This window comes from Trachurus trachurus (genome assembly GCF_905171665.1).
Source record: "Trachurus trachurus genome assembly, chromosome: 18".
Lineage (NCBI taxonomy): Eukaryota > Metazoa > Chordata > Actinopteri > Carangiformes > Carangidae > Trachurus > Trachurus trachurus.
Window position 1 is genome coordinate 24,187,979 of NC_139909.1, and position 142,703 is coordinate 24,330,681.

General features: G+C 43.5%; 9 protein-coding genes and 1 long non-coding RNA gene across 11 annotated transcripts in view; 6 read left to right on the forward strand and 4 right to left on the reverse strand.

Annotated features, from left to right (window-relative positions):
* Positions 1-5,028, reverse strand: part of LOC311001956 (uncharacterized protein) — a 19,341-nt gene extending 14,313 nt beyond the window's left edge. Inside the window, exons 1-2 of the mRNA XM_083993135.1 lie at positions 4,813-5,028; positions 1-2,541 (exon numbers count right to left, since the gene is read on the reverse strand). The exon at positions 1-2,541 is cut by the window's left edge and continues 1,752 nt beyond it. Coding sequence (XP_083849261.1) covers positions 1-2,527 — 2,527 coding nt within the window. The 5' untranslated portion in view covers positions 2,528-2,541; positions 4,813-5,028. The remainder of the gene's footprint in view (positions 2,542-4,812) is intronic.
* Positions 5,029-11,423: 6,395 nt separating this feature from the next.
* Positions 11,424-13,244, forward strand: pop7 (POP7 homolog, ribonuclease P/MRP subunit). Its single transcript, XM_083992794.1, has 2 exons — positions 11,424-11,574; positions 12,324-13,244. Exon 2 carries the CDS (start codon positions 12,387-12,389, stop codon positions 12,840-12,842), a length of 456 nt encoding a protein of 151 aa, XP_083848920.1. The 5' UTR covers positions 11,424-11,574; positions 12,324-12,386; the 3' UTR covers positions 12,843-13,244.
* An 823-nt stretch (positions 13,245-14,067) lies between these two features.
* On the reverse strand, positions 14,068-21,434 carry epoa (erythropoietin a). Its single transcript, XM_083992804.1, has 5 exons — positions 21,111-21,434; positions 16,845-16,975; positions 16,652-16,738; positions 16,334-16,498; positions 14,068-15,502 (listed from the first exon to the last, which is right to left on the reverse strand). The coding sequence occupies exons 1-5, from the start codon at positions 21,130-21,132 to the stop codon at positions 15,350-15,352; spliced, it is 558 nt and encodes a 185-aa protein (XP_083848930.1). The 5' UTR covers positions 21,133-21,434; the 3' UTR covers positions 14,068-15,349.
* Positions 21,435-31,085: 9,651 nt separating this feature from the next.
* On the reverse strand, positions 31,086-32,531 carry LOC311001679 (zona pellucida sperm-binding protein 3-like). The gene is made up of 6 exons (XM_083992795.1): positions 32,432-32,531; positions 32,151-32,328; positions 31,783-31,900; positions 31,617-31,702; positions 31,346-31,467; positions 31,086-31,212 (listed from the first exon to the last, which is right to left on the reverse strand). Exons 1-6 carry the CDS (start codon positions 32,487-32,489, stop codon positions 31,100-31,102), a joined length of 675 nt encoding a protein of 224 aa, XP_083848921.1. The 5' UTR covers positions 32,490-32,531; the 3' UTR covers positions 31,086-31,099.
* Positions 32,532-34,445: 1,914 nt separating this feature from the next.
* ufsp1 (UFM1-specific peptidase 1) lies at positions 34,446-35,603 on the forward strand. The gene has a single exon (XM_083992733.1). It carries the CDS (start codon positions 34,515-34,517, stop codon positions 35,265-35,267), a length of 753 nt encoding a protein of 250 aa, XP_083848859.1. The 5' UTR covers positions 34,446-34,514; the 3' UTR covers positions 35,268-35,603.
* Positions 35,604-40,964: 5,361 nt separating this feature from the next.
* LOC311001680 (endonuclease domain-containing 1 protein) lies at positions 40,965-43,519 on the reverse strand. The gene is made up of 2 exons (XM_083992796.1): positions 42,954-43,519; positions 40,965-42,512 (listed from the first exon to the last, which is right to left on the reverse strand). Exons 1-2 carry the CDS (start codon positions 43,245-43,247, stop codon positions 41,859-41,861), a joined length of 948 nt encoding a protein of 315 aa, XP_083848922.1. The 5' UTR covers positions 43,248-43,519; the 3' UTR covers positions 40,965-41,858.
* Positions 43,520-46,087: 2,568 nt separating this feature from the next.
* On the forward strand, positions 46,088-69,535 carry gigyf1a (GRB10 interacting GYF protein 1a). The gene is made up of 25 exons (XM_083993302.1): positions 46,088-46,298; positions 50,632-51,271; positions 51,370-51,433; positions 54,454-54,583; positions 54,766-54,861; positions 55,088-55,205; positions 56,160-56,268; positions 56,574-56,776; positions 57,804-58,069; positions 58,519-58,642; positions 58,750-58,932; positions 59,820-59,974; positions 60,745-60,913; positions 61,823-62,127; positions 62,785-62,885; positions 63,542-63,642; positions 63,729-63,802; positions 63,998-64,132; positions 64,285-64,500; positions 64,615-64,829; positions 65,967-66,124; positions 66,294-66,457; positions 66,634-66,678; positions 67,505-67,649; positions 69,337-69,535. Exons 3-25 carry the CDS (start codon positions 51,399-51,401, stop codon positions 69,402-69,404), a joined length of 3,315 nt encoding a protein of 1,104 aa, XP_083849428.1. The 5' UTR covers positions 46,088-46,298; positions 50,632-51,271; positions 51,370-51,398; the 3' UTR covers positions 69,405-69,535.
* A 3,051-nt stretch (positions 69,536-72,586) lies between these two features.
* Positions 72,587-75,261, forward strand: LOC311002083. Its single transcript, XR_014596218.1, has 2 exons — positions 72,587-72,644; positions 72,763-75,261. It is a non-coding gene; the product is annotated as an uncharacterized lncRNA (long non-coding RNA).
* Positions 75,262-75,466: 205 nt separating this feature from the next.
* wrap53 (WD repeat containing, antisense to TP53) lies at positions 75,467-92,447 on the forward strand. Of its 2 annotated transcripts, none has more exons than XM_083992892.1 (11): positions 75,467-75,669; positions 76,090-76,556; positions 76,663-76,828; positions 78,451-78,546; positions 79,554-79,662; positions 81,412-81,500; positions 83,667-83,890; positions 86,047-86,258; positions 88,636-88,739; positions 88,837-88,980; positions 90,708-92,447. In XM_083992892.1, the coding sequence occupies exons 2-11, from the start codon at positions 76,274-76,276 to the stop codon at positions 90,934-90,936; spliced, it is 1,656 nt and encodes a 551-aa protein (XP_083849018.1). In that variant the 5' UTR covers positions 75,467-75,669; positions 76,090-76,273; the 3' UTR covers positions 90,937-92,447. The 2 variants fall into 2 exon arrangements, with proteins under 2 accessions (XP_083849018.1, XP_083849019.1); XM_083992893.1 differs by having other exon boundaries at positions 76,669-76,828.
* Positions 92,448-107,962: 15,515 nt separating this feature from the next.
* Positions 107,963-142,703, forward strand: part of efnb3b (ephrin-B3b) — a gene marked incomplete at both ends in the record, with an annotated part of 77,678 nt that continues 42,937 nt past the window's right edge. Inside the window, one exon of the mRNA XM_083993137.1 lies at positions 107,963-108,111. Within this exon, the coding sequence (XP_083849263.1) occupies positions 107,963-108,111 (149 nt within the window). The remainder of the gene's footprint in view (positions 108,112-142,703) is intronic.

The window sequence follows — 142,703 nt, forward strand, 5'->3', positions numbered from 1 at the left end:
CTGCATTCCACAGACTGGACATCCACTCTTTAAACTCCAAAATATCATTAGCAGACGACTCACAACGTCCCAGTAGTTGGATGACGTTCTTCTCGAGCTCATACACAGCTTCGCTGTACCCTGCATTGACTGGTGCCATTGGTGGGGTTCCATTCCAGAGTCCAGGAATGTACCAGTTCCCAGTGTCTGGATTGTATTCCATCACATCAGTGAAGCTCTTGTACTCCTCTTTCTTTTCCATTTTGGCTGCTGCCTGTGTCATCTCATTTAACTGTTGCAAGAGCAGTTCCCTGTCTCTCAAGTTCTTGTCATGGGCTGAAACATCTGAAACATTCTGATGAACAAACTGACATTTGGGCTTTTTGCCCACCTCTTTCATCCTGAGAAAAGCATGCACCACGATCTGCAAGATGTCCTTCATTTCTGTTGAGTTCTCCATTGCTATATTGATGATGGTGACATCACTCAGCCCCACCACAAGTGTTGCAAGCTCATTGTCATGTTCATGGCTGTCATCCAACTGTGCAAGCTCTGGTGACTTTAAGCCCTCAGTGTCAATGATCACCATGAAGTCACAGTTGAGAACTCTTTTCATGTCTTCATTGACTCTGATGAACAACATAAAAGCACCTCGAGTACATCGTCCACTGCTGACTGCAAACTGCACACCAAACATGGTGTTGAGGAGAGTGGACTTTCCTGTGCTCTGAACTCCAAGAACTGTGACGACCAGGATCTTGTTCTTTGGCGACACCAAAGCATTGAGCTCAGAGAGAACGTCACTCACCCATCTGAGAGGTATGTTGGATGCATCTCCGTCTACAAGCTCAAGAGGAAATCCCTCAAGCAACAATCCTGCACAGAGTTTGGGCAGATGCTGTAATTGTTTACGTGATGGGTCTGTTTCTGGAAGAGAAAGTGAAGCTTCATAGATCTGACCCATTTCACGGAAGTAGTGTTCAGTCCCCAGTGAGCTGTTGGAAAGTTCTCTGTCAATGTCTTTGATCTCATCTTTGTTCTCAGAGTTCTTGCATTTTTCTTTGTACTGGTCTCTGAGTTCAGACAGTTTTTCTCGAGACAGGTTATCAAGATTCATTCGCATCCATTTCAGGAAATAACATCTCTGCATCCCTGTGCTTGATATTGCATTGATGAAACAGGTCATTGTATTTGACATGTCATAAGAGTTCTGTTCAGCTCGAAGCTTTTCTTTCTGTGCTTGGAGATCGCTTTTGTATGTTTCTATGTTTTCAGACCCAGCTTTTCGTAGCCTACATAGTTCCTTCTCCAAGCTTGTCAGTTCCTTCCATATTTCACCTTGCAGGGGAAGCTGAGCTTCTTTGTATTTAAAGGTGTTTTGAATTTCTTCAGTGATGGCATCTGCATTTTTCTTGGCAGTCTGACATTCTGGACAGTCTTCATCAACTAAGATTCCCAGTTCATGGGCAATGTCAGCCATCTGCTCTATGCTCATCTTCCTCTCTGTTTTCTCAACTGCAATGCTGACAGTTTTCCTCAAATTTTTGACAAAGTCTGCATCATTCATCCGTGTAGTCTTCAAAATGATCTTGCTGTTAGTCAAGTGTAACCTGGTTGCCACTTCTTGTAAAGCTTCCGTACTGAAGTGCCTGCTTTGTTGGTTGCCCACCAAGAAGATCTGTGCCTTGTGTTGTTGGTTCATAAGCAGTTTACACTCAGAATCCAAATTGTCGAAGAAAACAAAAACTGCTGCAGATGTCTGACACAAAAAAGAAAACTGAGTTTCAAATGAAGCAATGTCTCCACGAAGGTTGGCCACAGCTACTGGCTCACTGAAAACATCAATGTTTTTGTTTCCACATGGAAGATACCAAGTAATTTCAGTCAGTCCATCAGATATTCTTCTTGGACTGTCACCACACTCCATATTGTGGTGAACAAAGGTGTCATGGTACTGCTGAGAATTGCTCAGAAGCTTGTTGAGAATCTCTGACTTGGACAAGGAGCACTCCCCCAGTCTCACAAAGGATATCATTGGGAGTTTAGAGAGAACAATTCTCTCTTCAATAAAACCTTTGGATTGTGAAAGTGACTTTGGTCTGTACTTTTTAACAATATCTCTCAAAGCCCAAAGCATGAGTGTGCACTGTTTTGTGTCATGATCAAGCAACAGTGGCACAGAAAACTGGCACATTGACATTTTGAGTGCCATTTCCTGCTGGACAAAACCATCAGAACACAGAAAGATAGCAGTGATTATGTCGAGAGGATTCAACATGTTGCCTGATTTTGAACTGTCAACAAGGTTTTTAACATCTAACTTCATAACCTGTGTCACATCATCACAGTCAGATTCACACTCTGATATACACTTCACGTTTCTGGCTGTCACATTAACCATCATAAGTTTCTTAAGAAAATACCATGGAAGATCTGAGTGATTCTTGGCAGGTTCATCAGAAATGGTCTTCTCATCAATCTGAAGTATTTTGCTCAGTGACAGCTTCTCTGTGTAGTGCTGCTCCAAACCCAGTTCTTCTAGCAACATCTGTCTGTGTGTCTCTGTGGATATAGAGAAAATGGTAAGTAATATCAAAATGTTGAATGTGATAAAGCATGGATCCAAAGTAAAGGTGTGGAGCCTCACTCTTATGCAATTCTTTTCATGATGGATCTCCTTTTGTTCACTAGTTTGTGGCTGTGTTTTCAGTTCACCTGACTCAGCATGTCATGAATGTGTTCAGTTCAGAACATGTTCCCATTTCTTAGCCTACCTGTTGTTACTGCCTGTGCTCGCTGTGTTTTTTGTGTTTGAGCTGAATTATGGAAGGGCCGAAGGGCAGCTGTTTATTTACTTTTTGCTAATTAAGGTTTTGTGAATTAGCACCATAGCGCCTGTCAGGTTTTCACAATAAAAGCACTCAGCCCAGTCGGCAGGAGGATGATCTAAGATTAAATGAACAACACAAGTGAACACTGGGAATGAGAGTGCATAGATGAGAATCACCTGTAATTGCTGCAATGCTATGATGGTTCAAAGGAGAGATGTAATCCCAACTGTGTGATTATTTCCTCTGTTTGTGATCGTTGGAATGGAAGAGACCTTCCTTCATATGTGTAGGGGGTACTGTACCCTGTGTATGGGGTAAATTGAGCATAGAGTGGGGTAAATTAAGCCATGTCCAATGTTCCCTCTAATTTTCAAAACTCCTGAGCAGAAATTCAACTCTCCTGATGACCTGCTTGAGCGACTGTGAGCGAAAGCTCAAGCATAAACAGTACGTCCACATGCTATGGCCTCACCTCTCCAACTCCAAATATCATGATTAATATATAGTAATATGGATATATATATATATATATATATATATATATATATATATATATATATATAATGATTACTGTAATAACAGATTATTTTGACAACATTACCTAAGCTACTCCAGTTACAGTTAATGATAACACAATACAAAATTGTTTTGGCAAAATAGATTTTTGCACTTTACAGACCGTGTGTGTGTGTGTGTGTGTGTGTGTGTGTGTGTGTGTGTGTGTGTGTGTGTGTGTGTGTGTGTGTGTGTGTGTGTGTGTGTGTGTGTGTGTGTGTGTGTGTGTGTGCCTGCAAAATTGTAATTAACTGTTATGTTTTGCCAATGTGCTCCAAACAATGAAAGAGAGGGATGGAAACATTGTCCACTCCACACTTTCCCGTCGCCGAGTTTCACCGGTGTTCCCTCGTCCGTACTGTGACCACAGACTGTGACAGCCACTCCACTTTCAACGACGCGCGTTTTTTCTTTACCTTTCCGGCAGTCTCACAACCCTCCCGTTTAGCCATGGCTGAATTGCTATGCAATAACAAAAACGCCACTACAGCGGCTACTCGTCCTAACACATTTATTGGCTGTCAAGCTAAACAACCGCTGCGTCTTGGCTGGGCAGCGCCTCGTGGACATGTTTTTTAATGATCACTGGCTGACAGCACTTCTGTCACCTGTCACTCATTGCAGTGATAAACGCCCACAGAGGTCATAAATTTCACAATTCGAAGCGCACATTGGGGAGAAATAAACCGTAAACTAGTCGGGGATATTCGAGTGTGCAACTTTTTTTGTCTTCTGCGCAAAGAGGTGGGGAGCAGTGCGCAATTGCGCAGTAAAACACCTTAGACGGAACAGTGGCCATGTCCCTCCTTCCCTTCCACTCATCTCAATATCCTGGTCCAGGAAGAGGATCTTCCGCTGCAAACAAGCTTGAAATATAGACTTATTTAATTTTTTTCTGAACAATTTTGCATTTCGGGGCTTCAATACAAGACGAACATTACATACGAGCAGCATGGAGGTATTTGGATGTTTTTTGGTGTGTCTTTTTGTTACGAAGACAGTTGGTATCCATTTGCAACCGTTATATGGACATGCACTGCTACACCGAGACCCCCTGTAACTCAGAGAAGCCACGGATAACTCTGAAACTTCTCCCAGCCCTTAGTCGACATGAGGGTGAGTAGATAATGAGTGCAATTTGAATTTTGGGTGAACTATTCTTTTAAGTGTCTGTGTTTGTAACATAGAACAAAGAAGAAACATAAAAGGTTTCAAGAAATGTGTTGTAGCACTATTTTGTACAGCAGGTGGAGCTGTTTCATCACTTATGAGCTGTGGAGGCACCAGGAAACAGCTGAGGTCTGTTTTATTACTCTTCTTTATTTATAATTGTAGAATATGGTTATTAGTTGGTGTAGCCTATTTCCTCCAACTTGAACAATGTGATTTAATATTAGATCATGTTTTTTTTCACAATAATGATTTTCTTCTTGTAGGGCCTACTTACTTGTGCATGCAGTTGTTACAGTTGGTTCGCTTTTTCTCTCATTCTTCAGTTGTGTAGAAACACGGAGGGAGTACCACACTCCTGGCTTCAGGCTGTTGAAGGTAACAGTATTTGTATCTGTTGTCAACTCCTGCACAGTTTCTCCCTCAGTGCAACATGTCACAACGTAGCTCTGCACTTCACCAGCAGGAGTGTCCCACTGCAGAGACAGTGACTCACCGCTGACATCAGAGACTGTTAACCTCCCAGGAGGGACAGGCTCTGTGAGAATAAAAAAAATCTTTCATTTGAAAATGAAAATTCAACTTTTCTCTATGTGGCAACATCTAGTGTTATTTAAATCAGGACAGACTATTTAAACATCAAAAGGACCGGAATTGTAACCGCCATTCTCAGGTGGGCAAACAGGCGCTGAGAGTTTTGCTGAAATGACGGCTGGATGACAGCAGAGAGAGAGAGTACTTTTAAATTTGACGCTAATGACTGATTGGTAGAAGAGAAAGAGGATGGCAGACTGTGATTGGTTGAATTATGAGGATAAGGGTGGAGCGAGAGGATAGCAGGAAAACAGGAAAAGGGCTTTGAGGCGTGCTTAAAGAGAGTCTTCCTGTCTTAACTTTCGCTTAGCTTCATATAGCCTACTGCTCTAACTGCCAAATGTAAAAGGTATCAGGGGGTAAAGTCAAAATAATAATTTGTACACTGAGTAATACCTCAGTTAAATATATATAATATTTTTGCATTTTAATTCTAATATGGCTAGATTTCCTTAATTTCATATTTACCTGTACAGACAGATACACAGACTGCTTCACTTTGAGCTCCATTTTCTGCTATCCTTGTGATGCAGAAAGTATATTCAGTCCCAGGATTCAGTCCCTCTACGTCTACAGTGTTGGAGTCTTCTTTGACCACACTGTCTCTTTGTGTCTTACAGGAGTAATCGATTTGAAGTTTATACTGATCAGAGGAATCAGTGGGTGTCAGGCCAAGAGAAACAGCCTCAGTGCCAGAACAGAGAACTGTTACTTCTGATGGTGGTGGAACTTCTGTCATAGAGAAGAGATACACATGTCATTGTCTCAATATTCCAACATGGTCGTACTCCAACAATATGGACATTTTCCTGACTAGCTGAAGTCAAATGTCGCCACCGCTCGCTGGCTCACTGCTAGTATCCCTGTGAAGCATAGCCGGTCACTGCTACATATAGCTTATAAAAATTGTCACTGGATGGGTTTTTGTTAGCTAACATATTGTGCCTCTTATTTTGTGGCCACTGTGACTTATGGAACACAAATTGGTCCAAAATGTGTATTTTAACGTCCGTGTTAAGTTTTCAAATTTGCATGTTTTCACATGACAGAAAATATTGTCTTTGCATATCAATTTTGTCTAAAGAAGCCAAACGTTTCCATTCATATGTGTCAATTTTGAAGTTCAGGACAGGAAAGCTTGTAGGCTGTAAACCTACAAACCCATCTGTAATGTTGTCATAGACAACAGAAAATTTCGTCTTTACTGTTTGGCTGTTTAATTTTTGGTAATACCACTACATGAGTTTCTATGGGCAAAGCCTACAGAACAATTAGGATTTCCTCGTATTGATTGGCTGAACGGAAAACAAATTTAAATCAAAATGTTGAGTTTTCCTATTTGTGTTTTGAGAAAAACATAGGTTTTTATACACATGTTTTAGTAGTTGTGACAAATTGAAATATTGTGTAGTTGTTGTTCCTGCTGTTTGTGCCTTTTTTGCACAGAGGGGGGAGCTGTGCACTTTGTGAGTGGTTGCTGGGATGTCAGGAGGCACCAGGAAATAAAAAGCTGAGGTTAAAGTTTGCTTTTATTTCTCTTTTATACTACTAACTACAGAATCTTATCAGTTGGTGTAGGTTATTTCCTCTGTGATTCCTGTAATATGATTTAATTTTTGCATCATATTTGTTCACAATAATGTTTTTCTTGTACTTACTTGTGTGGGCAGTTGTTCTAGTTGGCCCACTTATTCTCTCATTCTTCAGTTGTGTAGAAACATGGAGGGAGTAACACACTCCTGGCTTCAGGCTGTTGAAGGTAACAGTATTTGTGTCTGTTGTCAACTCCTGCACAGTTTCTTCATCAGTGCAACAAGTCACAACGTAGCTCTGCACTTCACCAGCAGGAGTGTCCCACTGCAGAGACAGTGACTCACTGCTGACATCAGAGACTGTTACTCTCCCAGGAGGGACAGGCTCTGTAAGAATAAAAAAAATGTTTCATTTGAAAATGACAATTCAACTTCTCTCTTTACTTGGCAACAAGTAAAGTTGGTGTTACAACTGCCAAAGATAGGACGTTTTATAGATAACCAAAATACATACATTTTGCCATCTCTATATAAAAGCCTTGGCACAAGCCTTTCTAACAACTTGAAAGCAGCCCTCAGTGGAAATAGTACTTGTTTTAATTTTTATACGAGCAGCATTAAATTATTCCATATTTACCTGTAAAGACAGATACAGAGACTGCTTCACTTTGATTTCCATTTTTTGATATCCTTCTGGTGCAGAAAGTATATTCAGTCCCAGGATTCAGTCCGCCAAACTTTACAGTGCTGGAGTCTTCCCTGATCAGTCTGCCTCTTTGTGTCTTACAGGAGTAATCAATTTTAAGTTTATACTGATCAGAGGAATCACTGGGTGTCAGGCCAAGAGAAACAGTCTCAGTGTCTGAAAAGAGAACTGTTACTTCTGGTGGTGGTGGAACATCTGTAGTAGAGAAGAGACACACATGTCAGTGTCATTCCAACATGGTTGTAGTTTGTTGACTCTTAAACACTGTGGTATTTATTGCTACTAAACATCTCAACTTCAGGCAGCACTTCAGTACTTTGATCAGTCTCACGTACAGTCAGACAGTGGTGCTGCAGCAGACTCTCCCTCCTCACAATAAAGCTCAAGGGACTCAGGTTCATCATGAAAGTCCTTATAATGATAAATGAGAAAAGTAAGCATGTTTAATAAAATAAATCAATACAATCAATTAAATATCTGATTAGACCACTGCATGTAATTTTATGATTTGTAGCATAATGTTTTCCTTACCTCCTCCTGTGAGTTATCCATTGTGGGTGCACTCTCAGTCATCTCACACGTGGTCCAGATTATCCTCTCTGCTTCTTACAAGTTAAAAAAAACAAGCTTATTCTTTAACCATAGGAAATCATGCAGCAAAAAGCATATCCAAAACCAGATGAAAGCACAGTGCGTAATTTATATTACAGTCATATGTTTTGAAATCTAGGTGCAAAATGGAAATATACTATTGTATTCTGTTTTACTTAAAGCCCCTAAGGATTTCTGCGTCATTACAACAATACGGCCGAGGTCAAATCTTGTTACTCTGCTGAGTGATACCAAGTCATTTTGAGCAAAAATATTCACCTCTGTGCAGTACCAGAGGTGTGAATCAATTTCTGGCAGGTGAAATACCCTGATTTTTACATTGTAATGGCCCTTTACACATTTTTCACGCACTACGAACGGCTTAATCAGCATTGTGTCATCTCCTCTTGTAGTGGCTTGGATGAAACGGATATTTACATACACGTAGAAGTTACGCATTATAGCCTAGGCCTACTGTAGCTTTAAAAATCCAAAGGAACAGCTACTTACCTTTTGTAATTCAGATCCAATCCAAAACAACAACATCCTTTTATCCAGGACTTTATATCACCTGTTTGTACAACATGGTGTAAGGTTAAGACTTTGGTCTGAACTTTATGTAGGCTAGAGGCCCTACCACACCCTGCAAATGACAATGCAAAACTCCAGGCCTCTCCTTTTATCCTGCTGCGTGGAGGCACTTTTAGTTTCATTTTCCTGAAAGAGGGCGTGCCTACTTAAGGAAAACAAAACTTAACAGTCTGTTAAAGTCCAACATGGTGAGTTGATGAAATGATCTTGTGCTTATGAAATCATTAAATGTTATCCAGACATCTCATTCTCATCATCTTATTGTCACATAACTGCTTTGTGACAGTGACAGTAACAATTGGCACTATTCACCAGACAAACTTGCCCTACACAAACAGTTGAGGTTAGTTTCATTTCCCCGAGCTCTGCACAATAACACCAACCCAATAACTCCCAAGTGCGTGTGTGCCGTTAATACTGTATAATACATCCATGGTGTGTGCCTGTGTATGGTGGGGGCTGCATGAGTTAAACAGAGGTATGCAGGCAATATATCTTAAAAGTACTGATATTAAATAATACTGAAGTTGAACTACACTTTAAAGTTAGCAACCAAAGACACGGAAAAAATAAATTAGCTGAAATTTGTAACTATAACTGACTGTGAATATATTGTACAATAAGCTAAAGAAAGTATCAGTCTATTATTCAGTGTGTTACAGGTGGCTGATACAGATAGACTTGTTTTAATTTACTCAGGGAATGATCAAAGATAGGTAACCATTTTCAGCTTTTATCACATGAATAACTTAACTTTGTTTCTGAAAAGTAACATTACACTATATGTGGTCATAGTCTGTGGCTCAGACTGTTGGAGCTGTCAGTTTATTTCAGCATACCTGGAAACTGTGGTCAGTCTGTAGTAAAAACAAGATGACCTAATGCACAAATTATACTACCAAGACAGTTATTAGGCTGTTTTGGAGCCAGTGCAAACGTTTAAACCAGTTGTTCTTATTTTGACAGACAAAAACCTGGACCACTAAACTTAAACTAAAACTGACTGCACAAAGGACACCAAATCCAGGCTCCATAAATCCAGTGGATTGGAGGATTGGAGCAGCAGTTTACTTCCTGATATCAGCAACTCAACTCGGCATAGTTTCCAAAACACATGTACCTGACTGTACTGTGACTAATTAATCGAATATCAAATCTCTACAAATTGACAGATGTAGTAAAATATACACTTCAGTTTATAAAGGTTCAAGAGTTGTCTGTAATTATTTATAGCCCCGTGATCCAAGAGCACATTCTTGAGAATTGGTTTATCCACAGCACTAGTGGGGGCATTGCCAGTAATCAGTGATGAATTAACTATGTCCAACACTCCAGGTCCTTTGAAGGTCTTTGGAGAGTTAAGCCAGCAGTGGGTTGAGGAGCCAGGTGGTGAGTTCCAACACAATTTTAGACAATGATTCAAGAGACATAATCCCAAAATTCATCATAATGCTCTATTGACCCTGCAGTAGAAGATGGATTTTGTACCATTTTATTGCTGAACCGTTGTAGAAAGTCACAGGCTGGAGGCCAGGAGCCGACAAACAGCTGCTTTTGAATGAGTTTGGGCAAGTGTCACGAAGAAATCTAGGATTGGTATAACTGATTAATTTATAGAAGTACGCTACACTAGCAGTGTTTTTTTTTAAACCAAAAGTGCATATATGTGAAGTGTTTGGAGGGTCACAGCCAGGCTTATTCAGGTGTACGTTGAAGCCACCAGTACGATGCTGGAACAGTTGACGATTTGAGGTAAAATATTAGAGGTTACCCTGCAAATATATTTGTATAGCCCCACCCAGTGCATCAGTGGAAACAGGAGGGGAAGCTGAATTAAAAAATAACATGGTAGGCTATTTGCTTTAAACCATGTTCCATATAGTGCAATCAATTTGAAGACCTTGTTGTGGCTACAATAGTCAGGTGATCTATAAGGTTGATGAAGTATTAATGGAGTAAACTGGTAAAGACACCTTTGTACAAAAATGTGGGTGGCCTGCACATCTGGCTGGAGAATTGTGGTTCCAGTTTGAGAAAATGCATGGGCTGCTTTGGAGGGAATAGTGATTTGTGCATGGTGAAGACAGAGGTTGCCGCACTCCCGGATGTAGCTAAAGGAAACCTTGGTGAGGTGTCACTGCTGGATTTTATTTTTCCATTAGTGTACAAAGTTTGGACTGGTTTGCAAAGGAATTGACCAAAAACTTGTTTAGAGCTAGATAGCCTAACTACTATGTCGCAAATTGGTGCCGTCACATTTGTTCAGTTATTCATTATCTATCTAGTAGGCTAGTCTTAAATAGAGCACTGGAAAAGAGAGTAACGACACCACCATTGACTCCCGTGGTAGGCCTAAGGGTTTTGCGCCCCGAGAGTGGCAGGATATGGGTATTGCAAAAGCGCCCAGAAAACTCATTCACTCCAATGTATGTGTGTTGCCCACTTGCTTGTAAATTGATTAAAACGGCCGTGTTTTTGTTTTTAGGTGTCTTGGTCATATCAAATTATACTTATAATTTGTTTATTACAAAAAAAAATTGTTTTTTTTTACTCGCCTATGTGTTCATATTTATCTGTAAAGGGTCCTCACTGCTGCTATTAACATGGGTGATCTATAAATGTCCTTAAATTATTGAAAATACCACTTGCTCATTCACCAACAATGCAGATGTAATTTTGCAATACCCATATTCCGCCATCAGGAGGCGCTTCCATTGAACCAATGCGTGTCGTTACCTAGACTGTTTTCCAGTGCTCTAGTCCTATGCAGTTCAGCCCTCGAGCCACTGGCAGGGGCTGCAGGTCCGCAGCATGGTCCTATCCTACCAAAGATAAGGCGGGTTTTATTATTCCGGAAGTGGCGCAGCGCCTAGACGCGGCGGTACCATATTCTTTCCGGAGCACGCCAGAAATAAACAGCCTCTCTGACCGCAGCGTGTGTTGTCGTTACATATAAGCACAGCCTACACCCCAAATATCAATGATGAGATAAAGCAGTTTTGACTCTTGAGTCCATCCTCCACAGGTAAGTCAGCTCATTATAGCCTACATGGCATTGGCGTGTCACCGTGAAAACACCATGGTAAACTAGCTTAGCTTTTAGCCACTGCTCCTCGGCTCAGTAGCGTTAGCTCAGATGTTGCTACACCCGCTCCTCGGTATTCTCAGCCTGCAAGTGTGTAGGCTCTAAATCTATGTGGACAGAAACGACAGTTTTGTCCAAGGATGTAATTCGTCTTTTGTGTAACAGAAGAGACATCTGTGAGATCGCCAATTGCAAACTGCAAAGCATCATCACACCGGACCGGGGCAGGTGACGCGACTGTTTCTATCCAGGTTGTGTGCAGCTCTGTGACAAATTCTGTTTCTGAACCCGTTACTTGACAGTTTTAGTCATCTTTCTACTGCATAGTAGTAGTGTGTTTAGGCTACGTGTATTTTCGTTTCTGAAGTAGCCTACGTCTTTGTTGGATGGCAAAGTATTTCTAATTATTGTATGTAGTTTTCTTGGTTAATTGGTTGATCTAGGGGGGGGGGTTAAGTAAAAGTAGCCATTGTAATTTCCTTAAGTCCAAGGCGATGACTTCATCGGTCTTGTTTTGTCCAATCACTGTCCAATAGTCAAAGATGGTTGTTTTTTATGCCATAACAGAAATGTAAGATAGGCTAAGACATCACACCACAGCAGCTGATGAATATTTAGAATTTGTACTAGTTCATTTTTAGGTTATGGACTTTTTCCTTCATCAGTCTCTATTGACTTTATTTGCACAGGTTCATAGCTTGGATCATTTGACCCCAGCTGCTCCCTAAACATCCACTGACACTCCATTAAACATGACAGAGCTTCGCAACCCCGGGATGTCCTCAATTCCTCAGACAGCCGCAGTGCACGGCGACTCGACCTCCCAGGCCGTGGAGATGGACCCGGTGGAGTATACCCTCAGGAAGCGACTCCCCCGGAAACTCCCAAAGAGACGGAACGACGTCTATGTCAACATGAAGACTGACTTCCGGGCTCAGCTGGCGCGTTGTCAGAAGCTCCTGGAGGGTGGGGGTCACAGGGAGATATGTGTCCACGGCCTGGGCCTGGCCATCAACAGGGCTATCAATATCGCTCTCCAGCTGCAGGCCAGCAGTCAGGGGGCACTGCAGCTGGCAGCCAACACCTCTACAGTGGAGCTGGTGGACGACCTGGAGCCTGAAGATCCTGATGAGGCCGGGGAGCCCATGACACGCACACGGAACAACTCGGCCATTCATATTAAGGTTTTCTACCCTGACCCTCAGTGACCTGAATAGAAGCGTTACCAGCGTGTTGGACATTTTGTGTCCTCGTAAACCAGAAGATGAGAAAACATTCTCTATTGGGACTGTTTTGTGGAGACCCCATTACTGGACTGCAGAATGGCAGACAAATATGCAGTGTGTTATCTGCATTGGTGATCTATGTATAACTGACAACCTTAGTTGACTGGATTTATTGTGCTGTTACTTTTGTCATGTGTTGTGCTCTGACTTTTGAGTTTGCATGTCTTGAAGTAACAGTGGTGTTTTCCTGGTGAAACCTTGATGTTATTAAATATTTGAAGACATGGCTGTGCCAAATGTATCTGTAAAGTGTCTTTAACGTTAAGGACCAAGCAAGTGTTTACTTTATTGTCCATGTTTTCAAATGGACAGAAGAGAGAGAGAGAGAGAGAGAGAGAGAGAGAGAGAGAGAGAGAGAGAGAGAGAGAGAGAGAGAGAGAGAGAGAGAGAGAGAGAGAGAGAGAGAGAGAGAGAGAGAGAGAGAGAGAGAGAGAGAGAGAGAGAGAGAGAGAGAGAGAGAGAGAGAGAGAGAGAGAGAGAGAGAGAGAGAGAAGAGAGAGAGAGAGAAGAGAGAGAGAGAGGGGGAAAAAAGAAATCCAGCATTTATTTTTTAGTAGCTGTTGCTGAAGATGTCCACTAGATGTCAGTAGACAGCTACACATAGGTCAGGATGTTGTCCAGACTAGGCTCTGTGGCACCATGTCACAATCCATTCTAAAAACTAGTTCAGCATGGGTTCAGCTGAGGGCCATATCATTGAACTACTGCTGTTTACTTTGGTCAAAGTGGATGTATTTTACAGTTTGTGGAAGACATTGTATTTAATTTGTGGACAAAAATAAAAAATTGAAATGAAATATGAAAATCGCATATTCATTTAATCATCACCTCTGAATTATTGGCAGAGAAATGTGATCAGGGTGTGATGAGGCTGCTGTCATTTTTGATTTCACGATGGCGTGGAGTGGACACCCCGGTGCAATCCCACATTCGGTGAAATGAGTTGTACTCTGCATTTAAATTGTAGACACTTGAACGTTAACTCTGACGGAGCCAAAAGTAATGAATGAGATGGACGGACTTCCCCTTGTTGTGTTTCCATCTATCCTTTCTTTATCCAAGAATAATATTTTGTATTTAAATAGCAAATTAAACAGTGACGAGACAAAACAACACAAAATAACAGGAAAGAAAACATGTACAAACATCCTTAAAAACATCTTGCACTTACACAACAAGATATAAAAATACGGAAAAAAACAAGGAAGACCGTTCAACTAATCTGAAATAGTTGATCTTCCATTTAATAGAAGGCCTCAAGTTCCCAGGACTGACTGATTGCCTGTCTGCCATTTGATGACGAACAACGGAGGGTGGGAGGATACAGTGTTAACGTCAGATTCTGGAAAACTATCTGCAATTAAAGCCTCACAGGATGTTAAGTGTAAAAGACAAACAGCATTTTTTCCAGACAGTCTATCCGTATGTAGAGACTGGTTGAGTGTTGGTTAGGCAGCAACGAAAACACAGAAAATGACAAACAGCTTCACAGTTCTCATGTAACCCTCCTCGCTGACCTCTCGCTCCCTCGTTCGCTGTAACAGAGTCTTAACTTTAACTTTAATTTTAAGTCTTTCCAGTTGTTTGGGAACATGGAGCAGTGTGAAACTGTAACAGCTTGTCACGTACAATCTTTATAAAAAAAAAGGAAGACAGCAGCGTGCCATTGCAAAGGATGTGAGCAAACACCTTTGCAAATGTTTTCAGTGAGAACATGGCGAGAAAAGCCAAACTAAAATCTCAAAGATCCGACACAAAAAAACCCAAAGACTTGAGCTTTAAAGTAGAAAATCTGTATAAATAGCAATTACACAACTTTAAAAAATATATTAAAATAAAAAAAAAATCCAATGAGACTAATGTTTCTGTGAGGCATCATTGAAAAACACTGAAGGCTTTGTGGGCAGAGGCCTCTTTCATTTTTGACTTTTGGTATTTGAAATGAATACCCTGTTGCAACCTCGCTCTCTAATTTCCAGGTGAAATCAATATTTTCTGGGTGTTTCACTCTAAGAGAGATGAGCAAAGGGGTCAAACTCACAGGAAACAAACACATGCACACAACGTGCAGATTTAAACTTGCAGTCACACACAAACAAATAAAAGTACATCCACACACACAAAGTGCAAGAGAGTGCCAGTAGAACAGCTATTGGAGCAGTGCTTCCCAAGGGCCTCATTTTGGTCAGTGTGTGCTTCACCGTGTCCCAAGTGTCACATCTACACTCCAAGGTGCATTCATCTCCTGTCCATCCGCAGCCTCGCTGGGACCGCCCTTTCCTTTCAGTTCCCTCGACGTATGCGAGGATGGCTGTACCTTTCTTTCCACAGCGCTTCCACCAGCCGGGGTGCAGGTCAACAGTGTCAAGTCCCTCCTCTTGCCTTTGGAAACACAAATTAGCTTTGCCTGGAGTGGAGACATCAGCCGATCAGCTGACGTCTTGCTGACAAGCCTGTGCATCCGAAAGGAGGAGGCGCACTTTCCCTCGCAAGAAATTGACGTAGACTTGGAGCAAGTCTGCTGCTGAAGACACCGTCCATGTTCCCTCAAGCTCAGCAGCACTTGCAGGTGGGGTATATTCCTGGAAGAGAACACAAGGGAACATGTTGATCCACTACAATTCTTCAGGCATCCATAAATTTCCACTGTCGCAATCTTGTCTAATCAAGTACTAAAAATGCTCTACCATGGATCATCTTGGTATTAATAAGACCATTATGAAACTTCAAAACACTCTTAGTCTTTTTATTGAAAATCTGTCATTGTTTCCGTGGGTGTAAGAACCCTGGCAAAAGTGATGAAGCGTTTATTTCAAAGAACCCTAAGCCTGGACACAGACCATTCATTCATATTCAGTGTGTCTGCTCACAAGGCCCTGCTCGCGTTTTCATCACGTCAGCAATCTAAGTAGCTTGTACAGCAGCTTCAGACCCCACAGCCGTGTTACGAAAGGCTTATGGTTACACTTAGAGAATGTCCCATGACACCCCTCAGTTCTCTATTAGCAGAGAAAACATCATTATTTCGTTACAGGAAACACTGTGGTGCATCCACTGTGTTTAAATGTAACCCTGTGGCACTTCCTGAATAGAAAGCTTATCTTATTTTATCACCACAAGTTGGTAAATGTCATCTAATTTAAGCTGAGGCAGATAAACTACTTGAGAGTTGGCTGACAACACCTGCAAAAGGGGAAGCAGTGCAGGTGGACATGTGTTCTCCCAGTGTGACGGCTTTGATAAGTGGGCTTGCCTGACTAAAAGGAGTATCTAAGAAGCTGTCTATATATACTTTTTTTTGCTATATACAATTTCATTTAAATATGTATTCAATGCTATCGTGTCCTGTACTATTTAAGAGACAAAAGGCTTCAAGTAGACTGAATTTTCCCTCTGAACCTGCTGTTACTCACCTGGATGTTGAGACTACGCAGCACAGCGTTGATGCTGTGCAGGTTTCTAATGGAGTTATCTATGTGACTGTGCAGCGCTGTGTTGGTGGCCGAGGACCGTAGCGAGCTGAGGGCCTCTTGTAAAAGCCATAAGCCAGACTGCACCTCCTGGGCCTGCTCCAGTGCCTGACCAAAGAAGGAAGAGAGGGCAAGACATCCATCAGTCTTATAATGGAAGTGATAAGAAACAAAGGAAGCAGGTGACCAGCTCTTATTACAAATTAACAAAACAATTCATTGCTAACTGTTCCAACTCAGCTGTTTGCAGTGATTACTTACATTTTTCTTTTCCCAGACATCGAAGTCCACTCTGGTTTGGGGAACAGTGACGGGGTCTGAGAGGCTGCATCCGTCTCTACATGACTTCTAAGAAAACAGGACAGCATTTATAAACGGTCAGTGTGGGTCAGTAGGTCCCCCGCAGCCTTCACCTGCTGGTACGTCTCAGTGCATGCATACATTTTCCTCTCACCATAGCGACTTCTGCGTCTCGTGCCTCCTGAATGAAATGGTCCAGGACCCTCAGGTCACAGATCGGCCTCAGTGGGGTCGGCAGGCCTGGCCGGGTCCACTCCAACACTATCAACAGCAAGGCAAGCAGTCCTGCCGGCACAGACACAGACACAGTCAATCAAAGGCTGTTGACCATGAATGAAAACAAGCAGCAGTAACACAACATTTAAGCCCCTAAGACATCTAGGTATTTATACACTGTTGCCCATAAAGTTGGAATAATTTTGTTTTAAGACACGTTATGCTTTTTATTCCTGTTATAAAGGTTAACTGTTTAATTTCCACAGTGATATGTGTGGAAGAGATTGATCAATAAAGTTTTTAGAAGATATACACTATTTATCTTTATCTATCAAGAATAAATCAAATTGTCACAATCATTTCATGAAAAGAGGTTAAAAATATATCCAACTTTATGGGCAACACTGTATGTACTCACACTTAGGAGGCGATAACAGACTGGCAGTCTGATAAAAGGAAGAGAGACACTTATTACACTTTCCACATCTTGCTTCTTGGATATGTCAAATCGGACTGGAACCAACATGGAACAGAGGTCCCAGCTATTAGGTCATCTGCACCATGTGATATTACAATGTTTATAAAATAATTATTTCTATAGTATTCTAAAAGCCAGTTACCTCAGAGACAGGTTATAGCCATGATTTAAAGATAGTTTTTTGCAGCGCTAATGCTGATCACTTTCATAAATCAGTAATATCATTATATAAAGTGATTCATTAGAAAGACACCACTTAATGAAAACTGTGGCTCTCTTTCAGCACAGTTAAATGAAAAGAGAGAGAATACCCAGCAACCAAAAATAAACATTTCATATTCATTTTCATGTGATAAAGACTGTTTTGGGGGGGAAGATACAAAGCAATAATTATTATTTGCTCTGTTTTATCACATTTCAAAAATGTGAGAATCTCAAGACCTTAGGAACAACAGTTTCTTTTGTAATGCAGCTGACCTGCACGAACCACCCTCAAGTCCTGACGTAAGCCATTCGGTGCATATGTGAAAACGCATCTGGTGACTCCTAAAGGCATTATGCACATGGTCTTGCCATAATGTAAATGAATGAATGAAATCATTGATCTTCTTAACAAAGCTATCCCACGGTTAGGTCAGAGGTTACGCCAGCGCTCTTTGACTAGTCACAGATCCTGCACCTTGCTTTAATCAATCAGTGTTATGGTATTATGTCATTCAGGGGCAGAACAGCGGTCTTTACATTAGAAAGTTTGGTAAGCTGACACAGACTGGTCAATATAAATACATTTACTATAAACCAGCTGATGACTTTTAAGGCTGCGTCCTGTAAAATCATCACAGTAGCATGATTCAGCATGATTCGGCAGTGCCTTATTCATTTTGTTTCATTCTTACACATGAAACCATGGGTTATCCCAGATGCTGAACAGGAACCTGCAAATGCAGTACCATGACAATGCAGAAATGTCTGTCAGTGTTAAACCCTTATTTATGAATGGACAGCTCTATAATTGGACCATTAGTCTGCCTTATTTTGAAAATCTACGCATAACTTCTAACCCTTTCTCAGTGAAACTTCTAACTTTCGAGCACAGTCTGAACTCTAAGGATCTACTCGGCAATGAGAGATGTTGTGCTGCTGTGGGTCATGTGGGCGTCCAGCCTCGTTCCCCTGTGCCACATGCTGAATGCAGTCTTTCACAGCGGCCGTGATGTGTGACGCAAACGGATGATAGAAAATACAAATGTCTTCGCAGGCAGACAGGTCAGATACAGGCTAGATTAAGCCCCCAGACTCCTAGATAACTAGCACAAATTGAGCTGACCTGCAAAAAAAAAGGTTACATTTAGCTTGCAGGTTTGGAGGGATCAGACGGAATAACGTCAAGAATTATAATACCATTGCTAGTAGTGAATTAGTAGTGGTCCCTCAAGAGGTCAATAGTATAATCAGCTTAAACTCTGTGCCCCTTTTTCTGCAGAACTATCAGTGACACGCAAGCCCGTGTCAATAAAACTGTACATCTGACTCATACCTTTCCCATGCTTCACAAAATGTTCTTTACATCCTGTGTGCACACAACTTCCAAAGCTAATTGCTCCATGCCCATTTGTCTGCAGCCTCCTCGTTCCCCTGAACAAGCATTTGTAATCTCTGCAGATTTAAAGTCCACTTAACATGAACTCATGCGTGCCACAAAACATGCACACAAATTCTTGTGTCATCAGGTGCACATACATGAGAAGGAATGTGCGTTTTCAAACAACGTCATTGATAATGGTTGTGTACTCATGATAAGTAAAAGACACGAGAGAGGAAATGAATCCTGAATGGGGCTAATTACACAGCATTTCACACAGGATCCTACTACACTGGGCTTGTTTTCATCCTGTTGGCGGCCAAGTGGCCGTTCCACTTCAGTCAGATGCTGTAATTTACCTTATAGTGGACAAATGTCCAAAAGTCAACCAGTAAGTTTACCAAACTTTAAATCATTAGACATATGGCCCTTTTTAGACCTCTTATGATATTTTATAGCTTATACAATCCGTGGAGGTCTACATTATAATTCCTTAGTTAAACTAAAAATCAACATTGTGCTCCCATGTTCACTTATGGCCTCTGCACGCTTAAATAATCCTTAAAATATACCACTGTGTGCAGCAGTTTCAAAGGCAAAGTGATGTCTGCACAGAGTAACGGCCTCTTTTCCATCCGTTCTCCAAAATGCGGCCACTTTGTTCAATAAGTGCGTGTGTGACTCAGCTTGAGGATTATCGGTGACCTTTTCACCTCCGCCATTGCCTACGTGAGAATGCATCAATCTAAACTGCGTATGTGCACACGCAGACTTTCTCACACATACACTCACCCTCTTCTCTCTACATTCTCACCAAGGTGGTGGAATTTGCAGTCCAGGACTGTGGCCAAGCGAAAAGTTAACAGCTTTGTCTGCTAACGTCCGCTGCCAAAACCATGTTGCTATTTTGAATTGGAGGCTGTAGTCCACAAGTGGCAGTGATTTGGATAATGGCAAGCCTCAGTCCAGGTATGTGACAGATGCTTTGGAAAGGTGAGCAGATGCTCACGTGAGACGGTGCCTTTTGACATGTGCTATTTTAACCAACTCATGTCAGACATGTGCACGGACAGAGCTGAGGCTTAAACCAATTTGCCTGGTGTGGTAGTGATGGTTAAATGGCACAGAGGGCTGATAAGGAGATCCTATTTTAAGTAGACCTAAGTGAGTGCTCTGCGACCTCCTCTCTATTTTGAACTGGTCTTCCCCATGACAAAGTGCAGAGTTGTAAATAAGTAGCTATCAGGTGACACAGGTGTGACATAATTTCCTGTCCAGCTCCACTGGAATTCCACATAGTAGTCAGCCTTTAATAACCCTTTGCCCTTTTCTGTTGACATAAGTATGTGACGACTGTACCAAAAACTGCACATTCAGCTTTTGCATTCGGTCCCCTCCACTCTGCTGTGTCATGCTGGAGAAGGGTGACTGCAGACATGTATCTATCCCATGAACTTGACAGAAAAACAAACTGGTCATCATTATCAGAAATTCCTCAGGAGACTGTTTTATCTCCAGTGGCTTACAGTAACAGGAAATGATACATCTGCAGAGTCTGTGGGAATAAACCCGGCAATCCTGACAGGTTTAGTGCCTTGCTCTCATCACTAAGGTTCACAACCAACATGATGCCTTGCATCAACTTCATCAAAACCTTTAGGCAGATCATCTGTCTTAGACTGAAATGTCATAGTCATAATATCTAACCTATCCCAGTTATTAAGTTTGTTCAGTGTCTTCATTTAGCCAGAAATTTTAATTGCTTCATTTATTGGTGGCTAAAGAGAAGAATATAGTTTTACAGTACAACCTAATGTATAGCAGTCTTCCAGTAATCTATTTCCATGAACTGTTAAATAAATATAATCCCACTGCATGCAGAAATGGGTCTTAGAACAAGTAGGATGTGGTGTGTAGCACAGCTTGGACCTGAGTGATCAAAGAACCCCCAGACCTCCAGAGTCCAAAAATAATCTCAAGTCTGAGTATTCACATGTGTCCAAAGTGTATGTGAATAGAGAATAGCTGCAAACTATACCCACACATCCATCCACGTGCTCTAAAGCACCACGCATACAAACTGATGCGGCACATAGTAACAGAAAGTAAAGCAGCAGACTGGATTAAGTCATAAGCGCTCTTACCTCTACCCGTTTTCTGCAACATTCGCAAACAGGTGCCGCATCTTTTACACACATCGTGAAAGAATGACTGATTTACGCACGCTTCGCGGCTCAGATTTAAAAGACACCGGTCAAATCCGTCCAATCAGTCCAACATACAGCACAAGCGCGCGGGGACTCAGCGCAGGTCCGACCAGCGTGTAGATCCGTGTCAAAAAAAGGCTCTGCGCTGCTGGTGAGAGCAGAGCTGGTCACCTACCAGGCTTTGCATCACCGCACTGCTTTGGCAAAACCTTTTATTTACCTCCCCTAAGGATATAGCGATAACGTGATGGCGCCCCAAGGACGAGGACGCGCCTTTTACGCACAACACTGAGCGATTAAACATCGACCCATGCATGAAGTCGCCCTTTGCGTAAAGCGTGAAAATAGACTAACGACTAAAGCCAGTGTACAGAGAAAAAAATCATGAAGGCATGACCATAACTCACTGGGAAACTCCATAGCGGTATCCGCATAGCCCTTCACAGGGTCCTCGCGGTTTGGCCCATAGGTCCGTCTATTGCCCATTAATTGGAAACGAAGCTCTTTTGTGGATGTCTTGCACTTATCCGGTAGGTGTTTCTAAAAACTGATCCTGTTTGATTTTTTTATTGATGACTTTGAAAATACAGTAGCATTGTCTCTATGACGACAATCCAAAACTACCTCCTCCCTTAAGGCAATTTTGTTTTCTTTCATTGTTATCCAAATAATAGCCAATCCCTGTTTATAAAACATTTGGCCTAAAAAGTAAATAATGTTTCGAAAAAACGTGGCGCGGAGACTTCCCATCTATTGTTTGGGTGATTTTCGGAGACGGTCATTTGCATAGGCCCACTATATTTAACACACTTCAAACTGATAGTGTAAATATTGATCATTATGAGCAATTTAGTCCAACATATACGTTTTTTTCAAATGTAGGCAGTCAGTGTCATCTGCCAGGGCTCATTCAGTGAGCACAGGGGTTAAATTCTGACACAAAAACATTAATAACTGACCTTATTATTGAACTTTTAAACTATGTGAGACATGACAATGAGATTATATTTACAGCACCTGTGCAGATCCATCAGAATGTGTTACTGTTACTGGAGCTGCTGAGATGTCATCTGCTCAGTGAAGTCGAGTCAGTGAACAGCACAGCACATGGAGCCCAGGTATAACTGTGGAGTTATACCTGCTTCTCCCTTACACCACCCCACCCCATCCCCCCATTCCCACAGTGAAACACACCCTCTCATGTTAACGGTTTGTTGTCATCCCTGAATGTCTGCACCCTGGCACTCATGTGTCACGGTTGTTGGAATATGATTTATTATGGACAAGACCGTTTCTAATACAGCAGAAGTTTAGAATCATATGTTGTGAAATCATGTTAATACAATTATTATGAAGGAATGGAAAATCATAGATTGTCACTCAAATTTAAAATGATTTTTTTTTAATACCAATTTAACAAACAAGCAGTTTCACCATAAAAAGGCTAAGCTGTGGAAAAACAAGTCATCTATTAGTGTGCAGCTTTAAAAGATAAAACACAGGTAGCTGAAATGAGAGAAGATTATATGTTAGATGAGAGAGCAACAAGACAGTCAGCCAAAGGAGAGCAGTGACTGATCTGACTGCTCCAGGTCAGCCAACCACTACAGATACTTAGAGAATTTAAAGACCAGTTTAAATACATGGAGCCTTGTTTGACACCGGGATACACCTGGATAAGTGCAGAAGGACACTTTTTTTGTGTGAAACAAATTAAAGACACCAAAAGTGCAGCATAAAAGTTGTGTGACTAATGGAGCTGATTTTGAGAGCTGTACTGTGGTTAGTGCTGAAGAAAGAGCCCATTATAACTGATTCATTCAAGACTTAACCAGAGCTACATGGCAGAAAGGAAGAGGGTAGAAGAGCAGGAGTGTAAGGGGACAGGGTGAGACTGGTTAGACTGATGCTGATACAACAGAAAACAAAGTAGGACAGTAGTAATGATAATGCTTCTCCATACAGTAAGACATTACCTCTCTGATCAGGACAAGTCAGAAGAAGCTCCAGAAACTCAAGAGAAATATGGCGTGAAAAGACTAATGGGCTGCTGAATATGCAATAGAGTGATATGAATAAAATCACAGATCATTTACTGTAATTACACTGTGTTTTCAAATCTTTTTAAATCTTTAAAAGTTTTCAAGTGAAAATTTATCTTTGCACATTGGAGTCATAATGAAGACTAATCACCTGTCTACTGTGAACATTAGCCTTTCTTCTGACACATCCTGATCATTATCAGTCAGGCTTGATTCAGTGTAATGGTCAGATGAGCTAAAGTGTCCCCGTGGCCAGTGTTAGGGAGGAAATGAATTACAGATAATGTAAGATTGCCTCTGACAACCTCTAGTGGATGGCTGGCCTGATAATCTAAAAAAGCTTCTGTGGTGATGAAGTGACTGAGATACTCACTAACGGCTCTGATCATGTTATGATAATGTTGATTGGACCAACATTTTTATATCCAAAATGGACTGGATATATAAACTAACTAATTACACTTCATTCAAACAGCCCCCACTCCTTCATCTAGAATAGGTGCAGAGAAACTGCCTCTGACTTAGGTACGTGGACTAACACTGATTTATCTGTACTTTCATCAAAATAATCTGCTACAGGACAATGCTAAAGGCTAGTTCAAGGAGCCTGTGCATATTCTCATTTGTCCAGGTCATAGTATCTCAAAGGAGGTTAAATTGAAAGCAACTGGACTTGGTTATTTGTCTGGGAAAGATGTCAGACCAGTCCCAGCCTGGTCAGATGCGTACATGAACTGATGAAGCCTCTTGGATGAGAGGTGAAACGTCTTTCCCAGACAAATAACCAAGTCCAGTTGCTTTCGATTTAACTTCCTTTGAGATACTAGTTCAAGGAATCTGTATTTGAACACAATCACGTTTTCATTTTAATGTCTTTAATAATATGATATATAATATGAAGTTATACATTCAAACAAAAAGTATTTTGATAAAGATCAGGGCCTGGGTGGTGTTACCAGTTCAGTTCACAATACTGCATTTCATTAGACTTATGAATGTTAGATATATCATATGAATTATAAATATATGAATTATAACTGTCAAAGTAGGACTGGTGTATGCATTAATACATGCCATAAAGCCATTCTCTATTCTCTACACAGGCATGTGTTCTGTCCCATGTCCTCATCCTGAACCTTGACCCAGAGTAAAGGAAATATATAGAAGTTTCCTGGAAGTCTCCTGTGTGTGTCACCGGAGGAGGGGGTGTCTTCCACTGGCTACAGGAAGTGAAAGTATGTTTGCATATACATTATCAGGGGTCGACATGCAATGGTAAGTGGTACACAGCTTCTCTCACTCAAATACTTGGAAACACTGATAAACGTTAACAAGCTTGCACGTTTGCATTCTTGCCATTTCATAAGCCTACAGGGGGTGCATGTATGTCACACATATCTTAATATGTACACAGGTGCAGGCACAACTATGTCAAATATAGAACATGACAGAAAATATCTGAATTGCAAAAAGAAATGATGAAGAGTTTTATATTATAACATAGGCAATTAAAACAATTGATTGATCTATTGGATATTTACATTAATACGGTGTAATCAGAAGCCAAAAGGGTGTTTTAAAGTCTTTGGTTTTTACATTGTTGCCTTTTTCAAAAGTGTGACATGAAGATGCCAAAAAATGCAACGTCATAACTGGAGAACTTTGAAGCATCTGATCCATGTTGGCATTGTAGTAGCCATTCAAACATGTTTATTCTAATCTTAAGGGATGGACATTTTCTAGACCACCTTTTCTCTGCTTACATATTTAAATCAATACTTGTTCTGATATGAATCAGCTTTCATACTAGTTACTACTACTACTACTACTACTACTATAGTTACTAGAGTACCAGGCCTCAAGACAATGTTGACACATTGTTGCACTGTTTGCTCAAAGGACTGTTTGCTTATGTCTGAGCCAACATGAGAGAGAGGGGAGAGGTACGTGCTGCGAGCCATGCTTCATGACCAGGGCAGGGGGATTGGGGAGGGAGGTAGGGAGTGCGGGGGCAGGGGGGTCCAGTCACAGTGACTCCTTGGTTGGAATGGGACATAGTTATTGAATTGAAGATGATTTGAAAGAGGAGGGGTGATGTAAAGTTGAGGGTTGAACCCAAATGAATCCTCCCTTGTACCACACACCAGAGATGGGCACGGGTGATGCCAAAAACCTGAAGAGGCAGAGGCTTTAACGGACTATATAAGAGGCAGTGGAAGTGCACCGCCGTTACGTCGGAGTGTGTGTTTGCTCTCTCATCCAGGTTTTGGGCTCGCAGCCAGCTAGGTCTACTCCTCTGGCGCGACACAAGACAGGAAGCTGACATAAAAGAATGAGGGGACCGACTGTAATGGACCCAGGAGCCAAGGCAGGAGCCAAGACAGTAGCCACTGCCGAGTCGGAAGTTATTGTTTCAGCCTGCAGGCATCCACAGTGACAAGATACTTATCACTCTATTGAACTCGCAGTGATCCCATGGCGATGGACACAAGTGTGGAGAGCATTCCAGGACAGGAACCTAATAACTGGAGTTTCTCTCTGAACAAATGCTTTCATGTGGCCCAAGAGTGAAGAATTTCACCCCCTAAAAAACTGCTAGGCTCCCTGCTGGCCAGCAAGACAACACGCAACTATACTCAGACTCAGAGTTGTTTCACTTTCCCTGACTAAAGTTGGCTTAACAGGACTAAGGATCAGTCCCTTTGCCCACACTTGGCATCTAGAGCACTGAACTGTGTGTTCACGTGCCGTCAAGTAGTTGGCAAGTGTGTCAGAACAAGCCAAAAAGTCTACAGCCCCCTTCTCAGCTCTGTGAGGCTCTGGCACGGCTTTGCTTTGCTTTGAGCTACATTTATCCAACAGCACTTGAGAAATCTCACTGAAAACCACAAGTGACAACTAGATGGTGGCCCCAGGGGAACTTCAAAGGACCAAAGTAAATAGAGTACTAAGGGCCATACTTTCTGTATAGAAATCAGGGTTAGGGTTAGTTACTCAATTCATTTGGATTCATCTTCTTGGCACCATTGATACCAAACTTCATTGCAATAGTTGTTAAGACATGTCCGTAAAACAATGCCATTCATTTGGTGGCCCTGGAGCAAACGTAAGGGGATTACCAAGATCAGTAGCGTTCATCCTTTCATCCTCCAAAATTTCATGGAATCCTTTCAATAGCTGAGGTACACCAATCAGGCAAAACATGATGAGCACTGACAGGTGAAGTGAATAACCCTGAAAAACACTTTATCATGGCGCCTGTTAGTGGGTGGGATATATTAGGCAGCAAGTCGACAAAGTTGATGTGTTAGAAGCAGGAAAAATGGGCAGTGTAAGGATTTGAGCCAGATTGACAAGGACGACTGGGTCAGAGCATCTGACTTTTTCTCAGACACTTGTGGGGTGTTCCCGGTCTGTAGTGGTCAGGATTTAAAGTGGTCCAAGGAAGGAATAGTGGCGAACCAGCTACAAGGTCATGGGCCAAGCTCATTGACACACATGGTGAGCGAAGGCTGACCAGTGTGGTCCGATCCAACAGACCAACTATTGGCTGATAGATTCTGATAAAACGGTGTCAGAATACACAGTGTAGCACATGTCACTGGGCTGGATTCTTGAAGACTTTTTGCCTCTCATCCAAAAGGCTTCTTCAGTTCTGATGACCAGTGTGGGGAAACTCAGGTAAGCCATTTCCATGAGAGGCGAAACGTCTTCAAGAATCTAAACAAGTCCAGTTGCCTTCAACTTCAGCACTTAAAGCAGAAGTAAGCGATCCGGTCGTTTTGGCTAACTTCTTGTCGGCCGATGGAGTTAGCAGTCCCCGCGCTCGTCCCTACATCACCACATTCACGCGCATCCCTTGCCCCTTTATGCCGTTCTCTCTCCTCATTGGATAAAGGTTGTAGGATACAAGGAAAGTTTTCTCCTCGGCTTACAGCAGAGCAGAGTGACTGACAGACCCGTGTTTCGGACCAAACACTCTACATACTGTAAGTGATTCCCGTCGGAAGATATAACTATTTAAGACTTATATTAACACAAATATTCCGCTTACTTCTGCTTTAACAACTACAATGACCTGGATGACTGAGAACCTTCACAGACATGTGATGCACTGTGTATTCTGACAGCTTTCTATCGGAACCAGCATGAACTTCTTCAGCAGTTTGAGCAACGGTAGCTGGTCCGTTGGTTTGGACCACACGGGCCAGCCTTCGCTCCCAACGTGTGTCAATGAGCTTGGCCACCCATGACCTTGTGGCCGGTTCACCACTGTTCCTTCCTTGGACCACTTTTGATAGGTGCTGCCCACTGCAGGTGGTCATAATGTTATGCCTGATCGATGTATAATCAATGGTCAACAACCATTAAATCAGTTCCTTCCCCAGGGGTTTCCAATGTTTCCTCTCAAGCTGTAGAGTACTTCTGTTTCTCAGTCAAACATTTCACTGATTGACCATCTCAGGGCATTTTATTTCAATTAGTCCCTAATATACTGCTAGAAGAGTTTACACTGACACTCACCTTCCTTGCTTTTCTTGTCCATTGACAAAGCACTGTGTAGAAACAGGACTTACCTACCGGCATGTCTGTTGTTAACACTGTAACATCTACCCCTCTAACACCGACAATGTCACGTCCTTAACCATGGCCCCCCTTTTTCATCTTTGCCACCCATGTCTACTGTGTGAACTTTCTCTCTGGCCAAGCTTCCCCTGGCCTCACACCTTCCGTTATCCAGTTATCCAGTGGGCCTCTCACCACTTGTCATCCACTTCATGTCCACCACCACCGCCACTCTTGGCTGTCCTGTCTGCTATTTCCCTAACTTGTGAGTGCTGACTTTACACCCTGCACAGCGTGAGACTGCAGATTTTACATTCTAACTAAATGTTTAACCCTCAATTTTATTAAATAATAAATTGGTATACATATAAAGTTGCAGAGTCTCCCCTTAGATCTGCACTCATTCATTCTGGCAGCCTTCGTTTGTATGACTGGGTCATTTACACTTTCATGTTTAAGTTGAGAAAAGCAACTTACTGGCAACATAAGCCAAATAAACAATAGGACAATTGTCTTCCATTAAGTGATAATCTGATTACTCTAGTATGCGTGCGCTTTAGAAATTTACAGCCATAGTAAGTAGAGTAAAAAACTAGAGCATTATTCTGGGCTCAATATTTCCCATGTGGCTTGTTCTAATTACCTTTTCTCCATTTGTGCAAAAGAAAATAAATACTGTATTTTCTAATGTAACTTTGCTGTTTGAATTCGGCTTGTGTAATTTCCACTTCCTTCTATCTAATCCTCATTGTCCTTTTTTCCTCTTTCTGTATCAGCTCCCCACAACGACCCGGCTGCACTGGGAACTTGCTATTAGGTATGTTATCAACTAAATTGTTGGGACTTACGCCCAGAATAGGGACACTGAGTCCAGTTGTCTTTGACTTTGCACTTAGGGATCCCAGAACCTGAATGATCAGTGAGCTCAGTGTTCATTGTGGCACATGTTATTGTGCAAGCACAATAGTCTGAGTGGAGGAGGCGCTACATGCAGTTATTGCAGAGAAGAAGTGGATGGATGTAATAGATGAGTGTGTGCATCATGACGTTTGATTTATGCAATAGAAATACTACTTGTTAAGGCAATACTAAGATATTGTTTTACTTAACTCTTGATAAGCACATGTCTCACTTGACTGTTTCAACATTTAACCAAGGTCTGTGATGCTTCTTAATCTCTGACAATGTGTTGTGAACAGCTAAACATAACCATGAAAATATCTTTTTATAATTTATCAGGCCTTTTATAAAGATCAGAAAATTGGGGAGAGAGAGTAGTTGACATGCAGCAAAGAGCCACAGGTCAAGCCTTAGCTTTAACGGTACACACTCTACCAGGTGGGCCACCAAGATGTCCCCATAACAATATTGTATGAAATACAAATGAAATGCATCAGTAGTGCTATGCAGATTTATTCTGCATCTATGCTGTGCTATGTGCTGGGTACTTTAAGGGACATTATCCTCTCATTATGTTGATTTTAAAAAAAAGAAAGAAAATATGATTTGGGTCACATTCCAATGGCAGTGGAAGGCCTGAGATACTAGTGAGGATTATCCAGTTTACTGCCAACTCGAATCTCTTGGCTCCCATAACTGTGCTGGGAGGCGCCAACTAAGATACACAACAAACAAAACATTATCTGATTGGCCATCCAAAGACCAATACTTGCATCACATATTCCAGTGTAATACATAAGTCAGGGCCTTTGATATAACAACACAGGAATGCATTATGGAGTATTGAAATGTGCTACATGCCTTAAATATGATCAGTAAATTATTAATATCAATCATTTTATCTGGCCACTCATGGACTGCTGCCAAACCACTGTCCTGCTGAATCTAGAAGGCTGAAACTAAATTGGTATACCTGGCTTTATCTGCAGCAAAAGCTCCAACATTTGTGTCACACTATGACTAATAACTCAAAACAACTGTACACAATCTAAAACAGTGAGGAAACTTAATATGAAATATGGGATAAACTTGATCTGTAAATCTTATGTATCAAAACATAATCATTTTGCCATGAAATCTAATCCCACTTGTGTCTAAGTGAAACAGTCGGCTTAGATCAAATACTAATTTCACAACAGTATTAAACTAAAATCTTAAATGTTCAGCCCCAAATAACAAGTCACATCACATTTCAAACCAAAGTTTATTAGCTTGAAACACCACAGAAGTTACTGTCGCTGCTCGGTTTCAACTATTCCATCCACAAAATTCCCCAACAAGAAAAAAAAAACATTGTCATTTGCTGATGTGTGGAACAACATTTTTGGATGAGTGAAAGGTCAGCATCTAGGTCCTCGTGAAGGCAACTGCTGATTACATTAATACAATGGCTTGTTTTCAGGGATAAAGACCAAGAATAACTGTGGTCCTGATGTCATGGAATAAGACACTGCGCCATGAAATCTACCAGGTTTCCCATAGTCTGTCACATTTCCTCTCACGGGACCCAACAAGTGCTTCTAGTGCAGACAGGGGACGCAAAGCACAAGAGTGCATGGCTGCAAAGCTGTCCCATTCTTACCCCAATGTCTGTTTATTCTAGTATGCTTGTTGCCTCCGAGATATTTTAAGTTCCATTGTAGTTCTTTGACCTCTTTGTGGAAATTCCTTGAGGTTTGTTTTCATGGCTATCGATTTTAATGGTGGAACGAACAACCCATTCTTCAGTCAGGATGAAACCACTACTTGTCTGTCTCAGATGAGACATTCAATTGTAAACAGGATTTCTATCAAGTCACCTCAGGCATTTTAAAGTGCTGCGCTAACTAAAGATAAACAAGTTGAAGCCCCGACTCTATATGGATACTAACTTATACAAATTATTTAAGTCATAAAGTATACTACTTGTAGACATTATTATTGTAGTTTACAGAAACAAAACTGAATTCATAACACTGAATGATCATCACTACATCTTTTGCCAAAGAGAAAAATGCTCTCCTCCTTAAACAGGTTTTCTCCGGTCCTTTACTCAGTTTACATTATGGCAGTTCCATCTACTCTGCCAACCTTTCCTGTCAGCCTGTGTGGAGGGAGCATTTGAGATGGTTTCTAGTAAAACACTGTTGTAAACAGCCTTCGAGGCTCAAAGTAATCAGAAAATAAATCCCTAAATAAAGTGGCTTTAAATGTAATTTATAGGTGACAATAGTTATAAATCAGTAGAACCATTGCTGTATCACACTATACATTATTTTCAAATCAACATATAGCCTATCTGTATATGAATCTACATATGAAGACTCAAAATTTCATGAGAAAAGCAGTGTGCTTTATTGTTAAACAACTTGTACCCTCTTAACTGTGAGCTTGAAAGGTTCTTGAATGGTGGATTGAAAGACGACCTGTCCAATGAGAGCGTGGCAGGGTGTGAAGTGGTCCAACTGCTGCGTCAGCCTCGTGCGTTTTTTCTGTCAAACAGGCACACAACTAGTTCAGTGATCGTACAGTTGCACAGGCTATATGCTGGTTTATGGTCACCCTGCCATCTGCATTTGGCACAAGTGGTTAAAATAGCCCCCAAATTTCTAAAGGCTAAATAACCTGTATCTGGTAGAGTTGCGTGTCGTCCAGTGTGGCCACTGCTCTCCTTTCCAGGTTCTTGTGAGCAGTCATCAGAGCCACAGCAGTCACACAGAGCATTGTCTCCCTCTGTGGCACGCCAGCTGAATGACAGAAAATAATACACATCAGCTGTGATGCCAAAGCTGAGAACTAACAATTTAACTGAAATTTAAGATGAAGTAAACACCAAAGACCAAACATGATGAGGCAATCACAAATGAATGGCAGACAACAGCTAAGCCCCCCTTACCTAAATGTAGGTCTATGGAAGGAGCAGGCTTTGTAATGGTGTGCGTTTTGTTTCAGAGCAGCCCGAAGGTGGCAGCTGATGAACATCTAGAAGAAGAGAGCCAAGTGAACAAAGTACTGGATCCAATATTATTTTCAGCAATATCATTAACGTGTTGTATTGTTACCTTTCCTTCAGGTTCCTGGTTGAAGTGGAAGGCTTGGAAACTGAAGCACAGTCTGTTGTTTTGCTGCCTATAGAGGAATTTGGATGAAGAGCCAGGTAACACACTGTCCACATGACATCTGTAATGGAGGGGAAATAACATGCCTCATGAACAGCATCAAATTTAGAAATGGTGAGTTTAACCTAACTTAATTTCCACAACCCCTCAGAAAAACAAAGATGACTCAACTTGTCTGAGGACCCATTCAATTTAATTTAATTTCAATTTCCAATTTAATTGAATTCTTAGATTGCACACTGATGGTGTGAGTTTTATGTGTTAAATTGCCTACACACAAGTCTTATTTTTAATCTGAAGGATAAACCAACCCATTCTTGGTGATAAACCTGTAGCCTGGCAGAGAGTGGGGGTCTGGCCTCAGTGTAGCAACACAGTAGTCCACATAGACTGTGAGAGGAGGGTGCAGCGGGGCCTCCACACTGGCCTCCAAGAATACTGGTTCCCCCTGCTGGTACACTGAGGAACTACGCCGAAGGGTGCAATCATCTGTGTTAAGACATTTTTTCCAATTCAATTCATTAGTGAATAAATATTGACAAATAAAATCTTACACTGGCAAATTGAAGCAACACTAAGATGGTAATTTTACCTGTCATGGTACGAAGGGAGAAGTGCAGGAGGCCAAGGACACTGAGTGTGGATGTCATGGGTAGCCAGGTGGGGGTTATTGGTTCTGAATTAACTGTCTGCTCTCTGTGCTTACACAGAAATAAAGCACAGGCCACACAATTACAAACTGCTGATATCCTTAATTTTGCTCAATTAAATAGGACACAACATAAATTTGAATGGAGAGAAGTGTATACAGCAGGCACAGCATCCAGCATCGGCCTTGCCTCTTATAATGGCACTCAACAGGTATGACAGTAGTGGCTCCTCTCACAATCACACTGCCTGAGGAGGTAGGAACCACAGCAGGAACAAGGAACAGCTGGTTGGAGTACACCAGCCACTCACCATGAACCTGGACAGAAATGGAAACAGGAATTTCCTTAGATTAACTGGTACATAGATTGATTTAATGATTAAAGTAAAAATGTCTTGTGTTTATAATGAACTTATGTTAATGATGTTTAATGCTTTATTTTAAATGACTAACAGGCATTTTCATGGCAGGTGTTGGACCTGTCACAACAGGAAAAGGACAGGTGAAAGTACACTCCTCTCCAGATTAATGTGGAAAAAATGTGGGTGTTCGCCTAAATAAGAATGTGGACTAAACTGTCAACACTCAGACACTCAAGAAAGGCCAAAGCAGGCTCCACTTGCACAGATTGAGGTCCTCTGGAGTGCAGGAAGGCCTCCTGAGGACCTTTTAGGACTCTGTGGTGGCATCGGCCATCTTTTACAGTGTGGTCTGCTGGAGCAGCAGCACCACGGCAGCAGAGAGGAAGAAACTCAACAAACTAGTGAAGAAAGCTGGTTCTGTCCTGGGCTGCAGCCCCGATACTGTGGAGGAGGTGGGTGATAGGAGGATGTAACAAAGGCTGCCTGTCATCCATCATGAACAATGTCTCTCACCCCCTACATGAGACTGAAAAGCTCCCATCAGTGACAGACTTCTTCACCCACGTTGTGTGAAAAAGAGGTAGGCCTACCACAGGTTCTTCCTCCTCTCTGCTGTCAGACTAGACGTGCAATTTCCTTTTTAAACTGTTTTTTTTTTCTATGCGTCATATTTAGGCTTTATTTAGCTAGCCTATTTGCACTTTTTTTTCTTGTAGCTATGCACATATGTATTATTTTATAATATATTATTATTTTATAGGCTACTCCTGCACTTTTTTCCAACATTGCATATGGAGGGTGTGTAGGATACTGCTGCTGGCAACACTGGAATTTTTATTTGTTCAGTCTCTGCTACTTTAGTCTCCATGTTGCTGTAGACTGCTGAGGTTTCCCTTGCTCCCCCCTCCCTCTTTACCTACACTGGACTCGGTCCCACATTGTCGCAGCCCTGCAGAGATGACCATCGTTTCACGGTCAGACATTTGTCCGTTTGGTTCGCACGACCTCTCCCGTGTTGAGTTTGCTCCAAGCCGGAGATGCTCAGGTGTAAACGGAACCCGTCTCTCTTCGAAAAACTCTCGCTTCGCTGTTATTTTCACGTCAACTTCTCCGCATTGTATTTCAAGTCCGACATTTTCCCGACTTTTCCCAGCAAAAGAAGCCCCGCACAAACACGACACAGCCACGAAAGTAAGAAACGCTTCTGTGTACTTAACCAAAGCGGCCATATTCCTCAAAGAAATTAAGTAAAGTCGACTGGTTAATTAGGCTAATTAGTGTACAGGTGTGACGAGTTGTCTGAGCTCGTGCGCAAGACGCTTAAAGACAACCAAGAACATTTAACCAGAAAACAAAACAAGACAACACGGTAGGCTACTTTTCTACTCGTTTCAGCTTTTGTCCTACTTTTTTCCTCTATCATTAATAGGCGTTTAATTTTTTTAAAGGTTCCTCGTTTTCATTAGCCTAGTGTGAATTCACACTACGGATGGATGAGCGAACGGCCCAGCTGTCAGTGCGCGGCGGAACTAATGATACCCAGTTGCACCGTAGGGACAGTTATTGAAGTTACACCAGGCGACTGTCGGAAGAGCACGTACAGGCAGGACGTTTTTTAATAAGTTCACTGTGAGATGTGCGCTCGGTAGCGACCAGATGTGAATATGGATGAAAAGGCTGTAACAGCGGGGTCTGAGGTGATTGACTGGGGAGGAAGTGGAGCCGAAGAGCGGAGGATTCAGCAGTACAGCCCCTTATCAAAGAATGTCCACACTGGTCTTCCCAGTCCACATGGTCCCGTGAAAACCAGTCTGATTAAAGGAGACTCCTACCTCTACTTCCACTACGGCTGTGATGGACAGGATGACAGAGGCTGGGGGTGTGGCTACCGCACCGTTGAAACCATGGCTTCCTGGATTTGCCAGAACTGCTCTCTGCCTAAGAACCAAAACAGACCCCCACCAAGTCTCCCAGAAATCCAAAAAGCCCTGGTTGTGATGGGGGACAAGCCCGACTCCTTCTCAGGCTCCAGGGAGTGGATAGGAACATTTGAAGCCTCCCTGGTCCTTGACTATTTCTATGATGTTCCCTGCAAGTTGGTGCATGTAAGAGGTGGAGCAGCAGAGCTGGAGCATGTGGCAGTGGAAGAGCTCCATCTGCACTTTGAGAAACATGGGTCTCCAGTCATGATGGGAGGGGACAGGGACAACTCTTCTAAGGGGATATTAGGGGTTTGCACCGGGGAGGGGGGAAGCTACCTGCTGGTGGTTGACCCTCACTACTATGGATGTCAGTTAGAGAACACAGAGCTGCAGAGACGGGGATGGGTGGCATGGAAGAGGGTATCATCTCTGAATCAGGCCTCGTTTTATAATCTGTGTATGCCTCAGACTGCCAACAAAAGCCATGTCAACTAAGTCTGTTTCAGATGTACACACTGATCATCTGTGTGAATGTAGCCTACTGTAGGCCTAGCAAAGATAATCATTGTTCTGTGCTGTCAATTTTAAAGGAGTTATACTGCCATCTTGTGGATGAAATTAATGATTACAAAATATTGAGGAACAAACATAAAAGTGTCTTTTATTATTGCTCTATTTAAATTACATCTCAAATCTTCCCTGACATCTGTTCATTTATTTGTTGGACTTTTGGCAGTCATAGCCTACTTCATTTAAGGAGTTTTTCGAGGGAAAATGCAAAACATTCTATGGTTACAGCTACTCACAAATGGAAATATTTGTGGTATTTATTTATCTTATGTCATGGTAAACTGAACAGCATTTTGTATTTCCAGCTGTGTGTCTAACAAGCAGTCTGCATGATCACCCTTGGTTTCGGAGATGGTGTGAAGAACCAAATAATTTACCTGTGGAATGATCAGTAATGAAATGGTAATTACAGTATAAGGACATTTGGAAGGAATGAAACAGACTTTGTATTTCCTCATTTATTGCTTACAATATATAATTTGACAAACTTGTTTTGTTTCATGTATATATTTTGAACTGCAACCCCAACGCCAAAACCTACAACCACTGCTACATTTTTAATAAACTCTAATCCTTCATTATAAGATTAATCACACTTATTTAATTCTAGTTATCTGGCACACAGTCATTATAGAAAATCTGGAAGTTCTTGTCTACATCCATCCTCCCCTTGAGGAACTTTTCCAGGTTCTTGAGAGGAACCTCCACCATGTGGTTGTTGACTCGATCGTTCAGCCCATAAGCTCCAAACACAGGGAACTTGTAGCGCACAAAGTACGGTGCATTTTGGTCGAACTCGGTGCAGCAGTACGCTGACCACATGTACTCTGGTACGGCCACCCGGTCCAGGTTGTTGCGACGGATCGTGTGTCCGGAGGTGGTAACCCCGGTGACGACGTAGGCTTTGCCACGGCAGTAGTTGTTGAGGCGTTTGCGGATAATATCTTGGTGTTCTGCCCAAGGACCCATGTTAAACTCCCTGATCTGAGGTACCACATTTGTCAAACTGTAGGTGGAGGCTTTGTCTAAGGGGTCAGCCTGATGCTCATCGGGATTCAGTTGGCCACGGTCATACTGAACAACATCAGCATAGTCCTCAAGGACTGCTTGTGTGTCCTCAAAGTTCATATGCATGCTTGAAGACTGTGGGAAGGGTTCCATGTTACTGCTGCCTTTGTCTGAGGCCAACTGGAGAGAGAGAACAAGGAAAATGCACAACATTTTAATATTTAGTTGACTGTTTTATCACTTCTGAAAAGTTTCACTAGAAATTGATTGATTGCTCATTTGGATTATTTTTTACAGATACAAAAACACAAAACATTTGGAATTGCAGAACTACACAATAGAGCTTAAATAGTAAGAAGATTATCATATTCAAATATCCTTCACAGCCAATAAAGCAGCTTATCTCAAGATTAATTTGTAGCCTGAAGCAACAGTAGTATGACTGGCCCAGCTGCTTGATAGGAATGAATATAGGCCTATTAAGTATTTACACTGTAGATTCACATCACATGCACAGGCAAACACATTCTACACTTGAAGTGGGTTAAAATACAGACTGAAAACTGACATAATAAATAAAAACGTATGTTTTGACATGATATTTTTCAAAAGAGCACTCACCTGGGGCTCAAACATCCAAGGGAAGTCCACCCTCTTCTCCCCGTCCGACTTCTTGAACGTATAGGCGGAATAGATGGGGATGTGTCTGCGGGGGTCGTACAAGGTGACATAGTGGGGTTGATCTCCATACCTCTGGCAGATCTTCTTATAGGATGAGCCAAGGTAGCCTCGAGGCGGAGTACCCATGAACAGAGAGTCCTTGCAGCGTTCAACATTGTTGAAGTCCCCCACCACTCCCGCCCGGGCCCCCTGCAGCAACACAAAGCTCAGCATGGTCACGGCAGCTGCATGGAGTAGGACGCAGTTTGCTGATGGAGGTATCATCATGGCAGCTCTTTGCCCTCAGTCTTGTAGCCTCTCTGTCCTGGATGCCTCTACCGCTCTACTCTAACTTGTGACTCTCCACTGTGAATTCACTACACAGGTACAGCCCCTGTCCCGGCTCTATCAGACTCTGCATTTCCCTTCTTGCCTCATCTGTACCTTGAGCAAACTGGTCTCCCATTGTAAAGTATTTTCCATATATTCAAAGTGCTACAAGTGTCGTAGAAGCGGTGAATGTTATCAATCATTGAAAGCATTTTAATACTGTGAACTGCACAGGGAAAATGACTCTGACTTGATACTCTCTTTTAAAAATGAGAACTTTACTTTAAAATTGTGCACCTGGGGAAGATGTTTTTTTTTTTCTGTTTTGTGTTAAGACAGTGGGCAACAGTATAGGAGTCCATGTCAGGGGAGCAGAAAGTCCTGCAACCATCCATGTGTTAGAGAAGAGAAGAGTATTCAGTCCCCTGCATTGATGTTTTTTTTTTTTTTTTTTTTTTACAGTTGGTATAGCAAGCCATTTTAATAATAATACTAATAATAATAACTTCTATTTATATAGCGCCTTTCAAAATACCCAAGGGGCTTAGTGGGTGTTTTGAAGAAAAAAAACTGTCTTGTGTCTATTTGTCTTAAGGATTACAGCAGCAACAGCTTTAACTTTTACCATATGAATAACTTTGTGAATCAATGAGGGAAATTATACCTGGTGATGCTGTAATAGTTTATGTGACTGCTTCATGTAGGCCAGTATGAAAAAGTAAAATATACAGTATATGGTCAGAAATATGAAAATAGTTCTTTATATAACTCACAAGCAATATAAGGTAGAATATCAACTACCCTTATGTGAAAATAGAATCTCAGAGACAGTTTAATAACATTTTGCAAAGGTTTATTACTGCACGTTAGATATAAGGTGTCATTTTGTTACATTTCCAGTGACTCATTCTAAATCAAGTTCTACATCAACAGTTAACTGTGTTTAACAATTATTTCTAAGTGTGTATTGTTAGTGGTGATACACACTTAGAGCCCGAAATGTTACTAGTCATACAAAGTCCACGATTTCTGTGATTTAAGCTATAGACCCTTATCACAGAAGGCATGTTGATATGTCACAGTAAGAAAAGCAGAGATGTAAATAATAACATGAATCATGACTGAAATCCATTTAGATGCTTCAGCTCAGGGTTCTCGTATGGTGTGTTGGCTCAATGTCACCACCTACTGGCTACACTTGAACATAACCAGAGTTCATGCTTTTATCACAGTACATGCTTTTTATACAATGACAAGTCAAACTCTCTTTTGCAGTAAAGGCCTATTGAATAAGAGGAAACAGAATTAAATTAAACAAGCTCCTTTATAGTGAAATATTTACTTATACAACTACTGCTGCTGGTGGGACACAGTCACTGACAAAGATCTGAAAGTTTGGGGCAACATAGGTGGTCTTCTTGAGGAACTCCTTCAGCTTCTGGACAGAGATTTCCACCACCTCGTTATCCTCCTCGTTGAGGCCGTAGTGAGCAAAAGATGGGAACTTGTAGCGTTCCTCGTAAGGCGCGTTGTGGTCGAAGTCGACGCAGCAGTAGGCTGACCACAGGTGCGTGGGCACTGCGATGCGATTGATGTTGTGCCGGCGGATCATCTTCCCGGAGGTGGTGATGCCTGTGACGATGTAGGCTGTCCCACGGCAGTAGTTGTTGAGGCGTTTGCGGATGATGTCCTGCTGTTTGTTCCAGACCCGGTTGTTGAAGTCGGGCACCATGGGCACGACATTAGTGAGGGTGTAGGTGGAGGACTTGTCGTCAGGCTCATCCTGATGCTCATCTGGGTTCAGGGTACCCCGTTCGTAGAGGATGGCGTTAGTGTAGTCGTCCAGAACGGCCTGGGAGTCTTCAAAGTTCAGGTGCATGTAACCACGTGGGAAGGGCTGCATCTCATCTGTATCTGACACTGTTGCTAGCTGTGTAGGCAGAAAGGCAGACAGATAGAACAGTAGAAGGTGAGTACAGGCTGTTTTGCATGTTTTACAGCTTTTGCACAAAGACACTAACATGAGTTCAGTACAGAACAAAAATAAGACTTCCTCTTTACCTCCATCCTCTAGTTTTCTTACCTGGGGTTCATACATCCAAGGAATATCCACGCATCTCTCTCCAGCTGAGCGTTTGAAGGTGTAGGCAGAGTAGACGGGTATATGGTCCACGGTGTTGTACAGTGTCACATAGCGTGCCTTCCTGTTGTAACGTTGACAAATGAAGTGGAGGGAGTGGTGCTGCACCCCCGACGGCGGCGTTCCCATGTAGAGGAATTCCCTGCACTCCGGAGACAGCTCGCTTTCCACTCTCCCCCAAACCGCTGATGTTATCATGGTGACGAGCAGGAGAGCGGCCTGCACCCAGAAGGCCATAGTAGAGAGGTGTCTCATGTCACCTCTGTGTGCTACTGCAAATTATTGGATAAGTCCCTGTGCGTGCTCGTGGAGCACAGTAACAACGGCTAACACAGGTTATACAATCTGCTGTCTGTGATCAGGACTCACTATGCAAAACGGTCCGCTTCTTACACAGCAGCAGATCCACCCACAGTTGAGAGCTCCAGTAAAACAATGCACTCGAGTACTGAAGCATATTAATGAAAAGTTTCTAGTGTTTTCAGAGATTACCTTTATGTCATGCTAAACTACGATTTGACTGGATTTTTATTTTTTTTACCATACCACCATCCTGAATTTAAATTTGTCACTAAAAAGAATTGTGACATATGCCGATATCACTGATCACTGTTTGAAATGTTATAGGTTCAAATTAAAATTGAAGATCAGTATTTTCAGCAGGCCATTCATAGAGACTAGAAAAGGATGGATGGCTGACATTAGACAGGAGACAGAGGAGACAAACAACAAAAAGGAAAAGATGGACAGGCCTGGAGATGCAGCTTTATTGTATACATCTTAACCCTTTATAAAATATAGAGAACTCAAAAATGGGTTGGCAGACTAAAGGTTTTAGGTGCAGCCAAAATAGTGTAACTCATCGTGTGACTGTATTGTCTCTGCTGCGTTGGTAGTAGTTATTGCTCTATAACCAAATGTTTCACTTAGCATTCATGAGTAGGCTACAGTGCTCAGAGTTTAGCTGGCCCCTCGCAGCATTTGACTAAACTACTACTGTGTTTCCTTATCAAACAGTGAAGACATTTCACGACTTCATGTGGATGTGAAGTTAATCTTACTAGTGTGAGGACACTCGTGTCACTGATGTTTTATATATCTTACAATTTAAGTATATGGAACTTTGGAAAAAGTGAACCAAGTAGATAATATTGTAAAGATTACTTATGAAAACAAAGACTGGTTGATAAAACAGAAGGTAAGAGACCATAAAAAAAGTTTACACAAGTTACACAAAAAAGTCTTATGTGCATCGTGTTGTGCTTATAATAAAACAGTTTTAAAAAAAAAACAATTTTAAGAAATCAATTATCTTTATTTACAGTTTTAACAAAGACAGAACAAATAGATCCACAGTAAAGTCAAATAGGCTTAATTTTTAATTCATTCAAAAAGAAGCACTTCAACTTATTTCCAACTCTCCAATATCATGTGTGGAGGGAGGAAATGGTTTGTTATGTGTGTTAATGCCATTGTATGAGTCAGTGAATGTTTTGCTGTTTCTTTGGACAACTTCCGTTTGTGTTGCATGAATCATTTTCACACAGTAGACCATGGTTGGACAAATGTGTTTGATGCAGTAGCTTATCCACAAAGCCAAGTAAAATGTTTTACGATTACAGTTAAAGAGGAACTATGCAGGATTTTTACCTTAACCATGCTACATTTTTACCATAATTAAACAGCTTCGGAGTAACTGTGATGGTTAAATGACTTGTTACAGGGAGAATGGAGGCTCTCTGCGTTCCACCTAGCGTCTCTTGGCCAAAAACCAACCTTGCATGATGATCAGCGTCTCCGACTTGGTGTCCCAGCTCTTGTCTCTGCGGCAACACGACACAAACGCGCCCCGTATCCTGTAAACTCTTGTTTATGACAGATAAAACTACACAAATATACACATTGTAACGTGTATATGATAAATAACGCTATCTACCGCTCTATTGATTGCTTTGTTGTTGGCTTTGTTGAAAACAAATGCACATGGCCAGGAGAAAGGTTAGCAAAACAACAGAAAAGCGACTGGACTTGCATAGTTCCTCTTTAAAATTTGGTCTGAAACCCAGACCATGAAATCCTGATAACCAGAACTGAATCTGGTTTACATATTGCAAGTTGTACATCTTTAAAAAATACTCAACTTGAATGTATGCATTACTGTGGCTTAACAGAATGATTTAAAAAACAAAAAAAACTTTGCAATCAGTGAGATTCCAAGCTGAAAGTCACAGGGTCTCTTTGATGCCCCCTTCTGCCATTGATGGAGACCATGAAACCCTGCCTCCCTTGAACTGAAATTAAGAAATCCCTCCTTATGTAACACTGTCTCTATTTAAATTGATCAGGTCATGCCTATCATTTAGCATAGAAGTAAGTCTTTATCCATGCAGTGCATCCAGTTGACCATTCACTGCACTGCTCAGATCTCTCTTCCTCCTCCTCTTCTTGAAGGAGTTTTCTGACACACAGCCCTTATAGAAAATAGTCATGTCACTATCTGTGTCCATTTGGCTCTTGAGGAAGCTCTCCAGAGTCTTCAGAGGGACTTCCACCACACTGTGTCCACTCTGTTCATTCAGTGCGTAGCCCCCATAGCTGGGGAACATGAACCTCACCTCATATGGCGAGTTATGGTCAAACCGTGGGCAGCAGTACGCCAACCATAAATGTTTTGGGATTGCCAGGCGGTCCCTTTTATCTCGCTGGATGTTAGCCCCCGAAAGAGTCACACCCGTCACCATGAAAGATCTACCATGGCAGAAGTTATTGAGGCGCCGGCGGATGGTGTCCAGGTACGGCTTCCAAGAGGTTTCCAGGAAGTCCGTGATCGAAGGAACCACGTTGGTCAGGGTGTAGGTGGAGGATTTGTCGTCCGACTCTGCTTGGTGCACGTCGGGGTTCAGAGGGCATCGTGTGTACTCCACAGCATCCGTGTAGTCCGCCAGCACAGCCTGGCCGTCCTCGATCAGAGGTGGGGTGTCCTCGGCGAGGGGAAGTGCTCTCATGTTTCCACTCTCATCATCGGAGAGCAACTGTAGGGAAAACAAAAAAGACGGAAGTATGATTCATTTTGAAAGTGACTGTGACTCAAAGGTCACAACTGAATTCAGTGCAACTCTTTTATTTTGGAGATAACTATCAGTTAAATGTTTTTTTTAAAGCTAAAGAGAAGTCTTTTTAATGGAATATTTTTATTAGCCAGTCCTGTGTAAGCTCTATACAGTGTGTGTTTTTCATTTCCTGTGATTACAAAAATGGCAGTGGGCAATAAAAGCCAGGCTTCAAAACATTCCCAGGGGTGGGGCTGAACAAATTGCACATGTCTCAAGCTCTTCCACACGACTGCCCACTTGCTTGTCTCATCAGATCTATTTCTTTCTGGTTTTTTTTACTTTTAGAGAGTTTGATTGTTAAGTAGAAACAGCAGGTGAGACAGTCAGCTGAACCCAACAAAGCAGCGTTAGTATCTGTACCTGAGGCTCATACATCCAGGGTGTGTCCATCCTCCTCTTCCCATCAGACTTCTTAAAGATGTAGGCCGAGAACAAGGGGAGGTGGCGGCTGCTTTCGTACAGCGTGGCGTAGCGCAGTTTGTCTGCGTACTTCTGGCAGATCCTTCTCAGGCTGGCTCCTCTGATCCCTGCAGGCGGTGTCTGCATGTAGAAAAAATGGCTGCAGTCTCTGAAGCTGCTCGACACGGTGGCGTTCACCAGGGGGGATGACATCACGAGAGACAAGGAGAGGACACAGGTGCAAAACAGGTGCATCCTCGCTCGACCGGAGCAGGTGGGAAAACTGATGGGAAGCCAGGTTATTATCTCCTCACCGACCAATATCAATGAGGAAAATTCCACGTGGTGGTGATGAGGAATTTTCTCTTTTATATTAAGTCCTGTATTGGTGTTGCCTTCATAATCTCATAAAGAGTAAGGACTGTTGGACATAGAGTCACTATGCAAAGCAGCAGCAGTGGCTCAGAGTGAGTCCATTGGCTGGATAGTTGACTTATCTGCCTCCACAAAGTCTGTGTGTAGCCATGGATCCCTGCACAGGCTTTTGTGAGGTGAGGCGAGGCTCACACTGTCATAAATGCATGCATTGCATCTTTTTGTACACATTACTTTCTATTGTACAACTTACTGTGCCTTTGCATTTGTAAGATCATGTTGTGTTTGGACCATTCATGTCAATATGAATTGTTTAAAACCAAAACAGGAAGACAGAAAAAAATCCCTTTGCAACCACTCAACCACCCTGGATGAATAACATGTTTTTGTTTTGTTTTATTATATTGTTATTCTCAGGGTTAACACAAGCAATGAAACAAAAATGAGAAGTGATGTTTCAAAATCAGTTGCAAAATGAGCAGTTGTGTTGAATTTAAAAGCCATCCCACAACTTTTATGAGCCAACATTGTCTCCAGAGTTCATTTACTGTAAGTGTTGCATGCTACATTTGAGCTGATCACACCTCTTGCAGCCACACTCACGACATGCGAAATGTGTTTGACTAGCTCTTTCGAACACGCCCATATGGGTTAATAGAGTAACCGCATACACAGATGGTTTTTTTCACACACTGATGTGGTTTGTGATCAAACTGGAAACACACACACTCAAACTGCTGTATTCTTGTACCTTTTGTTCGCACTGTTTCAGACAGCGCTGTCTACTTTATGGCTGCTGCTGACTGTGTCTCTCTCTCATGCACCACAGGCCAAGCAGAGCAGCAGAGCTGTAAGGACGCCACCTGGGACCTAGCTGGACAAGGAAAATGAAATGGATAATGTATACCTGACAACAATAGAACAAGTCCTACAGTCTGTGTTCATCATACTTAACAATTAATACAGTTAATAGAGTTGGGTAAATGAGTTTTGAACAGCAGGGTAATCATAGCAAAAATTGCAATGTGAAACTGTTGCAATTAAAAAACAATTTTCAAGTTAAATCAACAACATTAAAGGCCCTTTAAACATTTTTTCTAATTCAGCTTCATATTGTACGAGATAAAAACACACACACATAACAAAAGTTAGTTATTTGTGAATACTAAACCAAGTCTTCACAAGCTTTCAACTGCAAGCATTTAGCCTGGATTCCATCATTATCAGACTATATCCAGTAATCAAAACATGCAAATTATGTTATATCTACCGTATGTCTATTATATTGTAATGTGTGTAATGCTTTTTCTTTTTCTGACTATGTCTCCCCACTTCAGTTAGTGTTTTAAACACACACACACCGCCAGAGGCCTCTCAGTGTCACAGTCGAAAGTGCAACTCCTGATGGACAACAAGACCCCTCAGGCTAAGGTCATCTCATCTCCTCCAACAACAACAACCCTCAGTGGATTGAAGACTTTTACCTGTGGGCAGTCTAGCTGCCCTTGAAGACAGAACTGAAGATTGAGGTGTGACCAAACCAACTCAGTCAGACTGGGCTCCTTTACCGAGTGTGTCCCAAGAATCTAAGCAACATGTAGGCCTACTTATGAAACTAAATGTGAGAGGTAGCCTATTACTTGTACAGAGTACCACCCATTCAATACAAACGCTGATCTTCTTGATTTCTTACCATTCCACAGTGTGAATGTCCCTGAGGATGAAGCCATGACCATTATCATGAAGAACAGGATAAAAAGCATGTAAATTCAATAAAGTAATTAAACCAGTTCATGTATGAGCTATTTGGCTGAGGTGCTTTACAGGATGATGATGCTTGATAACAAACCAGTTCATATAAACAGTTTATAGCCTAGATGTCATCACTGATATCAGTTTAGTGTTACTGTTATCTGTATTTATAATGTGAGCTTACATTTTTGAACAATACCTGTGCTGTGATATGTTAATTCAGTATAGCTGCAACTGCAACTAATGTGATGTTAAAATTGCATCACATGCTATAAGGCAGCTATGTTACAATTAATGCTACAAACCAACAACTTACAGGCTGTAGCTGCACAATGTCTTTTTTAATGTTTTTTTCTATACAATATATGAGGGATTAACCCATTTAAACGGGGTATGTTATGTGGTACGTGCAATGCAATAATGTGCAATAAAAATAATTGTGCAACAATAGGAGTAAAATTTGTTCAAATGGTGCCACTGTTGATCAACAGCGCCCTCTGCCGACTAATCCCGGCTACAGCACTCCATGAACGTATTGCACATGCTCTACTCGTCATTCAGTCCACTTTCAAAGGTATCGATGGCCTTAAACTCAATATTTCAAGCACCTCAAGCTCGACCTACAAAGTTCATGAAACAGCTCGGTGGAAAATAAGTTTCGTCGTAATGCACTAACACGTTGTTGCCCCGCGAGTTTGCACGGAGCCAGCTGTTTTCTGTGTGTGTCTTTTAATATCGCTTCATATTCCGGCTCTAACTGCCCGCTCACTAATTAAATCCATCCACCGAAGACGACGCTTGTTCAAAAAATTCCGTCGCAAAGTGCAAAGTGGACACCATTAGTGTCCAGGCTGGTAAATAGGGGTGTGTTTGCCCTGCTACAACATTGGTTAGCCGCTTGTCAATGTCCAGTCACGTGGTGTCACACGGACGGCCATGTTTCCGAAACACAAACAACAAGAAGAGCAGCGACTGGGAGCCAGCAGACACATACTGATACGCAGCAGCGACCGTTGGAGGAGAGGGAAAAATAATAAATAAAACACAGAGCACGACTTTCTGAAAGTACGATTCTGTCGAATGAATACGTTTACAGTGTTTAAAGAGACCAATGCAGACGACATATTGGCTGTAGACGCACCGTGCAGACAACCAGTCTGGTAGCTATAAACAGTGAAGGTAAGCCATGGTTCCTCTTTGCAGCTTGTCTTTTAGCTTGCTGGCTAACGCGAGCTAACATGCTAACGTCGGCTCTCGCTGCTCGGACGTGCTGGATTTGTCTGTCGCGATTAACGCACTTCCACCGAGCAATTTTTACACGTTAAACCCTGTCGTTTCTGTCAGTGTGTTAGTTTTGTTTACATCGCAGTAGCCGCGGCTTAACGGCGGCAGCAGAGTGGAGGTGGTCGTCCGCACATTGGCGGAGCAGGCCGGGGAGTCTGATCCCAACACTCCGCCCCCTCCGCCATCATATCTGGTGTCATTTGAACCTACAAGCCAAGGCCTTTACGATCAACGCATACCTTGTGCTAGGTTAGGTAGCACGCTAGCTAACTCATCTCTGTTATGCAACAGAAATATGATATTGTTGGGCCCAAATACGATTGTAACGGTTGATTTATCTTTCTCCCTCTCAACAAATCGATATGCGCTAATTAGCTTGAAGCACGGTCAATGTGATTGTTAATGTAGTCCGCAACCAGTGACGGCAGCTAACATCCAATCGAGCTATTTTGTGTGTATGTCGGCTATGTGAACGACCAAACAATTAGCATTACTCAGTTTGTTCAAGTCTCCATCAGGTTTGTGGGTAAAGTTAGCTTTTAACGTAGCTTTACAGGAGGTTATCCCGAAGCCTGGAAGCCCGTTATCCCGCCACGTTTTGAAGTCCATCGCATTTGCAAATTTTCAGATGCTCAATTCGTATCAGTTTTTTTTTTCTACAAGCAGAGATTTTCTTTCGTGACCTTGCTTCAGGTTTTTCAGTGCAAAGTGGGCAGATCAACTCTTTCCCCATTGTGGTCGGAAATCATAATATTTAAAATCCAAGTTAAAGTTGATAGAGATAACCATCCGTATTATTTATTAATGCAGTAGTGTGTGTGAAATTATTTCTAAATCTCATTGATATTTGTATGATTTGCAGTCATGTGTGCTGAGTCTCTGTGTTAAAAGTTTAGATTCATTGCTGTGTTTAAACTGGAAGAAATCATTATATTGCAGGATGCAATTATTTACATACTATTATTTTCTATAGCTTATTATTATCAGTATCGGATAGTTCACAGATGTACATGGGCATGCAAAAGTTTGGGCACCCCTGGTCAAAATGTCTGTTAATGTGAACAGTCAAGCAAGTGGAAGATGAAATGATCTCCAAAAGGCATAAAGTTAAACATGAAACACTCGTTTGCAATATTTTAAGGAACATCTGTGCGTTATTTCTCAATATCTGTACAATTTCTAGTGGAAAAGGGAAACAAAGGCAGCACCTTGCAAAAGAATGGGAAACCCAGGAGACTGAGCTCTCAGATAACTTTGACCAAGGTATCAGACAAGATATTTACTATTTACATGCTCTGATAGTTTCCAAAGGGGGGGCTACTAGGTATTAACGATGCAGGGTGGCCAAACGTTTGCTGCGGGCCCTTTTCTGTCATTTTAAAAATATAAAAAATGATAAAATGTATGTATATTGTATAAAATGTAAAGGGACTGTAACTTTATGCCTTTTGGAGATCATTTCCTCTCCCACTTGCTGAACTGTTAACATTAACAGAAATTTTGACCAGGGATGCCCAAACTTTTGCATGCCACTGACACTGTACGTGACGTATTCTCAGCAGTAGCCTGAAGCGCTGTATCAAACTATGTTAGCGGTCTTTCTTCAACTGTGTCTGTCTTATTTTCCCAGTTTGTCACCACAATGACTGTATTATTCCCTTTAAGTTGGCGTAGAGGTTGACATACCTTCATCTTAGACACGTACTCACAAACTACTTTGTCTCCAGCAGATGAACTTAAAAGGAAAACAAGTCATTTATATCCCCACTGCAGTTTGATGCAAACTGGACCTGTCATTGTCAAAGTATCCAGTTGTCTTTCATATGTGTATGTTGCAGTAATATAATGTTGTGCTGTTACAAGTCCTTTGCTTATAAGGTAGACTGTATTGCAGTGTTGGTAGACTTTATGTTTTCCAATAACTTTTTGTGTTCACCAATCACTGGAACATAAAGAGATGCAGAAGTTTCAATACTTGCCGAAAACGGCACCAATCTGTGCAAGGATTGCCAAAGTTATTCACACTAAAAAAGAAAAAGAAAAAAGTTTTTTATTCTTATTGGATTATATTGATACATTAGGAGAAAAAAATGCTGCAAACAATGGACATACAAAACTTAAAAAATAGCAGAAGACACAGTTCACAGCACTAGTGCAGAGTGAGCAATGTAAAAGTAAAAAAAAAAAAATGAATGGAGCATCTTAATTGTAGTGTGAAATTGTTATGCAAGGCTGGGTAATGTGGACAAAAAATATCCTTAAGTATTTTGACATTGTTGACACTGGATGCTATTTTAACAGCTCACAGCTGACTGACATGAGTCACAGGGAGTTATTTATTTGTTTATGGTTTGATTAGAATAGTTTGAGTCATGCCTGGTCTGAGTGCCAGCTTCACCAAGGCCAGTAAATAAGTTGTAGCAAATGTTTCTGCGACAGACTTTAATCATCAGATGCAGAAACAGGACATCAGTCTGCATAATTAAGAGATTGGATTTAATTAGAAATGATTGCTCACGGTGCAGCGGCGGGGGGGAGATGCACTGATTTGTTGTCAGGAAAGTCCTGGAAAATCCTTGAATATTTGGCAAAAATCAACAATATATTTATATTTAGTCGTGTTAAAATTGAAATGGTGTTTTTTAAATGCATGAGCATACATTCCTATTACACAGTGGTGCCAAAACATTAGCTGTGGAACTATTTTGTCTCCCTTATTATTTGCTTCTAAGCCTCTATTTTGTTTTTATACAAAAACTATATATACTACCAGGCTTTGACTGTGTGTGCTGCTGGAGCTTGAGTCAGAGGTATAGTAGGCTATATGAAACAATATTCTACATTTTCAATCCACATATGTCGTAACTAATGGAAAAAACCAGCTAGGAGTTATGATAAGCAACACAACACAGCAGTTTGGCAAACTATTTTCTATTGTCTCATTTGTGTATTACAATGAATGTGATATTTAATCAACCTACAAAGCAGTTGTAATGGTGTACAGCTCATAACAACTGCTGGTAATGTGTTATTTAAGTCCCTGGAATTTACAGTCCCTTGATAGCATCTACACATTAATCCTTAGGGCAAAGACACTGAAGTCCATATACATGTGAAAATATCCCCAGTGTGCTAGTTCTGTGGTTTAATTATAACTCAAACTATCAAGTGTTGAATTTATAGTGTCAGATTGTTGTTAAAGGTTAATTCATGCAAAATAAATTGCAGGAAAAAAAACAAAAACACCCTCATGTCTTATTTGATAAAAGGTAGGCCTAATTTTAATTAAAATCTTCCACCGTTTTGCTGCTGTTGTGTTCCTTGATTAGAACACCACCTGCAGCAGACTGTAAAAGAAATGTCAAAAAACGCAATTAGCCCAGCAGTCGCCTAAAACAGCATAAGCTAATGTTACACACTGCCAGGAAACATAATGTCAATGCCGTTGTATATGATGGCACATCCACTGCCCCAACAGCAGTAAATCACATCTAGCATTCAGCTGCTACAGAGGATGTTGGCCTGGTGCTTGTGTATTAGAAAGCACGGAAAGTCTAACACGTGCTATGAACTCTAATTTGAAATGAGTTGTTGTCGTACGTCAGTGTTGATCCAGAAACTATTGAATGCAAGGTTATAGGATATTCATACCACAGCGTGTTGTATCCATGTGTATCGGTATTAACGTTTGAAATATAGTTTTGTGGTCAATGGTTTAGTTTCCATGACATTTTCAGGAACTTCTCCCCATCCAGCTGCATGCATTTAGAAGCAGCTGGTTCCCAACATCACTGAAATAGACTCCCTACATTTCTGGATGGAAAAATCTCCTGTGAGCAGCAGAAACATTGGCCCATGATGGAGCACTAAACTAGAAATAGTTTGCCATTTCATTTGTCCACCGATGGAACACCACAGTGGTTTTCTCCCAGCTCAGTGTGCTGTAACAGATTGATCAAATTGGGGGCCGGTACCTTTCAGTGAGTCCAAGGCATGCTGCCCTGAAAATAGTGTGTCAAGGCTACACATCACGAAATCAAATTACATTTCCTCTCCTATAACGGCAGAGGCAGACTGCCAAGCTGTGAAAACCTATCTCACCAGAAGCTAATTTATTCGGCGCACACTTGTAACATTATTCTTTCCATCTTGCTTTGAATTGTCTTGATTCCTCTGGCTCCATCTCAAACTCTTTATTTGTGTTTTTCTGTTGTCTGTTTTCCTCCAGGTGGTGCAAAGGGAGGAGGACAGGAAATAAAGGAGTTACCTGGAGGGTGTCCGTCAATCCACATTTCAGTTGGAGCGAGAGAAAAAGGCACGGAGGGAGAGAGAGAAAGGAGAAGAGGAGTGCGAGTCGCGTCTGCTCTTGGCAGCTGTTCCAGCAGCCCTGATTCATTGTTTTGGCTGTTATTTCGTTCCTGCGTTACCTTTTTTGATGAATCAGTTCATATTTTTAACTTTAATGTGAGATATAACTGCTGTAAAAACAAAAAAAAAGAAAAAAGACAAAAAAAAGAAAGAAAACATTATTACTAGCAAGAGTGTTTTTATTTTGTTCCATCATTAATTTCCAAGGTTCTTTTTGTTTCTTTTTTATGTTCAACAACCTTTTTTGGCTGTGAGTAGCAGGAGCTTCCATTCTCCAAACTATCGTCGAACCCCCTTCCTTTACCTAGTTTGGACCTGATAACCTGGTATTCCTCAAGCACCTGAAACTGGCAGCTATTCTCTTTGTGTCTGTGTGTTTGGGGAGCTCTGTGACCACAGCTTAAACACCACTCAGCCTTCTAGTCACCTAAGCCTAACTAAACCCAGCCAGCTCTAGCCTGGTCCAGCCCAGTCCAGCCTGCTCCGATCATCTGGACAGGGTAAGACAATTGCAGACGCATTTAATCCTCTACAAATCCTTCTTCTCATTCAAAAAAGAAAAAGAAAGATCTAATAATTATTTTGTTTTTCTCCTCAGATACTCAGTTCTGTGTGGACGTGAGGAATATGACTGCTGAGACTCTTAACTTCGGCCCAGAATGGTAACCAAGCTGATTTCCTCATATTATTTCAACATCACTCATAAAATACAACCACTACACTCATCAAGTCGCCCAAGGTCTACTTACACGCTTGTTGTAGAGCTTTTGACCTTGTGTCAAGTTTCCATCATTCAGAACATACTTGTCCCTCCTATTCCCTGTTGGTTTAAAGTGATATTAGTTGAAACCTTAAAGGAATAGTTAACCAAAAAATGAAATTCCGTCATTATTGACTCACCCTCATGCTGATGAATGCTCCGGAGTAGGTTTTTATTCCTCAAAGTGCATCTTTGAGGAATAAAAGTCCAGAGGGTGAATTTCATTTTTTAGTGAACTATTCCTTTAAACCTTTTGGCTTGATAATGCCAAGATAGAAAAGGCCAAGGGGCCAAAGAAAAGCTATAATCTGTATCAGTATCCACTATAAATGTTCTGAAACTTTAAATTGAAATATTAAGTTTGTACCAATTAACAAAAATAGAGTAAAAAAGTTAATAATTAGACGTTTAACAGAGCTAGCGGCTTTATTAAAGGGATACGCCAACATTTTTTTTGTGTCTTGCCTCACTCCCGAGTCCATGAAAAGCAGATAGACACCATCCTTTCGACTGTGCGTGCAGTAACAAGGGAGATAGAGCCGTATCGCCCGTAATTAGCTTAGCTCAAACGCTGGAAGTGTATCGGCAGTGTTAGCCTGCCTCCTACCCCAGCCGAAATCAGCATTTTAGCTCTCTTTATCGACATTCAAACATTTTTAGGTGAGAAAGTAGCCGTTTAGATCAGCAGTGTGTCGTTAATTTGTCTAAATACCAGCTGTTTACAATTTTGTTCGGACGAATTCAGCATTAACTCAAGCTAGAACACCTGTTGCCCTTTACATACAGAAAATCATGATGAAAGAATTTGTGCTTTTACTTTGAAATAGGAAGCTAACCTACCCTCGATGTAGCTAGCTTGAATCAAAATAAACCGTCTTTGCTTGAACCCTCCGTTTTGACCGATCTCGTCCCGTTAGCGGCATTTGACCGCTCAAGATGCCTTACCGGAGAGTTTTGTCAGCTCTGAGACGAAGATCGGCCCGCCGGTTTCCGTTTAGAGTTGCTGAAGAGTTTCTCTGATGACTTTAGGTGGAGGCAGGCTAACATTACCTATACACTTCCAGCGTTTGAGCTAAGCTAATTACGGGAATTACGGGTGATACAGGCTCTCCCTTGTTACTGCACGCACAGTCGAAAGGATGGTGTCTATCTGCTTGTCATGGACTCGGGAGTGAGACAAGACACGAAAAAAAAAAAGTTGGCATATCCCTTTAACGTCCAATTAAAAATGCAAAATCTTGGCTTTTCAGACTTGAGGGCCCTTCATTTTTTTGTTATGCTTGCGAACTGAATTTTTTTTTTTTGAACAAACATTTTAACATAACTGTTGATTTGACCCAAAGTCACTTGACGACTGGATACAATGGTTAACTGACATAAATAATAAGAAGATTAACAATGGAAATAATCCTTGCATATTTTGTTCTGGGCTGAGAGACCGACCAGAATGAATTCTCTCAGGGCCACCAGCAAAGGGACAGACATATACATGAGTAGATTGCTATAACTATACATACAGAAGCTGCAGTGACAGTGTTGATTTCAGTGAGTTGTTGTGTGTAATCCAGTGTGTTTAGACCCGTGTGTGTCATCAACAACTATGGCAGAACAGTTCTTTTGTTTGTTTGTTTTTTACCTGAGGCCAGAATGTAAATTTTGTCACAGTGGCTTCCTGTCCATCTCTGTCCCTGCTGTTTCTCCTCCTCCTGTTCAGTGAATGTTTATGTAGCGATAAAGTGAAGGGGGGTGGGGGGTGGAGGGGCGGAGGGGGGTTGGCTCTGACTCTCCATCTCAAACAGCCTGTGACTGCTGTGTGCATTCTTGGTGCGGTGCCAGTCTCGCCAGAATATTTCTCTCTTTACACATCTGCAGCTGCTTTCCTCTCAACGGCCCCCTCCAGGCCACTTTTATCCTTGTGCCCTTTTTTAATGTAGCCGGACTGCGAGCGCCGCTTCACGTGCTCGCCACATACAGCTGCCTGCCAGCGTGTTTACAAGCTCAAGAGCCCTGGTTGGCGTTACGAAAAACGATCAAGAAGCATTTGAGGGTTTTGTCGGCGTTGGGAACTCAACAGCCTGTCACTCGTTTAGATTTCTGGAGCATCTCTCAGGTCCTAGTGAGGGGACGATCCTTCAGATTTCAAGCTTTGTCCTATGAGGGAAGGAAACTAAATTTGGCTACAAGTGGAGTGGATACAAATATGCAAAGATATTTCTTTGTACCCCACCCACTGGCGTGTTTCTGCAGCTTCTTCTCTTATTATGCATATTAGTCGCTGCTGCTCCACTTATTTTTCCCCTCTTTGATATGCCACATGCTAGCAACTTGGCTTTCATGATGCTTTTCCCTTTACCTTTTACACCCCCTCCTTTACCCCTCATCCACATCTCTGAGTTACATATGGTTTTGATGTGGGGCTGAGAGTCAATGACACACTTTGTAGAGGCATGTGAATGGAGCCATTGTTAAACAACAGGCCCTTGGAAGCCGGCCTGCTAGTAATAGCTTTTTAAAATGAAATCTTGAGATTGGAAAGCTAATATATCATCTGTGTTGAGCCAAGTGTATTCAGGGGGACCTGCGTAGGAGGATGGGTGATTTGTTACAGAACATTTAGTAAATTCTCCTTTTCCCTGCTGCAAGATGGATGTTGTTAGATATGTTATTTTTTTTTCTTCTCCTCCAAGTCAGATTAAAAGGAACTCCATCATGGTTACACAATCGCGCTCTCGCTCGTTTGTGTGCTATGTGCCAACAGGGGAGTTCACAGTTATTTATAAGTAGTGTTTTCTACAGTGCATGTCAGTAGTCAAAGAAGCGCTGCAAACATGCGACGTGCGCTGCCGCGGCTGGTCCGAAAAGCGGAGAAAGCACAGTCCAGATCCTTGAGGAGTCTTTTTTTTTTTCTTCTTCCTCACACAGGCTCCGTGCACTGTCCAGTGGGGGGAGTGTGACGTCCCCCCCTCCTTCCCCCGCCATGCCAAAGTACAAGCTGGCCGAGTACCGCTACGGCCGAGAGGAGATGTTAGCACTTTATATCAAAGACAACAAGGTTAGTACGAACACGTAGGATTGTAGGAAATGATCTTCAATGTTTTACAGTTCTTAGAAAGTTAAAATATTCTTTAAAAGATACTTCCCTGTCCACAGAGCTGAGGATCTGTTTGTAGGTCAGTCATGGTAAAAGTTTCAATGTGTTTTTCTCTTGTTATGCTCCTACTGTTGCTGCTCCAGGTCCCAGAGGACATGCAGGATAAGGAGTTTGCTGCTATTCTGCAAGATGAGCCCATGCAGCCACTGGCACTGGTGCCTCTCACTGAGGAGGAGCAGGTCCGTCACACACATACACACACACCGCACAAACATTGCAAAAAAAAAAAAGCACTTTAATACCCGCTAACGCCGAGCCGCTCGAGTGCCGTCATGTGGCGTCTGACTGCGATACAAGCTGCAGCGGAGAGCGGAGAGCGGGCCGCTCTGCTGGTTGTCAAATGTGGCTGTGTGAGCTCACATGCCTCACATTCCTCCTTTCGCTCTTTCCATTCTCTCTCCGCAGAGGAACTTCTCCATGTCTGTGAACAGTGTGGCGGTGCTGAGGCTCATGGGAAAGGGGGCGGGCGCAGCTGCCCCGGCTGGAGTGGTCCGAGGACGAGGGGCCGCACGAGGTGGTCGAGGTAAAAAAAACAAAACAAAACAACTTCTCATAAAACCATTAAGAGAAACACCAACATATAAAGGACGGCATTGATTCAGCCTAAGTGCACTTATGATAAATCCACAACCTCTCGCGCTGCAGCTCACACGAGTCCAACAGCAACAGAGCGGCTGCCCGAACCCCTTGGCTGCAGCTACAATGGCTGTTATCCAGGGAAAGTAAAACAGTTTATTCAAGCCAACCACTCGAGTGTTTATTTCCCCCTTTTCTTCCACCATCTTGATGCAGCACACTTCCTCTTGGCCTGTTTGAATAGTCCTCCTTTTGTCCAGCCACACCTGTCTTAAAAAACCACCGAGCTTAAGAACTCACCTTGCGCACACACACACACACACACAGAGCGCCTCACGCATGTGAACAGCCAACGTAAACACCAGGCCGTCCGGTCCTGAGCCGACGAGGAAACGGCTGGGAGGAATGATCCTGTGTGGGTTTCATTATTTGTGCGCGCGTGTTGGTGTTTTTTTATGATTGTCAGCAGCTTGCAGTGGATACGAGATTATTGAAGCGTGTTGTCAAATGATATAAACGATGATGATTGTATTAGATAGCCCTGCAACTAACGATTGTTTTCATTCTCGAGTAATCGGTCGATTGTTTAAACGATTAATGGATTAGTTGTTGAAAATGTTGAAAAATGTTAATCAGTGTTTCCCAAACCACAAGATGACGTCCTCAGATGTCTTGTTTTGTCCACAAACCAAAGAGATACTCAGTTTATTGTCATAAAGGAACAAAGGAACCAGAAATATTCACATGTAAGAAGCTGAAATCAGAAAATATTTACTTTTTTTACTCAAATTGATTATTCGATTATCAAAATAGTTGACGCTAATCAGTTATTGTGCGATTAATCAATGAATTGTTGCAGCTCTAGTATTAAACACCATCTTCCCTCTGTGTGTATAATCAGGACGAGGTCGTGGTGAAGGTGGATTCTACCAAAGAAGTATTGAAGATGTGGAGGTTGGATTTGGCCGCAGCGTCCGAGAGATCCACCGCAGCCAGAGCTGGGATGATCGGTGAGAAAAAGACTCATTATCAAAATAAAAGAAATGTCTGTAGAAGGATGGGGAAGTCAAGTATGACTGCAGGTGTTGTATCTTCACTGCTGAGAGGAGCTGTCATCACATGCATTAAACCTTATCATCTGCTTATGGTATTTTTTTCTAGATTTTTGCACTCACGTTGTATTTAGCTCATTGTTGTAGACGGAAATGCAGCGGAGAGTTGAGTTGGTCGAGCTAGTCCTAATGTTTGGGGCTTGTTTTCCTCTGTTTATCACTCAACTGGTGTAATTCCTCTCCATTTCCCCTCTTTTCCTCAGGGGGGAGCGTCGTTTCGAGAAGCCGCTGCGGCGGGAGGTAGGGCGTCCTGGCTTTGAAGAGGCTGCAGGTCCCGTGGGTCCGGGGAGGAAGGAGTACACAAGGGCTGACAGTGATAACTGGCGCACCCTCCGGGAGGAGCAGGAGGAGGAGGAGGGGGCGGAGCCAGGCACCAACTGGAGACTCGCTGGATCCCGCAGGGATGGTATGATAGCACCGCCTCTAACCCTTGTTTGTGTTGAACATGAGAGCTATACAAAAGAAAGGGCAAAGGCCTCCTGGTTGAGATGGGTGATTGGCACACTGCACATGTTTTTGATATGATTATATTTACCAGTGTGAAAGGACTGTAGCTCTTAGCTCAGTTTAGAGTGGGTAAATTAAACGGAAGGCTCCAGTCTGTTGCTCATTCTGCTGTCTGTGCCGTCACAACAGGCTAGATGATCTAAGATCAACTTCTGCTAAAGTGGATATTACTCAACAGATGATTCAATCAGCAGCCAGCGCTACATAATAATGCAGTGAATTCTTTGTCTTATGATATGATTTTGTTTTATTTTATTTCATCTAAAAACTTTTTAAAATGTAAAAAATGAAACAGAATTTAGATGTAAGACTTTTCAAATGTTCCCATCTGCCAAGTCTGAACATTAACATGGAACAACAGATGTTGAAACTTTCATAGGCTTTTTGCGTCATAACTTATATAGATATAAAACCACAGGACCTACGTTCTAAAAGGACTTGAGCAACAGTTCATACATGATCCTTGATGCCTGCTCTGTTTTGTAATATACTCTGTGGTTTTAAAGATGTATAAATGCAGAAGTTAGAGCTGCAATGAGTGTAGTGCAATGTGCTGCACAAGTTAGTCAGAGCGTCTGTATCAGCATACACAGTGAGAGCTGATGAGTTTTAAAAATTAAACGGGCAGTGATTTGTATCATTTCTCATTCCACTGTTTACACTCCATTAAACAGTGTGTGTAGCAGGTCTAATCCCAAACAGTGGATACACTGACACCTAGTGGCAGTGGAGAAACAGAGCTTCAGTATGAGGCTTCCACACTTTCTAAGAATGAAACAACTTTAAGGACCTTCTGCTAACATCATTTTAGTTTAAACTCATTTTTAGAATTTTTTTTTTATTTGATATATTCCAAGATTTTACTATGAGACTGTGTGAATAACTGTAATAACCTGACCATGCTTTTCTCTCATTGCTTCTCATAGTCCCATCATCACTGACGGCTGATGGCTTCTCTCTGTTAGATGGCGGTCCTCGCTCAGCAGGCTGGCGGGACCACGCTCCAGGCGAGAGCCGGCGACGGAAGTTCGACTTCGACTTCCGGGACTCGGACGGCCACGGTGGCGGCCGCCGGCGCGCAGGCAGCGAGGGACTAGAGGACGACAGGGACGGGCTGCCCGAGTGGTGCACAGATGAGGAAGACGGGGAGATGGGGACGTTTGACTCCTCTGGAGCTTTCATGCCCCTGAAGGTACTGTATGTGTAGGATGAGTTTGTTTGTGTATTGTGATTCTGTTTGAAGGGAACTGGTATTTTTACATCCAATTATCCTCGGGAGTCATACTTTATATTTTCAGTATGATATTTCCCATGATTATCAATTAAATTTTCTTTTTTTTTTTGTGATCAAATTTTTATTTTATTTAAAGAAAAGTATAGGCATATGCACAATATGTTACAAAAATAGATCACAAGATATATAATCACATACCTATACATATGATTATATAGAGATGCACATGAATAAACAACTATAATAAAATTATAGTAAAAAAATATATGTATTATTATAAAAAAAGATATATACATGAAAAAAATAATTAATTAATAAATGTGTAAATATATATAATAAAATCAGAGCAAGAATGTCCATTAACGTTTGTTAAACTTTTATGTTTAACATTTTTCCTTTCCCCCTAGAAGGGCGGCAAGGAGACAATCTTGGAGGAGGAGTTGGAGTTTAAGGGTATAGAGGAGGAGGAAGAGGAGGAGTGCTATGTTGACACTGAGAGGCACAGTGCTGATGGAGAAAGACAAGACAAGGGTGAGGAAATGTTCTGCACTTTGTTTGCATACTTAGCTCGGAGCGATTTATTCCATCTTTTATTAATTACATTTTTGTCCTTCCTTTTCTCCGCCATCACCTCACAGAGAGTAAAGAAGCCAGCTCTGCTATGCTCGATGGCGAGACAAAGCCGGCGTCCCCTTCGTCTTCTCCTCCAACACACTGTATGCCTCCATCCCTGGAGCTCCAGCCCAACAACATAGGCTCATTGGTGGATATCTCTCTGAGCAACAGCCTCCCGGTGAAGGTCAACAGCACGCAAGGTGAAGGTATGTCGTGTGTTGAATGTTGTCTGTAGAGCTACTGATCTGGTCAGCAGCAGAAACATGTCACACCTCTGTATACAGTTTATAAGTTAATGTCATTTCATCCTGGTCATACTTATTGTACATATAGTTCAGACTGACTTTGTAGTGAAAGAAGTGAGACACGAGGCTGCGTGATGTGCAGAAAATATGAACAATATTCTAAATCTGGTTGACAGTCCTGTCTGAAGTGCTGAATTCAGTGACTGTGAGAAGAAATTGGTGTGTCATTAATCTAAAATGATGTCAGTAGCATTAGAAAGCAATTACATTCTGCATATGCCTCTAAAAATAAACTCTTTTAATCTGCTGCTTGAAAAAAGTAGAGAAATGTCATGTAGCGCAACGTTTTATTTAGCAATGAGAAATCACTGCAAATCAGTTTTTGACTAAATTTTTTTTAACCTGACAGTATTTTCTGCATTGTACATGAATGGGAATCTCTCATTATACTGCACACTCCTGTTTGGATGATAACAAAGAGTAATTTAAAGTAGATCCTGATTTGGAGCTTTAGAAGCCTTCTGATTCTGTTAGTTTTGAGTTTGTGACCTCTTTCGTTCGGCCCCTTTTCGTTACAGCGCTGTCTGTGTGTGTCTGTGTGTGTGTGTGAGTGTGTGTGAGAGAGAGAGCCACGTGGATATTTTGGGTTGATATACAATATGTTTAGCCCCAGTCATTTAATATCTTGTTTACTGAACCCGCTGTTCCTGCTGTATCTGATACAGAGCAAGTAGATGCCCCCCCCCTCCTCCCCACATCCACCATTACCATACCATTAATAGAAATACTAAAAATAGGACCCATTGTTTTACTAATGTTTGTTCTCTCTGTTGTTGTTTTCGTGTCAGACATGGCTCCGGCAGGGGGCTCCAAGGCCCAGCTGAGCCCCAGCGTCGCCACCTCTTCCAGTCTGCCTCCCCCACCCCCTTCCTCTTCTGCTCCTCTCCTCCCTCCATCTGGAGGAGACATCGAGGACGACGAGGGCATGAAGCACCTGCAGCAGGTAGGAACAGCAGGAGACGTACTCCAAGCAGCTGCCTCGGAGATATTATATAATCACAACAAAGTGCATTTAACAAAGCTGAACAGTCTATTTTCATTCTGATGATTTCTCTACATGATAAATAATCAGTGAGGGGAATAACAGTGTTACTAACACAGGGCTCCAGACTGCCCCTAAATGAGGGCAGCAAAAAATTTGAGACAGTGCAAGTAATATTTCAGCCACATGTGCATGTACAACCAGTTTAACACTGGTGAAATGTGGAAGAGGCTATTCAAAGAATCTGGAATCTGTCATTACAGGTGTCAGACCAATGTGTGAGAGGTTCATGAATGAAAAGGAAATGTGAATATTTGCTTTGTGCTACTTTTTTCAGTAACGAGTAATCAAAAAAAGTTACTGTTTCTCCAGTTATAACACCGTTACAAGCCGTTTATCTGGAACTAACCAACTCACTCAGTATTCCTGTCTGCCTGGGCGGAGGAATACTGAGTGAGTTGGTTAGTTCCAGATAAACAGGCTATGGTTAGAGTCCAAGGCATTTGACATATTTGAGCATTTTATAAAAAAAAGTAACCCAATAGTTACATTTAAAATGTATTATGTAGTAATTCAGGTACTAACTCACTTTACTTACTTATTGCGGTATGTAACAAGCAACTATAACCAATGACATTTTTAAAGTAACGTGCCCAACACTGTAAATAATAATGTCATGCATCATTACCATGAACATCCAGTGAATCTGTGTACGTCTGTGTGTTGTGTAGGAGGCGGAGAAGATGGTGGCCTCGCTGCAGGACACCTCTCTGGAAGAAGAGTGTTTCACGCAGGCGCTGCAGCAGCAGCAGGAGAGCAGGAACACAGCAGCTGCTCTGCCACTGTCTCACGAGGCCGCCATGAAGTGGTTCTACAAGGACCCGCAGGGAGAGATCCAGGGTACATGCACACACTGGGGAATTTACAACACTTGTATATGCAAGCAAAGCATATTAGTACAATTTCAGCTGCTCACAGCAGTATGTAGTCTGCTTTTTTTTTTGTTATATTTTTTCATATTTTGATCAACAGCTTACGAAGTATACATACATATCTCATGTTACCTCACTTAGGATAAATCAGAATAAATTAAATAGAACATAGTGAAACAAGCTTGGCAACACAGAGAAAAAAAATTGTCAGAAAAGCGAAACACTTTTTTCCAGTCCTAAATGGGGGCTGGTCCCATTCACAGCAGTCGGAGAACCAAAATAATATTCAAACATATACCCCCAAAACACAACAGACACTGACAACAAAACAAAAACAAGAAACAAACAAAGCAGCAACAACAAAAACTAGAACATTTCCTCTGGGAAATTTTGATAGGGCCACGGGAGCTACGGCCGGTTTTGCCATCTCTGTCAACATGGGAATCAAACCCACGACCTTAAGGTCAAGACAGAGCTAATCAACTAGACACATGATCATCTTTCTATAAGCACTGTATGGAGGAGTTACCTGTGTGTATCTGTGTGTGTGTGACTTTAATCACATGAAGTTACCTGTGTGTGTGGGAGAGGAGTGCGCGCAACTCTTCGAGTTGTAGGACTAGTAGTGAACCAAAATTTGTCTAGAAGATGAAAAAGAAAAAGAATATTATGTAGGAAAAAATCCACACAATAACAATAGTGCTCGGTGCGATGGCCCCGTGGCCCCAACTACTACACTCAGATCTAATGTTTTACTATGCCTCATATTGACCCCAGCAGCATGCAGTCTGACAACATTTGAATGTGGTACACAAAGTCAGGCAAATACCCACAGGGGTTTTTGCATCGTACGCTCATCGTCTGTCCCTCCCATCAGGTCCCTTCACCACAGTGGAAATGTGCGAGTGGTTCCAGGCTGGCTACTTCACCATGACCCTGCTGGTGAAGCGGGGCTGCGACGAGGGCTTTCAGCCCCTGGGGGACGTCATCAAGATGTGGGGCCGTGTCCCCTTTGCCCCCGGGCCCTCCCCGCCGCCGCTGCTGGTGAGACAGCCACCACCGACGCAGCGCCCGCAGCCCACCCGGGGCCCCGCCGGGACTGTGAGTCAGAGCTCAGCCAACGTAGAGGATGGGGAGGGGGGGATGATGCAGAGGAGAAGCAAGATTGATAGACAGGTTATGGTAATTGCAAATTAATTAATCCCAACTTCATGTATTGTCAAGTTTTTATGTCGCACGAGGGGTTTCATTCCAGGCTTTCTGGAATGATTCCCACAACACAATTCACTTCTTCCTGTGATTTTTAATTGTGCTACACTTCATTTCTCTTTATTACCTTCTATAGTCTGTGCAGTGGGACAGACTGAGTAATCAAACCTGAGTCATACAAATTACACTTTTACAATCCCTTCCAGCAGTATACCGTAGTCACTAGCTGCATACAAGCTTCAAACTGTTGGAGAGGAACAGGGACGGCTCCATATCGTACGTAAAACTACAAGTATGGTCAGCCCCCTGGTTCTGTTTAAATTTTAACAATTAGTGTTTGTGCTGCTTTAACAGCCTCACACTCGCACACACATTTTCTTTTTCCTTATGAGGAAATTCAGACTCAGTTCTTCAGTATAATTTGTACAATCCCCTGTGCATGATGGTATCTGCAGTGGGGCCTTAAAGTCCCACTGTATAAATACCACTGTAAAAACACACCACAAGACATTCTCTCTGTGATTTAACCCACTATTTATGTGATGGCTCTACTTGTGTGTATTGAGTTTGAAGATGCATTGTTCTGACCCTCTCTCTCTCTCTCTTCTTCTTCCTCTTTTTCCTTTTCAGGGAAACCTGGACCAGGAGCGCCTGAAAAAGCAACAAGAGCTGGCCGCAGCAGCTCTTTATCAGCAGCTCCAACAGCAGCAGCTATTCCAGCTCATTAACAGGTGGGTCTGTGGGGGCTGGGATCATTGGTCCAGACGTGTGCGAACTAGTTTTACAATATTTGTTTGACACAAAAAGGCAGAAACTAGGACACAGAGGAAATCAGAACTTTTTTCACTTGAATCTTCATGTGGGGTGTTAGGGTGACACTGAATATTTACCTTTACTAACTGAAGTTGATATTGTGCCTTACTGATTAATACATAAAACAGAACACCAATGTCTTACTGACTGATGAAATAAAGCTGAACCTGTGTCTCTACACTGGAGATTGCAAAACTGAACATATATTCTCCACTTTGAGTTTACTGAATATATCTCACTAATGATTGTTTTAGTAGATTGAGCACTTACACATTTTACCCATTTAAACAAGTTAATCCTGAGTCATGTGAAACTTTTGTCTTTATGTAAGTTGTTCTCAATTGTATTTGAGCTGTTGTGTCCTGTTGAAGAATGTGAGGGAGTCGAGCATTAACCCTGTGGTACGAAGGGTTAACACATGGAGAGATAGGAGCCAGGACATATAGAAAGATTTATGTCCATGTTTATGCTTTCACTTTAGGTAGTAGTAAAGATTAGTCACATGTTAACTTTTTCCACTTGAATCTTCATGTGGGGCTTTTGTGGCTTGTGTGTGTCTATGTGTTTGTTCCAGGTGCAGTGAGCAGGGTATGATGCCTTCGATGAACAGATCGATGTCAGTGCCAGATACAGGGTCCATGTGGGACATGCATACCTCAGCTTCACAGCCGTCAGGTACTTTTCATGACACACACACCTGAACTAAAACACAAACCATGCATCATGTGAGGCCAGAATAATCCAATTTAATTTCTCTGTAGGCGGTGAAGCCAGTCTTTGGGACATAACAATGAATCCTTCTACTCAGGGTCCAACTCTCGAACAGCTTCAAAAGGTGAGTTAAGTCGAGAGCACGGAGCACACGCTCTGCATCTGCTGTAGCTAAGCTCCCACGCAAACTGCCTACACATGTGTTGTTTGCATTTGTAGCATTTATACAATTCTACTTCAGCTACAAAACAAGTAAAAGCCGCTGTATTTGTTCAGTGTAATCTGTCATCCTGTTTGACTCTGACTGTTTTCCTCTCAGCTCCAGCAGGAGAGGCGAGACGCTGAACTCAGGGCGAAGCGTGAGGAGGAGGAGCAGCGTAAGAGGCGAGAAGAGAAGCGAAGGCAGGAGGAGCAGAAGAGGAGGGAGGAGGAGGAGCTCTTCAGACGCAAGCAGGTCAGAAGAAGGAAGATTTTCCTCCTTTAGATTTTATCAGACCAAACAATAAGCCTGTGAAATGAAGTATTCGGTTTAACAGAATGAGGGAAGTCTCTAAATAAGAGTAATACAAGCTGTTCACTGCTGACGTCTGGCATGTCCTCCTGCAGTGTCGTCAGCAGCAAGAACTGATCATGAAGCTGCTGCAGCAGGCCCCTCAGCAGCAGGGTCCTGGGGCTGGCGGCTCAGGCTGGAGCGGGGGTCCCTCCTCCGGCCTCTCCAAGACAGGAAAGTCCCCGGCTATGGCTCTGATGGAGATGCAGCAGGAGGCGGAGAGACTCCTGAAGCAGCAGCAGCAGCAGAGAGCCCAGCAGCAGAGAGACCGCGTGAGTTCCACTTCTATAATTCAGAGGTTTCACGTAGAGATGATGTTGGCGTGTTGCTGATTGAAATGTGTATTTGGTCGTAATAACCCGCCTGGTTCATCTCTGTGTTTCCAGCACCCTGGCATGTCGATGGGGAGCTCCTCCATGGGAAGCCAATGGGATGGCGTGGGCATGTGGGGCGGGCCTGGAGGGATGGAGGGCAAAAGCAGCAGCGGAAGCTCTTCAGGCAGCATGGGCATGTGGGACGAGGCTGTGAAGAACCAGTCCGGCCTGCGCGGCAACAGCAACAACATGGGCTTGAAGAACAGCCGCAGCAGCCCGTCACTCAGGTACACACGACTAGACCAAACAAACTAAACTGATTTTTGAATCCTGTAAATCCACTTTTATACTGCTGAAGATAACGTTGCAAGATTAAAGGGATAGTTTAACATTTTGACAAATTGGCCCATTGCCATAATCTCTATAGTCTTAGGAGTAGGTTCGTTACCTTTAATTGTCGGTGCAAGCTATTTTTAGAACGGTGGAGCAGAGCCGCGAGCTGCTCAGAGCTACGCTACGGAAGCTAATGGAATTTCTTGGTTTCCCTCATCAAACTCATCAAATACACAATCCAACACCTCCAAAACGCTCTGGTGGACAAGTTGTGACCTGTACATTCACCATGCTATGAGATAATAACAGAACGGTAAATTCATGCAAACCCGCTGATGCGCGTTCCCGTCGGGGCCAGTTTTTCAGCAAGCAGTCTCTGCATTTACTTCGAAAACAACTCTGTCTCATGGCATTCCGTTATTATCTCATATCGTGGTGAATGTGCAGGTCACAAGAGTTGTTGGATTGTGTATTTGATGAGTTTGATGAGGGAAACCAAGAAATCCCATTAGCTTCCGTAGCATAGCTCTGAGCAGCTTGCGGCTCTGCTACGCCGTTCTAAAAACAGCTTGCACCGACAATTAAAGGTAACAAACCTACTGCTATGACTATGAATTATGGCAATGGGCCAAAATGTTGAACTATCCCTTTAAAGCTGGGATAGGCAGGCACAAACTATTAACTTTTTTTTAAAGAAAATTGTGTTTTCCTTCAGCCATCAGTAAGGAAAGGTCTGTGTGTTTTGGGCGATCACAGTGTTTCTCTATGTCTCTGTATGCAGCAGCTTGAAAACCTACAGCTCCTAGTATCTTTGACCAATCAAATCTATTCTGGTTTGGGGGTTCCTGATTGGTTGAGGGGCTGGCCGTACTCTGTCGGGAGGCCCTACTCTGTCCTCGCTATTTGTTAGGACAGAGTAGAGCTGGCCCTTCAACCAATCAGGAACCCCCAGACCAGAATAGATTGATTGGTCAAAGATGCCGGGAGCTGTAAGCTTGTTTTCAAAACAAATTGTGCCTACCGTAGCTTTAAGCTGAATGTCTTTTAGTTGGTCACTATAACTAATATGCTTATGTCTGTATGTCCTCTAGTGAGCAGTACATGATGCGTCGTAAGCGTACGGACGAGGAGGACAAGCTGCTGAAGCTGCTGCAGGGCATGAAGCCTCAGGACGGCTTCACCACCTGGTGTGAACAGATGCTGCATGCTCTCAACACCTCTGCCAACAACTCCTCCTCCTCTCTGGATGGTAAGCCGCTCAGCATTTATGTGTTAAACTGTATCAAGAGGTGACAGAAGTTCAACCTAAATAATTCACTTCTATGTGTTGAATAGAACGTAGTATTTATGTGGCTATACAAGTGGTTTTACCTTCCATCTCCAGCATCTCTATTTAAACTGTGTTTGCCTTTGTTTAGTTGCCACCATTGTGGCGTATCTGAAGGAGGTGGAGTCTCCCTATGCAGTGCTGGACTTCATCCGGTCCTACCTAGGGGACACAGTGGAAGCCAAAGAGTTCGCCAAACAGTTTCTGGAGCGACGTGCCAAACAGAAAGCCAACCAACAGAGACAGCAGCAGCAGGTAGGGTTCATGTGTCCTCTCAGAGGGGATAGAAAAGGAGTTAAGAATGTGGATTTGACATGAGATCGTCATGTTATATGATTGTAAATACCAATACTAAGCTTTCTACAACCTTTGAGTGTGCTGCTGCAGTGTGACTTCATAAATTCACCCCCTCCTCTTTTTCACTCCCACAGTTATCAAAGGAAGTGGCTGGACTGAACATGAACTTCCCTCTGCAGGTAAACCCAAATATGTCTATACTGGACATGTAAACACCGATGGGGTTAGGACATTTAGATTATCGTTGTATTTGTTTTATTTCTGTTATCCAAAAGCACTAATAAGTTTTCTTTTAAAGGGACAACAAGGAGGAACGAAAAATTCCGCGACAATAAAAAAGTCTCATATTAATGTGGATGAATCTACGTAACACACACTTGTTAATGGGCCCATTTTCGATAAATATATCGTTTTGACTCTATCGTAATTTTGTTATTATTAGTGGTGGCGGAAATGCTGGGCGAGCCGACCAGCGTTTCCTTACTTTCGGTTTTGCGGACGCTGCCCGGCGAGTCATGAGAATAATGCCGCCGAATCGCAGTTTATGGTCGGAACTATGACGGTATCTGATCGTCTTCGAACCTCTGACTTTCAGAGTCTGTCTTGCGCCGGTCAAAGAATTTCACGGTGCGCGCGGAGGCTCATAAATGTAGTGTGAAAACGCTTCGCTTTTCCAAAACCCCTTGTTGTCCCTTTAACACTTTAACATAAGGAATGTTGCATATGATTTTACTTGAGGCTACTATAGACAAAGAAGTCATTGTTGCTGCGAGGTGATCAGGTGACAAACACGGCGGTGTTGACTTACTCTAATAATCAGTCATACTGCCAGAGTTTGTAATTTACCACAGGTCTAATCTCAACAGCACAGAATATTAAATCTTATGAAGCAAAGAAACTAATTAAGTTTTCATTTCAGCAATTATCTTTGGCATTGTAGTGTTAGTTAATCTGTTTAATTCACCCTGGCTAAATCCCCTCCTCTCCTCTCGTCTCTGCTCCTAGGACTCAATGCGAGGTATGAATCCAAGCACCCTGCAGTCCATGTTTCAAGCCAACCACATGAGCAAGGCTGGTCTCTATGACAACCAGGGTGGGAAGATGAAAAAGAAACAGCCCATGATGCTGCACTCTGACCCCAGCATCTTAGGTATGTGAACCTCACTATGATTTGATTCATCTGTAAATGCTCAGAAACTATAAATAGTGTGTTTTAAAAAAGCTTGACCACAGATTTTAAACAAAACACAACTACACACATCAAAGTAAGACTGTATACACAAAACAAGCCAGGATGGAAAATGTAAGCATGGATCAAGGGATCAAATGGAGTCGGTTAATGCAACGGAAGAAGCACATGCCTCTGAAGCCGCAGCAGAAAGTATTACACCACCCGAATCACTCATTTACACCCACTCTGGGCTTGACACTCACTTTTTTTCCAAAGTTGCAAGAACGAACATAATTTATTGGAATAACAAAGTACATATGGTTTTAAACTTCATAGTTCTAAGTATAAAAGCTTAAATAAACATTCAAATAAGTTAGTAAGACTTCTACACACATTAATTCAAAGCAGTGATGCATTACTGTTGTTTTGTTGAGAAAGAAGCTGCTTGGATGTCATTTTATAATATTGTTGTATTCACACAGTTGCTCCTAAATATCGCTCCACTTCACAGACGTCTATAGTTAGTCATCAATGTGAGTGAAACAGCAACACTGCCACTCAGGTGGTGAGTAGGAGGTGCTCAAAGGGCTGGCTTCTGTCTGAAGTTTATTTATGTAGCCAGGATCTCTGGGGAGCACAAACACAGAGATAGGATCTACTGACTCCTCCAGTAGATGGAAACAGGTGGCTAGAAAAAACTGATAAAAAAAAGAAGAAGAAAAAGAATGGATATGAATGACTGGTATAGATGCAGTTGTATAATTGTTCTGATATAGATTTGAGAGGGAAATCTGTCCAGTTATTTGTTCCTACAAAACCTGGAGAGTCGAACTCTGATAATTGGTATGTACAAGGAAAATTCACATAAACGTTAAGTTTCATTTTTCACTGTATAACACTTGATCTCATCCATTACATTTTCTCTGCTTAGCTTAAATGTGAGTACTATCTATGTTTTCTGCTTTTTTCACTGTCTCACTAATGGCGTTTTTCCACTAGCATGGTACGGCACGGCACGGCTCGTTTTTTTGCTTTTCCACTAGCCCCTAGTACCTTTTACACTTTTGGTAACGCAACTAAAACATGATGTCAGCCGACTGCCTTCCACTGTCGTCACTGTAAGAGTCGGAGGTCAAACCCACTAATTTTAAAAACACACCAACAACACGACCCACTGATCTGTTCCGGGACTGTTCTTTCATGTGAGTTAAAGGACAGCTGTGTGGAAAACCACACTGTGGTCTGTAATTGAGGTGTGGATAATTGAGGTGTGGACAAGTGAGTTAGGAGTTGACGAGAAGATCGGAAAAAGAGAGCAAGACGACGAGGCTGTAGCTGCCGTGATATGACGACCCCGCCCCCGCTGAGGAGGAACTATGAAGAACTCGGCTGTGATGGAAAAGCAGCGAAACCGAGCCGTGCCGAGCCCTGCTGTGCCATGACTGTGTAGTGGAAAAGCGCCATAAGCTGCCTCAAACTTTTACTTTTACAAACACTGTTTAACTGAAGGGCTCCTCCATCAGATAGCTTCTGAATTGTAGTTTTTATCTCCCACCTGCACTAAGCCAGCCTATCAAACTCCCCCGTGTCCCATTCTCCTCTGATCTCACTCTGTTCTCTCCGTCTCTCCTCTCTGCCCTCCTCCCCTCCCCCCTCTCCCCTGCAGGGTACTCATTCCACAACACGGGCGAGTGTCTGAGCCTGAATGAGATGGAGATGGTGGAGGATTACTGATGTGACGCAGCGCAGCAGCAATAGCTACCTGAGGCCTTCTGTCTTTTAATCAGACAAACCTGATGACGAATGTGCACTGCTGGGGGAACCGGGGGTAGGGGGTAGGAAAGGGAGCGCGCGCAACGAGGGGGAGGTGCAGGGTGGAGGCGCCTGGATCTGCGCCTCCCACTCTTGCCTTCCCTCTGGAGAGAAAAAGGGCTCTCTGCTGCACCAGTTGATCACTTGAGCAGGGGAGAAGAGGGTGAGGAGGGGTGAGGTTAAAAGGAAGATGGGTATCCTCTGGCACTCAAAAGATTAAGCACCTTATACTGAACTAATGCACTTTATTGAGAGGGGATTTGAATAGTTTTTTTTTTTTTTCGTGTATGTATGTGTGAGTGTTTGGAATCAGTGCGCACACAGTGTGTGTACATACACACCACCTGTGTGCATTTGCGTCGGAACTGGAAGGGGGCGGTGAAACAGTCGGTGGGGTGAATGGTCGGGCTGTTAGGTTTTCAAAGTCAGGGGGACCTTTAGTTGAAACCTTATCAGAGAGCAAATCCTTTCTCGAAAGACAAACACTGTTGATATTTCTCTTGTTTAGCATTTTTTTACCTTTATATAAAAAGTAAAGCTATTGAAAAATGGATTATAAAAAAACTTGAAGATTTGCACTTGCCTAAAAAAGAAATAACAAAAACAACAAAAAAAATCAAACAAATGGGGTTAGTTATAGAAGTGAATATTTTTTTGTGAATGTGTACGAATGACTGCGAGAGTGACTGTTGTGTGATGGTTGGTTTGTGTCAGTAATATACCAGTCTGCACAATGTTTTTTTTTTTTCTTTTTTCATTTGTTGCTTACCAAGATGTATGAAACATATGAGGCCATTTTTTGTCTTTTTCGTTCAAATGGTAATTTTGTATTCTCATGTTTAGAGAGCTTATGTGTGCGTGCATGAGCGTGTATGTCCCTTCTTCAAACAGGGACTTGATCTCCATGTTTTGAGAGTGACTGAGTGAGCGAATGCGAGAGAGAAAGAGAGAGAGAGAGGGCAATTGCACAACACATCCTTTCTCTCACCAGCTCTTCATCCCCAGATAGACGAAATAGAAATGCATACATTTGTAAATGTCGGCTTTTTGCGCTCATCACATGATGACCACCACTAGTTTATTTCCCTTAGCTGTCTCTAGACCAGTGAGGACTAGTAGACGGGGCAAATCATGAGGGACATTACAGTGTGTGCATCTGAATGAGACTTTGTGTGTGCGTGCGTGCGTGCGTGCGAGTGTGTGTTTTCAGAGTGCATGTTCATTTACTGTTCATAGAAATGAGTTAAGACTACAGGTACTCATTTTGAATACATGTGCTTTTTTGTATGTGTATGAATGCACATTTGTGCCTAAGAACTTGGATAGGGTGCGTGGCCATTGAGACATTAACTCTTTTTTGAGAGCAAGTGTGACGTGTGTCAGTGCTCAGCACAGTGTATGTAAAGTATGTAAGTTTGTACCGTAAATATTTCTAGTTGAGTCTAGGGGTGATCCATCAGAAGGTTAGTCCAGTCTGTTTTCCTGGGGTGTGATCACGTTGCCTTTTGTCAGCTCTCGAACTTGTGAATGAAAGGTGTCGAGTTTCTGACTCTGAAAAAAAAAAAAATACAGCATCTTAATGTGCAAGTGCACAGAACGGTGCATGAAATGTTAGCATATTGTGTTACTTATTCGTTGTTGCAATTTGATAATGACGAGTTTTCTTTTTTTAATGAAAAATATATATGAATATATACATTATATACAAAGTTTAAAAAGTATTTGGACTAAGATAATGAGCACTTGGGGCTGCTATTTTTGTTGTGTTTTTGATTTTTTTTTTTTTCCTTAATTTGTTTTTCATTTTTGTTTCATTATCGCCATGTGAAGTGTGTGTATTATTTCTTAAGAAAATATTGAATGTATTCCAAAAAAATGACAAGAAACCCGTGCTGATACCAGATATTATTTTTTTTCCTCAGAAGATTTCAAAAATGGAAACAAAATACAAAAAAGCTTCAGAGTTTAGCGAGGTCTTTTTATTTTTTTTATTTTCACAGTGGACAAGAAAAAAAAAAAAACTCGGGATGGATACAGTTGAACACACTGCCTCTACAATCCTGGTCGTACAAATAGTGACTAAGAATTCAAAGAAAGGACTCTTTCTATTCCATACTGGAGCTTTGGTTGTTTACAAACCACATGGATATCTGTGGGTGCAGTTTTGTTTTTTTCTTTTTCTTTTTTTTTTGTTTGTTTGAATAATTTTTTTTTTTTTTTTGTTCTAAGATAAGACGGGTGGGGTTTGCAAGTGCGCTTCTGCCATATGGACATTGAGTGGTGTTGGTTTTTTTTTTTTTTTTTTTTTTTGTTCCTTTTTGTTTTTGAGGAAGAGTGGCAGGCATCACAATAACATGGACGAGATCCTCTAACTGGACCTTTGTGTGCAGTTGTGGATGCTGAGACTTGATCAACCGTGGAGCGGAGGCGGGGAAAAACTTGAGGATCGGCTCTGTTTTGTGGAGAACGGAGTGCAAGGGGGCTGCAGAGCCCTGGAGGGAACTGAGAGGGGCGATATGAGTACACCTGGTCCGTGCACTTGTCTTCACCTCAACCCTCATCAAGCACTCGCACCCTGCCCTCACCAACTCACCTATGCACTTTTGTTCATTCAAGCTGTGAGGTACCATTTTGGGGATGGGAGCACAATTACAACAGGAGGATTGCTACGACTTTGACAAAGTCATTGAAAAGATATTCCCAAACTGAAATAAGAGACTTCGAGAAGCGGCGTCTTCTCCCACCTCCTGTATATAACCATATTTTTGTATTACCTTTCAGAGTAGAAAAAAAAAAAATTGCAAATGGATGAAGGAAAAATTCGTGAGACATTGATTATATGGAGTGAATGTTCTTCAAGAAAACCAATCTTTTTTGAAAATAGTTCGAGACAGAACTGCTGTGAGTCCCCCCTCCCCCCCCTAGTTTGCCAGTAGCCCTGAAATAATTTGGGGATGGAAGGGACAACCACATCGAACATGGACTGAGGTGCTGGACATGCTACGATGTCTACAAGACTGACTGATTATCGAAGTGGACGTTGCAGTCGCTACAGAGCCCCGCCCAAGAGTGTTTGATCAACATGTATACACAGTAAACAGGCAGACCTGGCGACTGACTCGAGCTGTAGCGTGACTGCAGGACGAGAAATCCTTGGACTTGGTAAGAGAATGTTTGCTTGCTGTATATTCCCGACTGAATCGCTTTGATTTACTCTCAGTAACTTGTTTTTAACAGGATCGTTTTGCGATGTCCCATCTTTTTCTGTCGTCTCTCTCAGGTGTCTGGCTGTGCTTTATTTGCTGCCCTCTACAAGGAGGATCTAACCTACAGCCAACACCATGAACCAGTTAACCCCTAAACCTGTCCTTTTGAACTTGAACCCTAAAGAAACTTTTCTGTCTTGACCTCAGACTGGGCAGGCCGTCGGCATTATCAGTTGGACAGTTGCAAGATGAAGTTACAGGTTCTTCGACCATGGATCCCACCTGCGTTTGACGTGTTAAAACTGGGCATTGATCGGGCAACTCTCCGGCAAAGGAAGAGGATAAAAGAGACACGAAAACAGCCCAGATGTCATCATCCACTACGGCCTGAAACTCTTGGGGGCGGTGCATGGAGGTCTTCTGGCCAAGCGGGACAGAAGACCGGCCCTCCTGTCCGGACGTCAGAGACAAGAGACCTGGATCGGGTTTTTCGGTGGAAAGCGGCCGGATTACATCGAAGCCGCCGCAGATCCCCCGCCGCTGTGGAACTGGATGAACTGAAAGAATTGTACAAAAAAAAACACACAAAAAAAAACATAGACTTGGAAACATGACAAAAACACAAACACGTAGCAACATGTCACATAGATTCTAGAGTCCAAAGGAGCGGCAGACACTACATGCACACATACCACGAAAAGCAACGTACCCTCAGTTACATTGGCTCTCCTCTGGAACCGCGTCTGCACACATAACACAGGGCTACATCAATATCAAATCACACAGGACATGTACAGACACACACAAGCATCAACGCTCATCACTATATATGCTGAGCTATGTAAATAATGTAAAAGTTTGTGTTTTTTGACTTTTTTTTTTTTTCTCATAGTGGGTTTTTTTTGCTTTATTTCTCTGTTCAACATGCCTTAAATTGTATAGTTCAGTTCTGAACAGCTAACTGAAAATGTTCTCCGAATGAATTTCCATTGGAAACCACCTCGTTACCTATCCTCTAAAGATAAAGAAAGGAAGGATCTTTCAACAAGACTGTTTTCTGTTGGCTAACAGGACTGGTCTGTTCTGTATTAACTTCATACGTGTACATCTGATCACCGTGAAAGTTACTAAATAGCTACAGAATAGAGCAGCCAAGCGGTCTTTGATTAATCAGATTTTTGCTGGTGGTTGGCTTATGTTGCCCTTTTGGTTTCCTTAAAATGAAGAGTGGATTTGTTTAGTTTTTTTCTTTGTAGATTTGCTACAAGTGCAGGCCGACTGTCTGTGCTGTGTGGAGCTGAGCTGACGGGGGAACAGACTTGTTGCTATGTGATGACTGTTGTTGGATACACTTTGCTCTAGGCAAAACTGAACCAGAGTGACAGGTCATCCACAGATTGAGATACAAATTGGGGCTTTTTTTCTTCTTTTCTCTCCTTTTTTTTTTTTTTTTTTTTACACTCTGGGGACTTCAACGTTTGGGAAGCTACTTGGTACTTTTTTACAGTTTTGAGATGACGACCCTGGCTTGTGTAGGAAAAGAGACTGTTAGAGCAAGCTTGCATGATTTGTAATAGTTGTGAGTTTTGACACTAAACCTTGAGGTGGATCACACTTCGGCCCGGGTGGCACCCGCTAGTGCTGCTGACCATCTCGGGTGGCACTGAATAGAAAATGACTCGACCAGTCAGCTGTGTGTTATCTGAAAGAAAAAACTCCTCAAAATGTCTCAAAAAATCTGGATAGTGTCTTGTTGCGCGTATGTATACCTTAACTGGATTTGAGAGATTAATGCTTTTAGTCGACCAGTAGTTTGTATTTTTTCTTTTGTATCCTTGATAACCAAACAGTATGGAGTTTTTAATTGAAATGGCTGATACTCATTGAAAGCCTTCAGCTCAGACTTGTAGACACGTGTAGATTCTGATTGGCTGAGGTTTTTGGTGGACAGTTACCCGTCACATTCACTGTGTAAACTGTGGTATCCACAACAGGCTCTGGTATGTCCTAACAGTTGAATTGATACTGATGTAATACTTAATGGTTTTTCTATTAAAATAGTTGCCAAGACGGAGGAATTGACTTTGAACGTACAGCTATGCTGTCAAGTCTCTGTGGATGACTTTAAATATACCAATGTTTGACATTTTAAAAAGCTGATCTTTGTGGCATTAGTTGCTTGTTAGTCGGTCTGTCTTAAAGGAATGAGCAGTAGTTGTTTTCAGTTTATATAACTAAACTGCAAAGGCTTTTATGATTAGTGTAATGGGGGGTGTTTGTGTGGTCGTTATCTTTGAAAAAGATCCTGTCGTGACCTGTCCTCTGGCAGTATGGCGTTGATCATCCGGTTCATTGTAGCTCTGGTAAATGTAGTTCCAACAGTGATGGCCTAAAAAGATATTATTGGAAGTTACACTCCAGTCAGCTCAGCTCCCTTTGCTTAAAAAGTCTTTGAATGTTGTTAAAATAACAGCATATATGTAATGAAACTGTTTTGGAAAAGATCAACTGAAAGATGTGTACATAGTTTGGCTTTTGTTTGTTTGAAGAACAAAATAAATACTAAATAAATAGCATTTAGCAGTGATGGACTCAGTTTCTTTTTCCTACTTACATCTTTTTCTTTTTAATAAACTTTATTTACAGAATGGGCTTCCTACCTACATTCAAAGATATCTCTACAAACTGTCTTTGCTACATTAAATATTCATGAGTAAAGCCCACTGGGCTGAGAGAGGGTGTGTGTATGTGTCAACGGTATTACCGCCGTTCTCGCGATAGTTCGACACATGGCCGCCCTCAGTGTTTACAACTCGTAATGAGCTGGTGAATGGAAACAAAGTCCTGAAGTAGAGGACCGTGGAGTCTTCTCTGTAACTCTGTCCTCTCCGGCTCCGGGTGAAACCTAGATACCGTCGAGGAGCAGCGTGTTTTCAGCCGAACTGCGAACAGAACCAAAGGACGGGCAAGCCGCAACACAGGTATGTATGTAGCATCGGACGGCTAGCTCAGGCTAATGCTAACGTGAGGTGGTCTCTGTTGTGAAGGAAATTGAAGCATTTTACCGTCGTTTTCACGGTCGTTTTTTAAATTATATAACATGCACGGACTGAAGCGTGTGCGGTTTGGTGATATAATTAAGCACTCGTAGTCGTAACTTGGTAAATTCAGAATTAATGCTAGTTTGGAGTGGTTGGCACGTTACGACTAGCTACAGGTGTCTACTATCTGGACGACAGTTCCTTCTTCCTCTAAACAGGGAACGTCAGGTTTAGTCTGGTTTATCAGTGTGTTTATATGGCGTATTTGCAATATTGCTGTTATACTTGAACGTTGTTTTAACGTGTGTTCCTCATCTGCCCTGTTCCCTTGCACCTCTCCCGGCCCCGCTGTGTCTCCAGGCTAGTGGGTGCTGTGATGTCCTCGACTCCCAGCAGACTCAAACACCCACACTGCAGGAAGAAGCACTATCCTAGTAGCACTTACCTCACCCACGTCTGACAGCCAACCAGCCTGACTACAAGGTACCGAGACCCCCAGGTAGAAGATTTGACAAAGGAGACTGATACACACACAGAAAGAGAGATGTCTGACTCAGCTGGAGGTGGTGAAAGCGGTGGTGTGGTAGGGACAGGGCAGGACACTGAAGCTGACAGCGAGCCCCCTCATCAGGCCCCACCTGTACGTGATGGTGGCCGCGTAAAAGTGGGGGAGACCCCGGAGGAAGAGGCCGCTCCTCCGACCAAGCGGCTCAGGATCACGGGTGAGGAACACCGGCAGGAAGTGGTTGAAGAGCCCGCCACCATACAAGGAGAAACACCAGCACAGGCTGACCTGCTGCCAACAGACCCAGCCCCACCAGCACAACGTAAAGCACCAGTTTACAAGAATCTGTTCATTTCATTTATTCAGTGATTGTAGGCCAGGATTAATTTGAAGAGAGTTAATCTGACGAATTCACTCGTTCGTTTCAGGCACAGGAGAGCCACCACAATGTGAGGAGAAAGGTCAAGGAGGAGAAGATGAATGCCATGAGAATGGAGATGGAGGGCATGATGCACCCTTCGAGGAAGGAGAGACAAAATCAGAGGAGGAGCTGAACGCTAATGGATCTGCAGACAGCCCCAGTGAAGGACAGCAGTAAGTGGAGGAAGGAGTCAGGTTTATTTTTAACCCCAGGGTCCACATAACTGCGAGTAAAGCAACAGCAGACAGACCATCAAGTGAGCTATTTGCAGCATGGTTATATAATGACCGTACTAAGAAGATTAGTTCAACACAAAGGTTTATGAAATGGAGAAATAAGGCTTTTTAAATGTTCCACACAACTAGAGGTTTTGGTAAATGCAAAATGTCGGTACAGTCTGAAAAAATAGTAACGCCTGATTATAAAGTTCTGACCAAATTATGCTCCTATGATCAAGGAATCGCTTCGAGGGCCTGAGTGTTCAGTTACTACAGCACATGCCCCCCCCCCCCCCCCCCAGTTTGTGATTTTAAATTAAATCTGTGCTTTCTGGGCTTCAGACTAACTTTTACAATAGGAGCACAGTGGCCCCTAACTTAAAACACACTATTAATTGACATGCAAAACAAATATTGACACGTCATTTTCATTCATGATTCTCACACACATTGACTTACCACCTGCAATGACAGTTTCTAGGTTTCACAAGTGTAATAATAATAAAAAAAATTAACTGGTTGCACATGCGCAAGTAGATGAAAAATTTGGGGGGCAAAATGCTCCCATTTAGGGGCAGTCTGAAGCCCTGACTCATCTTAAAACATCATTCCTGTTAGTTTCAACATCTATTTTCTCAGTTTAATTTAAAACCACAGTCAGGCTGCAGCTCAAGGTGGAAACCTATGAGATTTCATGATTCCAATATGAGAGATATTATTTTAATATTAACTAGCTATGAATCTATGCACCATAAACGTATGTGCATGACAGTGTTTAAAGTCTCTGGCATTACTGTGTGTGTCAGTTAAGCAGGCTATCCACCGATGACAAGTTAAGGTTTTAAAAACACAAAATGACCAATTTTAGCCACAACCATACTAGAAAAATGAGTCAAACGATGCTGTTTCAGGCCCTGTAGCAAAGAAAACTTTCAGTCTAAAGCAACCAGTCATATTTCTATTTATTTTTAGACCAAACCTCAGCAGTATCTTCTGTGTCTGTGTGTGAGAATCTGGTTGTGACCTAAATTTCCACTGTTTTAACATGTGTGATTGCCCTGTGAGAGGTAGTTGTGTGAGATGTTGTCCTGATCCCTCTAAACACTTAATAATAACCCATGTATTGAAGGTGGCCAGCAAAGTGTGCTGACTGATTAAAAATTGAACACTAATCATTTTAATGCCAGGATTTGGAGCAGATTGGAACGATGGGGGATCAAAGATAGAATGAACCTGTTGAGCTATGAAATTAACAATTCACTTCACCGTGTCTAAACGGAGCAGCCCAGTATGCCACTGAAAAGATCAAATGGTCAGAAGAACACTATATATTTATCTCTGAGGTTCTGTTATAATACTATAGTTTGATATGCAGGAACAGCTTTGTTAAATTAATCTGATGATATCCATCTTAACTGAACCAGGACAAGGTTTTTGTAGCATTATCAGATGCTTTTATCCTCGTGACTAATAAGATGTGAGATCATTTTCAGTTGAATGCTTGTTCTGTGATTTATTTGCTCTCTGTTTACAATTCTTTGACCAAGGCCCTGTCCCTCTCTCTGTCCCGCCTCCAGCCTTGGATTAGACTTTACCCAGAACCCCCATATGCTGACTGGTTCCCAGACTGAGTTCTCCAGCCTCCCAGAGAATTACCTCAAAGGCTGTAAATGGTAATGTCTAATGTCTAATCTCAACACAACTCATAATACATCAAGGATCAGGGTTTGAATGTGTAAAATATAAAACTTTATTGTGAGGCCTTTTCTGATTACCATATAAGTCGGCTTCAAGGACACCTACACTGTGTTTTACATTTTGGTGCCCTGTGGCTGTTACCAAGGACAGTTATTGATCTGATGGATCAGAGAGAAATTAACTTCCTCTCCAGAAAAAGTTAAAGGATCATTTCCTCTGTTTGTCTTTCCTAGTAAGTACAGTGATGCGAAAAACTATTCACCCTATTCCTGATTTTGTTTTGTTTTTGCATATTTGTCACACTTCAATGTTTAAGCTCGCCAAACAAATAAAATTCTCTCACTGCGGTTTACTGGAGTCCCAAAAGCTTTAGAAATAGCTTTGTAATGCTTTCCAGACTGATAGATGTCAAAGATTTAGTTTTTTCATCTGCTCTTGAGCTTCTATAGATTGCAGCATGATATGTTGCTTTTAGACGACTTAACTTTGTCAGACAGGTTCTAATGAAGTGATTTCTTGATTCAGGCCTGGGTGTGGATAGTGAAATTGAACTCAGCTTTCCAAAATGTGGTTTATCACAATTAGTTTGTGATTTAGCAAGGGGGGCAATTATTTTTTCACACAGGGCCAGGTAGGTTTGGATAGGTTTTTTGCCTAAATAAATGAAATCATCATTTAAAAACTGCATTTTATATTTACTTGGGTTATCTTTGTCTAATATTAAATTAGTTTGATGATCTTAAACATTTAAATGTGACAAATATGAAGAAAGAAATCAGGAAGGGAGAATTCTTTTTCCCCCAGCACAGTAAGTGGGAACTCTAGCACTAACACTACTCGATGGTCAGAATAAATCAGTATCTAAATTATGTATGCAGTGGTGTTTGTGCCTAAAATGCTATAAATGCAACTTTATGAAAATATGTACTCACTGTGAGATATCTGTATACCCCCCCCACCTCTCCCCCTCTCTGTAAACTAGGGCTCCTGATGGCTCCTGTATCCTGACCAACAGTGCAGACAATGTGCTGCGTGTGTACAACCTCCCTCCAGAGATTTACAGCTACAACTGGGACTTGCTTCCAGAGATGGTGAGCACACAGATACGCTGCCGTCAGTTCTTCTCCTCATGACTGAGCAGACAGTAGCACAATTCAGGAAAAAACCTTAAATATTTATAGGGACCAGTCTTGACTCAAATTGCTCAGTAGATGCTTAAGCCCTCATTTGCACTTCTGTGTAGATCTCAAACAGCTCTTCTAGTGCCCCCATCAGGCCCAAGTCCTGTAGGACAGGAGCGCAACGAATGTATTCAGTTTCAGTGAATGGAAATGAATCTCCATCAGACTAGACAGGAATTCAGAGAACGCAAAACTCCAGCTCTGATTTCAAAGACTGACAAATGAACAGAGCCAGATGAAAACACGTCCTCCTTGGTGAAGGTAAAAATCCTCTCACAGTGACAACATATTTGAAATGTCTTTAGTATCTTTGCAAGATGAGTCTCATATTCCAAATCTAGGTTAGAGTGATTAAAGGGATAGTTCACCATTTTGGCAAATTGGCCCATTGCCATAATCCCTATAGTTTTAGGAGTAGGTTTGTTACCTTTAATGTCGGTGCAAGCTATTTTTAGGACGGCAGAGCAGAGCCGCGAGCTGCTCAGAGCTATGCTTGAGGTAAATTCATGCAAAACTGCTGAAGCACGTTCCCGTCGGGGGCAGTTTTTCAGCAAGCAGTCTCTGCAGTTGCCTCGAAAACAACTCTGTCTCATAACGTTCCATTATTATCTTATAGTGTGGTGAATGTGCAGGTCACAACTTGTCCACCAGAGCGTTTTGGAGTTGTTGGATTGTGTATTTGATGACTTTGATGAGGGAAACCAAGAAATCCCATTAGCCTCCGTAGCGTAGCTCTGAGCAGCTTGCGGCTCTGCTCCGCCGTTCTAAAAATAGCTTGCACAGTAACAAACCTACTCCTAAAACTATAGGGATTATGGCAATGGGCCAATTTCTCAAAAACTGTTCCTTTAAGTCAGTGACAGTGAAGCAGTAAGACTTTGGCCCATAGGTTTGAGGGTTCAGCCTCGTATCTCAGTCCCCACATACATTTCTTCTTCTCAGTTATAAACTTTCAAAATTTTTAAATTCACATCTCAAATGTGTGTGATGTGTGAGACTGAATTTAGAGCTAACGAGTAGAGTCGTGCTGTTAGAAGTCATGTGACTGCATTTGACTGAAAATTAGGCAGATTTGTTTTTGGTTTGTGTTGTGCACAGCGGTAGATGTTTTTAATTCCTTCATCACGTTTAAGATGCTTGATGTTTCATTCAAACACTGTCTTGTGTATGTGAGGGCTTAGAGGGATTAAGCAGTTGTGTCTTGTCTGACCTTTCATACAAAGACAGAGTTTAACATCTCTGCTGCTTTCCAACATCAACTAAGAAAACAACAAAAAGGAACCAAATATTTTAGTCAATTTAAGGCAACTTCTTGAGGAGAAATGTTAGAATTAGAATAAAATAATTATTCTGTCATTTTGCCTTGGGGAAACATCACAAGGCAAGTGAGTGTGTGACAGGTAAATTGGGATCGCTGAATAAAAAAATGAAATTGAATATATTTTCTTCCATTACAGACATCTCAGTCATTATAAAAAGAGTAGAAAATTGAGCTTTCATTGTTCTATCTCTCACATTACACAATTATGTTTTTGATTTCAAGTTGTATCAGAAGCAAAGGTGTGATAGCATCATCCAGGCAGCAGTAACAGCATCAAAGCTAATAGATCCCATTGGTCAGTTGTCCTACTGTCTGTCCTGCCTCTCCCTGTGTGGCAGAGTCCAGTGCTGAGGATGGCAGAGGGAGATACCATCTACGACTACTGCTGGTACCCCAAGATGAACTCTCTGGATCCCGACACGTGCTTGTGAGTTGAACTTGATCTCTGCCAGACTATTCCCTAAGCCTCTGCTCTTAACAAGTAGATAGATGAGACATTTAAAGTTCAATCTGAAGGTCAACTTGCCAGATGGTGAAGAATGTATACACAGGAAAGATACCATGTCGTCTATAGTCGGTTAATGTCACTCAGCGATTGATGTTTTTTAATCTAGATTCTGGATGGTTAGACTGGGACACTGTGGGTGGGGGTGTGTGTGTGTGCGACTAAGAATTTCTGTATGCCGGAGCCCGTCTAATAGACTATCTGAATATAGAAGATATTGTTGTATGCTTGTGAGTCATTCTTTGATCCCCGTGGTATTTTCGCTCGTTGTGGGAGCCGGCTGCCAGCGCGGAGAGAAGCTGTAAAAGCTTTCTGATGTCTCTCATTATGAGTGAAGAGTTGGCCTTCGTCTCGTCTGCCTCTGCCGCTGTCGCAATCCGCTCGGCTGTTTGAGACCCACGGTGCTTTTCAGCATGATTCAGCCCACTAACAGCACTCCGGAGCCCAGACAACACCTAAAGGGCTTTATAATTCCCCGACTTCGAGCTTCTCTTTTCATCTTGTTCTCCCCCCTTTTTTTTTTTTTTTTTTACCGTGTGCGATCGCAGGCGTGCACTCATGACATCACCGCTCGCTTATGAACACGCCGCGCAGCCGAGCCAACATCAGTAACGTGCAGTCCGTCGACCGTGGAGAACGCAGATCGTCTGTGGCGAGAGAGGTAGGCCGCCGCGCTAACGAGCCGAGGTCAAGCTGCCAACAGTTTTCACTGCGTCCACCGCTCCTCCCCCAGCTCCCATCAACCTCCAGTCGTAGCCCCCGCCCCTCCGACAGCTCCCTCTGATCAAGGCCCAACGCTGGCGCCGATCCGCTCCCACGCCAGCCAGCCTTCACCGAGCAAGAGCGCGCGAGGGGGGGGGTAGGGGTCAGGAAGTGGACGTCCAGAGATGAGGGTTTTGTAAACAGCAGAATGATCAACAATCGGGCCCTCGAAGGACAATGAAGCACTTCAGAGGCCTGCGGGGATCCGGCGCCCGTGCGGAGACCTGTCCGTCACAAGGATGAGGACGTCGGCGGGAGCTGACAGCGGATGCTCTTCATCTTTTTTAGATCGCTGCCACGTGTCAGAGAGGAGCTCCCACCGAGCGCAGCCAGGTGGTCGGACAAGCTCCGAGTCGATCGTTAGAGGCCGAGGCACTGGCAGCCAGATAAAAGGTTATGGTGGTGGTTATTAAACACATCTAGTACCAGAAAGCCTCTTTTTACCGGTACCTTTTCTCCGTCTCCCTCTTTTCACTTCCCCCATCTTGTTTCTCATTTCTCCCCCAGCACTCCTTGAACTCTGCGTCTGCCAAAAGCCATTTGTTGTTGATGCCCCTCCTGTAGAGAGGGAATAAGGGCCCCTGTTATGGCTCGGTTAAGTTGCGCTGAGTTCTAGGCATTGCTCCAAGCTAGCAGCAGTCTAGCATTATAATTGGGCATTTCCCTGCTCTGGAATAAAGCTGCGGCGCAAAGGGGCCATAAGAGAACACGGCAGCAGCGGTAGGGGCTAATTTCCTTTGTCTAATTGAGCCGCAGTGATGTTTCGGCATTTGTTCAGTGTCCAATAATTAGAGTTAAAAAGGCATGGCTCAGTCTTTGGCCCTGATTTGAATCAATAAGAATGTGCTGTGGTCTTGTCTCCATAATGAGGCATAGCACAAAGCTGTGTATTTGTTTTGATGTATTGATACATCCAAGTGGATGTGGAGCAGGAGGTTAGAGAAAAAGGGGAGTGAATCAGATGAGAAGTTTTTCATACATAATTCACATATCAAATACTTTGAACCTCTTGTATCCTCCAGGATGAAGGTAAAAAATCTGTTTTACTCCACAAGTTACTTTGCCTACAAATACTGATTGTGACGTTATGTTCATTCACTTCACACTGAATGTATTCTCATCCTTTCAACCTCTAAACTGAGTCATCTGTCAGTCGTAGCTGTAAAGAATAAATGTCCTGAGGGATAATAAAGATTGACTCAATTAAGTCTCCTCAGCATTTTCCACCCTTGTTTTATCATTTGTGTCGTTCATTCTCTATTCCCTGTTGTCTCTCAGTTCCCAGAGCTCACTCTTTTTGTCATTCTCTTTGTTCGCCCTCTGCAGTCTCGCCAGCAGCAGCCGTGACAACCCGGTCCACGTGTGGGACGCGTTTTACGGCGAGGTGCGAGCCAGCTTCCGACCCTACAACCACCTGGACGAGCTGACGGCCGCTCACTCCCTCTGCTTCTCCCCTGACGGCACGCAGCTCTACTGCGGCTTCGACAAAACTGTCAGAGTCTTCTACACCGATCGGCCCGGCAGAGACTGCGAGGAGCGGCCCACAGTAGGTCAGTGGCTCCAGCCTAAAGCTTCAGAAAGGTGGTTTATATGTTAGGTACAAGGATGTAGACTTAAAGACGTGGTAATTGTGGTTTCTTACATTTGATCTACTCCTTGCTCTTACATTATTATGAGTTAATGTTAAATGTGTCTTGAATTATCTTTCACATTAGTTTGTCTTTATTATCATAATTTGCTATAAATATCACTGGTCTACAGTGATGGGAATAACAGCATTTTAGATAAACAACCTTACTAACGGCGCTACTTTTTCCAGTAACGAGTAATCAAAAAAGTTACTGTTTGGAAAAAAGACGTTTGTCTGGAACTAGCCAACTCACTCAGTATTCCTCCACACATGCAGGCTCCGTGACACCTGTCGCTGAGTGAGTTGGTTAGTTCCAGATAAGCAGGTGGTTAGGGGCTTAGGGGGGCGAGTCGAAGTAATTTTAAATGTTTGAGCATTTTATAAAAAAGTAACACAATAGTTACTTTTCCTGGTAATTAGTTACTTTTATGACTCAATTACTTTTTTGGGAAAGTAATGAGTAACGATAACTAATTACTTTTTTAAAGTAACGTGCCCAACACTGCTGGTCTACAGATTTTGGGAAGTTATCGACCTCTGAGATGAAATGTGCTAATTCTTACATATTTTGATTACATACCGTAAACAAAAAACGGGTGATAAAGGTGCTGGTTGTAAAAGATATTTTGTGATAAATATTTATAATTATACACAGGGGAGTATATTTGCCTAAGGGAGGCAGGTGTCTGATCATGATGCCTCATAACTTTGAAAGTACAGTAGAGCAATGGAAATGGTACCGCATGGAAGTTTGTGAATTTATCTTCACTTTGAGACTAATTATTATTATTATATATTTATATAATTATTACCTAACTGCTCTATCTTGGAAACTGGAGCCAATTACCACTCAAGACTTCATTTTCCTTGATTAGTGACCCAATTCAGGTAAAATTCAGCTACTTTTGTTTCCGAGGTTTTCGCCTTGTAGACCAGTGTATTTAGTCAATTATAACAAAAATTAATTAGGAATTATGTAAAATGTGCATTAGTATTCAAGGGCAGGGAGTGTTTTGTAAGCTCCTCTTGTTGTTCAAGGATCCTCCAAACTCTTGGAGTCAAAAATCATTTACAGAAAGAATTGCATTCACAAGCTACGTTCTTGGATAATCCAGCCCACAAGAGAAACAGTAAGTAAACAGGGACATTGTGAAAAGGATAATGTGAAGTCTGTTGTTGCTTGTGTTCAGTAAGCTGCCGTTTGACAACTGGCTGTCACATCCACAGACCGAAGTCTCCTTGAACCAACCAAGGAGAGGTTTTTATTATGTGCTTCAGACAAAAAAATAAAGGCAAATAAAAGTTTACTGCGATGAATTCCTTATCTCGATCACACACCTCAAACAAGTTTCAATGTGATGGAAGGGTTTTGTAATGCACTGAAATGAACTCAACTTTGTTCTGAGTTAATGGGCTGTAGCAGTAAAATAATCTTTGCATATATCAACAAATCGTTTTTCTTTTTCAAGCCAGAGAAGTTTTCATATCCTTCATGATTTTTTCAAAAATATTTACTGTATTAAGTAGCCAGGTATTCACTGTTTTGTTTTCAAACAGTCACGGCCCACATGGAAATGCATGGCTTTATTTTTTTGGTCATGGGTAACCTTCAGCTCTGCTCTGCTGGCAACACAACATCCTTCTCATCGTCTCTGCTGTGTATGGTTTCTTGTGTATTTGGCTCCATCAGCTCTGCTTGATAACTAATAACAGCAAATTATACAGAAATGTATGGTCAGTCTCAAAACCAGGTTATATGATCCACGCGAGGACGGTGCCAAACCCTCATTTCTGCTTTTATTTGCCAAAAACGTGCTAAAGGTCTTTCCTAAAAAAAAAAGAAGTGAGAAAGAGGATGATTTGGAAAAGGAGTGAACCGTAAAAAGAACCAGATGATCCAAATGTGACTCTATTATATGCGCTGTTGGGAAATATTTCCCTCTTTGAGATGTAATCAGGGATGTAGGAGCTGCCAAAATAAGTCAAGTTTGAGTAGAAGTGATTGGGATTTGTGTCTTGCGAACGTCTTTAAGGCTCTGAAAGCTCTGCCAAATGTCACTCCTGTCTCGACTGCAGTGAAGAAGCAGGGCCAGAGCGGCATCATCTCCTGCTTTGGCTTCAGCCCGTGCCAGTCTGTTTACGCCTGTGGCTCCTACTCCCGCTGCGCTGGCCTCTACTCCTGCCAAGACGGCTCCCTGCTGGCTCTGCTGCCCACCCGCCACCACGGAGGCCTCACCCATCTGCTCTTCTCCCCCGACGGCAACTACCTGTACACTGGGGGGCGCAAGGTGAACACATGAGCACACAGAGAGGCTGTAACATACACACACACTGCATCCACTTCACTTCAGATGATTTTGTTGCAGTTAAGAACTGGTTTACACAGGCATTATTATCAAAGCTTTTGTGTAAGTCAAGTCAGTTTTATTAATAGAGCTCATTTGAAAACAACAATAACTGACTAAAGTGCTTTACAGGAGATTAGAGCCGTGGTGCTCTTGAGACCACGTTTTCAAGGTCTTGGTCTTGTCTTGGAATCGATACATTTTACTTGCTGGATTTTTTTTCTCAACACCAGTCAAGACCACAGCTACAGGGACATCTTTTTTTTTTTTTTTACGCAAATGTCTCTCTGTCACTTGCTCATTTTGGTTTATGTGACATAATTCAATAACTTTAAGATCATTTAAATTGTTTTACAGAAGTATGCTTGTGTAACCAACTGAAACACTTGGTTGTACCAGTGTCAAAAGTGGGAGGAGACTGGAGTTCTGTGCTGTGTTCTTCTGTTCAATCCAAACTTTCTTTACATTAAATATGGTTAGATTTTATATCAATACAGGAGAACAGAGAGAGAGAGAGCATTATAAACAGTAATCAAGTAATAATGAAGCTGAATCATGTGCTATAGGGAAGAGATGCCTGGTTTTTGAATATCAATGGAAGGTGATGATCTAACCGTTTGTGGAAAAGTATTCCATAGTGTCTGACCAGCAACTGAAAATGCTCTGTCACCTCTGGTCTTTAATTCTGTGAGTGGAATGGAAAGCAGTGATTTTTGTGGATGTGAGGGGGCGAGAGGTGGAGTAGGGAGTGAGCAGTTCTGAAATGTAACCTGGTGCTTTAAAAACAAATAAAATAATCTTTATTAAGGGCTTTATATGCAAAGCGCCTGTCTTGATGGCATGAGTCAGCATGGAACAAATCTGGGTAGACTATAAGGCGTTTCCTTGGAAGCCAGCACCTGAAGTCTTCCAGTGTATTTCTCCAGGTTCTGCGGTGGTTTGCTGTCACCGAAGCTTGAACCTGCACCTGTGTGATGTTGAGGTTTTCATGCCTCCATGTTGCTGACAGCCGTAGCCTGAGGCATCAGATTTCAGGGCTGTTTGTCCACCCAGCCTCCTGTTCTCGTGACTACGATAAGACAGAATCGCCTTGAGGGGATTTTTCTTCAAATTTGGCACAAATGTTCAATTGGACTCGAGGACCGATTCAAATTTTGTTGTCAAAGGTGGAGATCACTGTGACTTCACAAAACATATGTTTTGGCCTTAAGAATTCATACGCTGATTATAACTAAATAATTTCCTTTCGTCGTTTTTTCCTTTTGTTCTCATGGATTTAAACTGCATCCACCCCGAAAATGTTACAAGATTTCATAAGAGTCAGAGAGATCGCCTTTTTGTAAATAAGACTAATCAGTTAGTCGTTAGTGTTCTTATCATTCCCTGGAAATGAAGAGACTCTCTAACATCAACCTCCAGGAGTCAGTGCTCTTCATTCATTCCTGTTATCTTACATCACCCTGCTCAGATTAGATACACCCTGGCATTCCAGCATCTGTGAAGTTAGTCTTACACTGGAGCATGAAGGTCACACTGTGACTTATCGTATCTCCAGTTTGGCAACAGTGTTGAATGTACACAGCTGCACAGCAGGTCCCTGTAGAAACAGTATCAAGACAACGTAGGATTAAAAAGAAAAAAATGTAGACCTTTTTTTCACCAGTGTTCAGTTTGGTTATACAGTTACAGTTGGTGCAGTAATAGAAGAGGGTTCCTACACAAGTATGGAAAGTATGGAATTTGATTTCATACATTTCCAGGTCTGGAAAGGATAGAAAATGGAAACTATTATGGAAATATATGTATCTTAATTCTTATCTGGGTTTGGTCTGATCTGAAGTTATTTGGGTTAATTATTTTGTATGCACTATTGTACCTGGCTACAAGCTCCTGGAAATTATTTGGTGACATAATGGCATACAATTCAATTCAGAATAATGAAAACAAACGATTAATTGCATAATTTATTGACATAAAACACATCTAATTACTCAAATGTCACAAATTATTTGATTTTTTTTTTACCGAGAAGTCTGGAAATTAGGATCTGGAAAAAGTGTGGAATTTTGAAATTTCAAATGTGTAGGAACCCTGAATTTCAGATTCAATCTTTTATCCAGCATGTATATACCTATATTTTCTCTGTTGGCTTTTTGAATGCTTCATTTTTATTTTTTCAAGGTTTTTTTTTCCGGGCAAATCAATTATTAATGTGCAGGAATTCCTATTAATTTAACAATTTCTTGCGGAAATGATCAATAGGAATCTCTTGATAACCGCTGGCCTCTGTAGCTCTGCTGAATCATGTGTCTGTGTTCAGGATCCAGAAATCCTGTGCTGGGATCTAAGAGATCCAGGGAAGGTTGTGTTCTCACTCAAGAGAAACGTTGCCACTAACCAGCGCATCTACTTCGACCTGGATGCGTGAGTAGACTTCACTAAACTCTCCACCGTGTGAGCATACTGTCATTCATCATATCTGTTGGATTAATTTGTGTGTGTGTGTGTGTGTGTGTCACAGATCAGGCAGGTACCTGCTGAGCGGCGACACAGAGGGGGTGGTGTCGGTGTGGGACACCCACACGGCGCCTCCCGACGGCGAGGAGGAGCATCTGCAGCCTCAGCTGAGGTTCCAGGCCCACTGGGACTGCACCAATGGCATCAGGTATAATTGCCAAAAACATTAAACCCCATTCCATTGGTGACAAAACATCAGTGAGCAATGTAGCGCTATCCTTTTCTTTTTTTCTTTTTTTTAATACTTTATTTTTTTTGAAGTTTTCAATTATGCAACAGTACAACTCATTCCCACTTAATTACACAGTTAACAAAGCACTGAGGTAAAAGAATAACAACAGTGACTAAACAGACAAAGTAGTACAAATTAGAGACAAACAAAATAGATCAATAAATAAAAAATAAAAAAATTGATTAAAAAAAACACACACACACACATTTATTCCATTTTAAGCATTGTACCTGGACATAAATATGGGTTTATAATTGAACCAGTCCAAGGTTTACAGTGTGTTATGTTATGTTATGTTTATTTATTTGATATGGACATCACAAATACATTAAGACTGTTCCAGTGGACAGACCAGATGCTTTGCTTGAGTGTGTATAGCACAAGTGCTAATTTTCAACACCAGTCCATAGGCGGCTAATCTAAAAATACAGAACATATTATCAACAGTATGAGATAAAACCAAGTGCATGACACTACATCATGACAGTAACATACTAAAAAATATGTGTCCACAGCTGTTAGCCCAGTGTTTTTCAACCTTGGGGTCAGGACCCCACGTGGGGTCGCCTGGAATTCAAATGGGGTCGTCAGAAATGTCTAAGCAATTGATAAAAAAAAAAAAAAAGACTAATAAAAAAAACGAATTACTATTCTTTTTAAAATTATGATTAAAAACAGCACAGGCAATCCTAAACAACTGTATTCTATACTTTCACTTTCTCGAATATAAATCGAGTTCAAATAAAATGCAACATAAAATCTGAGCTGGTGCATCTTGATTGACGCGGGGCGCCAGAAATTTGTGATGTCAAAATGGGATCACGAGCCAAAAAAGGTTGGGAACCACTGTGTTAGTGTCAAATTTGATCAAATAAAGAAACTAAAGTCTCAGTTATTATTATTATACAGCTCACTTGTTGTCAGAAGTCAAATACAGCAGCACAGAAAGTCCTCTAGTTCTCAACTCACTGCTATTTTAAACAGTAGAGTGACAAACATGAAGCATCCTAATGGATAAAGATCATACTGAACTTGAGTCATGTTCAGTCACTGTGCTGCTGCTCTCCTGTGGTGCTGTGTTGTCTGTCTCCTCCAGTCACTGCACACAAGCAAACAAATCATCCAGAATATTTTAGATAGCAGGAAAGGCTGCTTCCAATTTCAGAGCCGTAATGTCGCACAGCATAGACTAATAAAGCTTTGTGACAACAGATAACTGCAGCTTCTGTATGCATTTATGAAAAATCCATTAAATGGCTCTGTCGCTAAGTAGCAATTCACATAATGTAATGTCAGTGGATTCTGTATTGAGGAGATGAAGGTAGCTGATGGAGTGAAAATTGAGCCGTTATTGAGATGAATGTTGATACTGTGGCTGTGAATGAGCCACAGTTCTTTACAGCATGTGGGTGTAACATTTCAGCGAGTTAATTCAGATGTTTAAGTACTGAGAGGAATCTCTTAATTCCTCAGTTCGTATTTCAAATGCATTTCCGAATGTAATGCAGCGGAGCAAAACATCAGAAACCTCATTTATCTTAACTTATTATAATCCTCATTTATTTATTAATTACACTCTTGTCACTGAGTTTTTTATTTTTTTATTTTCTCCTTCTCCTCTCTATTGCTCCACCCTTCTACAGTATTCACCCCTTCATGCCGTTGGTAGCGACCTCCAGCGGCCAGCGCCAGTTCCCGTGGCCCGGCGACAGCGAGGGCGACTCGGCCTCCGACGGCGAGGGAGGCGAAGCTGTGATGTCATCACAGGAGGTCAAACAAGACAACACCCTGAGCCTGTGGTGGGCCGGACCACTCAGCCCCGCCGCACCAGAGGGGGAGCAGGAGCCAAACACGTTGGCGGTGGAGGCCTGAAGCTCTGCTAATTCAACCAGAAGACACAAATTGAGTTACACCTGCCATGTGATGTTTATTTTAGGGAATGTTTGACGTTGGTAAAACAAATTATGGGTCATTTGGATTCTATTTTTCATCAGTAACATGAAGTCCCGAGTTGAAAAAAAGAATAACCGGATCATTTTTAATTAGACATTCTCACAAACACGGTCTAAATAAATTTCTTAAATTGAATCTTGACATATCAGCTGCGAGTTTACAAGTAGCACAGCAGTCAGCAGAGTTAACATGAAAAGAAACATGGCACATCGGGTCAATTCAGAACAGATGTTCAGGCTTTTTTTTTGTTTGAAGACTTTAAGTAATTCAATGCCAGTTCGTTAAGTACAAATTGGACCTAAAGGTTAAGAGACTAGTGGATGCTAAAAGCAGCGTTTTCATTAAAAGCTTATTCAGGCTGAGACAAGGAGTGGGCGATATTTCCTTTCAAGTTTTCTTATTAGATTTGTAGGAGAACCTTTTTTGAAAGATGAAATGTAATGAATCTTTTATGAATCTCCTGTTTACCTATTTTCTTCTTTTAAATTTGGGATCCTCTCTAAATTGGATGGTTTTGGTTGAATTGAGAGTCTTGACTCGTGCGAAGCGGCCCAATGTCTATCTACTGATCGCACCTCCAATCTGAGTTGTATTTGTGGGAGTGTTAGTTTATGTGTGTGTGCGTGTGCGTGCGTGTGTGTGTGTGGCTGTAATGCTGCCCTGGAGATTCTTAACTGCTATTGTTACAGTAAGTGCCATTTGTTCTCGAGCTTTGCTTTTGTAAACCGATGGAATCTCCTGTTTTTACCTTCTTTTTTAAACTATCGGACGCACCAGGTCGTCATGTTGCTCTGTGCATGCCCACAAAATGTATATTTTTGTAAAGCCATCATGTTCATTCTAATTTTTTGAATGTACACTGTAAGCAGCTAGCTTAATTACTGTAACCTCATAACAATCTGTGAAAGTATTCAATCGGGTGGGTGCGCCTGGGGAAAGGAGAAATGTCTTATTTTTTTTCTACTGGGTGTGCTCAGATTACATTTGTACCTGTGTGAGTGGTTCACGTGGCAGCACCAAAACACATTGTAATGGAATAATCGCATCGGTAATGTACTGCAGTGGTTTGCTCAGTGCTTATGTTGTCATCAGTGGGGTGTGCTATGCTGTAGGGTTTCTTTTCAGGTTGGTCAAAGGCTCAGCACTCTCCAGCCAAAGCCTTGTACCTTTAGACACTGATGATAAAACTATTAAATGGCCTCTGCTGACTCAGGTTTCACTTATTGGAACTCAAATGTATTGCCAAGTAATAATATCTACGAGCAAGTAGCTATTATTGCACCGTATTATACAAAATGCTCTACCAGAAAGCATTAATAGGAACCATGTAGGCCTTGATGATGTCACACAAGTCTCTAGATGGGTAGATGTGTCTGCAACAGGTGGTTTTCTGCTGGTTTCTTTCAAGTGGGAGTGAATTAAAAGCATATCTCTGCACAGATTTACACTCTTATTCGTTCTTGTCCTTTTCTGTTAAAGACGGTTCAGAGTTTGATGCCCTGTAATAAATCCCAGATGAATGCGAGATGATGTTGCACTCGTGTCAAGAGGCGACTCTCAGAAGCTGAAGGGACCGTTGGCTTTCACTCATGAGATGGAAACTATTCATAGCTTTCACCTTTCCCACACACACACACATTCTGTATGAATGCACACACACTCGGTGTATTTGATTGTCTGAAACCACAGGGGTACGCCGAGCAGAGAGCCAAGTTGGAGAGCTGCGCTGTTGTGTTGTGCCGGTTGCCTAGCGACCGCCTCCGCCTTGGGAGAGGAAAGTAGGTAGAGAGACGACAAGAAGGAAAATTGGGGGCAGAGAAAGGAAAAAAGAAACGGCGAACAAGTGTAATAAATAATCCAGTGGTGTAGTGATTGCTACTTGTTTGTCTGATGGTCTGGACTTAATATCAGGCCTGCCACACGCTGAAGTGTCTGTGTGCTGATGAAGGATATGTAGGTTGTTATCATCGCTATGTGTCTGCTGTCGGCCATTAGGGACAGAAAGTGGTAATGCCAAGAGTTGAGATATGGGCCGTTTCTTGTGCTGGATGTTTATGTTCTGTCATGTGATATGAAGTGTGAGACCTTTTGCAGACAGATGTGACACTTTCTTCATCATATCTAGTCAGTTCAGTTCAGTTTGCCTGGAAGAAACTTGCCCAGTCACTTTGTTCTGAAGTGATCAACAGAAATTAGATGCACCAAAAACCAATTTAAAGAACAATTTGTACAGTAAAGCTGTTCTATTCTATAGGATCAAATTAACTACATGCAGAGAGGGAATCACTGGGTGTGACAGACTTACAATTATCACCTAGCCTAACTCTGCAGTTCCTTTCTGCATCTTATGGGTTTGAACTCACAGCCCCAGAGTGTCTCTGTTTTGGATTCCTGTTACAGATCTCATCAATTTGTGTTAGTGTCAAACACGGTGGAACATTTAGCAGCTGAAGAGCCAGACAATGTTTCTTCATCAAGAAGAGGCGATGACTGGAGACAGACCAGAGATGTTAGAGAGGCAGTTTGAGTTTGTGTATTTCACAGCTCCAGACAGCCTATCTGTTATGTGTCTTACTGCAACTACAGGAACATCTCAATAAATGAGAATATGGAGGTCAGCAGTCTGCCCCATGACAGTGGAGCCTACTAATGAACCTCTGCAGGTGTTTGGAGTTAATTAGTTGATTAGAGTCAGACAATAGTGAACCTTTGATTTACTGAATTTTGGGTTTTCATTAGCCTAAATGTTAGCCATAATCCCTACAATTAAAAGAAATAAAGCCATTAAATATTTCAGTCTGTGTGTCTGTGTGTTAATATTAGGCCTATATGAGTTTCACTACTGAACTAAACATTGAAAATGAATTTTTCCATGATATTCGAATTTATTGAGATGCACCTGGCTGTTCGTCACACAGTGTCCGGTCAGGTGCTCCGCCATTGATTGGATCCACCTGGCCGGTAGAAAGGGGGCGGAGCCTGAGAGGAGAAGGCAGCTCCTGTAGACTCGACGGAACTTTTTTTAAATGTGCTTAATGGGTGTCAAACTACACATTTTTAGACCAAAAAATTACTTAATTCATAAATTACAAAAAAAAGAAAGAAAAAAAGACATAATTTGCGCTACCAGCTTTGTCTCCATTATGATGAGGACGAGTCAGGTCAGGTCATAGGGTCAGGTAGGCTAGTCACCGTGCGAATTAGCAGGCGAAGCTAACACACCTCTGAAGTGGATCATCATCATCATAAAGAAACTCTGTGATCTACCTGGACTGTCACTGTTTTGACCAGCAGCAGCAGCAGCAGCAGCCTGGAGAGGACACACACACACCTGTTGAGCTGCTCCACCTCCATCTCCACCTGAGCCCGGCCGACGCCAGAGCTTCAAGGTAGGCTACCTACTTTAACTATGATTTCATTTTCTTAAATAGTCCATACATGTTGAACGATTTCATCCATCATTTAGCCTGATGTCAACCAATGTGTAATCAAAAGTTACTTAGCCTAGTTGTAGCTAACTATTTTACCATTAGCTCACTATTACAGCCATTCAGGTGACAAGGGGCTGATCAAAACTGTGCATTTTCTGTTAAAGCTCAACAACATGACTGTTGTATTAGGCCTATTATATATGTTTCCTGTTTATTGCTGCTCAGTGTGTCGTGCATCAGATGGTTGCTGCTGTGGTCAGTGTTGCCTGTGCTGTTTTGCTTGGTTGTTGCACTCATGGATGTGTTGTTGTACCTACTAATGTTTGGCTGTTTTCACTGCTGCTCTGGTTTGTGTTCTGTCTGGAGAGAACAATGCATACAAACAAATAACAATGACGACTGAATTGCACTGATTTTAATATCAGGGACAGACTAAGAGCCATTCAGCTTCATCCACCCACATTCTACCCACAAACTAATGTAGTGATGCTATTGCTGCTGATCAGCTGTTAATGTTGTTATACATTCTGTAGATTGATGATAATAGTTGTACAGGTAGGCTACTAAAACTGTCTTTCAGGGTCTGTAGACTGTCACTGTGAAATTATGTGTAAAGCAACAGGTGTTTAGCCTCCACTGAGAATCTACTGTATAATGCAAAAACTAGATAGATAGATAGATAGATAGATAGATAGATAGATAGATAGATAGATAGATCTTTTGTGAAGCTGAGAATATGTCATGTGTATAGAAAATGGCGTGTGCGGACCATATTTGGCAAACTTTGGTGCTGTCACACAGACGACGGCGAGGCCATTATCTTCATCCCAAGGTGGCTGCAGTGTAGTCTCTCCACTTATGCAGTTAATGAGTCAATCCACATCAAGTGTTCTGTGTTTCTGTGTTTTGCGCTTCCATTTATGTCGCATCCTGAGTGAGTCTCCATGGCCTTGCATAAGTGCCTTCCATTAGACCGACGCACGCACGCACACATACACATACACACAAACACAAACTTAACAGTCCCGGCCCTCATCACCAGAAAGTGTGCAGAATAGTAAGTAATGGGATCTTGATATTAAGAAAGACATTTGAAAACAATTATTCAAATGGCTGTCTGCCTGTTGAATCTCCTAATCCCGCAGTGAAGCACTCAAGCAAACACTCAGCGGTGTGACCCCAGCTGAATTAGCACGGAGGAAGAAGGGGAGCGCACGCAGCTCTGAAGCCGGAGATGCTCAAACGTCTAGACCGCTCTCCGGTTTGTCACTCTCGTGCTGCCTTTGAAAAAAAAAAAAATGCTTTTTAGAACACGAAGCCGAGGGAACAGGATTTCCTGTAGCTTTTAGAGCTTGTCATACATGGCATTTCTCAAAATGTCAAAGGGAGGTTCTCCTTTATCTCCCAGACACTTTGAATGTATCTGGCAGGCGCTTAGCGCGGGGTTTCACTCTGACCCGGCTCCGACACCTGAGGGAAGTGGAGGTGTTACATCCAGTTTTCTTCAGGCGTAATACATTTTGTGATGCATATATCCACAGCTGCCACTTCATTTGGTGCAGCTCTCAGTTTACAGCTCGGGCTCGTAGGAAATGTGTCACTTAAATTAAGTGCGAGTCATGTAGACGGATCTGAGCCGGATCAAATCTGGGCACTGGAAGGAGCTTGTAGCACCAGAAAAGATGGATGACTCTCTCTCTGTGAGTGTGATGTGACGCTGTTGTTGGGTCCATGCCTCCCAGGTCCAGATGTTGGAGGCAAATATGTGCTACTAGATGTGTAGAGGTGTGATGTCATCAGTCATCCACCTGCTCTTCAGCTTCTTTGGCTCACCTAGAGGAGGAGGGGACGTTTTGCTGTGGCTCAGCTTGTGAGATCACAGACAGGTTTGACAGCAGGCAGAGCAGTGTGAGGTCAGGGGGACACATAGTTTCCTTTAAAGTGTGCTCTAGCAACAGAATATTACACTTTCAAAAGGTTTGGATGTAGGTAGAAAGATCAAGGCTTTAGAAAGAGAGAGTTGGTGAACTTTTGACATCACAACACAGCTGCCATTTCTACCAGCTACACATTTGCTCTATAGAGTCATAATAATCTTACAATATCTGGGGTTCTATGTGGTCAAGTGGTTAAGAGCATGTCCCGTTGGCAATACCAATGCAGTGATTGGTGGAAAATCCCAACTGTGCCAATCTCTACTGCATAGCATTCCCCTAGTCCTTCTCTCTCCCCATCATCCTGTCAGTTAAAGGCAGAAGTGTCCAAACAGTTGGCCTAGTGACTGATGGTTTAATTTTGATACTACAGTAGCCCAGTGAAATTCTGTTTACATGTGGCATGATATTTTAGTCATGCTAGCAGCATGGTTGCATGTATGGTTGAGTCCACCTGTACACGTGTGTAATTTTGAGTGAAATGTATCAACAGTTATTAAATCGAATGGCATGAATTTGAATGTATATTATTTGCCTATCTTTCTGGATGAATTCCAGTAACTTTGTGGTTTCTTAAAGAGACCCAGAGGAGTTTGCTTTTGGTTATAAAAGAGTCTCATATCAATGTGGATGAGTCTACGTTACCCACACTTGTTAATGGGTCCAATAGCCTATCATTTTACAGTTGTTTTGATATTATTATTTAGTGGTCGACTCGCCCAGCATTTCCTGGTTTAGTAGTTTAGGTAGTTGGCATCGTTTATGGTCGGAACTACGACGGTATCTGATCGTCTTTGAACCTCCAACTTTCCTTCTTGATTAATGAAAACACTCTTGGCAAATGCTTTTGCTTTCGTCCTTTTCGTCCATCTTGCGCCTGTCCAAGAATCTCACCGTGCACGCAGAGGCTCATGGGAAATGTAGTGTGAAAAACTTCGATTTCCATAACTCCTCATAGTCACTTTAACTTTTCATCAAACACATTCAGTTCAGAATTTCAGTTTGTCGATCCACCGGTGTATCGTCTATACCAGGTGTCCAAGACAACTTTACCCCAGCTGCCTCACAGAGGGGGGGTCTTTTTGTTGGCAGACATGGGGTCTTCTATTGTCTCATTATTGCTGCTTTGATAGTGATGTTTGTTTTCTACTCTTTTTGCAACAGTTAGGAGGGCCTGTGGTGCATTAGAAAACCTGTAATTGAACAGCAAGGGGAAGAGGCACGGATCTATCTATCTATCTATCTATCTATCTATCTATCTATCTATCTATCTATCTATCTATCTATCTATCTATCTATCTATCTATCTATCTATCTATCTATCTATCTATCTACACACACTTGCATATGGTGAGAGCAGGGTACAATGCGCACACGCTCACATGCACATTATGAGCAATTTGGAGTCACCAGTCCACCTATTGTTCATCTCTTTGAACTGTGGGAGGAAGCTGGAGAAGCCATGCAGGCAGAGAAAGCAACAGAGCTAACCACATTACCAGCGTGCCACACACTGTTTGTGAAAGGCTCTGCAAGATGAATGATGCCAGTTGATGAATAAATAACATGCTAACATGCTAATCTATGATGGCACAGTGGTTAAGTTTACCTGCTTAACATCAGCGTGTGCAGCTTTCTGATGTCAGCATTCAGCTCCAAGTGCCTGTGTGCCTGAGTCTGGCCTCACAGAGGTGCAGAGGGGTGCTGTTGTCACTATGCGGCTTCAGGCTTCTCTTATATGCTGATGAACCTGTGGCCTCCTGTTAACACTAGTTACGATGGGAACTAAATCCCCAAATAATGAGCGTGTATCGGACCCTTTGTTCGCAGTCTGTAGTGGAATGTCATTTTCTCATTGCCACATTTTCTCCTAATTATAGATGGACCAAGTCTGAAGTTCAGATGACTTGAGGTTTTTCCTCACAAAGCCTGAATCTGCAGGGATATTTTTATAAGTCCCAACCACCCCATTTCATCGGCTGCCAAAATAGCCGCGTTCCTATGAATACATCCCATTTCCATTCCAAAAGGCTGCGGCGGTGATTGACGCGTCCTTGTTCTCTGGTTTACATTAGATGTGAAAATAATTGGCACCTGTATCCCATGCACATGGCTCTGAAGCCAAGGAGGGAAAAAAAGGCACAGCACCAGAGGTTTAATTTCACTCCGGAGTCTGATCCTGTTCTATTCAGTCCAGATGTGCAGGCGCACACATGGATACCTATCGAGAGTAGCAGGGAAGATTAACACAGAGTAAAGATCCATCCCATCATCACAGTCTTTCTGTTGCTGACGACCACTTCTGCATTGATATTACTCTCATTGATGTATAAGCCCCTCACGCCGCGAATATCGGCTTAAGATATGTACTCACATGTGTGGCTCCACCGTCCTGCCCTTCACGTCTTCCTCTTCTCATCATCTCATCCGCCTCCCAATCTCCTCTTCCTGCTCTCCACACATTCCCTCTGGCCATCTCCATAGCTAGTTATCATGAGGGCGAGCCTATTGAAGTACTTTTAAGCATCCAGTATCCCAGCCGGCCCCAACAGATTGGATGTGATTTTGGCGGTTTAGCAGGATGTGCGATGCCCAGGGAGAGTAATTGCTTGTGTAATTGCACTCTGGGGAAAGGTAGAGCGGCGGGGTCTAAACTCACCCCCTCTACCTGCCCTCGGGCTGCATGGACAACTCTTGTCCCAGCATCTGTCCATTCTTTACACCTTTTACCACAACCGCCCTCCCTCCCTCGTTCCGCTCTCCACCGTGGCTGGAGGGGAGGTTTATGGAGGATTCGGCGGGGTTTGAGAATGCTGGAAGCTGGAAGCTGGTGTCAGGAGGGGGAGGAGGTGGAGCAGCGGGCCAGGTCAGAAGAGCTCCACAAGGGGCTGAGGAGACAGATGGAGGAGGAGATTAGGTGGAGCAAGGAGGCGCCCCCGTTGTTAAAATGAAAAAGGGAAGGCAGAGAAGCAGAGAAGAAGACACGCAGAGGATCTGAAAGCCAAAGTCCAAGTGCTGGGAGATGTGTGTTTGTGTGTTGGAGTGCTGCTCGTAATGAAAGAAGGATTAGGAAAATCCTCTCAAGTGGTAACATTGTGTGTTTGGACTTATAATGAAACGATAAGGCTATGTAGTTTGATTTCTTTTTTTTTTTTAGGTCTAAACAATTTCCTAGAACAGCCTGGCAACAGTTTTCAGCAAACATTACTCAAACAGGAGGAAACAGTGCAGCTACTTTCAGCAGCAAATTAACGAACATTGGTTGCAGCAGCGACTATTTAAAGCAGCAGGGCAATAATGTGGAGCTGATTTAAATGAAACTAGAGTGGCCATGATTGTGGAAATGAAGGAATACGTGTTCTTTATGGTTTAATTAAGATTGCAGACAATAGGATCAGTTTGTTTGTGGTGTTGAATATAGAAGGTTTAAAGTTAGTTCAAGGTTTAGTGCAAAACGGTGATTGTAGCTCTGATTCCAGTACAATACAGTCCAGTCCAACGGTCACTGCTGCCCTGTAGGACTGTAAATCAGTGCAACGCCCTAATTTCATACTATGTTCCAGTAATATACTGCAGTGCTTATCAGCCGGGGGGTCGGGGCCTCAGCAGGGAGATAAATCTGAGGGGGGGTTACAATCTGATCAGCCGGACAGGAAATGATCTTCTACTTAAGAGTTGTACCTTTTCTCTGCAGACTCTGTTTATTTCCCTCCTCAGTTCTCCAACACAAGCCAAGAGGTTCAGAAGAGGTAGAAAAAAAAATCAGCATTTAGATAAAGGGCTCGGAGCTCATACATACATACTGTGTATTCAATTTGTAGGAGGTCGCAAAGAGGAGACTTATTTTAAAGTTTGGAACTCACTTGTATTACTTTGTTTGTATAGTAAGTTTTTGTGGAAGGACCACTTGGTGTTCTCCTGCAGATGGAGCGGATAGTTGTGAGAGATGTGTGTGGTGTCTGATGTAAAGAGTCTATTTTGGTTGGTGACGTCTCAGTCGAAACAGAAGATGGATGTCTAAAAGTACAAGACATTTGGATGTCGGTCAGACTGAGATTTTAGATGATTACAACCATATGAGAAGACTAGAAGACTCATCTGACGCTGCTGCCCACTGACACGTGGCCATGCGGCCGCCATCTTGGATCTGCTCACTCCCTCAGAACATGAAGCCTGTGGTGCATGTTCTACTAAAACAACCAGAACCTGCTCAGCTTTTGACTGATTTTCAGTTTGGTTTGTTATCAACATCAGAAAGGCAGTTGTGATACTGCATACTTAAAATTATGAATAATTTTAATCATATACAGTACTGTGCAAAAGTTTTAGGTCAGAATGCTTATCCATCATGCAATACCGTCACTGAGGCGTCTGATTGGACCCAAATTTATTCACAACAACCCCAAATATTCAGCCAGTGTCATTTAGGACTATCATCAGCATAAAGAAGAACAACAAGTCCTGGAAGTGATGGTGTGGCCGACCCCCCCACGGAGCCCTGAGCTCAACATCATCCAGCCTGTCTGGGATTAGTAGATTAGTAGAGACAGAAGGATCTGAGGAGCTCCAAGATATTTGGAAAAAACCACCGGCCCAGGTCCTTCATAAACTGTGTGCAGGTGAACCTACCTAGAAGAATTGATGCTGTTTTGAAGGCAAAGGGTTGTCACACCAAATATTGATTTGATTTAGGATTCTCGTCTCTTTAGTCACTGCATTTTGTTCATTGATGAAAACTTTGAAACTTTTGCAAAGTACTGTACTTTTCTATGAGAGTAACATTATGCAGATCGCTAGGCAATAGCTATACGGTCAAAATTCCTGGGTCATCCACTTTACTGCGGCCAGAGTCAGAGCGAGTGGACTGATGCAACATGGCCGTCTGTAAGTTGTACATCTGCATGAAGTCCGACCCGCCCCCGCCTTGATTATAATAATTCAATAGAGGAACTATGCAAGTCGCATATTTTCATCGTCGTAAAAACTCAGAGCTAGCCCTCCTCCCTCCCGGCCATGTGCAATTGTTTTCAACAAAGTCGGAGAGAAGGAAATCCATGGAGCGATGTCTACCGAGGTGGGTGATGTTAACCAGAGATTATGGATTGTTTGTGCCGTAAAGCAGTACATGTTTCACACTAGACGAGAGCTGGGACACCAGGTCGAAGGCGCTGATTTTGCAAGGTTGGTTTCAGCCAAGAGACTCTGCTGAAAGACAGAGAGCCTCCATTCTCCCTGGAACTAGTCATTTAACCATCACAGTTACTCTTAAAGCCCCAGTATGTAACTTATTTGACTTTTTATTAGCAAAAATCAAATATTGCTTTCATAAATACGTATTTCACTGAAGTCGAATCACACCTGCATACAAATGAAAGCTTTCTCGTACCTTAGAATGAGTTGTTACAAGTCGTTACAAATACATAAGTGGGCGACGCACCGAACCGAGGCGGCCATGTTGCATCACCATTTTTTACGTTCAGTGGCAGCGTGACCGTAGGTAACCACGGAAACTCAGCGGAGCTGTCGGCTCGGGGAGAAAGTTTTTAAAACTGTCACCACTGTGTAGTGTGAGGAAGGATGGTCAGGCAAACGGCTGTCGGCAAACCAACTGGATGTCATTTTACTCGACGAGAGAAAGACGGTAAAATGTTGGTCAGGTAAACAATATGATCACCATGACAACATATTGTCACGCCTGTATTGTTTTGCCTCGTGCTGGTGGACCACTTGTTTACAGAGACGCTTGTTTATCCTGTTACATGCAGCGTCTGTTGTCTGTCTGACTTCTGCCCGATTTCACGTGAATGCAACATCAAGAATACGTTCAGATATGCAACCGCACGGCTAGATGGGGGGAATTCCTACATATTATACCTTTAACCTGTTTAATTAAGGTGTAAATCTTGCGTAGTTCCCCTTTAACAAGCTACAACTTACTGAGTCTCATGGTGTCACTGAACCAAGCCTCTTGCCTCTAACTAGAATATCTTTATTGGTGACTGGTAACAATCACCATAGAAACCAGATGAGCCTGTTGAGCCTCTCCTAGAGCAGCGTTAAGGTTTGAGATTGAAGTTCAGGGTTAAAGATTTGGGTTAAGGAGGAGAGGGGTCGGAAAAGCCTCATAAGTGCAGCTAAAGTAGCACAAACACAGACACAGCTTGAGTATGCAAATGTAAGTAGGTCTGTGTGTGTGTCTCTGTGTGTGAGAGAGATCAACTGTCGGGTACAAATTGTTTACTGATGCAGAATCAGAGAGCCGGTGTGAAGGATCCATATGTGTGATCTGCACATCACATGTTGCACAACCCCTCACCTCTCCTCATTTAATCCCCCCCATCCCATCCCCTGCCTGTCTCTGTCGGAGGAAGATACGAGCAAGTGTGTGTGTGTGTGCTGCCAGCGGAGGGGGGTTCGTTGCAGACGTGTGTGTGTGTGTGAGAGAGGAAGCTCACAGGGACAGATGCTGAAGGATAAAGATGTGCAGCTGAGATCTATCAACTGCAAGGCAGGCGAGGGTGCATGCTCTGACACCAACTCACACACACACACACACACACACATGCACAGATTGCTGTACCACCCTCGGTGTGAATTTCATTCCCATCAGGGAGCATGTTTTCCTGTCTGAGGTCTTTGTATTGCCTCCACTGTGGGTGTCTGTGCCGGTCTGTGACTTTGTGCGCGCGTGTGTCAGTGCGTCTATTGTTAACCCCGGCCCTCGCGCCGCACGCTTAATGTGAACCATGCACTTAGTGTAATTGCATATGTTTGCATCTATACATGCAGCGTCAACGCTTAATTTTCCGTAAATGTTTGTGTGCGTGGTGAAGCGTGGCAGCTGGAGCAGGCCGCCGTCGCCGTCGGTCACCAGGGAGAGGACGACGGCGTTGTGAAGAAGAGTTGAAGGTCGGTGCAGTAAATGAGGTCAGCGCGAATAAATGAGCACTAATAAACAGACATCCCAGCCAGGAGAGTGTACATTCTCCGTCTCCAGACTCCTTCCATGCACTGGTGGATCATTCCACAAAGTTTATTCATGTATTCTGGGCTCTGGCAGATCTGATGTAGGTGGTATCTTAAAGCTCTGCAGTTGCAAAAAATGAGTCATCGGCAGCACACACACACAGAGAGAGAGAGACACACACACACTGTGAGAGCCAGTTTTCCCACACAGATAGATTCCCAGACGGAGCAGAAGGTTTGTTTTTCATGCCAGCTCCACCTCTGAACTGCTGTTGTCTCTAAACCAGTCTGCCTTCCTCCACTACATTTAGCTCTGTCATCTGCCCTGCCAAGGTTTCCAGAGGTCAGAGCAACACCACCAGCTCCATCTCTGCTTTCTTCCTCTCTTTTCTCCCCCTCTTCTCTCTCTCTCTCTCTCTCTCTGCCCAGCTCTATAAAACCTCCCCGCTGTATTTGTTTCTTGTTTGGATCTTATAACCTGCAATTACAATTCGTGTTGAAAGCATGCTGTAATTTAGCATCGCGGAGGAAAAAAAAAGTCTGAGCGCCTCTCGGACTCGTTCAGCCTGACTCTAACCTCTGGAAGATCACCGCTCTGTGGAGATCCACACACCGAGTCCTCGCCAGTTCCAGGCCTCGTCTTCTTGTAGACACACGTCTCTCCTATAATTTCTCCTCCTGCCTCCCTGGGCTTCCTTCTATCTCTGTCTCCCCGTTCGTTTATTTCTTTCCTCTCCCTGGCTGCGCAGGAACAGCAGGAGGTGTTTTCTGGTGCATCAGGTTTTTCCTCCCTCTGTGTTTTTAAGTAAAATATTTTCCAGTGAAAAGTATTAAAGTCCTCCTCTCTCCTTGTTTGTCTCTCTGTGTGTGTCTGTAGCTGTGTGCAGTTTGGGGAACTGATTGATTGCTTCACTTACAGATTTGCAGGCAGCGCTGGGAGCTATGCAAGAACCTGAGTCTTTGCATAATGAATTCCTTTGATGGAAATCTCATGTAAGCGCTGTTTGGAAGTGAGATCTTGTGTTCGTCTGTGATTCACTGTACAGGCTACATACATTAAACTCAGTGTCCCCAGGTTTATCCAGCGTCGCTTGCAACAAACATATGCCATTAAGAATGTCTCAGTCCAGGATAGCAATGATGACATAATAATGATGTCATCATTGTTTTGTTTTGGGTTTTAAGAAGTTTTTTTTTTGCATTTTTGCCTTTTATTAAAGGGAACATATTGTGGAAATATCACTTTTTGAAGGCTTTTTAACATATATTTAGGTGTTTGTCTTGCCTTTCGTCCCCAAAACGTGAGAATTGACAAAACAATCTGTAATTTTTCAGGCTCTCTAGGTTGAAATCCATGTGGTTTTATGAGCTGTCCCCTCAGTTGTCTTCCAGTGATGTAACTAGGTTTCGAATTTGCATAATACCACCCTACCTGAGACCGGTAGAAGGGGCGGGGCGGGGCAAGCAGTGGTTCATTTGCATTTAAAGGGACAGGCACTGAAACCAGCCGTTCTGAACAGGGCAGTTTTGAGAGGATGAAAAGAGCTGTGATGTTTGTTCCTTGGGGTATTTTGAACAAAGCATGTCACAGACATGTCTTTAAGACACCTGGGAACTATTTTAATTTGTGGAAAATGGGGCATGATGTCTCCTTTAAATAGGACATGGTACGACTGGAAATGAGGAGAGAGGATGGAGGGACAGACACGCAATAAACAATCATCGTACCAGTCGGGAGTAGAACCAGCGATCTCCTGCATAGGGATGCATGATATTGGACTTTTACTTATATCCAATGTGTTGATTTTTTCAAACTCATTTTGGCTGGGTGCAGATGCAAATACAGATGTATGCACCTTTTTTATTGAAGAGAAGAACACCAAGTCTATGCTCCTCTCCCATGAATCTCATACTCTAATAATGATGTCATACTTATAGCGATATCATGTCTCTGGCGCTTTGCAGTCAGTGCAAATATCAGTATTGCATATCCATACAGATGTTGAAGGTTGTTGCTAGCTGACTCATTGTGTATCAACCACACACATCTGTATAAGTTTCATATCTGCAGATGAGGCCAACAGAGTTTTTAAGTTATTGGCAGATGCTGAACTGAGCTTCATGTGTAGACCTACATAGTGTTTTCCAGATTATTTGTTGTTTCTCAGATGCAGCTGAGGAAGCTCTGAGATGACATGAAGTGTGTGGGAAGTATGAAAACTCTACTACCGAAGGATTTCATAGCTGATTTGGTCTCCGTCATATAGAACAGTATGGATCATGTCCTCTGTCTGCCACATGGGGGCAGTGCAGCCACAGTTTAGACAGTCTTCCATTCTCCATCTCATACATGTGTCTGTGTGTGTGTGTAATAGTGTATGGGTGAATTACTGTCAGTGTTCCTGGTGACCGGGGGCCCCAGCGTAAACTCTGCTGTGTGTGTGTGTGTGTGTGGCCCTCAGCGGGGGCCCGACTGTCACCCAGCTCGTCCTGCACCTCATCAAGCCCCAACAGCGGCTTTGAAGTGTAGGTGCTGGACACCGGGACTCTTCCCCTCCACTGTCAACATGTGGACAGACCGAGAGACAGAGGGCCACATCCTCCCACACTGAGGCAGAGAGGGGGATTCCTGTTGTTTAGACTGGGTCAGAGACATATGAGGTGACTCCAAGTCCAATGATCACAAGTGACGCCATGAATATTTTCCACTGTTCTTCCTTTATTACTATGGTTTCCACTATTTTTTTTATTTGTTTCCTGAAATGTGCAAGTTCCTAGTGGAGTGACTGTGTCATTCTACTTTATAAATGAAAATACAGCTATAAAAATCCCTTTTATATCTAATAAGGAGGTGTGATGTGAGCTCATGCTGCACATTTCATCTACAATAAACCTTAAACACTCCTACAGGGACTTAGCTGTGCTGTGACATTTGTATAGTAGCTTTCTAAAATCCCAGCTGGACTTGCTCTCGGTGCACTATAGCGGCTCCTGCGAGGCCCAGTGAGGGCGCTCTTGCTCTTCCGTCACGGCTCCGATCAGAGGAGCGCACACGTTGGTGAGTCTAGGATAGGTAGTGGTGGGGGTGAATGGGGGGGGGGGGGGGGGGGTCTTCTTCACCGTTTGAAAGGAGGCAGAATAGAGCGCCGGGGAGTCCAGAGGTCCGAGTTAGGGCCCCCCCCCCCCTGAAACCCAGCGAGGAGGAGGAGAGAGGAGGCGCTGAAAGGGGACTCGATACCGCCCCCCGCGAAAAAAGCCTGGAAGAATCGCGCTCCGCCAGTGCGCCCTGCCTGCCAGTCGGAGGATGGGGATTTTTTTTCTCCCCCCCTCTCTCTATTCATCCACGTCCCCTATTTCCCTCCTCCTCCTCCTCTCAAACAAGCCAGTCGGTCTGTCAATGTGCTGCGAGCATTAGGGCAAGTCAAAGCAGTGGGATTCTGAGGCAGAGAGACGGATGAGATAACGAATGAAGCGCTTTCCTCTGGCGGAGCAGCGACACCTCCAGCTCTCCAAATGATGCGCTACATCAGATAGGCGTCAATTTTCCCCACAGGAACTAATGCTCACAACTCGCATCTTATTATTATTCTTTTTTTTATATTTCCTCACAACTTTCACGTTGGCCTTTGTGCGACGTTAGAGTGGAGATGCTTTTCTAGCTCTTTGGTTTGTTTCCCTCTCAGTTTTCTGCTGTTGTAGTCTGCATTGATTCTTTGGATTTATCTTCGGTGTGGATTCTGATTTGTGTGGGTTTTTCCTTTTTTCCCCTCTTTTTTTTTGGTTTGTTTGTTTTTTAATTTTCAACGAGCCCATACTGCTGAAGGATTTGCGGATTTACAAGCCGTGTGTATTTTACAAAGAGGAGAATAAGGATTGTAATGCGCACTGACTGAGCCCACCGAGCATCAACATGTCTTTATGAGGATGGAGCCGTGGACACGAGTGACATCTTTTCCGTTTTAAACGCGTTACCTCCACTGTTCTTTCTTTCTTTCTTTTTTTTATTGTGGCCTGATCGCGACTGTGCGCGTCTCCCCAGACTGACAATCTCTCTGTTCAGTCCAGGCTGATATGTTGGGAGGTAGATGCTCTAACGAGAAAACAAGGTAATGGGAGAGAAATCACACAGAGTCGGCACAGAGAACAAGGGAACATTGTTCGGAAAAAGACAATTAGGGCGCACCGAGAGGCAGCAGAAATAGCTCTTGGGTGGCGATAAATTTCCGAAAATTCGATTCAGTGGAGTTATATTTGTGCCGAGGAGCGGTGCTTTGCAGAAAAGAAGGAGGACTTATGACAAATTAACGGGAAAGTCATGGGATTGGCACCGAAATAGTACCGACCGTGGACGCGCAGAAGAAAAAAAAAAGCCATTTCGTTGATCCAGACGCACGGATTGAACAAGTTTCTCCCGAGTGTTTTTTTTGTTTTTGCTTCGATCCACTCCAATCTGATGCATTTTGGATCCATGAGGTTGTGCACAGCAGGCTTTCACTCCACACTCTGACTGTCTCTTACCTATAGCCTGGTCGGCTGTAGTCGCACATCCATTGTTTTAATAGTCTCCCTGCAACAGCATTGAAATACAGAAAGAATATTGCCCATTCCACTTAAATGGGGCTGTGTGTGCTGGGTGTCAGGGTTGAAATGGCGTGTCGAGGACATGGGAATGGATTGGGAATCCTGCTGGTATTCTTACTGGATTTACTGGGGACGACTGCCAGCAATATGGAGCCCATCTACTGGAATTCCCTGAACGAAAGGTAAGAGAAGCTTTCACTCACAGATCTTTCAATTTTTTTTTTATTTTTTTTTTTTTACTGGTTTGCCTAATTGCAGGTTTGAACTTGAGGGTTCGTGCCCAGACCTGACGGAATAATTAGTTGAGCTGCGTGTCCGAAGTGGAAAATGCAACTTCTGTAGGAGGGTGGCCGGGGGGTGGGTTGGTGAGCCTATATAGGAAACATTAAATGCATGCAAGTTCCTCTAAATGTGCCACTAAGTGCCCTGTAGTAATGCAACATGAAATGCAAAACGCTATAAAGTTGGATAATGGCAGTAATTCAGCGTGCAGGCCCACCGCAGGCACAATCCCTCAGAGAGCCTTAATGATTTTTTTTTTTAATAGTAACCTTACTATTTGGGCAATTTGTCGCACTTTCCCCTCCTGCACCGTTGTTGTTTGTGCTCCAGCAGAAGGTGGATGAATGCAGCCTCCACACCGTTGAGTTGGGGCAGGCTGCTCTGCTCCACAGCTGCTCTGAATGTGCCACACTCGCATTAATTATTGTGGATAATCCAGCTGTAGCTCTTCTTATTGGTAAAGTCGCTGTAAGCTGCAGGCAGCAGAGATGGAGGCTGTGTAGGATAATAAAGACGTGTGTGATGCTCTAATTGCTGCTGCTGAATGACCTTGATTAAAGTCCAGGCCCTGGCCCCCGCAGGCCTCTCCGCCAGCCCCGTCTGCCCACCCGGCCACGCTCATTTGCATTTTCTCCTGCCTCTGGAGAAGGTGTCAGGCATTAGCTGAGGAAATGTCATTTTAAACACCTCTCGGCCGTCCGGCCTTAACGACCAACACTACTTTTCTCACACCTCTGCCAATTTCCCTGTGTCTGAATAGGCTGCCTGGTGGTGGAGAGGAGAGGGGGTGTGTGTGGGAGTAACAAGGCGTCCTGTATGGAGGCGAGAGGCGATTTTTAGTGACACCAGGCTTCATTTCTGCAAATCCTGCCTGCATTTGGGTGGACAAAGTGGAACAGTGATATTTTTCAGCTTGAGAAATAGGCCATCAAATCCTCTTGGAGGGGACACTGATCTTGAATAGCCCCTTTTTGTAACTTTGCCTACATTACTGAGTTTATAATAAAGAATTTAAAAAAAAAAAAGACAAGAAAAGTAAAGTAAATTAAAGCGGACTACAGCTGACTCATGGCAGCCTATCAAACCCTCACACCCCCAGGTCACACCCATGCCAGGAGCTTTATCGGAGCCTAACAGGTTTTTAACGTGTCCATGTGCTGTAGGCCGCGGCCTGCCCCGGCTTCTCCCCTCTCTCCACAGATGTGACTGTGCGTGGGCCCCCGCTGTGGAGCCAGGCATGAAGCCCTTAATGAGGGCTTTTTGTCAGCAGTGGGTGGATTCACCCGACAGGGAGTAGAGTTGGACACGGGAGGGTAATTTTCAGTGAGAAGCTAACAGCCTGGGCTTTTGAGGCCTTACAGGTGATTCCACGCCATTGTCTCCTAATGGAGTTTGGAGTAAGGTGGGTGTTGGGGCTTAGTGAATGGGCCTGGCTGGCAATTAGAGGGGTGGTGGCTTTGACGCCAGACTCCATAGTCATTTCCACAGATTTGCTCACTCATATATTCAAAATACAAAGCCTATTGTATACTATGAAGCTTATTCATGAAGCTTACTATTCATAGCTAATCAGCTTAGTCATTCCTCTAGTTTATTTTCTTGGCCCTTTTCACACACTCCCATGTACTTGTTTCTCCTCGCTCTCTACACAACAAGAGCGCCACTTTAGCTCCGGCTGCCTCGGGGCAGAATAGGTTTTGGCCGTGGGCTGGAAAAATGTTGAGAGCATGCATGTCCAAGTAGCGCACATCTTCCAAGGACGGGGCTCCACCGCGAGCCCACCCACATCTGGTTTGTTCTTCTAAAAGGAGGCGAAAAGTAAGCAGAGGCAGTCGTCTGTATCCGTCAGGCGCAAGGGGCCGCATGTATGGTTCACATCTCGTCTGTGTAGCAAATGGACTGTCACGTTGTTAACCTCTAGACCTCTGCTGGATGTGCCGCTTTGAAGTTTCCACTGTCCACCTGCAGCTTCCCTCCACCTCTCCTCCCATCTTTCTTTCCGCCTCTGTGAGCAATCTCCTGCTCCTTCTCTTCCTCCCTCTCATCTCGCCTTTCTTTCCCTGGATTCTCCCTCTGTGTTGTGTGTGTGTGTGTGTGTGTTTTTTTTTCCTTCTTCCCTCTTCCTCTCGTGCTGCTTCTGTTTCTGTTCTCCTGTCTACCCCCCACTTCCCCCCTCCGTCCCCGTCCCTTCTCTCCGTCTTTTTCCTCCCTGTCACTTTCTGTCTGTCTCTATCTCCGCCCTCCCACCCCCCCCACCCACCCCTTCAGTGCGGTGAACAGACGTAGCAAATTGGAAACATGTGTCACATCCAGCCACTAATTATGGCGCTACAGCAGCCACTGACGCACCCAAAGATGTGTTAGGAGTGACAGAGGTGAGGGGAGGGGGTGGAAGAAGGCACCCTTGGGTGTAGCGGGAGAGATGCATATGCCTTGGATCCACCGTGCCTGTGTAATTCCTGGAAATCATTGCAAATGAAATGATGCAGCTGACTTAAGTTACGGTAAATATAGTAGAAGAAAAACGCTTACAGTCACCAAATGCTGCATCCACCCTTTTGTATTGATTGGCCCCATCAGTTGAAATTACTCCCAGCCTGGGCTGAAGGAGAAGAGACAGAGGTGTTCAGGGAGGAGTATAAACACAGACAGGTGCCAGGAGGTGAAAGAGAAACAGAGGGGAGCGCTGGAAGGAGCAGAGTGGGGGTAGAGATACTCCTAACCCTAAGTAAATCAATACCAGTTAAGACTCAAGTGCCAATACAGGTTCTGCTTGAGGAAGAGAGAACTGAACCAGAACGATCACCTTGGGAATAGCAACCCCCCCCCCCCCTCTCCCTCCCCTCCCTCGCCTCACACACAAATACACTACCCTTATCTCAGCATCTGCTATTATCGGCCTTACACAGCCACCCTAATGAAAGATCGAATCTTACATTACCGCTCAGGGGTTTGGGTGGTGGTGTGGGGGGTGGGGGGGATAGAGTGGGTGCTGGGGAGGCAGGTGACCCACTCACTGTAGATCACACTGACACTCACACATGCAGACGTTGAGTAAATGAATTCAAGTGGAGACATTGTTGGCTTTGGTCACTCATCTGATCGCAGCATATGGAGTTGTGTAGTTTTTGGCCCTTTTTCTCAAGTTTTATTTCAGTGTCTGTTCTTAAGGCCAAACCCCCCCCTCTCCAGTCACCCCCTCCCTTTCTTCTCCTCCTCTCCTCCTCTCCCTCTCTCTCTCTCTCTCTCTTTCCATACTTTGGTAAATGGCTGTAGATTATTGTAAACGGCTGCTGAGGGTGGGCGGCTTCTCGCTCGGCGCTCGCGGTGACTTGTAATACAACTATTCCCCCCAAGATCCACATTAAAATTTAATCCCCCCCTTCCCGTTTCTCAATAATTCATTAATCGCCGGCTAATTGGCGCCGGATAAAAGACTAGCTAACTAGGCTAAGTGTTTCGACTACAAAAAACCAGAGAAAAGACTTAAAAAAAAAAAAAAAAATCACTGGAAATCTTGTGTGCGCGGGCACCGTGGGACCAAGCACGAAGAGAGAGGAATAAGTGTTAGTAGGTCAAACCGGGTGTCATATCAAAGGAGCGGGCTTTTCAACACCCGTTTATTGATTGTTTGTGTGTTTGAAACGCCACACCCAGTTTCACCACCCAACACACCAATACAGTAACACCTCGTGAATAATGTATGCATGCAAACACACACAGAGGCTTTTCTAGCAGCATCCTCAGGGTAAATGATTAGAGAATATCCACTGGCTTATTTTATTTTAAGAGCGAGAGTGTGTAAAACGAAAAAAAAAAAAAAAAAATAGCAAGAGCAGGAATGTAAAGGAGAGAAGAATATGAACCATATTGCTGGAGCTGCCCCCTCAGCTCCCCTCCTAAACACACACACACACACCGTCTCCCTCGCTCTCTTTCTCTTGTGTGTGTAACTTTACGAGCTGAGAGCAACAGGAGCTGTGAAAAGAGGTTTCAGCTGATGTGGCAGAATGGAAAGGCCAAGGGATGGAGGAGAAGAAGAAGAAGGGAGCCAATCCGGCCACGGGCTGCAATCCCTTTTTCTTTCTCTCTTTTTTTTTCTCCTCTTTCTCCGGGGCGCTGCAGGCAGACCGATGCACACACACATGCTTGTATGGCTATCTTTGTGAGGACAATCATTGACATAATGTATTCCCTAACCCCTTACCCTAACCTTAACCATTACTCTTAACCTAACTTAAACCTAATTATAATAACCTAGTTATTATAAAGACTTAACCTTCAAACAGCCCTAGGAAGGACCGGCCAAAATGTCCTCACTTTCCAAAATGTCCTCACTCTGATGGTTTAAAACTCGGTCCTCACATGTATAGCTGTACAAGTACACATGTTCACACACACAGGTATGCAGCCGGAGTGTGAAATCGCAGACATGTGAACGGACAGGTCCATCACAGCCGCACATTCTCAACAGATGCCTGCACACGTCCACATAAATGAGCCTCAGGGGGCTCGACCCCCCACCCCCACCCCCGACGCCCGTCTCTGTCCGACACATGTGTAAAACGGTGTGTGGTCCTAATGTATCTCCTTTTGTTGCATGTGCAAGTGAGCATTAAACGCACACCGCTACCACGAGACGGGGAACAGATGAGGGCACATGTGTACGTACATAGAAACACACACACAGGAGAAGTGAGGGGATTGGCAGGCATAACGGACTGTTGTTCCACTCGGAATTCATTCATTATTTTATCACTCGATTATAAGTTTATTTGGCAGGGGCAGTGCACATTCATCAACATCATAACAGCTATAAAGCGGCGTTGTAAATATGCTGGGGTCGGCTAAAGAACTCATTTACTTCCTCAGTCCCTTGGGCTTTAGAAGTGACTTTGGGATTTTGGTAATTGTTAAAAGTGCTGATGATTAGGATGAAGGAGATTAAAAGCGTGTGGCTGGTTCACAGCGTTGCAAACACAGGCGGGAAACAAGGAACTTTATTCCCTGGAAACATACGCAGGGAGGGGAACACAAACACGCACATTCACGGCGGCGGCGGCGGTGGTAACAGTAATCCAGGCCGTAGGTCTGAAGGGGTCACATGTGTCCCGGCATCACTGGGCAGATTGCCCCGGGTGGCTGAACCCAGAGCCCCTTAGCGAAGCCAGCCAACACACACACACACACACACACACTGGCCTCTCATTAGCTTGCTTCACAGCACACCCTGCCTAAGCAGGATCATCCAATCCTCCTGGCAGCGTTTGGACTGGGCCAGGTCAATCCTGCCCCCCCCCCCCCCCCCCCCCCCCTCCTTATCCCCCCACCCCCGAGTGACACAGGGAGGCCGACTGGTGTGGTGGGAAGCCAATATGAAAGTGGATGTGGAATCTGGAGGCCTGAGGGGGGGCGTGCAGCGTGGGAGCAGCCTCCGTTACGTTGTTCATCACCTCCTCCATCCTCACTGCTGCTCGCCCTCCAGTGTCTCAGCGCTTCCTCTCATCCCTCACCCCCCCCCCCCTATCCCCCCTCCTTCCCTCCGTGTCTCCTTGCTCTTCAGTTTTGTTTAGGTTCAGTATCACGAGGCTCCCAGCTCTGCTGCCGCTCTGCACATCTCCACTACACTGGGTTGGGCTCATATTGCAGCAGCTACTGAGGCTTCGGCATCGTTCCAGATAAATGGGATAGCAGTGGGAGGGAGTTGACGCTGTTGTCATTTTGTGTGTGTGTGTATGTGTGTGTGTGGATTCTCGTTTGTGACAGAGGATGTGCCGCTATGTGTGTGTGTCTGTGACTTGAATACTAAACTGTGAGTTAAGATCTGGGAGCTGTAAGCCGTTGTGTGAATGCCATGTGAACTCGCACTGCAAAAAAAAAAAAAAAAACCCCAAACATTTCTGTGTGTAATTGAGTCCTAAAGTCTTATTTTCTCAAAACAAATGAACAAACCTGCCAGCGTAATAAGATTATTTTAACCTGTCACCAATACAAATTAACTTGTTTGAAGTATTTCCTCAAAATTAAAGGGGAATTTCTTCCTCTAGAGCAAAATACAGACACAAAGTCTTTAAAGAAGCTTGTTTGTAGTTCACTGGAGTTTTTTCTTCTCCATTGATTTTATTATGATTTAAATAACAGAAATGAATTGATAGAAGGACATTTGTGCTTATAGACTTCGTTATTTGTGCGTGTGGGTTTGGTGTTTTCACACCTGCTCTCCCCTCAAGCAACATTAAGGTGGAGTCTTGTTTTGCATATAGCCCACACACTCACACACACGGTTATGCAGAACATGCAAAAATGCAAGACAAAAGACAAATGTTGTGTTCTCTTATCTCCTGCTAGCTTCCTCAGCAGCCAGATTTCCCTCCACTTTCAGGCCCTCACGTCCCGGCGCTTTTCATCCGCACTCAAAACTCCATCACTTTCCTCTCGCCGCCTGCCAGCGGAACGACAACACGCCGCTTTGATTGGACGCAGGCCCCAAATGGTTTTGTAACCGAATGTTAAAGAGAGAGGGAGAGCGAGCGAGTGAGTGTGTGTGTGTGTGTGTGTGTGTGTGTTCACAAGAGAGACAAATGAGCGGCTTTCGCTGACGGACAGCTGGGCCTTGTCACGGCTGAAGTTTTGGCAAACATCTTCCGCCGATATGAGAGCGAGAGGGCACAGACAGAAGGAGCGGGGTGTTGTCAGGGCGAGATGGAGAGCAGAGTGGATGACAGGCTCAGAGGAGGAAACAAAAAAAACCAAAAAAGAGCATGAAAGACAGCGAGGGAAGGGGAGTTAAAAGAGAGATGGATGGCGTGGGGAGCGCGGGCGGGTTTGACAGTGGTACCGGCTGATGTGACACGGCCCAGACAGGGAGAGTGACTGATGATCCATAGGTCACCGCCATGACTAGCTGCTTCCTGCTCGCAATACAAGCGAGCCCCGGCCCCCTCATTCCTCATTACTGACACGTCCCATAATATTTATCCCTGTGAAGTCCAGCATGAAACCTGGTAAGCTTTAAAGGAATTCATTGACTTTTTGGGCAGAATGAGCTCTTTGATCAACTTAGCGTGGAGCGATTAAGAGACTGGCAGCTGTTTCCCCCTCTCCCTCACTCACTCTCTCCTTCTCCCACTCTCACTCTCTCTGCTCGCCACAGCTCATGTGAGAAGATGCGATACCGCAAACACACACTGCGCTCCAACCTGACGCGCAGCATGCAGGCGTCACAGGGGCAGAGATGAAGCCAAGTCAGACCAGAACAAAGTGGCGATGGGCACAATTTGCCAGAAGCTGAATCAATCCCTATAAAAGAGAAGCTCTACTGTTCTACTGTATAATCAATACATGAAGTTCATTGCTCTCCAGGAAGTGCTTCCAAGTTCCAATAATTGGTGAACCCGCTGTCCGTTCCTGGTTTTTTACTACAGGACGATGCGTTGCAGGCAGGTGTTGTGTGTGTGTGTGTGTATAGGGAAGAAGAGAAATGATAACACAGTGAATGCAAGACATTGCCTCAGTCATGCTGTGTGTATTCAGAAGTCAACCTGGATCCAGGCTGCATTCAAACGGAGCCTTTGATGGATTTCATCCTGCGCCATTTGTCCGACATTCAACAGGGATACTTCCCTCCCTTCTTTTATTGTGCTCCACTGTAGCCGAGGAGGAACTCCAATCTCGCTTAAGTCGGGACATAAATAACACAACTCCGGCGTCAAACAAAGATTTGGACCTGAAAAGCGAGGCTCCCAGCAGGTAGCGGCTTTTCCTTATTTGCTTTTTAAGTCATGAAGTGGTTACAGGTGGAGCTTTTTCTTTAAATATCTCATTTTACATTTATATTTTTGGCAAAAGAAGCCGTTATCCAGAGATTTTTTTTTTTCCGAAAACACACACAGAGCCGCTAAAGTAAGCACACATGAATCACGCTGCCTGCAAGGAGCCTGGTAACAAAGCAGAGCAGCTATTCCCCGCTCTGCTACAAATATGATACATGGCTTTTATTTTTGTGGGGGGTGGTAGGATGGTGGTGGGGTGGGGGGGTTCTCCGGCTGCTGCTGTAGATGTTTGGTCTTGTGTGGGAGATGTAGAGACCTGTTACTCCAAAGCATCTTAGCTTTAAGATAGTCTTTACCCATTGACTTACAATGGGTCAGAGATGATCCTAATGCTAAGAGGCTTTTGGTTGGGAACTCTGCCCCGCTCTGCCCCGCCGCAACAACAACCAGTCCTCTCCAACCTGACTTATTAAAGGGATAGTTAACCCAAAATTCAAATTTCACTCATTATCTACTCACCCTCATGTCAACTAAGAGCTGTGAGAATTTTCAGAGTCCTCCGTCCCTTCTCTGAGTTACGGGGGGGTCCGTGCAGCAGTATTTGTCCATATAATGGTTGTGAATGGATACCAACTTTCTTCGTCCAAAAAGACACACCAAAAAACATCCAAATACCTCCATAGTGCTCGTCTGTAATGTCTCTCTTGTATTGAAGCCCCGACATGAGAAATTGTTCCGAAAAAAATTAAATAAGTCGATATTTTAAGCTTGTTTGTAGCGGAAGTTCTCATGTCGGGGCTTCAATACAAGGCGGACATTACAGACGAGCAGTATGGAGGTATTTGGATGTTTTTTGGTGTGTCTTTTTGGACAAAGAAAGTTGGTATCCATTCACAACCATTATATGGACAAATACTGCTGCACGGACCCCCCCCATAACTCAGAGAAGGCACGGAGGACTCTGAAAATTCTCACAGCTCTTAGTCGACATGAGGGTGAGTAGATAATGAGTGCAATTTGAATTTTGGGTGAACTATGCCTTTAATAAATGCCCACATTTCTTACCCCCACCCCGGCACAGGCCTGCCTCTCCACCTCCTCAGATCTTTTTCTAATATTCTCCACGCCTAAATCTGCCCACCTTGATTATTTTTCCAGGCTTCACGCTTTCTTCTCCTCAGATGCTGGCGTGTGAGCGTGTGCGTACGTATACATAGTTCTAATTAGGAGTTAAAAGACCGTTCAGTGAGCATAGTCCATCTGGCTTTGGCATTAGCCCATCATTGTTGCAGTCTATGGGGGAAACTGACCTTGGCCGAGAGTGGAGGGAAAAATCACGCTCAATTTCCTGTGTTCTGCCTTATATATATAGTTTATGTAGCGCTGGTATTAAAAATGCAGGATTAACACAGCGTTGTGAGGTGAAATCTTTTTAGTTTGGGGATGCAGGTTGCTCTTCATGTGGGGGGGAGCGGAGGCTGCACTGTTTGCAGACTGTACACACTTCAAGTGAAGGCTGCATACGCCAAGCGCTTCTCTTTAAAATTGTTTCCACGATATAAGAATTTCTCACTTGTGGTTAAAACGCAGGAAGAAACTTTTGCCTCAAGGTTTCCTGCCTTTCTCGCGCATTTCATACATACTGGAGAAAAACAGAAAAGAAAGACTGTTATTTCTCTCCCTTTTTTACTAAAAAGTCACATCCTCTCACTTCGGCTTTGGGTTGACGACCGCCGCTGTTCTCTTGGACCGAGGAGAGAGTTTGTCTCTCCAGCCTCCCGGGGGTTTACCGAACCGTCCCGCTTCAAACCTCACAGCGGACGAGCTCGAAAATTCATGGTTGTCAAACTGAAACAAGGCCGTTTACTGCACCACTTGAGAAGTGTACGTTGTACTGATAAAAGTATCTGAACCTGAAGTGATGATTTAAGGCAGAGCAGCAGAGTGAACGTGCTCGTGCAGCATATGGAGCGCAGCGCAGCGCTTTGTTGTCCGGGACAAGTAACTCTAACAAGATCCATCTTGTATAGAAAGAAGTGGATTGTTGTTGCCCCCCCCCATCACCCCCCACCCCGCCTCCACATACACATCTGATACCCCGGTGCTGGCTGGCTAGAGTACACGGCTCTGTGCGCTTCAAGCTGCTCTCTTAGCGGTTTTACCCTCCTCGCTGCCTTTGTCCTCATGTCTCGGCAGTCCACGTTAACTTATACGCTGGCACACACACACACATCCAGGCATGCAGACACACAGTGGAGAGCTTGTGCACACACACACACACACACACACACACACAAACACACACACACACTAATACTCATGCATGCACAGATGAAAAATGTTATTGCTCCCAGTGCTGGAAAAAGTCCAAGTGGAGGGGTTGAGTTTCTTCAGAGGTGCACCCCCCCCCCCCTCACCCCCCGCACACACACACCTTCCACCCCCCTCCTCCTCCTTCTCTCTCTCTCTCTCTCTCTTTCTCTCTCATATCCCTCACTCCTTCCTTCCCCACTCCCTCCCTCCCTCCCTCCCTCGCTCCGTCCTCCTCCCTGTGAACAAAAGAGCTCCCCTCCCAGCGCTTCCACTGAAAGCCCTCACACACACTCGGCTCGCCGGCTTCGCACTCTCCCACACGCACTCTTACCCCTCTTGTCGTCTGCGAACCAGTCCACTTCTCTGCACTAATCCCCCCTTCATTTCTTTTGTCTTTTCTTTCACTTTCTCCCGTTGCCTGGCTCGCCACCAGTGTAAATTTCCTTCCCTACGTATCCAAGCCGTTATCATGTTACAGCTAGTTGGCAGACAGTAAAAAAATATTCCCTCTTCTTTTTTTTTTTCTTTTTTAAATTGCTCTCTTCTTCTTTTTTTTTCCTCCAACAGCTTCTTTTGTGTCTCTTCTTCTTTGTGGGTGGTTTTTGATGTGTAGTGTCTGTTTCTCCTCTTTCACTCATCAATGTCCAGCAGTAAATAGGTCCTCTGTAGTGACGACAGGATGAATAATCATGATTGCCTATCACGGCGGTGTCAAAGTCATTTGGGAGTGAGTGTGAACCAGAGCTGAGCCTACACACACACACACACACACACACACACACACACACACACACACATGCACGTAAAAGTACAAGCAGATGTGCCGCTCCTCAGAAACCTCTGGAAATCAAGAAGTCAGTCTTCATGAGCTGCCCTGAACTCTCACCCCACTGTCTTCTCCTTAAAGGGATAGTTCAACATTTTGGCAAATTGGTCCATTGCCATAATCGCTATAGTCATAGCAGTAGGTTCGTTACCTTTAATTGTCGGTGCAAGCTATTTTTAGAACGGCGGAGCAGAGCCGCTAGCTGCACAGAGCTATGCTACGGAGGCTAATGGAATTTCTTGGTTTCCCTCATCAAACTCATCAAATACACAACTCCACAACACTTTCGTGGACAAGTTGTGACCTGCACATTCATCACACTATGAGATAATAACGGAATGTTACAAAACAGAGCCGTTATCGAGGTAAATACAGAGACTGCTTGCTGAAAAACTGCCCCCACAAATAAAGGTAACGAACCTACTGCTATGACTATAGCGATTATGGCAATGGGCCAATTTGCCAAAAATGTTGAACTACCCCATTACCTCTCCTTTCTTTCTTTTTCTTACTTTATTTCTCTCTGTATTCATCCCTCCTTCTTATTCTATATCAGTCCTCCTCTCCATTGGAGAGCAGCTGTATTGCAAGAAGGGGGGAAAACAGATGGATCGCCCTCTTTTCTTCCCTTCTTTCATCCTTCCTTTCTTTCTTCCTTCTCTCCCTCCTTCCCCACAAAGAAAAATCAAGCCAGAAGAATGCTGGTGCGGGAGGGGAGGGCAGGGGGTGGTGGTAGTGGAGGAGGAGGGGGTGGGGTGGGACAAAAGCCTTCCTTTTTAGACAGTCCCTCTCTTGTGCTCTTTGGTTTTCAGTTGATGGATGTGTAGCGCGGCTGCGGGTCACTGTGCCCAGCGCTCTCCTCCTCCCCACCTTGTTGTCCAACGTGTGCATATTTGTGCGTGTGCGATGCTTATTTCCGTTACTGATAACCCTCCGGCTGTGTGGTCTTGAATATATAGTGTGATTGTGTGTGTGTGTGTGCACGTGTCGTGTGCTGCTTTGCTGTTTGTGTTTGGTTCCCATATTTTGTATCCTTCACTCAAACCACCGGTCCCAGTCAGGCCTAGTCCATCTGGAGCCTGGAGTCCTGGGTGGCCGTTATGTGTATCTGTGTGGCGCTTTTTTTTGTGTGTGTGTGTGTGTGTGTGTACACAGCTGAGCATTGCAACACGTCGCTCAGCCCTCCGAGGTGTGTACCCTGGCGCTGGTGGAAATCGCGTGCACCTTTATCTGATTTCTTAAAGCCTTAACATAGCTGCCGTGGAGCGGCCAAACAACGCAGCTATCATGCCTTAAGTGCCGTAATTCCGCTTTATTTTTCATGTTATCTCTTTTTAATCAGAACCTTCTCCTGATGTTTCCTCTTAAATTTAATCACTGCTGTGATGGCTGAGCTAACTCCATTATGGTGGTACTTAGCTAGAACAAAAGAATTCACTCAAGGTCTTGTTTAAGTGCTGCTGTACCCTCATGATGCCCTTGCACGCTGAATAGAGCGAGTTTTACGTCTCTGTCTCTGTGTGTGTCTGTGTGTGGATGTCAGGCATGCGTCATGCGTGGGTGCATCCGCTTGTGTGCATGCCCTGCGTGGGTTTGTGTACACCCCCCACCTCCACCCCCCACCACCACCCCGCCCCTCCATCTCCACATTAAGCGTTATTTGGAAAACAACACAATCATGTGCGAGACAAAGCAAAGGTTTGATGAAAAGAGAGCGTGAAAACAACAGAGAGCCGGCCTGTACCACTTGACCCTATCGAGGTGGTGGTGGTGGTGGTGGGAGGGGGTGGGGAGGGGGGTGTTGGTGGTGGGTGATGAGGTGGGGTGGGTGGTGTTGTAAGCCAGGGGAGAGATAATCCCTCCAGTCATTGCCCCCCCCTCCTCTCCCCTCCCTCCTCCTCCCTTTGCTCGGGCTCTAACGTGGCGCGCTGAGCTGTCAATCACTCAACAAAGCTGTCTGTAAGGGGATTATGAACCCGCGGACCCTCCCTCCTCTGCCTCACCCCTCTCTTTTTCTCCTCCTAATGCCTTTTCCCCCCTCTCCTCTTCTTCTTCTTCTTCTTCTTCTCCCCCTCCACCACCACCCCCCTCCTCTCTTTCTCCCTCCCCGTCCATCTCCTGCATCCCACCACCTTCAAACCTGCCTGTCACTCCCCCTTGTCCACTGTCCTCTCCCAACAAAGTGCGTCTTTCTCTCAACACACATTTTGCTTTGCTGTTTGAGGCTTAGTTTATCTTCAGCTTTCCATCCGTCCTCCCTCTGTCCTCTGTAAGCCCCGTTTCTCTCTCTCTCTCTCTCTCTCTAAAGCCGTTCTTGCTCCTTCTCTATCTCTTCGTCCCACCCGTGCATTATTTCCCACCGAGACAAGGGACAGGTGCTTGTGTGTGTATGTGTACCTGTGTGTTTCTTTTAGGAGGTGATTGGTGCCCCAGACTCACACTGAGAAAATTGACCATCCACCCCTTTTTGCAAATACCTCAAATATTATTATCATAATCATGTTTATTCTTCACCTTCTACCACAGATCTGTATTATCATGCAAGCCTCGACTTCAACTCTTTTAAAAAATGTCTTAAACTTTGTGGTTTCTGTGGCTCGCTCTCCCCTGAAAACACACATGCACCGAGCTGTCGTCTGGCTAAATGTCACCTCTCCTATAAATGTGATGAATAGCTCCCAGTCCTATCTTATCTGTCTGTCCTTAACCATGCTGTTTTAAACCCGACCACGGCTTGCATCGACTCCTGCAGGTGGTGACAGAAAGCCCTCCTCCTGCAGTCACCCTCCATTAATTTCCCGTTTTCTCTCCCTCCCCTCCGACTATCTCCCCATCTCCAGTATCTGTCTGTTAAATGTCTGTTTAGCTTAAACGTCTGTCAGTGCTCGGGCGAGCTTTCACTCTTCACCTCCACTAACAGGTTTGCCCACCTGCGGTCCTTGTTTTTATCTCCCGCACGTCCTCCTTTTTTTTTGTGTGTGTGTTTTTTAAACGCCCTCTCTCTACTTTGCATGGATAATCTGACCAGTTTGGCCAGTAGGTCACAGTTCGTTAGGACGGTAACTGGTTAATCTGCCGCAATCCTATGAATAATCTTGCTGCTTTAATCCAGCATCCAACAGTCAGCCCTGTAGTCCTCAAGTTCACCCAGCTTCAAATTAAACTTCTCTTTTATTCATTTTTAGGTCAGTTGTTCTGTTTGTGCCAGTTTGAGTCATTTAAATGTAAAAACACATCCAGTTTTTTATTTCTGATCACATATTTAAAGCCTCTTCTCTACGTTTATTTACGGGCAAAATTCATCAATTTTTCAGATGTGAGTCACTTTTCTTCTTCCATAAATTTCTATCTCGTTGCGTTTTATCCCAAAGTGTTTTTCATGGTTAGATTTCAACTTCTTGTTAACAATAATAACCCTGAAGGAGACTATGATGCAAAGAGACTTGAGTTTGGAAGTAAAAAAAAAGAACTGATTGAGAGATGGAGAGATGCTGAGAGTTAACAACCATTCATTTTGCCATTAAGAGAACGAGATTAGACGACGATGGGGAGCGAAAGTGAAGGCGAGGGGAGAAAAGGCAGAGAGACAGAGAGGGGGAGACTTAATGTGGGTGACAGGGCTGTTATCTCGCAGGCGGCTGATGGTTTTAAAAGATGTATTATCTTGTGTATCTCATATTGGATTAAGCTTCATTCTCTTGCACGTGTCGCACTCTGATTGACGCTCTGATTAAAGACATCCACTGGCAGAGCTGCAGAGGGAGAGAGGGATGAGAGGAGGGGGGAAAGGAGGGGTGAGGATGAGGAGCAGTACTTGAACTGGGCCGGTACACATTCGTTCAGGGGGCTGAGTATCATTATTTATCAGACAGTACCTCCACTTTTTAATGGATGAGTGTAGGTACTGGGTGCAGCTTTTTTCTTTTTTTTTTCTTTTTCTCACTGAGCTGTGAGCTGTGACCAGGCTGTGCTGGTACAGTTTGAATATTTTTCTCCTGCTCAGCACAACAAAGTAAAAAAAAAAAAGTCACCTTGATGACATGAAGTGTGCTGGTTGCTGTAAAGCGCTGTAAAGTCTGCTGTCTGCATCTCAACAGCTCACAGTGGAGGGTTTTGTATGTGCTGCTGGAAACTAGAGCTGAGCAATGTGCAGAAGGAAAAAAAAACCTCATTCTGATTATTATGGCAGATATAGAAATTAGAGTTTGAGTGGTGTCGGGGCTTGTACCAAACAAGCATCTGGAGAATATGATTTATGGCCCTGGGCACCACAATGTTTCATTTATGGGCTTTTCTGACATATTTTACCTTTATTAAAAAAAAAAAAGGATCACAGCTTCTGTGATTTGGATATTCCACTTAGTCCAAACTCCCAATAGCCAGAGTATACAGTACGTCCATATCGTGTTACGTTTAGCACCCGCCTCCTTCGTCGGAGCCAGGAAGGGCGCCAACATCGAGGCGCGCCAGCGAACCAGAAAGCGCAGGGTTCGTCCAGCAGGGAGTCACCGTGACGACATCTGTCCAGGGCTTCAGCGCGTCGGCCAGCACTCATCAACATTTCGACAGCGGCGGCCATGTTCCCAGGGTTTTACCTCACCACCACCACCACCGCCGCTGCTGCTGCTGCTGCCGTGAGTTGCAGGGCAGATTTTCATCAGGAAAAAAAAAAATACAATGCTGCTTTTCCCCATTTGCTTCACAATAAAAGCCCCTGTTAGTTCACCAGTGGAAAACTTTTAATATGAGGTAGCAGCAGGAGACGCTCTGTTTGATTCAGCTTTAACTTCAAGCAACTCTGATGCAGCTGAAAGCGATTTTGCACACAGTAAACTAAGGCTGATATCTGGAAGTGCAAAAAAAAAAAAACAGAACTGCAGCTAAACTCAGTTGGAAGCAGGAGTATAGAGATGGTTTTAAACACAAAGCTTTCTCTCAGCCTCCCATCAGTTTAGTGCAACACAGCATTTCCTGAGAGGAGAGATCACCACAGACTGAGTTTCCTACCAAGCAGGACCAGAACAGCACGGCCCGCTGCCGCTCCGTTCCAGCAGTGCTGCGGTGCAAAAAAGGCGCATGCGGCGTCCGTGGCTTGGCATGCTCGGACAGAATTAGAAGTGGCTAACCTGTGCCTGTGGGAGAACAGCGGGGAGAAGCTGGCCCCGAAACAAAGCCGCATGAGGTGAAAGGCGAGAGTCGAGGGGAGGTGTGAAGTACAACATGCGGTCCGGTCCGGTCGCAAACCTGCCGGATAAGAGCTTTAAGAGATTTCTGCCGCCACCTCCCTACAGTAAAACCCCCGCCTCCAGCCGTAAATCTGTTTGCACCGAGCCCATGCAGCAGGTACATGAGGCAGAGGCAGCCTCGCCGTTTCTTATGGAGAATCAGTCATCTATACCTATAATTAATCAGCGTTGCGCGTGATTCGTGTGCAGATAGTGGCAGCTATCTCACCCCTCGGTTCAAGCTGTGGTGAGGAGGATGCTGGAGAGGAGATGAAGGGAAAGGGAAAGGGAGAGGGAAGGCTGGGAATAAAAAAAAATAAAAAAAAGAAGACAAAGAAGAAAGGTAAGAAGATGAGAGCGAGTGCGTCTCTTATTAGAAACCGTGGTCCCTTCCCTTTCACACAGCCTGTTCAGTGTTGGCTCCCATCCTGTGTAGAAGCTACAAACCCAGGCTGATGTGAGGTGTCTCACATGGGGAGCTGCAATAAGTGGCTTTGTTTGGTTCTGTGTAAACAAGTAAAGGCAACATAAAGAAGGGTGGTCTTAACAGCAATATAGCAGGATCTCTGTATGAAAGGGCCTCGCCGCTCTGATCTGCCGGCTCTCATCTCACACCTCCGTCCCTTTTCTTTCCCACTCTTCTCTTCTCCCGCCTCTCCCCTCTTCCAATTCTCTCCCTTCTCACCCTCCACTCTCTCTCCCTTTGTCGCACTTGTATCTATCTCTTGATATTTCTCACTCCTTCTCTCTTTCATACCCCGCAGTCTCTCACCAGCAAAAAAAAAAAAAAAAAAAAGTTCTCATGCTCAGTTTGGTGTGCAGCCTGTCAAGCTTGCTTTGAATACACACACACACTTGCTCACGCACACACACACACACACACACACACACACACACACACACACACACACACACGTACACACGGCAGCATATACTCCTATAACTCTAGCATGCAGCCAAGGGAATAATAGAATCAAGGAATACTCTGAGATAAAGCGGAGAAAGGGGGGGAGGGAGGGGGGGAATAAAAGGATAAAGCAGACTGAGAGGGATAGAGAGCTTCATATTATTAATTTAGCTGGAGAAAGAGAAAGAGGGGGAATTTCTTTCTACCCCCCTCCCTCCTCCTCCTCCTCCACCCCCCACCAACACCGCTGCTTCCATAGTGCTCTATAGTGGCACACAATGGAGAGATTGGAGCAGGAGGGGGGGGGGGGGGGGATGGGAGAGGTAGAGATAATCCATCCTGCCGTATAAACCGTGGAGTTAACTGTTTCACATCGGCTTGGCCTGCTTTTATTTCTCCCTCATCATGCCTCTCCATCTAATTTCCCTCCATCCCTCCGCTCGCCATCTTTTTATTTGCTTTAACTCCATCTTTTCTCCACTTTTTCTCCTCCTCCTCCTCCTCCTCCTCCTCCCTCCGTCTTCATCTCCATCCTCCCGTCCCTCCCGTAGCTCCTCCATCTACCTCTCTGTGGGCTCTCGCTCTAATCCCCCCACCAACATTTCTTCCAGACCTATACACTAGAATAAACCTGCCCACACTCAACACAGCCAAGAGTGTGTGTGCTTGTGGAAGTCGGTGCGCCTGTTTCTAGACACACACACACATTCATTCACACACACATACACAGTCGCAGCTGTTTGTGTCCTATATGTATGGATCACATGCCCGTGTATGATTCCGTTGTGCGGTTGAGTGTATGTTTGCAGTTGGCAGCCCACTTGCCCGTCAAATTTGGCAGAATATCTCCTCATCTGGCACCGGAAGAAGGCAGGGCGTCCCATAGCGAGGGATTACACCGACTTACACACACACACACACACACATAGACACACATACACACATTTATTGGCACATAGTTGCACATTAAGAAATGCAAAGCCCCATGCTTTCAGCCGCACATGGACTTATTTGGGTTGCCTCGCTCTTTCAGACACAAGGATATCAGTTTCTGTAAATTTATTAGCAAGTATTATGAGCCGAAGGAGTTTCAAGGGAGGGCCAGTCGCTCAAAGAGGAAAATAAATGCCTCCAGAAGCGCTGCGTAGCTCCAGCGTTAATAAGTTGGGAGAAGGAGAACATATTTCTTATCCACGCGCGGAAGAGAAGTCAACACTTCTTTATGCCGCCATAAAGCGAGCTGTCTGGGCAGGATGTGCCTGCCTGCGTGGTGTTGTGAGGCAGCCGCCCGGCCCAACAAGCAGCCAAATGCCAATGAAATGCATTTCTATAATGGGTGTGCTGACAGTGCAGCAGCTACAGCAGCAGCAGCAGCACCGGGAGGAAATAGTCTCCTGAAGCCTGTTACTGTAAAGTGTTTCTTTGTCTCGGAAGAGAGATTGGGGGGAGGAAGAGGAGGGTGGGGAGGGGAGGGGAGGGGCTGGATCGGGCCCTTTGTATGAACCTGATTGATAGGTGTGTCTGACCTTTAGCACCTCTTGAGAAATCCAACAAGTCATTCTCTCACCTTATATTTAGTCCCCTCAGTATCTGCTTCACACACACACACACACACACACACACACACACACACACACACACTTTCAGACAGACCCTGGATGGAAACCTAATTCTGTCTTTTCTTTCACTCCTTTTCAAAAACCTCCCAATTACAGCCACTCCATTTTCCACCGCCCTTCCTCGCTCTCCTTTCTCCCACCCCCCCCACCCCCCCCATGCTTTCTTAACGAGCAATCTCGTTAATGTCAGAGCCCCCCTTTCCCTCTCTCTCTCTCTCTCTTTCTCTCATTCTTTCTCTCATTCAGGCTTTTTGGCCCATGGAGAGAGAGGGAGAGATGAAGAAGTGGAGATAGAGAAATCAGACCTCAGCTGAAAGAACAAGTGGTGGATGAGCGAGGTGGAGGGAAGGCGGCCCTAGTGCAGGGTGTGGGCAGAAAGAAGCCAGAGCCTCCATAATAATGGCCAGACAAGTGTGTGAGATTACTGCCCTGGTTTCAGGGGGGACATAATTATATGCTGCACAGCCTGTCAGAGAGAATGAGACGAGGGTGGGGGGCTGTATTTAGTGATGCACCAGTAAGAGATTGGTGAGGCGAAGGCGATGACTAAATCTGCACCAGAGCCTGGTCGGCTCCAGACCTGTGTGTGTGTGTGTGTGTGTGTGTGTGTGTGTGTGTGTGTGTGTATTCGTGGGATGAGAAATGTTAAGCCATTGAATGCTGTAAATTATTCAGAGGCTTCATGCATGGAAACATTATAATTCCATGTCTGAGTGTGAATTACCCTCCGTTTTACCCCCAGGCACATATCTCACTCTAGCCCAAGGCCTCATGGGAGATTAAAGGGAGTAAATACTATGGAAGCTGGACCAGCATATAAACCACACGGAGTGGCCAGACATCCCAGCAGGATGTGGTTGTTCTCCTGTACACCGACTGGAGTCAGTTTGAATCCATCTCGCTGCTTGTTATCTCCGCCTGTTTCCAGGAGCGCGGCTCCGAAAATCACCAGTGATCAAATTAAAATCAGTCAGGTGGTTAAAGGCTGTACTTGTGTTTGTGTTTCACACACTGGGATGTTATGTACTGTCTAGTGTGTATCCCTCTTCTCAGATCTTTCTATTCTATGTATTTTGATCCCACATTTAGAAATGTAGTCTTTGATTATTGGGGTATGTGATTGATAACATAGAAGATGTGCACTGCTCTTAGTTTTATTGTGCATAAATATAAGAATGCAGGGACAACACCGTATGTACACTGCACTGACAAATAAATGTTCAGCTGTGTTGCACAACAACACTTTTAATAACCAATTAATGGACACATTTCTTAGCAAAATGCTAAAAATGTACTGATTCCAACTGAATGGGAGGATTTTCTGTTTTTCAAATGAACATATTTCTGGGTTTTAGTCAAAATGAGCTTTTTTGTAAAACACCTTGAGCCCTGGCAGATTGGACATTACTCTCTTTTCCAGAATAAAAAATTAATTAAAATAATTTGCATTGAATAACAGAAACAGCTCTAATGTGAGTTTATGTGTTGCTAGGATTTTGTTATTAATTGATTTCCTTTGCTACACTTCCTCATCCCTACAAAAACAAAACATTTAGTTGAGGAGGCACCATGCTTGAAAGTTTGGCAGCATTAAGGCATTTTTAAAGGTTTACCTTTTACAGAAAAAAGCGAATGTCTCTTTTTTGAAAATTGCAGTGTCATTGAGCTTTTATGCAGTCAGCGTCGCGGCAGCACAGAGGAGGAACACCATTTGTACTTCCAGACTTTTTCATTCAGCTTCTGTAAGCGCTGTGTTCCCTCTCTGTGTGCAGAGACTGAGAAATCCACTTTTATGGCCGTTCATTAGGGGCTGCTGAAATACACTCAGGGAGATGAAGTGGAACAAACAGTTGACTTATGTTGACACGACAAGAAGCACAAAAATGGGATCACCAAACATGTAAATTACAACACAAGACATTAAGCGGCTCCCACTGATTATTTATAGGCGACTTTCCATTGAACCTGCTCTTCTGTGATGCGTCGTCGGCCGGAGCTGAAGTTTGGTAGACGCCGGGTTGGAGCTGGTTGGCGGGGTGTGTGTGGTGTGGGTTTGGCGAGCGCTGGGTGTGAGTGGGAGGTGAACTAGCATGCAGCATTAGTTCTGCTTGAGCTGATGTGTTAATTAGCCAGCCGGGTGCATAGATAATTAATGAGAATCATGATTAATGACTATACAGTATGCATGGCTAAGGCGGAACGCGACTCACTGATAAGGCGGAAGGAGGAGAAGGATCACTGGCTATTCACCCTCTGCTGAGCGCCCGTCGGGTGTGCGTGTGTGTGTGTGTGTGTGTCTGTGTGTGTTTGTGCTACATGTTTGCCAGTAAGTGTTTGCACATGTGAGGTTGTGCATCTGACCGTTGTGTGTGTGCGTGTGTGTTTCCAAGCGTGGGCATTGATGCCAGTATGAGTTAGCAGGCCTGGCAGTCGGTAGGCCTAATAACAGACTGCAGCAGGTCAGGGGGGCATTTAACACTTCTAAACACACAGGCTGGGCTGCCCACTGATGCCAGATCAGAAGGAGGACCTCACACACGGATCAGCAGTGTAACGCAGGACATCAAAATTGATCCGTTGTTCTTCTGCACTCTTTTCTTGACGTGCATGTTGAACTAATTTCCAAACAAACTCATTATTTTTCATGACCCGAGTGGGGCGACCTTTCTTTATTTCAAGATACTGACACCATTATACAGACTGTTGTTATGAAAGCAGATCTGCTACAGGTTAAAATATCTCTCAGTTTTCAAATTTAAATTATTTAATCAAAAGCTGATCATTTTGCAGGCTAATAACAAAACAAAAATTACAAATAGTCGCATAGCATTAGTGGACCAAAAACTCATTAATCTACCAAAATTTCATTGGTCGATTGGTCGCAGGAAAAAAAAAGGGCAGTGGTTCCCAACCTAATTTGGCTCGTGATCCCATTTTGACATCACAAATATCTGGCGACCCCGCAATCACATGACTGCGGCCATCGATCAAGATGCACCAGCTCAGATATTTCTTTCTCTTTTATTTTAACTTGATTTATATTTTAGAAAGTGAAAGTATAGAATACAGTTGTTTAAGATTGTGTGTAGTGTTTTTAATCATAACAATAATTCGGTTTTTTTTTTAATCCGTCTTTTTTTTTTTTAAATCAATTACTAGACATTTTATGCGACCCCATCTGAATTCCAGGCGACCCCACATGGGGTCCCGACCCCAAGGTTGAAAAACACTGCTATAGGGCTTTTAATTTGAAAGGCCAGATACAGGAAGTTGTGACACTCACTTGCTGTCAGTTTTCTTTTTTTGTTGTTGTCAAAAGCAACTTTTTCCGATCTTGTTACAGACGTTTCTAGCTTGGAGACGTATCAATGCTGTTGATTAGCGGGTGCTGCCGTGAGCCACAGCCCGTCCCAAAGTCCCATTAGTCAACTAATCGCCCTTAAATGACGACTATTGGTCGACCAAGAAAATCTTTGGTCGGGGGCAGCCCTACAAAAAAATAATAATTTACATAAAAAAGAGGCTATCTACAGCTCCATTGGTAAACAACACCACATAGAGAACAGCTTCTGAGTGGAATGTTTTGGTCCAGAGATATTGTAGTTTTGATCTAATAGAGGTTTAGTCATAGTCTACCTACTGGATCTCACTGTTTGTTTAAAATCTGATATGTTTCTATAATGGGTCTGGGAACTGGCAACGTGACTATTAAAAAAAAAAGAAAAGAGAAAAAAAAAAAGTAAGCTATGAAGGAAAATGAATCGCCAAGTTCTAAATTCTGTAAACTGTAATTTAGAGGATTTTGATGATGTCATTCATCAGACTAAGTGGTCAGTCAGAAAAAAAAATGGATTCATCAACAACAGAGATAAAGCCTTGTTTCAGCTCTACTGATATACTCTAACATGTGGAGCAGTGAGCTCCCAGGTTGGGCCCATGCAGGTTTGATAAGTTCCCACAGAGGAGATGTAAAATATTACATTATTTAATCTGATAGTATAAACTCACTTTGCATATTAAGCAATTTTCTCAAATCTTATCTCGAAATCCCCTGCCACGGCGCGGTCACAGCAGATGACGAAATCAAATTAATTTCCAGTTAAACACATTCTTCAGATTTTGTATTGAGTTTGGAGCCGTGGATTGCAGTGATCTTGTGGATCAGCGAGCGGAGCCTGGCACCGCCGTTGACTTTTCCAGCTGTGCTACATTACATGTGGATAATAAGGTAAATGTGTGTTTGGCTGATACAAGTGTACGCGCTTAAACGGCAAACACAGCAAAACACAGCAGCCCCCGAGATAAGGAGGAATGCACAGAACAGAATTGCGAACCGAGCCGTGACGGCAAATGACGCACATGTTTTTATCTGCAATTTGTCCGCTATGAATACCAACTGGCCGGTGACATCACCACCGCCCCCGTGGCAAGAGTTGGTTTGACCGCTGACCGCACGCACAATCCAGGGCCTTGACCCTCCCATTGGTGCGCCCCGCAACATATGATCCTATCTGGCCCAATGAGGCGGCGGCGGCGGCTCGGGAACATGCTGGGAGGAGGGTGAGAGGGGGCGACATACCACTGCTCGGCCTCTATGCGTGTTTGTGTTAATCTGCTTTGTCTGGCTGGATGCACCATCAGCACTCAAGCGTGACCCTTAACGTCTAACCTCGAATAAGGGAGTTAGGGCGTGGAAGTCCCGCTGCCCCAAAGATCCAGCTAGACTTCCATTAGCAAGAGATTTAGAGCTACTTAGATCCATGACATGCAGAGGTGTTTGTATATATATATGTATAGATAGGGATGGAGATGGAGAAGGGAGGGAGACAAAGTGAGGAGCGCTTGAGATGAGGAGCGAAGAAGGAGGAAGCGACATGAGGAACAGTGTGTTCTGTACTTTTCTCTCCTCTTTCTGATGAGGAGACAAATGGCTATTGTCATCCAAGAGATGCTTGGAAAAAGCAGCTCACGCTCACGCTGCCTTTGTCTTCCAGCTCCGTGTTTGAGAAGGGATGACAAAGGCCATTTTCATGCTCTGCGTCTATCTCTGTCACCTCCTCCTCCTCCCCTTCCTCCTCCTCCTCCTCCTCCTCCTCCTCCTCCTCCTCCTCCCCTAGCTCTCACTTTTAAACCTCTGTCCTCCAGGCTGCCCTCCTCTCCTTTCTTCCCTCATTCTCTCATGCTGAGCTTGCCATCTCTTTAGTCATGCCTTAGCCTTCCCTTTCTCTTTCCCTTTCCCCTGCCTTGTCGCCGCGTCCTTGCCTTCAACCCTTCCCCTCCTTCGTCCTCCCACCGTGTCGATCCATCGCTTTTTTTCCCTTCTCTTTCCACCCCTGCGTCCTTTCACCTGCCACACTCCTCTGCCGGGGGTCGGCCTAATTATTCCTCACTCATCTTTTTCTCCCATCTCTCTCTCTCTCCCCCATGGCTCCCTGAGACACACACCTGTAGCTCAGCAAGACGTCTCACAGTCTTTCATCTATCCCTCCTCCTTCTCTTCATCACTCCGCTCACAGCTCCGCATCTCCGTCAGTGCGTCATCTATTTTTTTTTCTTCCTTCCCAAATTTTTAGCCCACTTTTCACCTCTTGCTTAAACTTATGTAAGTGCTCGGCTCTCCATGTTTTCCTCTAATTCCGTGTTTGCTCTCTCCTCCCGCACTTGTTCTGCTTTCTCTCCGTATCTGATGTTGCACCTGTTAATGCGCCGGCTGCCTCTCTCTCTCTCGCCATCTTCCTCGCACTTTTCGCTGTCAATCAACAAGTCGCTGAAGCTTCTTTTTTCGCTGCCAAGAACATAAACATGCACCCAATTTGAACCAGTTGCACTCAGTCCAATTTATCTCTTTGAAGACAAGAGGGTGTTGCAATCCAGAGATTCGTCTGGCTGTAGAGGGGGATGTTCACAGAGACGCAGAGAGGATGAAAAAACTATTTTTCTCTCCATCTCTCCATCGTCTCATTCTTCCCCTCTCTTATTGTCAGCTCTCCGGTCTCTCTGGAGTTCCCCTGAAACAAAGGGAGGAAGAAAACAGTATTTTTAGATCCTTTCATTTGTCATTACCATAATGATTTGGGCTCTGTAGAATCTTTTCATGTATATTTGACTGTGTTTGTGTTTGTGTGTGTGTTCAACAGGGTGTGCAGGGTGTTTCTTTTGCTGCACTGCCGCTCTCCCCACTCGGGAGCCCAGAGGTTGAAAAAGAGAGCATGCACACTCACACACACTCTGCAAATCAGTCATACTCATCCCCAGCCGTGCCTCCTGTCTATTTATTCCTCGATTCATCCGATTCTTTATTTATTTTACACGCTGCTTCCTAATGCAAATAGGTTTGTCTGCTCCCCGCTGAACTGTGGGAGCAGCATGGGACCTGGAGCGTGTGTTTCTGTGTGTGTGTGTGTGTGTGTGTGTCTGCAAGTGAGTAAGTGAATCTGTGTGTGCATGTGGGAGGATGGGTGAGAGTTTGTGTGTGTGTGTGTGTGTGTGCATGTGTGTCTGTGGGACCCAGTGAGTAATAGAGCCAAAGTCCTTATCTGTCACCAGAGAGCTGCCTGGCTCTCTCTCAGCTGTCAATCATCCAGCCCTAGAGACAAACACTCTGCTTCAAACACTATGAGAGGCAGAGAGAGAGAGAGGGAGAGGGTGAGGTGTGGATGAAGTAAAAAGGGAGCAGGCGGGAGGTGGTGGGGGAAGGAGCTGTGAAAAGGAGGGAGAAGAAAAAAAGATGGAAAGAAAGAGAAAGAGGGGGAGTGCAGCAGGAGGAGGCAGGTGTGGAGGGACAGCAGGAGAGTGAAGGACAAAAGGATAGAAGTTGTGATAAAAGTGAGGGAGAAAAGGGGGGGAGGGGGTGTTATTTCAACACCTCTGTTGTGTGTTCTTCAGGCCCTGCAGGTAAACGGGGAATGGAACTTTAAAACACTTCACCTGCATGAATTAGACAGGCCCCCTTAAAAATACCCGGGTGACTTTTGCAAAAGCCACTCTTTAGAAGATAAAGTGGGAGAGAAGTGGAGAGAGGTACGCACACGGACGTGCTCAAGCACACACCCACATATTGCTATGCATGCTCACACACACACACACACTCTCACACACATTCTGGCGAAGCTATCAGCACTGAAATATTGGCATGACACACTTCAATATCCTGACGGGAGTGAATAGGATTTTTGATGACCTGGAGGCTTTACTCTTTGAGCATGTTTGTGTGCGGGCATGTGCGTGTGTGCGCGTGCACGCACCGACGGCTGCATTGATGTGTGTCTGTTTGCAATTGAGGCAGATGTCAGCTAGCCCCGGACCCTGCCTGTCCTACTTTCATGGACACAGTCCTCCCTTTCCCCGGCCGCGCTGACTCTTCTGCTCTCGTGGCGGGCTAACTGTTGATTTTACCGCGGGGCTGCACAACCCCTGGGTCGAGCGGGACTGCCGCTCCAGCGCTTTCCCCTAAGCCCTTAAAGCTTCCTTCAGCTGAGAACGGGAGGAGGCGTTTGGGTGGGGAGGGAGGGTGGAGGTTAGGGAGCCAAAGAGGAGGAGGAGGGTGGGGGGTGAAAAAAAAAGAGGGAGCAGCAAAGGGTTTGAGCCCCAAATCGCTTCAAGATGCGTTCCACTGGAGTCGGGAGAAGCTGAGAGTCTGGGAGTCGGGTAGCTCCGCTCTGAGCCTGTGGGGAAACCGAATGGAAGCCAGGTTCCCATTTCCAATGGTGGATTAAGCACTGCTGCAGATACACAAGACCCCTGTTGGGATACACACACACTAAACACACACACACACATCCCTGGACTTGCATCCTTCTGAAGACCTTTGGAATATAATATTTTTCTTAATGTAAACCAACTCCTTCCTTAACCTAAACATATAGCTCTTTCTTTATAGAATTTAAAAGCATTAGCTGGAACGATGAAAAAAACAAAAAAAAATCAGGAGAATAAAAAACCTACCTCAACTAATGGAATAGTTCAACATTTGGGGAAATACGCTGATTTGCTTTTTTGCAGAGACTCAGATGAGAAAATTGATACCAGTGTCACGCCTTTACAGCAAATATGTAGAGAGGGCAGGACATGGTTTTCTTAGCTCAGTATTAAGAAACAGGCATAAGAACTTTGGTTTAAATATAACAAGTTGTGGTTTTATAAAGGATCATATGTGGGACTTTGCTGGTTGTCTGACAACTCCAGGAAGTCAGTGCTCCAACAGAAACCCTGTTTCCAGTCTTTATGCTAAGCTAAGCTAAGCTAACCACCAGCTGCTTCTAGCTTCTAACAAGACTGGGAACAACTCTTACTTTCTTGTAGCTTATATATTGTTTTGCTATGTGAAATACTCACTAGCTCACCGAATGTGTATGATCCAGATCATAGTCTGCAGAAAATGTGTGCACTCTGCCTCAGTTGATATGTGTGGCCACTATTTTAAGGTTACATGCTGTCATTCCGACATCCCACCATTTAGACATACCACCATTCCGACATACCGCGATTCCGACATGCGAACGTCCCACCATTCCGACAAGGCTTTCAATATGAGGAAATGTGCGTTACTCAACAGGTGACTCTCTTCTTTAAGACATGCTGATAGAGGAATACCCACATGGTGAGTGCAGACAGGGACTAGTCTGCCTGTCTAGCCTCTACCTGGTCTTTTTACTAAACTTAACCAACTCCTTTCTTCATTGCCTAAGCCCAACCAGTGCAAAATCTTTTGGGGGAAAGAATACGCTATTAAAGGAATTGTCGGAAAGGCAGGATGTTTAAAAAAAGAAAAAAATACCGTCATTCCGACCATAGGAGGCAAAAATTGTCGGAATGATGGGACGTTTGATAGAAAATTAAATGTTGCCATTTAGACAATTAGAGGCCTATCAGACTGGTGGGATGTCGGAATGGCGGTTGCCCTCCCCTATTTTAAAGGAAAAAAACTAAATGTTGCATTGTTAGTTCTGGTGATTGGCTTGGTAAAAGCAGATCCGTCCCTGGGGTGCTGCATACTTTGTGGCCCCCAGGGGCCCCCTATGGATTACCCTGCTCTCCTGACACCATGCCCTGGCCGAGCTTAAGTTGAGTCACCTTTAGCTAAAGTTACAGACTCCCTGCACCCTGTGGCCCCACCGGAGCAAAGTTGAGCCTACACACACACACACACACACTGGCCCTCACAAGTCACTGGGGGAGAGGGGACCCTCGGGAGAACGTCTACATGCATGAACGCATGTGGATGCACTCAAACACAACACACACACACACATAGACAGGGAGCTTTGGAAATGTAGGTGACCCACACCGTGGCAGGTCAGCGTCTCACCTCACTCCTTCACTCCCAGAGGGACGGCTCTGGGATGGTTCCCTTTCTGTGTGTGTGTGTGTGTGTGTGCGTGACATAAAGAATGAGAATGAGAGCCACTGCATGCATTATAACCTTCATTCCTCCAGAGCCCGGGCTGACCTAATTAAATTAGTGAAGTAGTGGGAGTGAATGAGCTGGAGCTCAAAGACTTTTCACACACCAGGGGTACACACCAGCTGCCACTACCCATGTATGTCTGTCTGTGTATGTGTGTCATGGTAGGCTATAAGCTTAAGGGGAGACACTACAGGTGGATAGGGGGGAAAAAATTAACTAACAGACATCACCATGAAACTTCCCAAGTTTATCACTTACATTACGACAGATATTTTTTGTATTACAAGTTTTGTCAAATGTAATGTTTAAATATGTAAATGAGGCAATATCTAATGAAATATGCGCTATTTTGCATACATTTCCAGAACCGAAATCCAATGGATAAAGCCACTTTCAAAATTCTTGTTTTATTTTGTTGGCATATTAGAGTCAGAAGTTTTTACAGAGGGGATTTTGGATATCTCTTTGTATCACTTTGTAAATGAGAAAATACTGTCACCAGCCCTAAAAAATTTAATTTTGTCCTGTTTTTAGGAACAAAATGTTGTATAAGTATGTCAAAGTAGCATGCTAACTTTTGGTAAATTTAGGAGAAATCTACTGACGATAGAAGACAAAATATTAAAAAAAAAAAAAAAAGTAAAATAACCACCTTAATGTGGATTTTCTACCATTTCTTTCGACTTTTCTAAAATAATACATGTTCAGGAAATAGCCCAAAATCTCAAAATTGATCAATGCATGAAAAAACAGTGTTTTTGCCTGTAGTGTCGCCTTAAACACACTAAAGACCTCACTGGGAGTTAAAGGGGGTGTGTAGATTGTGTGTGTATGTGTTTTTGTGTGTCTCAAGGGTGTGCTTCCGCCTCTGTTGAGGGTTCATGTGTAGGTGTATCCATTTGTAGACTTGGGAGGGGGGGGTTGGGCTCTCAATCTCGTCCTCCCTCTCTCACGTTCACACACACACACACTGGGCTGTCAGGACCCGCAGTGCTCTATCACCACACACCTCCACTAGACCACCTTAATGGGACCAATCCAGACTGCCGCAAATCATCCCGAGTGCATGCTGAAAAGAGGGGAAGACGGTGAGGGGAGGGGGTGGAAGAGATATAGGGGGCAGGAAGAAATAGTGGTCTGAGATGGTTTAGGAGTGAGGACAGAAAAAGAAATAGATACGGGGTGGGGAGGTAGGGGGTTTCTCAAGATACGAGCAGGGGGGAGTCAAAAGTATGATTTCAGGTTCATGTGATCACCCAGAGGAGCGCTCCGGCTGCTCTGTGGAACAATTCATTTCACTTTGGACTCAAAATGTCTCCACTGCGGCTTCGCGGCCGCTGGTTAGTGCATGTCGTCAAGTTCATTTTCAGACGGAAACATGAATGGCCGCCAACATTAACTGACTCCGTCAAAAAAAAAAAAAAGACAAATTATTGGAGGAGAAAAACAATGTGCCGCGGGCCAGCCTTCGACAGTTACAGACGGTTCGAGCTTGTAAAATCTGAGGTTTTTCTGTTTGATGTGATTATAAATTCAATATCTTTTGGTTTTTAACAGTTGGTCAGACAAAGATATTTTGAGCTCAGGGAAATGTGGATGTTATTTGTCTCCACTTTTTGGCATTTCATGGATTAAAAGACAAAAAAATCAATGGGTTAATCAATAATTAAAATCACTGAGAATTTTTTTTATTTATTTTACCATAAATTGTATGATTGATACTCAGGTTTAGAATAAATTAAAACATGATAAATATACAGTGGATTTTAAAATGCATTGTAAATGAATATGTAATGTAACAGCTAATAGTTGTATCAGTTTTGTGTTACTCCATCTCTGAACCACTGGTGTTTTGTTTCTGAACAAACCAAAAAATCAAAGGCAAGCTGTGAACAAGCGCGGCGACGTGTGATTGGCTGGAGGAGAGGAGCGTGATGCTAACGAAGAAAGGTTTACAGAGGTGTAGAAACGAGAAACGGAGCAAGGCGGCGGCTCCAGAGATCGAATATGGAGCGGTGTTTAGAACTCACTGGTGTTGGATTGTTTGGAGGAGTCGAAAGAAGCAGCTGAACAAAAGTTCTGAGCTGCAGATGCAGGAGCAGAAACATGAAAAAAGAAAAAGAAACAGGAACAAGGATGCAAATGAGAAAGATGAGGAAAAAGAGAGGGAGATGTTTGAGAAAAGTTTCAGTTGACCTGAATATGGCTGCGTTGTTCTGCTCTGTTCAAAGACGAGCCATTCCTCCATAACTCGCTTTAGTTAGTTCTACTTTCTCTTTATGGTGCAGCTACAAGTTTCAGCTTAATGCGATACGCTCATCTGCTGCATTGTATCGCATGGGATGTATTGAACGCAGCAGGAGCACAGCGACAAGGGAGATGAAGGGTGTGTGTGTCTGTCTGTGTGTGTTTTATAGGAGAAGACAAACCCAGTGTGTGTCTCTCCCTGTGTGTGTGTGTGTGTGTGTGTGTGTGTGTGTGTGTGTGTGTGTGTGTGTGTGTGTGTGTGTGTGTGTGTGTGTGTGTGTGTGTGTGTGTACGTGCTCTTTGCAAATGCCAAGGCATCCAGCGTTGCTCCATCCTGTGTCTCTGTGGTTACGCCGGGTGTGATATGTACTGGATGTGACACCGACGCTGCAGCATTCAGGACCGCCTCCGGACGGGAGGGTGTGTGTGTGTGTGTGTGTGTGTGTGTGTGTGTGTGTGATGACAAGGACACAGTTACCTTCAAAGTCCCATGATGCCAACTAACTATTCAAACAAGGCTCTGCATCCCTACCTGCCGACTGCCACCTCCCATCCTTCTCTCTCTCCGTCTCTCCTTCGTCAATGTCGCTCTACCTTTCTCTTTGCCACCTTTTTTTTCTTTCTTTCTTTCTCTCTCTCATCTCCACCTCTCTCTCTCTCTCTCTCTCTCTCTCTCTCTCACACTACCTCCCTGGACATATGGAAACTATTACCACCGTTGTCGTTTCTCACCACCAACATTCCTGAGGGCCTCGCAGCGTTCGCTGACTTTACATCAACCTTGTGTCCTCTCTCCTTGTTCGCGCCGCTCTTCATAGTTGACTTATCTCTCTTTCTTCCTCTCCGTTTTAACCCTTCAACGCCCGGTTTCCACCTTTTTTCCCATTTCACATGCAGGTTTTAGAGCTGCCTCAGTTGATTTCCAGCCGCTCTGAGACAACTAAATCAACTTAAAGCTGTACAGAAAAGAAACATGATTTTGATTCCACTATGGGTCATAAAATTAGTGTAATAACTCATCTATCAGACGATGTAGCCCAAACTCACAAAATTCTATTTGAGTAAATCCAGGATGAATGTGGGGTTGTTTTTTTTCGCATTGGACAATGCAGACACACGAATTATGCGTCACGTTGCTCACGATTCACCAGCCACTGATATTGGATCCGTCATCCGTCAATCAAACGTCTGAGACACAGACACACACACCGAGCTCGGTCTCGCCCCAAACATTGAATATCCCGCCCGCTCAATAACGACCTATCAAATTAGTTTTTCTTACTCGGGTAAACTCGTGCGGCAACTCGTGGAAACTCATAGAAGGAGGCGCGACAAACAGGACAAACGGCCATTTCTAAACACCTTTAAAAAACACAACTTTCTTGTTGTGAACATGTTAGCAAAGAGTTACATCCATACACTGAGCAAAGACACAGCCACAATAGCTTTAAATTGAGTTTGTGTTTGTCTTCACTTGATCAATGTAAATCCAATATCCACTTTTGATTTACTTCTGTATTGGCTTTTCAGCTCTTGGATATTCACCAACCAGCTTCTCCCTTTACCTTTGTGCAGGTGCAAAAATATTGACGTGCGACTTTTAAGGTCGGGAGAATGAGAAAAACAAATAACTAAAATGTCTCTCTGCATGACGTTATTATAGCATCTCTCCGCTGAAGCTATGGTACACAATGTTTCAAACCCAAGTATCTGTTTTTATGGCTGCACCATTGCATCATATAGTGTTCCTCTCTGTGCATCTTTTTAAACACATATTCACCCTAAGTTCAGCCTGTAACATTTGGAAACTTTGAGCTCTCCATTAGACGCAGGCGGATGGATCTACAGTAGCAGCAGCAGGACACGTGGGTTTGCAACGCCCTGTAAGAACGTCGATCTAAACAAAGAGAGGCCTAATTGACAAAACAAAGCTTTTAATCTGGAAATCTTCTCTCTGCTTCTTCCCATCCCCATTGAACTCACATTCATTCCACCATTTCATCCATAATAGAAATGTTCAGAGGTATCTGGGCCATGCCTGCCTTCTAGAGAGACTCAAACTCTCATCAATTTACATTATAGCGCTCTCTTTACCCCTCTCTGTCTCTCCTAACCCCTCTCCCTGTCTGCCTCTATCTCATACAAATGGGTCTCTATCTCTCTCCACTTCTATATACACAGTCAAAGACCACTTTCTGCAGCTCTTCTCCAGGGTATATGGTTCTTTAATGAAGACAGTAATAATGATTATGGATATTTTAAAATGGTCTGTCTGCCCTTTTGCACTGATGGAAGCGGAAGCAGCAGTGTCTGCATGCAAAAGCTCCTGTCGGATAATGTTGGATCTCAAATAAATGATGATCATTGATTATTAATTCCTAGAACAGTTTAGGATGACAAATATTGTGCCAAAGATAATACGGGAATGAGATCATTTCCTTCAGCTGCAGCGTGACTGAAAACAGCAGGAGACAAAGGTAGAGTTTAATACTCTGATATGACTGAAGATGTAAAAACGTTACCTGATATGATATAAAAACAGGAAGGCAGTAATATTTCACAACGATACAGCAGACAGACGGAGAGTCGCAGTTTTCTTGATGCAAGGCCTCAAGTTTGACCTGCGAATCGGGCTTCAAACAGGCTTGTTTGAGCACTGAAAACGCTCTATTCTATTACAAGAGCGATCAAAGATAAGGTCAAGATAAAAGAACACGCTATGGGTGAAATTTAAAAGCTCCTGAATCCTCTTTTTATTGTAAAGCCATCAGATGGAGCGGCAGGCAGAAGATGTAGGTGAGACACTCGGAGCACAACGGGTCAGTTTGATGAAGCCGCTGTTGCTACAAATACCATGTCAAAGACAGATTGGGGCCTTGAGGTGGATTCATGTTTTATATACTCCCGGCCATATGTTTTACATTATATATATAGTCGGTGTTTCTGTTTCTCTGCCGCATACAGAGGCACTGATTGCTACAGCAGAACAGAGGAAAGTGATAGCCACTGCAGTCCAGTCCCTGTGTGGGTGCTCCACAGAAAGAAAGAAGAAAAAAAAAACGTGATTTAATCCAGCACCAAGGCCTGGAATAATATTTTTCTTCAAGTAGGTAAAACAGTCCATCAGACGACGAGTGAGATAATTTTACATTTCCAAAATCTTCAGAATCATTTTCCTCACAACAGAGTCGCCGTTTTTCTCTCCGTTCGAGTTTATTAGGTAGGAAAAGTCATTAAAAGGAAATGGAAGTGTGGCAAAGAATTGGCAGAAATTTTCACTCTTTTCATTAAAAGTGAGCTTTAAAAGTTCCATGTGGGTTTAAATGACATGCTCAAAATGGAGCTTTTCCGCCATGTGTGTGTGTGTGTATGTGTAAGTGTATGTGTGTGTGTGTGTGTGTGTGTGTTTGCTCATTGTGGCATTCTTTGGAAAGCACCACTCCACCAAATGAGACCCGGCGGATTTACTCTAGACAGCTACTAGATGGCCTGCAGGTGTTGCAGCTCAGCGTGTGTGTGTGTGTGTGTGTGTGTGTAGTAGTGCATGCTTGTCCAATACGGTGTGTGTGTGTGTGTGTGTGTGTGTGTTGGTCCCGTAGCTGATCGGTTTGCTACTCTTTAGTGTGCGTGCTCCCCCGCCGTGTGTCTGACAGCGTGTGTACATTAAAAGACACAGGGGTGGGAGGGGGGGGGGGACTCCTGGGCCCTGTGTGTGTGTGATTACACTGTGTATACCATGAGATTAGTGCAGACAGCTTTATGCGCGGGGCCCGCCATAAATCTCCCCCCCACCCCTCCACACAACCAAATACCACCATCGTTTATTATTCCCTAATAGATCGGTCCTTCGCTGTCTCTCCTCGGCTTCCCACTCCCACCAGGTTGTAGTTAGCTCAAGGACGACCCCCCCTCAGAGGATGGAGGAGGTCAAAGAGGTCGTTTCAGTTCACTTTGTGCTCTCCGACAGCTCCACTGTCCTCCTCCTCTTCTTCCTTTTATTCCCTCTGTTTTTCCACCCTGGGCTTCATTTCTCCACATTGTTCAGTTGCAATCTGTCCAGCTTCTTGCTCTCTCTTTGTCCTTATGTGTTTGTTTTGTTGCTTTATCACTTTGAATCCCCCCCCCCCCCCCCTCTCTCTCTCTCTCTCTTCTCTTTCATCTCTCGCCTCACTCTCTC

Coding starts and splice junctions, on each gene's coding strand:
- LOC311001679 (XM_083992795.1), bottom strand. CDS start 32,489: ATGACATCCACACTCAGTGTCCTTGGCCTCCTGCACTTCTCCCTTCGT. Junction 31,468..31,616: donor TTCCATAGACCTACATTTAG/GTAAGGGGGGCT, acceptor TCTGTCATTCAG/CTGGCGTGCCACAGAGGGAG. Junction 31,213..31,345: donor CGCAACTCTACCAGATACAG/GTTATTTAGCCT, acceptor CCTGTTTGACAG/AAAAAACGCACGAGGCTGAC.
- epoa (XM_083992804.1), bottom strand. CDS start 21,132: ATGTTGCAGAAAACGGGTAGAG. Junction 16,739..16,844: donor GAGACGCAGAAGTCGCTATG/GTGAGAGGAAAA, acceptor CTGTTTTCTTAG/AAGTCATGTAGAGACGGATG. Junction 15,503..16,333: donor TGCGTAGTCTCAACATCCAG/GTGAGTAACAGC, acceptor GTTCTCTTCCAG/GAATATACCCCACCTGCAAG.
- gigyf1a (XM_083993302.1), top strand. CDS start 51,399: ATGACTGCTGAGACTCTTAACTTCGGCCCAGAATG. Junction 51,434..54,453: donor CTTAACTTCGGCCCAGAATG/GTAACCAAGCTG, acceptor TTCCTCACACAG/GCTCCGTGCACTGTCCAGTG. Junction 63,803..63,997: donor CTCTCGAACAGCTTCAAAAG/GTGAGTTAAGTC, acceptor TTTTCCTCTCAG/CTCCAGCAGGAGAGGCGAGA.
- pop7 (XM_083992794.1), top strand. CDS start 12,387: ATGACAGAGCTTCGCAACCCCGGGATGTCCTCAATTCCTCAGACAGCC.
- wrap53 (XM_083992892.1), top strand. CDS start 76,274: ATGTCTGACTCAGCTGGAGGTGGTGAAAGCGGTGGTGTGGTAGGGACA. Junction 76,829..78,450: donor AGCCCCAGTGAAGGACAGCA/GTAAGTGGAGGA, acceptor TCCCGCCTCCAG/CCTTGGATTAGACTTTACCC. Junction 79,663..81,411: donor GGGACTTGCTTCCAGAGATG/GTGAGCACACAG, acceptor CCTGTGTGGCAG/AGTCCAGTGCTGAGGATGGC.
- ufsp1 (XM_083992733.1), top strand. CDS start 34,515: ATGGATGAAAAGGCTGTAACAGCGGGGTCTGAGGTGATTGACTGGGGA.
- LOC311001680 (XM_083992796.1), bottom strand. CDS start 43,247: ATGCACCTGTTTTGCACCTGTGTCCTCTCCTTGTCTCTCGTGATGTCA. Junction 42,513..42,953: donor CCTGGATGTATGAGCCTCAG/GTACAGATACTA, acceptor TTTTCCCTACAG/TTGCTCTCCGATGATGAGAG.